Here is a 140575-nt window from a genome sequence, read left to right on the forward strand (position 1 = left end):
CAGAAGCTCCCAGGAGGAGCCTTCCTGGGACCAGGTTTCTGGTGAGTGTCTGGCTGGGGCAGGGCACTTCTGGAGAGTTATGATGCTCTGGCTGCTGAGATGGCCGAGCACAAACACCACCCCCACACACACACCGTAGGTCACAACGATGGGAGACTGTTTCAGCCAAGGGCCTGTGACCTCGGACATGACATCGCTTAAGGCCTGAGTGTGCTGCCTAGTGTTCTCCCTTGCTGATTTACACACTCCTGCTCCAACTCCCTTAAAATCAATCTTTCTCCAATTGCCTCCTGCCTCCCAACAGCGTCCGGATCTGCCCTGCATGAGTAACTATGCAATCTTCTCCCACTCCCAGGGCTGCATCTCCTGGAGCCCCGGCTCCTGATGGGGAAGGGTGGGGGTGGGGACCAGCCCTGCCGGAGCTCAGATGGTGGGGGGTGGAGGTGGGGTGAGGAATAGTCCTCCCAGAGCCTCTGATGGGGAGGGAGGGGTGAGTGGTGACGGGTGGTCCCCTAGGCCAGGCTCCTGTGACACTGGCAGGAGAGGCCTCGGTCCAGACGGGCCTGGGTGTACAGGAGTCACGGGCAGGGCCCTCCTATTACTGCCCACACACCAGGGAGCTTCACTGAGTTGATAGGTGCCCTCCCTCTATTATTGTGTGGATGTTTAGGATAATTGCTTCTTTTTCATATTAATAAACACTCTGAGCTGACAGTTGGCTTAATTTTGACATAGTTTACGTCAAAAGAAATGGTGGAGGGGTTGTAATTATCTCAGGGGCAGGTGTTCCTTCTACAAAGGAACATGAAAAGCTCATTCTGCTCACCCTTTGTTAATTTTAACAAGTGTCTCTTTTTAGGGAACTGAGTTTCCTTGGCTGAAGGTGGAGGAACTGCTGAAGGAGGGGTTCAAGATCTCGGGGGCCCAGGGCCAGGTGGTAAGCTATAGAGCCTGGTACCTCTGCTCTTCTCCCTGGAAACTCACAAGGGGGCTGATAGACCCTCTCTGGGGGAGTCCTACCTGGGGGACAGAGACCCCTGAGAACTGTTATATATGTAGTAGGAAGGGGGAGGGAGGATGGGGGTCCCCTCTTCCGTCAATTTTCCTCTGTCTTAACTGGGTCAGGGAGGTGTGAAGAGCTGTTTGGAGGTGCCACCTTCCTCCTCACGGCTTTGACCTCTTCGGCTGTGCCACAGGCTAACGATGCCTGGAGGTTTGCTTATGAAACCCTACAACAGCCCTGCAAGGTGGTACCATTAGATCTCACCTGACAGATGAGGCAACCGGGGGTGGTGATGGGATCCAAAGTGGCCATGCTGTGTCACCCACTCTGCTTATGGTCTGGCTTGGTTCTTGCCCCTCTTCTCTTCCCAGCTTTGTGGGAACACATAGTAGCTCTCTCTCCCTCTCCATCTCATAGCCTCTGGGGCCCCCCAGCCTGGCCACAGTGACCCACATCCTTGTCAAAGAAACAAGAGGTACCCCAAACCCAAGTCTTTCAACCAGAAGCTACTTCCAGCTTTGAGACAGTTGGGGGCTCGGGTCAGGATCCCCGTGGGCCTGTGCTGGGCTCTACTTCCTGACCTCACACATATGCACACCCTCATGTGGCCCAGGATCCCAGGGGCACCCCACCCCAGCCCTGGGCCCCTTTCCTTGACAGAGCCAGCATGGGTAACTAGTCAGGGGTGTGGCTGCATAAACTCGCCTCCTGCGTGAGCTCAAGTGAGTTACTTGCCTCTCCGGGCCTCAGTTTCCTCATCTGTTAAAAGGCATTAAGAACAGAGACTGCTGCGCAGAGCTCTTGTGAGGACTCAGTGAGCTAACTCTGCAAAGCATTGGGTTACAGTAAGTGCTCTGTACCTGTTGGTAGTAGTTGTTAGTATTACTGTTATTCCAGAACACCTGCAGCTTAGGTTGCTCCCTTAGAACATCTGCTTCCCATCTCCCTCCTTGGCACCCCTTCCTCCAACTCTTTGGGGGACCCTGCACCCAACAGCAGTGCCCAGCAGAGCAAAGGGAGATACCTTCTGGTAGATTCTCCCTCCTGAACTGTGCCCTCCTTGTGTCCACTTCTCCCCAGCCCTCCTCACTGGCTTCCCTGCCTCTGGGCCCTTCTCCATCCTGCAGTTGAGGGAGCTTGAAAAGGTCCTACCAGACCTAACTTCCCAGCCCCGTCTCCAAAGCCCTACAGGATCTGACCCTTGCTTACCTCTGAGGTCTTACCTCTCACTCCCACATCCCCTCTCCTGGACACTGAACTTTTTGGTTACTCCGGTAGTCCTGGCCTCTGCTCAGGTCATCTCCCTTCTTAAGCTACAGTTATCACCTCTTCCCTGTCCCTAGATTGGGTCAAGGTCTCTCTCTCTCCCAGGGTGTCCTCCCCCGGTGGGCGCTGAGACGCCCGGTGGGGGTTGAATCAAGGTATCCGTGGCCTGGGGACACTCCCTCCTACCCTGGAAAGACCCCTGCCCCCTACTCCGGCCCTGCCCCTCCAGTACAGCGGGTTGCCGGTGAGTAGATGGATCCTCCTCTCTTGCAGACTCAGTTCCTCCGGGTCTCCAGGAGCTAGACGCTGGAGGGGGCGGGGCGTGGACAACCGGCCCCGCCCCGGCCCCGCCCCTGCCCCCGCCCCGGCCCCGCCCCGGCCCTGCCTCCGGCGGTGGGACCTGGCCGGGCTCAGCTGATGCCTCACTTCACGTGACGCTGGTGCCGAGCGAACATGGCGGCGGCCACCGGGTGAGTGCTGCTCCTGTCCCTGGCCGTTGGCAGGCGGCGCGGAGAGGGGCCTGGGTCTCCCGGTCAATAGCCCCCGCCGCCGGGCGGCGGCCCCGCTGGTTGAGTTGCGTGGCCATGGACAGCGCGCTTCGTCGCGCGGGGGGCTGGCTGCGCGCTCCGAGTCAGGGGCAGCTGAGCTCCCCTGCCCGCTGCAGGGTGGTCCTCGGGATCACCCTGGCGCTCAGACACACCCGCGCGCGTGGCGGCCCGGCTGTGTGGCCGAGGCAGGGGCTCGCGTCTGCAGGCGCGTTCACTGCCACGACCCTCAGATGGGAAGGCGGCGTTGCCCCGGAGTCCGGGACGCAGTGCTCCCGGGAGGAAGCGGTGTTTGAAAAGGGCTTGGAATTCCCTCCCGAGAGGGCCACTTTCCCGCTTCCTTCGGGGCCCAAACGTCACCTCGGAGACGCTTTCCCTCAGCACTTATCTTACTTCTGCAGCCCTTATCACCTCCTGATAAACTATATAGTACATTTATTTTACTTGTTTCTCGTCTTCTCATTTGAAAGGAAGGTCAGGGCCTCTCGCTGGTTCACTCCTGGATCTCACTAGTAAGTGCCTTGCATGCAGTAGGTGCTTCCTAAATTATTCTGCAGGAAAAAATGGGTGAGTGGTCCTGCTGGGAGGAAGCGTGGACAGATGGGTTCATTGCAGCGTTGGGAGGAGTGTACCAGAGGAGGGAACATCTGAACAAAGGGCGAGTGACAAAGGTTGAGAGTTAAGACTGCTGGGGACAGGGGAGAGTGGGGTGCATCCTTGTGCTGGAGGGCGTGGTGTCCCAGTTGGCTTCTCCAGACTTTGTCCCGAGGGGCTGGAGCTATCCAAGTGTTTAATCTAATCATATGTGCTCTTTAGACGATTGCTACCCTGGACTGTGTGTGAGTTCAAGGGGAGGCCCAGTAATGGGTAGGGCAAATGGGCCCGGTGGTGCTGGGGGCTAGGAGAGGAAGTCATAGCTAGGGGGCACTGCCCCAAATGCCGTGCTAGGAACTGAGATCAGAGTGGGGACTGACTGCATTTCTCTTTTTGGAAGGCGGGGAGAATGGCAACAGAAAATGGCCCCCTCAAGTAGCCCCCAAGGTTGAGAGAGCTTGGGACATACAAATCAAACATTTATTGGTCACTTGCTGTATTCTGGGGACAGTACTGGGCCGACCTTTAATGGATGACGTGTGTACCAGTCTCTGGGTGCCCCTCAGGCAGAGAACTGTGCATGCACAATCCCAGATGAGTGTTAAAAAACCCAGGGTCAGATCCTTGAACCCAGCCTATGACCCTGTCTGAAGGAGCAGAGTGAGCAAGTGTAGGCCAGTGTCCAGATGTGGGTCTGTTGTCTTTATATCTGGGCTAGTTAGGTGGCCACAGCGAGTTCCAGGGGCTGCATTTGGGTTCAGAGCAAGCCAGAGGTACAGAGAAGGTACAGAGAAGCCAGACTCCTTGTTTGGATGGGCGTGAGCCTGGAGCTGGCCGAATCCTGGAAGGAGGGCTCTTACAGCAAAGCTGATCCTCTGGGCCTTGGCGGTGGGGGTGGGGGGGGGGTGCTGGGCTGGATGGTGAGGGAGGTGACACAAAATGACAGGGTTCTTGGAGAGGTGCACTACTGGAAGTGCAGGGAGCTTCTGGAGCTTGACAGGGCCTCCTTGGCAGGAGCCATCCCAGGCCGTGGTATGGGACTATCCTGCCGGACACTTTGAATCTGAGGTCAAACCCTAGCAGCTTCTTTAAGGGGGGTAGGTTCTGAGTGTGTTTCCAGCAAAATTCTGCCCATCTGCACACACAGGACAGATCAGGGTGTCAGACGTAATGAGGCACTATGCCATCAAGTCATGGTCATGGGCTCCTCGGGGGGTCGGATTTGGTTGCCTGCAGGGTCCTCCAGAGCCTGGGCCAGGGGAGGCTGTGAGAGTCTCAGGGACTGGAGTGTGCTGCGTGTGATTTGGGGAGCACCGGAAGCCCTAAACTAGCATCTCAGATTCAACTAGAAGACCAGGTGCAATAAAAAGCTCCCCTGGGGAGTGTTTCAGGGCTGACCCCGCTCTGTCCTACTAGCTTGGGCAGGGACGTCATGTATGAGATGGATGAGATAGCCCCCAGAGGGTCTGCTCTGAAGCCCTCCCTCACCGCTTGACCCCTCATCCCATAGCACTTGGTGCCCCCTCTTTGAGCCATGCCTGAGCCTTCGTGGTCAGAGATGAGACTTGGCTGCAGCCAGAGCTGCCTGCATCTCCTCCCTCACCTGGCTTTTTCCTTTCTCTTCTTGGCTGTGCCCACTCACCTGCTGGCCCTGGAGTGCCCTTGGCCTCCGATGTAACTATTCACATACGTGCAGGCCCAGCTTAGATGATGATTCCTCCTCCTAGAAACCTTTCCTGACTGCCCTCCCTCCTGACCTCTGATACAAGCTTCCTGCTCAGAACTCCAGAGATTCCCAGTTTTCTCCACTGGCAGGATGCTTTTCCGTGTCAGCACACCTGCCAGTTGTGGTTGAGATGTTGCTTCCCTTTATGCCTCTTCTGGCATCCTTGGATCCCAGGGATCAGGTCATTTTGTACCTTCAGGGCCATTTGGCCACCCTGTGATTGGTGCTGGGTGACGTGATGCCTAATGAATAAAAGGGGAACTTTAAATTAAAAAAATTTTTTTTTTACATTTATTTATTTTTGAGACAGAGAGAGACAGAGCATGAACAGGGGAGGGGCAGAGAGAGAGGGGGACACAGAATGGGAAGCAGGCTCCAGGCTCTGAGCCATCAGCCCAGAGCCTGACGTGGGGCTCAAACTCACGGACCGTGAGATCGTGACCTGAGCTGAAGTCGGACTCTTAACCGACTGAGCCACCCAGGCGCCCCAAGGGGAACTTTAAATTAATCCATTGTGCCGTCCTGCTTTGCAAGGAGGCTCTCAGTGATTGAGGAAAGGAAATGTGGCGGGGGGTGGGGGTGGGGACAGAATTCCAAGTAAGATGAAGAAATACCTTAAAAAAATTTTTTTTAACGTTTATTCATTTTTGAAAGACAGAGAGAGACAGAGCACAAGAAGGAGTGGAGCGGAGACAGAGGGGGACACAGAATCCGAAGCGGGTTCCAGGCTCCGAACTGTCAGCACAGAGCCCAACGCGGGGCTCGAACTCCCAGCCAGCCAGATCCTGACCTGAGCCGAAGTCGGACACTTAGCCAACTGAGCTACCCAGGCGCCCCAAGAGATACCTTTAATTCTTTAACCGAGTGGCTCCCAGGGAGCTGCTTCCCAGGGAGCCTTTGCCAGTGAGGAAAAGCAGATGAGCTGCCCTCGGTGTGTATCTGTTGGTCATAGGTCATGCCGGAGTCAGCATTTTTAGGGAGAGAAAGTAACTGGAGGAGTCAGGTTCTGGATCAAAGCCTGTCCCCACCCTGATACGAACCTTTTGCTTCTGGAGAAGAGGTGTCAGGCCGACGCTGGTGGGTGGGTAGGGGTGGGTCTGTGGGAGGCAGGCTGGCCTTTGAGTGCTCCTTTGCCCTCCTCTGGCTCTTTTCCAGGCCTGGTCCTGACTCCATAGCTCTCTCTCTCTCGGTCTCTGTGTATGCTTAGACCCCCCTGACCCTTCCCGGGAAAGAGGGAGGCAGGGTGGGGGAGTGTTGGTCAGCTGCCTCTAGGCCCCTCCAGCCAGGGTGAGTGGGTTGCCCTTGCTGACAGCCAGCCAGTGGGCTTGGGGCCCAGCCCAAGCCAGAGGCTGAGGGTGAGGAAGCAGAGGCCCATGGCTGGTCTTTCTTGCTGGGAACTTAGCAGTGTGGGCCCCATCTAGAAGTGGCATTACATTCTAGTGCAGGGATCTTGTCCTTTTCTGTGCCGTGGACCCCATGCCCATTGGTGAGGCCTGTGCACCCTTCTCAACATGTTTTTAAATGCATGATATAGGGGCTCCTGGGTTGCTCAGTCGGTTAAGTGTCCTACTTCGGCTCAGGCCATGATCCCACAGCTTGTGGTTTCGAGCCCCAAGTCGGGCTCTGTGCTGACAGCTTAGAGCCTGGAGCCTGCTTCAGATCCTGTGTCTCACTGTCTCTCTGCCCCCCTCCCCCCCACCCCTGCTCATGCTCGCTTGCTCTCTTTCTCTGTCTCTCAAAAATAAATAAACATGAAAAAAAAATTTTAAATGCATAAAATAAAATACAGAGAATTACAAGGGAAACTAATTACATTGAAATACAGTTATCAAAATGTTAATAAATTTACTGTATAGTAATATATGCTTCTTTATTCACACATTAAGTCATAAAAACAGCAGGCCTAATGACCACCCTAATTATGAAGTAGCAATGAACAAGAGTGATATTTTGAGATTCCGTGACATCAGTAATATGATAGGAAAAAACATATGATTGTTACTGGTGACAGATTCATACACTGCTGATGCTGCTGTGGTTAGTTCCTTACATTAATAATAACTGAAGAAAATATACAGTTGAATGAGAGGTTAAAGGCAAGAAAGATCTACTTTTTCCCCACCCAAGAAGATGGAGTCCCTAAGTTCTGTGTGTGAATCCTCATGGGTGAATCCCCCGTGGGTGAGAACCCCACAGGTGGCCACTGAGGCAAAGGAAGGGGTGGCTCAGTATGGTTTGGGGGACAGGAATGGGTTGGAGGGACAACAGCGTCACACTCTCCCCGAGGCTGGCCCCACTCCTGGTCACTGGCTGCTTCCTGGGCCCTGGCGGTTGGTAGGGGTGGGCTGGCCTGTGGGGACCGGAGTTTGTTCTCTGGGTCTCTCCGGTGCCCCAGAGCTGGTGTGCCAGCCTCTGCTGGCTTATTTACACTGGCACTTGGGGATGACCTGGCTTTTGCCTTTTCAATTCTAGGGATCCGTGAAAGCGCCAGTGGAAACCAGGTGGAGACGTTTTATTGGTGCTGCTTTTGCTGAGCTTGCGGGAAGTCACCTGCACTGGCTCTGGGCCCCATGTTCTGTTGGGGATGGGGGGAGAGGGTTGGTTTACATCAGGAAAAATCAAAGGGCGCATCTCTATAAGCCTTGATTCTGGGGGTGCCCTGCAGTAACGAGTGACCGCATCTCCTGGGCTGGCCTGGGCTGCCCTTCTCCGTTTGGCCTGAGCCCCATGGAGACTTAGGGAGTATTGCACGTTTTCTTCACAATAACAGCTGACGCTCCTAGACAGGATTCTTAGCAAGTTACCTGTCTTGTTCTGGGCTGCTTGGCCCTTGGGCCAGAAGGTCCCAGTCCAGATGCTCTGAAACATGTAGGCCTCTCAGAAGGTTCTGGACAAGAGGAAGCCCAGCTCTTCTTCTGAGAGCCTTCCTGGTGGGGGCATGGTGGCAGGCCAGGTGGAGCTAGTGTCTGGTGCTTTTAAAGAGAGAGGGTCAGGGAGAGGGTTGGGGGATGAGGTGGGCCGGGCGAGGGGATGGGTGCTGGCTGCAACTGGGCATTTTCAGCCAGCTGTGCTATGGAGTCTTCGTGCATCCGGGCGACTTTGGCCGAGGCCACCTGCAGCAGTGTCTTAGTGATGCTCCCGCTGGGCCACTGGGGAGTCTGCAGAGATGAGGTTCTTCCCTGTGCCATCCCCTCCCTGGGATTTGCTGAGTGAGGGGAAAGAGTGTGGGGGGCCGTGCGGGTGCTGGTGGCTGCACTTTCGGTTCCTGACTGCATGGCCAGCTGGGATGCAGGCATGTTCACGAGCTGTCACCTCTGCCCTTTGATCCTTGTGGCTGAGCACAGCAGAAAAGCAGCCCAGCTCAGAGGAAGTCCTGGCCCCTGTACAACCCTTCTGTAAGGGCGAGGCCCAGGGACTGGGGTGGGGAGCTCTAGCCCTGTCGACGCGTGTGGGGTGTGCGTGACCCTTCCTCCCTTTCTGGGCCAGGGTGGGCCCAAGGGTCCTGCTTCCTGCCCCACTGGAGCCGACGTGGCAACTTTTGATCTGCACAGCTGTGTGGGTGGCCCCACATTGTGACCGTTGTTTACTCAGCAGATATTTATTGAGTACTTGCTGTGTGCCAAGCGGAGTGCTAGGCACTGGGGCGGCAGCGACCAGAGCAGGCCCAGATCTGTCTCCATGGGATTACTTTCTTGTGCGTGGAGGCGGACCCCCCCAGTGAGCACCAGTACATACAGATTGCCTGTGTGTCAGAAGGTGGATGTGTCGGGGCACCTGGGTGGCTCAGTCGGTTAAGCACCTGATTTCGGCTCAGGTCATGATCTCGTGGTTCACAGGTTCAATCCCCGCATTGGGCTCTGTGCTGACAGCTCAGAGCCTGGAGCCTGCTTTGGATTCTTTCTCTCTCTCTCTCTCTGCCTCTCCCCTGCTCGCTCGCTCTCTCTCTCTCTCTCTCTCTCTCACACACACACACACACACACTCTCTCTCTCTCTCTCTCTCTCTCAAAAATAAATACACATTAAAAAATTAAAATAAAAAAAAAAAGAAGGTAGATGTGTCATTTCAGCCAGGGACCTGGCAGGGCCTCACTCAAAGGGGTGATGAAGAGAGTTTCATGCAGGGGTCAGTTTACAGAGCTGTGGGCAGGTTAAGGGGACCTGGGAGAGAAGAGGAGGGAAGCTGGTCAGGAGCCAGGGAAGCCAAGCTGTGGTCCTGCGGGGCGGGACCACCAGCCATCAGGTTCCAGCTTCACCAGGGAGAGGAGGGAATGGATTCTGTGTCCTCCCTCCACCCTTTAGTCTCCTGCCCTGCCTCCCAGCGGCTAAATCCACCTGGAGCCTTACTGAAGTGCTAGGGGGACCTGGGCAGAGCAGGGAAAGTGGATCTGGAGGGTGCTAAGTGGGGGGAGAGAGGAGAGAGCTATACGTGTAAAGAGGAAAGCCGGGGAAGACCAGAATGCGGTGGCTTTTAAGCCATGATGTGCATGGGGGTGTCACCTGCTCACGTGTCCCCGTCTCTGAGGGGCCATGGCCAGGTGAGTGCGGTGCCCGGCTCTCATTGTGTTCCCTGGCAGAGCCTTCTTTCTCAACCAGCTCTGGGCTGTTTCTGCCCTCTTGGGCCTGCGTGCTCACCTGCTGCCCCCTTCCCTGGGGCACACACCACATGCACTTGCCTGACTCCCCTGCCGCCCTCTGGGCCTGGCCCGGCAGCCTTCCTAGCTAGCCCCCAACACACTTGCTAGGATGTTACCTCTGTCTTCCGTCCCCTGTCCTCCGTTTGGTCATTCTTTCGGAAAGAAGGTGAGGTTCCTGCCCTCCTAGAGCTTACGTTTTACCTGGGGAGACCATGAGCAAGTAAATAAATGATGTCAGGCAGTGCCCTGTGCTCTAGAGAGGAGTGAGGAGAGTAGGGGATAAGTCTTGGACAGAGTATTGGAAAGCTTCTGGAAAGTGTGGCCGTTTCTGCAGAGGCCCGGATACAGTGAGAACGGGAGCCATCCAGGCCCCTGGGGAGTGTTCTTGTCGTTTGGGGAAGAACTGGAGTGCCAGTGCAGGCAGAGTGGGGCTGCATCCCCTCAGTGCCTGGTAGCTCTGGGCCAAGTGCACTGGGTAGCAGAGGGGGTGGGCAGGGGAGGGCCTGCTCCGATTTGCATTGTAAAGTGTCCCTCTGGGTGGGGGAAGCTGGGACTGAGAGAGCCTGGAGAGTTCCCTGCGGTTGTCCAGGCAGGAGAGGGGTTCCTCCAGCTGGAGGTGGCGCTGAGGGGGGAGCGAGCCTGAGCCTGGTGGGGGGTGGCTGTGGAAAGAGTGGCCCCCAGGTGCCTAGGAACCCAGAAGCTAGGCGAGGACTGGGAAGCCACATAAGGATTTTGGGTGCAGGTTCAGGAGCAGGGGTCACTGTGACCCGGCCAAGGCCAGGGAGGGGATCGAGGAGAGCATGGGCAGTAGAACAGTGGACTTGAGTGACTGCAGAGGATATTTCCTGCAAAGGGGACAGAGACATCAACTGCTGGAGGGGCGTTGCGGTCAAGGGAAGTAAGTGTTTTTACTTATTTATTTTTTACAAGGGTGAGGTTCCTGTACACTGGTTACAAAGAGCGATCCTGAGAGGGAAAACTTGATGCTGGAGCAACCGGGGAATAGACATGGGATGCAGGGTCTGGAGGCAGGTGGGCTTTGGGGGGGTGGGTGCTGGGAGGGTGAGCTGTTTTCTCAGTGTAGAGGGGATTGGGGTGGGGGTGGGGAGAGACATCCACCTGCTCTCCTGTGATGTGGGTCCTTCAGGAGAGCACCCTGAGGGCTGCCACTGCCCAGTCCATCTCACCATGATCCCCTCGGCACAGACTCACTTCAGGCCCTGGTACTGGGTGTCCTGTGTGTGTGTGTGCTGGGGCCAGGTGGGTGTCCCGGCCCAGGATGCTGGGTCTGTGACTTGAGAAGACAGCATTATGAAGGCACTGGGCAGGGATCCAGTGTTGTCTGGGCCAGATTACAGCTCATTCTTGCATGGATAGTAGGATCCTTGAGGGCAGAAGTCTAGTGCGTCTCCAAGCCATTGTAGGCTTCCCTCCATGGGCCTCACCTGCCAGCTGGTTAAACAGATGCAGTTTTCCCTCATCTGCTCTCGGGGCCCGGCGCTCGGGGACAGCAGGGGAGGGTGCGGCCGAGGGGGCCCTGTGGTCTTCGGCAGCCCAGCGAGGGGCTGTCTCTAGGTCAGGCAGATTGAGGTTAGACCAGCTTGCCCCACGCTAATGGGGGTCCCACAGCAGGCTCGGCCCTCCAGTCACCTGAGGCCACGGGTGGCGGATGTGCTTGGTGGCGCTAACAGAGCCTATGTGGCAATGTGTGTTCGTGTCTTGCAGATCTTCGTTTTGGCTGGGGAATGAAACCTTGAAGGTGCCGTTGGCACTCTTTGCCCTGAACAGGCGGCGCCTGTGTGAGCGGCTGCGGAAGAACCCGGCTGTGCAGGCGGGCTCTGTGGTGCTGCTGCAGGGCGGGGAGGAGACACAGCGCTACTGCACCGACACCGGGGTCCTCTTCCGCCAGGTGAGCCCGCCCTGGTAGCTTCCTGTAAGCGTGCACCCAGCCTTCTGTGGGCTGCCCGCCCTCCTCCACCATCGGGCCTGGTAGGCCCTGGGCAGCTTTACCCCCAAGGGGACCCTGCAGAGGCTCTCTGAGGGCAGGTCGAGGCGTGGGCACCCAGGAAGCCCATACCCAATAGTCTGGAGGGGCAGATCCCTCCTAGCTGTGGCTGAAGGCAGAGCTGATGCCAGCCAGTCTCAGCTCTTAGGTCAGAATACAGAAAGACGACATTCTTGGGGGAGCAAGTAGGCAAGAAGGCCTCACGGAAGAGGCAGTATTCGGTGTGGGCCCTTGAAGGCCAGGGTGAATTCTGACAAGTGCAGTTGGGTGTGGGTGTTCCAGGCTGGGGAGGAGGGTAGTGTCCACAGGAGTGGGTGGTAAGAGGGTGGGCTGGGCAGAGGTGCAGATGGGGAGGTCTGACTTCCTGGGGCCAGATTCTTCCTGTGCTAGGGAAGACGGGGGCTGCAGGGGGCTGCAGACGTCCGGGAGGGGGCGTGTGAACAGGGTGCTGAGCAGGAGTAGGAGGCCCAGACACTCATCATGGTTTGGCCATTGCTGACTCACTGACCCTCACCGGGCTTCAGTTTCCTGACCTGGGAAGTAGACTAGGGACTCCTTAAGGATCTGGAACCCTGTGCGGGGGAGGGTAGTAGGGGTAGCCTAGCTGCAGCCTGGATGTGGCGGCCTTGGCTGGGAATCGCTGGCATCACTCAGTTCCCAGGAACAGGAGCAAAGGCACTGAGCAGAGAGGCTCACCCGGAAAGCCGGAGACGCCCTGAGCCAGCCCCACTCATCGATCTTAGCATCGCACTCACTCTATAGATGATGCAACCGAGGCTCCGAGAGGAAATGACTTGCCAGAGGGGGAGCTGGGACTAATTAGAGTCGTATCTCTGGACTCCAAGTATAGGGCTCTCTTCTCCTCCCTGCCACTTGCAGATCTGGGGCCTGGCACCCTGGGAACTCCGGAACCTCCCTGGGGACATGGCTGTCCAGCATCCAGGCCAGGAGGAGTCAGGGAAATGTGAAGGGGACCTGAGTGTGGAGGCGCGGCAAGTGGTGGCCTCCCCAGCTGGGCTGTGTCCCCTGCACAGGACACAGATGGGCTGTCGGCTGCTGAGAGCCATTGTGGTGTTTTTATGCCGCAAGTGGCTCCCGCTGCACGTTTCCCCATGCCACATTGTTCTTGCAGCTGCAAGCCTGCAGTCCCCTGGTTGCTAGAGACGTGGAGGTCTCAGTAAGGCTTTTCTGCCTAGTCTTGATGCTTCCTGAGGTTTACGTATTTTGTGGTGTAAAAATCGATCTCCTAAATTCAGCCTTTGGCTCCCTGACTGCTGTTATGCAAGGTTAATTTTAGCAGAGATCCTCCTCCACTTCATACCTTTCGAACATTATTTTAGCTCAATGTTTATTGCTAAACACTGAAGTCATCAGCTGCCCCGGGGGTGGGAGAAGGAAGTAAGAAGTCCTAAATGGAGGACTCCTTTCCGTGCAGATGTCTGGCCTCGGTGTCTAAGTCAGAGTGGCATCTTGCCCACCTTCGGGCATGGGGGCAGCAGAGAGGCGCGGGCAGGGCTGAGCCGGACCCGTGGTGCTCATGGGCACCCGTGTCCTGGCGTGCCCTAGGGTGCCCTGCGGGGGGGCATGAGGGTGTTGCCGGGAAGGGGTGCAGGTGGGGCTGGGGCATGTCGTGAAATGTGCATCATCAGAGAAAGCTGAAAGCAGGGTGGGAGGAGCCAGCCGGGCTGCTCCATGCCAAATCCCGGAAGTGGGAGACAGCCCGCAGCTGTCAGCGGACAGAGTGGATAGAAGGACAACTGTGTGGGGCTGGGGGGCCCTGAGCTGACTTTCCAGGGTGCTCGGTGCTCACTCCGACACCTCACACCTCTCCCTGTGCCTCATGTTTTTGTCCTGCTGACCGGGTAACCAGGGTCCTTGTTCTCACCACAGGAGTCCTTCTTTCACTGGGCGTTTGGCGTCACGGATCCAGGCTGCTACGGCACAATTGATGTCGGCACCGGGAAGTCAACCCTATTTGTGCCCAGGCTTCCTGCCAGCTATGCCACCTGGATGGGAAAGTAAGGAGCAGTCTGGGCTTGCTGACCACCGCTGGGGTTGGGGCAGGGGGAAGGGTCTGGCCTGTGGTGACAAGGAGGGAAAGAGTAGCCGGGGATGGGGGGCGGGGTTCAGTGGTCAGGCCCATTGACTGCTCAGGGCCAGAGCCTGCGGCCTTGGTTGGGAAGGGGTGTCAGAGCCACAGACTGTGGTCATGTTTGTTTGGAGGTACTATTTATTAATCTTGAAATTCTGGATTCTCAGCTTTGTTAAAATGTCAGAGGCTGTGGCCCCAGTGAACCATCACTCCCGCATGGCATCAGTGGGAGGCGGCCCCACCTTGGGTGTCATGGGGGTTGGCCCGGGTCAGAGAGGGCAGCCTGGGACCATTCTCTGAGGCCCATCGCTAATGTGGCATTGTGGGATGCCTGTCGTGTGCCCGTCTCTGGCTCAGATGGAGGCCCTGCCTCAGTTGGCTCACCCATGAGACAGGTCAGTGGCTCTAGGCTTGTGCTGTGTGAAGAGTGTGGGACCAGGGCTAGGCTGTGGTCAGAGGCCTCCTCCCCATCATCCACGGCCTCTACCAGCTCCAGGGCCCTTGGCCATGTCCACCCACCTTGGGAGCCATCCTGCCTGCACAGAGGTGCTGAGTCAGACGCTGTACTTCACCGTGGGTGCTTGAGGTGCTCAGGGGATCCCGGAAAATGCTCATCACCTTCAGCATGTCGTTCCTGCCTGGAGGGTGGTCATTCTGGGCAAACGTCTGAATTGCAGCCCTCGCTGCCTAGTGTCCTCGATCTCTCATTACCAGGTGGGCTGGCGGGCCTGTGGCTGCTACAGGGAGCTGCTCTGTGCAGACCCCAGGACAGGGCCTCCTGTGCCTCATGCAGCACCCTTCCCCACTGGCCCTTCAGTGCAGACTCCATAGCTTCTTTGGTTGGCCTGAGAGATCCCTCTTCTGTCATCTTGGGGCAAGGGATCCAGGCTCACAGGTTGGTAATGTTTCTCCTTTGGGGCTTCCTGGCCCCAGGCCTTCAGCTTTGCTGTAAAGACAGCTTTAGGCAGCACTCACGGCAGAAGAGAAGTGGGCTGTGCTTCCCTGGAGGACATTCTCCTGCTTGCCTCTGGGGGAGGGGGTGGGAAGTGGCCATGCCTGATCCACTTGGCCTCTGGAGTGCGTGACTGAACAGCCACGTAGGTTCTGGCCCTCTCAGAGGCCTCAGGGCAGATGGCGTAAATGTGTCCCTGCTGTAACGAGCAGGTTCCCACTGGCCTCCATACCCGGGTCAGGGTGGACACGGAATGTTGTACTGTCTTCTTCCCAGAGGGGTGGGGCGGCACCTTGGTCAAGGTGCGCCAGGCCCAGTGAGAGCCCCCAGAGGCTCTACACCGCCCAGGCCTGGGTGGGGGTGTGTGGGGGAGTACAGAGGCAGATGTCTGCTCTGTCCTCTGGACCTCCCTGCCTGCCTTGCCACGGTGTCTTGTACCTGCAGAGAAACTGGCCTCGGGTTTGGCCTGGGGCAGGCCTTCCTCAGTCCATTCTTCCTGGACGCCTCCTCCTGTTAGATCAGCATATCCGGCCTGGAGACATGGGTACTCCTGGGAGGGTGGGTTCCACCTCTCCATCTTGTTGTAGCCTTTATAGTCAGTCTTCATCAAATTCCTGGTTGAATCCGTACAACTGCCCTGCTTTGAAAGGAAACAGCAGTGTGGTGGTGTGGCCTGTGCAGGTCCTGTGGGCCCGTCTTGCTGGAAGCTTGCCGGACGGCTCAGCACGGCCCCTTTGTGGAGCAGGTCTCGCCACTGTTGGGGCCTCTGATTCCTTATCTGGGGAACAGTGACAGTGCTGCCCGTGAGGCACTGCCAGGGCTGTCGTCAGAGTGATGGTCACTGTGGGGACGGTTATATTTGTGACACTGAAGTGAGGTGGTAGATGGCAGGGACAGGCAGCTTGTAATGTCCAAAAATGACCATAGCAATATTTGTGGCCATTCCCTATGCAGAGGTGGAATCTGTCCCCTCCTGCTTGACTCGGATCAGGACCTGGTGACTGCCTCGATGTGTGAGTGTGGCAGGGTCATCTTGTAGACAGACGATAAAGTGCACTGTGGTTCTGCTCAGGGACACTGGCCCTTGAACCCGGCTGCCATGCCGTGAGGGGGCCCATGTAGGAGGGACCTCATGGAGAGGAGTGGAGGCCCAGCTGACAGCCAGACCACCCATCAGAACAGGTGACTCCCAAGTCCCAGCCCTTGGGTCCTGCTGCTGAGGTCCCAGACCTTGTGGAGCAGAGACAAGCTGTCCACTCTGGGCTCTGTCACAAGCCCAGACCTTCAGGGTCCATGAAAGTGAAGAGTGTCAGTATGGTTTGCTACAAAACCCTGGTGACTGGTTCAGCTGTGGTGAGAAGGTTCCTGGTGAGAGTGTAGGTCTGGTCTTGGTAAGAGGATTCCTTCCAGACCCTTCCTGCACTCTAGGCGGTCACTTAGCTGCCAGTGGCATACCCCACAAAGAGCCAGGGCCCCTCTGCAGCACCCGGGGTTGTGAGCTGGCTGTCTGTGATCCTCCCTGTGGCTCCCTACTGGCTTCAGGAGTGCCGGTCCTGCAGTCGGAGATGTGGGCCTGGGTGGGGGGGCTAGGGGAGGTTGTGAGCAGGGCCTCACTGGAGTTTCTGTCTGGAAATGTAGGGAGCCTCTGAGTGTATTTTCTCTTCTGTCTGCTTGCTTTTTATGTAGGGCTGACTCTTGTGTGAAATTGGGGAGTGCCTGTCCTGGAGGGTGGACGTCTTTTGGGGCAGTGGGAGGAAAGGCCTGTCCCTGCCTTAGGGACTCTACCATCCAGTGGGAAAATCTGAGCAAATCTCACTATGTTTCCCCACAGCCACCATCTGGGGAGCCACATGGCACTTGACTGGAGGGTTTAAAACCCAGGACCTGATTGGTCAGGGAACAGCTGTTAGCAGTTGGCTATTCTGAAGCATAATCTTCAATAATACAGGAATAATATTCTGTGCTTTGGTCATGGCTGACTTTCAGGACCACTGTTAAAAGTTCTCCTTCAGTCTGTCCCTGCTTTGCCAAGCCAGCTGATTGTCTGGTGCAGACACAGCTGCTAGTGCGGCCTTTGAGTATAGAAATGGGTCTGCAGTGTGGGTCTCCCAGTTGGAAAGGCTCCATGCTGGGTGGGCCGGAATGAGCAGTTTGGTCCCCAGGGGCCTTCTGGCTCCACAGCAGAGAGCTAGACCCTGGTTTCCTACAGACCTGGCTCCCCACTGTGGCCACCTGGGCAGGCCTTCCCCTTCCTCTGTTCTGGCGTGCCCCTTTCCCGGTCCCCATGTCCCCAGCCTTTGGGAGAGAAGACTCAGTTATAGTGGGGCAGTGATAAATGAGTTGGTTGTTGGGGGCTGGAGCTGGGGAATGGCCAGATCTGATTGCATGTGGCTATTTCCAGACACTCATAATCAATAGGGCTCAGGAGCGAGGCTGTGGGATTACCTGGCCTTTGCAATCAAAACCCACCAGCCTGAACATTTGACCTTCAGCTCCTCAGCTTCCTTTTCAGTCTCTGATGGCTTTTGAAAATCCATCTGGCAGATCCTGCAATCCACAGTCGTCCAGGGAAACAACACCCCCATCTGCGGATCTGCCACTTCCTGCACAGAGGGCCTGTCCCGTTGTCAGGGCAGCAGACAACGAGGCCTGCTGCCCGGCCTGTTCCTCACCCCGGGCCTTTTTGGGTACAGGGGTAGGGTAGCTTCTCATTTGTTTTCATTTGGAATCTTTGCTGACAAAAGTCCAGGGCCTTTGGACGTGAGAGTGTTTCCCATCATGTCTTGTCAGAATCAGGCTTAGCTGATGGCAGCTTTGGCTGCCGGGGTGTCTGGGGTCCTCTAAAATTGTCTCCGTAACTCAATACCGGGCAGCCTCAGCGCCCAGAGAGGGTGAGTGACTTTGGGCCTGCGGGGTCTGGGGGGCCCTACTAGAACCTTTGCAGCTTGACCGTGTTCTGCTCCTGTTGTCTCCTGGCTGAGACTGTGGCTTGGTATGGGAGACAGTGGGCCTGGTGTGGGGTTTGCAGGGAGGAGGGTGCTTATCCTACTGAGGGCCCTGCCCAGGAGTGGTGAGGGGGAGTTTCCCCCCGGGCTCAGGGCCTCAGGGCCTGAGCCCTGCTCTTTCTGGCATGGGAGCTGATGTGCATGTGCTGTGATGTGTGTGTGGGTGCCAGGGGAGTGGTTGTGGGTGGGTGTGGTTTGGGTGTATGCGGTATGCGGTGTGTATGTGCACGTGTGGGATGGGGTGTGCGGGGGCGTGTGGTAGGGTGTGATGTGGTATGTGTGCATATTGCGGGTTGTGTATGTTGTGAGCGGTTTCTCACAGCTACCGTTCCGCACCCTGTACACACACCTGGGTCAGGAGGACTGAGGCCGCCTCAGCCCACCTGGTGGCCTCACCCTGTCCCTCCCTCTGTCTTCAGGGAGGGGCACTGACGGAGGTGCAGGCCTTCCCGAGGAGGCTGAGGGAGCCCCTTTGGCTCTTACCCCAGGCGGTCCGGGGTGGGGGGAGCCTGATCTCAGGCAGCCCGAGGCCTGGCTAAGCGTTTGCCAGAACCCTTGGGCACCTTTCCCGGGGCTCTGGCTCTGCTGATCACGGGCCTCCTTTTGATCACCTCCGGAGCCCTGGCTCCCCCGATGCCCAGCACCGCCTCACGGCTGTGATCCCCAGGATCAGGAACCTGCACTGCTTTGGAGAGACCTGTTCTCTGACGAGCCACTGGAATGTTGCAGTGGTTGCCGACCCACGTTGGGAGCGAGTGCCAGCGCTGTGCTGTGAGCAGGATGAGAGGCAGCAGCGTTGCGTGTGGCTGAAGGCAGACTCTGGCCGCTAAAATTGATGGTGACTGCTGTAATTTGGTCCTGTTATTTATTCATTAACCGCACACAGGTGGGCAGCTAGCTGGCAAGACCTGTGCTTGGAAATTTCATATTCTGAAGGGTTCCATTGTGTCTACACCACAGGCATTCACTTAATGTCTCCTTCCCACAGGAGGCCCTGCACGGGGCGTGGGTACTCACAGTGTCAACCCTGACCTTGAGTTCTGGGAAAGGCCACCTCTAACTCATGCTGGCCCCGGCTGCTGGTGGTGAAGTCACAAACCGCTTTGAGTGGGGCGCTCTCTCTTCTCTCCTGCCAAAGCCGTCCCTTCCCTTTGAAGGGACAGTTTCTAGGGTGAGGTCAGCTTCTCTGCTGACCCACTCTCCCCTGGTCCAGTGGTTTTTTCTGGATCTGCCATGTGATGGGATCTGGCATGAGCTGCCCCGCTGGACCCCGAACCCCAGACAGGGCAGAGTGCAGGCCCTCCGTGTGGCTGCCGCCAGCCTGGCCCCCAGCGGGTCCTGTAGCTGCCCGCTGACCTCTCTTGCCTGTCCAGCGGGGCTCTTGGAGCAGCCGCTCCTTCCCTGGTCGACCCCACCAAGTCATCACGGCTGAGTCTCTGGTGGCTGGCTTGATGCGGTGGCCTGGCACACGTCTCCCTTAGGGTGACATTTAAATTATTTTTACTATAATTAGCCTCAAAACATGAAAAACAAGTAGTATTCAAACTTAATTATCTGTGCCCTTTAGGAAAGAAAGGCAGGCGAAGTGCCAGAAAAGATGCTTTTCACATTGTATCTGTGAGGTGGTCGTTCCTATTACGAACCAGGCCTGTGGCTAGTCAGTGGTTTTGATCCTTGAGGCCCAGTGGGTGCTCAGGACTGTGTCATTTGACTTCTTTGAGGAGGGCAAGGGGCACGTGGTGGGACTGACTCCTGCCCTGCCTTCCTCCCGGATAATCAGAGTGGCGGCAGCAGGCTCTCGTGTGGGCTGGCTGGCCCTGGCTGCTCCTCGGCCCCTGTGGCAAGTGGAGCGGCTTATGGCTGGTAGGCGAGGGGTGGAGAGGTGAGCGCACAGCCCTGGGGCCATCCACAGGTCACAGCTACCTCGTGTTTGCCTCGCCATTACGCCTCCTCCTCCATCTCCCCTGGTTCCGTATCGCGAAGACCTTGACCTCAGGCCGAGTGTGTGGAGATGTTCTCAGGTCTCCAGTCTAGGTCTGTGCTGAAGCCTGACCACTGAGACTCCCAGGCAGGGCAGGCAGGCAGGCAGGCACACATTCCCTGGGGTAGTGGCTGAGATGCCCACCTGTAGGGAGCATCCCCTGAAAGCAGGTCCTTTGCACTTCCCAAATCTGCTGGCAGTTGGCGTTGGCTGCCTGCCACCGCTGCAAGCGATGAAGTGGCTGGGGACCAGAGGTGGACTGGGGACCTGCCGAGGATGCAGGGCATCCGTCCTGGAGCTGAGACCGAAGCTGGTGCGGTCGAGGGTGGACGTGGTGATGACACTGATGGCCCCACCCCTCCCTTCTGGCATGTGCTTTTGCGCATGGCTGAGGGTGTCACTGCTTAGTAGCCGAGGGTCAGTGAGCTGTCCGCCATAAGCGGAGAACCGGGGCCTCCCGCATCCAGGTGCCTGTCATCTGTTCCTGCCCCGTAGCTCCTTCAGGTGGTACTGCTGGTGGTGCCAGACTTTGGCCATTTGACGTTTGAGTCCTGACTCAGGCGTGGAAGCTAATGTGACTGGATTGTGCAAATTTAATTAACAGCAAGAGCTTGACACCCAGTGCCTACTTCAGAGAAGCCAAAAGAGAGATAAAGCAAAGAGCGTTCTGGGGCACCGAGCAGCTCGCTGCAGTGAGACTGTCATCTCTTCAGCCCTGCTCGCCGTGTGTGGCTGTGAGCTCCTTGCTGATCCCTGAGGCCCACCCATCTGCCCCCCAGGTCCATGATCTCTGCTTCCTGGCCATGATCTGTCTGGCGCATGCTTGAGTGGAGAGGGAAGCCGTGCAGGGCTCAGGGAGGGTAGTGGGCTTCCATTTCCCGGGCAGTGACCCTGGTCACTGATGTCTTTCTTAAAGGCACATGGAGCTTGCTCTTGGAGGTGGTCATCTCCAAGTCTGGAAGTGTGCTCCCTCCTCTGCCCCCTCTGGGCGTCCCCAGGCACGCTGCCCTTGGCACCCTCAACCCCCTGTCATCTGCTCACCCTTGCGAGTCCAGGAAGCACAGTCTGAAAACCATCTGCTGTTTTCTCCCGAGGCCGCTTTCGGATCTAACACTCGATGACTAGAATACCATGTGATCACAGGCAGCCTGGGGGGTATATCCCCTGTGCTGATGTGGTGCCCAGGCGTGGGATGGCGCAGGATGGCGTGTGTGCGTCAATAGACTTGGCTTGTGACACCCTCCCCTCGTGTGGCTAGTGCTCCACTTCATGTGAGTTCTGTCACTAGCAGTGACATCAACTCACCCACCTGCCGGGAGGCGGGGGGATGGGGGGGTGCTGGCTGGACCATTGACTGTGACCATGACCATGACTGGGAGCCCTCCGGGAGATGGCCCAACCTCCTCCTTCCTTTGTCTGTCTTCTCATGGCTGATTTTTCAGAGATGATGAGTAAGCTTGAATGTTCTCATCACAATGAGTAATACTGATATTGACTTCTTTAAAATGTTAATTTTAAAACTTTCCTTTAAAGAGGCTCCATGGGGGGCAGCTCCTGGGAGGCAGCTTATTTCATGCCCCAAAGGGTATACTGGCTGGCTGCCTGGTGGGCTGTTGCTGGTGGTGGAGGGTGAAGTTTGGTCTGCAGATGCTTGCTGCAGGTGGCCAGGGTCACGGGCTCCAAGGACGAGTGGAGGTCAGCTGGGGAGGTCAGGAGAGGCAGACGGTTCAGCATTAAATCTGTGGCCCAGTGCCCCTTGTCATCCGAGTCTGTGCCTGCTCTGTGTCGGGACGGGAATGGGCCCTGGGGCTTTATGGTCTGGGCTTGAGAGCGGGAAGGCAGCCCGTGCCGAGTGTGGCCAAACCCTGACCCTGGTGTTCTTTGTGCTTCCCTTTGAGGATCCACTCCAAGGAGTACTTCAAGGAGAAGTATGCTGTGGATGACGTCCAGTATGCAGACGAGGTCAGTAGCAGCCGGCTCCTCTCTGTGCAGGTCAGGGCTTCCGTCACCCCTCCGTTCCGGCATCCCCTTCCTCTCGCTGCCATAGCCTGGCTGTGTGTTGTGGGATGCCACCGCCCGGCTCCCAGCCACCTCGGCAGTGCCCACGTTTGCAGAGAGCAGATGGGAAGTGTGTACCTCAGACCTCCCTGAAGGGGAGGTGCCTGGGCGGTGCCCTGACTCGGCAGCTGGAGGCCTCTGTACCTGGGTTGTGGCTGCTGAGCTTCCCAGTGGGAGGACAGCTCTGGGAGGTCTGATCTAAGCGCCCCTCGGGCTCAGCCCGGGCCTTCACGTGTGGGGAGGTGCTCCCCCATAGACCATTGCCGGCTGCAGATGCTGCTGTCAGAAAAACCCCAGACTTTGAGAGGCCCGTGGGTGGGGTGCAGTTGGAGGCCCCCGGATTTAATCTACTTCCCAACGTGGGTGCCCGGGGGTGTCATGTGGCCTGGGTAGGTGAATGACTGTCCTTCTGGGACTCTGCATCTGTCCCGAATCCAGATAGTCACAAGGGGCTGCCCCTGACTTTCATTGCTGATGGAGCAGGACTGGGGCAGAGGTGAGCGCACAGCCGTGCGCCCCCATGGTCTCCTTGGGGGACCGAGGCCTCCAACTGCAGCCACTGCCAGGTACACAGGGAGGCCTGTATTACAGGCCCCGTGCCCCAAGCACGTCAGTGCCTGCTGCTCCAGGTCAGGCACAGCTGCTCCAGCCTGGCAGGATTGGCGGGATGGGGCCCTCGCATGCCAATTTCCCCAGACCAAGGTGGCACGTGGACATACATTAAGTGCTTGGGGGTCATTGTGGAAGCAGCAGAGGAGCCAGCCAGCCAGCTTGAGTAAATGTCCCAGGGGTGTGTGGGCATCAGAGCTTGCTGGGACCCAGGGATGAACTCCGTAGCCACGACACGGTCTGGAGCAGAGGGTGACCGTGGCCCTCGGTGCCTGGTCAGGGGGGCCTTGGTGAAGGAGCGCGGCTTGCACCCATGCGCCCAGGGCCACGGGCACCTGTTTTCTGCAGCACCTTCTGCCTGGTTGGGTTGTGGAGAGAGGGTGGCTTTTGATCTTTCTTTTTGTCCTTGGATTTCAATACTGAGTTACTGGGGGGCAACTCATAGCATCTAAAGAGTCGGTTAATACACTTGTGACCTGTTGTTATTGATTTCTTTGGGTATAGGATCTCAAATAGCCTGAACATTTACTCACGTGCTCCTAATGAGGTCATTTGCTACTTACCTTGCATCTCTAAGTACCAGGGAGCGAGGGACCCGCTCATCCTTATTTCTGATTTTGTTCCTGACCCTCTCCTTGGCAAGTGCATTCTTCCTGCCTCTATAAACTGCATTTTAACATTATCGTCCTTGGGGACCTTGACCTTTCCAGAAATTTGGAGGGGGCAGCCTGGGACTCACCAAGTCAGAGCATCTCTTCACTGCAGCCTCCCCAGCTGCATTCTGACATTTTTGCTTTTATGGCTGGGGGAAACTCAACTCCGTTTGTACTGTGATCTGGGGGGAGAAGAGGAGAACTGGCCTCCAAATGCAGTGAAACAGAGTCTGGAGTGGCGGGACGGGAGAGCCGGTAGTGATAGTGTAGAATTACAGCCCCAGAGAGCAGCTCACTCTGAGTCTGTATGTACAAAGCAGAATATTAAATGAGGTCTTCAGAGGAGTTCAGAGGACAGGATCTCAGGTCCAGGAGCTTTTTCTGTGTCCCATCATCGCTGCTGTCATCGTTAATCATTACTCTCATCACTGTGGCCACTGTGGTTCTTACTGGACACGAGGCTCACTGTTAACAGCTGGTCAAATGCTTCACTCTGGGGTGGCACCTGCTGATTCCAGCAACATCCCTTGTGCCCTATCCCATGCAGGCCACAGCCCCTGCCCCATTGCAGAGGAAGCCAAGGCCAAGGTGAAAGGCCCTAACTGTGGGCCCTTAGCCGGGGAAGCAGCAGAGTTAGGGGGCAACCCCAGGACCTTTGGACCCCAGAGACCCTCCACTTCTGCATTTGCCCTGTCAGACAAAGGGGATGACCTAGACTCCCAAGTGACTTCGATTTTCTGTGGCTCGAAATGGAGCCTGACAATATAGACTACTGGATTAAGACACCTGTGCTGGGGGGCCCTTGAGGTGCTTGGGACCTGCTCCACCATAGACAGTGACAGGAAGCCCCTTGGATCAGGAAAGGACTCCTCAGGCCACTTCTATGGTGCCGAGCCCCAACTGGCTTCGGGCAGCCTTGGTTATCTGTGACAAATCACAGATGGGAAGCAGTCTTCCCATCACTTGTCTTTTCTGAAAGAAGGCAGGAAGGCCCGCACCCCAGGCCGTGGCTGGTCACTTGACGTCATGTATAAAATGCAGGCGTCTGATATAGGAAACATGGCTGCCTGGTTCCTTTCATCCCCATAGACGACCTGATGTGAATTATTGGGAAGGTAGAGCAAATGGTGCCTCCCTGAGAACGGGGTGCTCAGGAGAACCTTGGCAGGTGCTTCAAGACATCTCACTCAAGTGCGGTGCAGAGGCTGGCATTCCTCATGGGAGGGCAGCTGCAGGGTGGAGGGCACGTTTCGTGCGCTTGCTCTCCTTTGTGGTGCCGGGCACGTGTTGGGAGGTGCCAGGGTCACTGGCTCAGATGCGGGCAGGATGGATGAAAGAGATACCATTGTGGCCGCACAGAGACAGATGCTGCCTGCCTCTCGGCCTCGGTGTGGAGAGGCATCAGGGAATGGCGGGGTCTGAGGGCAGGGGTGTGGGGGGCCCTGTGGGGATGGCTGCTACATCTAGACTGCTGGTCCAGAGTTGCTGGAAACTTCGTTTTGTCAGGAGTGCCTGCAAATCCATGTGGTTTGTGATCTTTCCTGATACTTAAATTTTAGAAACAAGTTCATATTTTTATTTTTATTTTTTTATTTTTTAATTTTTTTAATTTTTTTAATGTTTATTTATTTTTGAGACAGAGAGAGACAGAGCATGAATGGGGGAGGGGCAGAGAGAGAGGGAGACACAGAATTGGAAGCAGGCTCCAGGCTCTGAGCCATCAACCCAGAGCCCGACGTGGGGCTCAAACTCACGGACCGCGAGATCGTGACCTGAGCTGAAGTCGGACCCCCAACCGACTGAGCCACCCAGGCGCCCCAAGTTCATATTTTTAAATGCATTCCCAGCCACCAAGTTGCACCCGTTTTTGACTGCCATGGAAAAGAGTTCATTTTTAAACGTTCAGATGCTTGCAGGGTCCAGCTCCCTAGAGCAACGCAGGCTTTCTTACCAGCACCATTTAAGGACTGTCCTGCCCCTTTCTCTGGATCATCACCCATGAAGAGTAGCCTTCAGGCCTGGTTGGGGCCCTGGGCATGAAGGCGCATGAGATGTCCTCGGGAAGCCTCTGATTGTCCCCAAGGTGGGGAGGGTCCCTGTGCACAAGGCCCTGCTAAATTCTGTGTGTGCCATCTACCTCGACCTGCCAGAGAGGCCCGGCTGCCCGGGAAATCGATGCTGGCCGTGGTACGAAGCAAGTCAGGGGCATTTAATGGCACTGGTTTGTGAGAGCTGATGGGTCCCCAGTGACCACCGCTCCGGTGGTGACCAACTCCCTGTGTTGACAGAGCCGTGCCGTCCCGTGTGCTGGAGCTGCATTTTGAGCTGGCAACACACAGGCGCGTCCCGTCTCCTTCATCGCCAGGCCTGGAATCAGGGTCTGCTGATGAGAATGTACTGCTAATGGGTGTCCGTGGGGAAGGGCGGGTGGAGCTGCCAGGCTGGGGGAGGCTTTGCAACCGCAAAGGTAACCAGGGCCCGCTCAAGCAGCCGTGATCGATGAAAGACGCTGCCCTGCCAGAAGTAGCAGACGCCCAGCCTGCTCGGTGTCGGGGCTCGACCCGCCTGCGCATCAGGCGGTGCGAGAGGACTGCTTTCTGCATTATTCCTAACCGGCACGTCCTGAGCCGTTGCCGAGAGAAAAACCGTCACACCACACATTCGTTATGTGGCTCCCCTCTCCCAAGGACAGTAGCACATACAATCCCCAAGTGCCTGCTTGCTCTCCGGTGCTGCTGCCGTAATTGACGGAATCATTCTGTGCTGATGAATGTAGACCCTTCACATCGACGTGACAACACACCCAGGGGCCTGACATGCACAGCTCTTGTTCTTTTAATGAGTTCCCCCCCCCCCCGCCCCCCACTCCTCCAGGAGGGCCTGCGGGAGTGGCGGGGATTCAGCCAAGCCGTTGGTCTGTGCAGCACAGAGGTGGGGGATTCGGTGTTCAGAGCGGTTCCGAGTCAGAGGGGAGGGTCCGGGTGGGGAGGGAGCCTTGTGCACCATGGTGGGAAGACGGTTGGTGCACGTGTGGGGAGTAACCTGGCCAGTGGCATCAGAAAGGTCAACGTATATGGCGTATATGGCGTTTCACCTAGCAGTCTCACTGGGTCTAATTTTGTTTTTAAGGAAATACATTTTTAAAGGAATTTACGGTAAGGAAATAAACACGTGTAGAAGAATGTTCATCAGGCATTACTTATACTGGTTAACCATTAGAAATTACTTAAGTGTCCAGTGGAGGAATGAATAAGTAAATCGTGTGCCATATCTATTGAGAGAGGGCCAGGCAGCCGTATGTTCAGCTCCGAGGCTTGCTCTTTTTGAACTGTGAACCTCAACAAACGAGCGAACCCATAGTCTTTCTCATATGTGAAATCTGGACATTTGTAGCACCAGCTTCACGGGTGGCGAAATGAGATGATGTCTGAAGGACTGGCGCAGGCCGTGATCAGGGGCTCATTGGCTGTTTACTATCCCCGGCAGTAGTGACTGGTGGGAGTCACGAGGCTGAAGAATACTTAATCTCAGGAAATAAGTGAAGTGTGTAACTCCTTATGATCCAAATGTCATTACGGATCTCTGTTTTTATGTGCAGAGGTAAAAAAAAAGTCTCTGGGGATGGGATTGTAGGTGTATTTTATCTTCTTATACTTTTCAGTATATTCCAGGTTTTCTCTGGGAGCCTCTCAGTATTAAAAAATCATGTATATATATACATATGTCAAAACTTATCAAAATGTGCACTTTAAATATGTGCGTTATAGAGTATGTCAGTGGTAGCTCAGTAAGGCTGTTAAAGACACAAACAAATCTTCCTCACTCTCGCCTTGTGTCGGGGTGTGAAGGAGTTTAGGGTGGGGGGGGGGTGGCTCAAATGCAGTAGGAGCTACAGTAGCCAAGATGCAGGGCAGACTGAGGAGTGGGGGCCAGGAGAGGGAGAAAGCGCTCCCACTGGGGTGGTTGGCGTTCTTGGGGTACAGATGTCATGGCTAATGCAGGGTGGTAGGTGCTTTGCTGAAGGAATGGGGCAGAAGAGGAGAGAATGAGCGAGCCTGTCTTGGGGGGCCAGAGGGCCTCGGTTCTCAGTACGCACTGATGGGGTGGGGAGGAGGCGCGCCAGGCAGAGGTAAGAGCCCAGGCAAAGGCGTGGAGAGATGGGGTTGCAGGACACGCTCCTTCATGGCGTCGGGGTGCAAAGCAACCAACATGCAGGGGCAAGAGGCCTGCATGGGTCAAGGGGGAGCAGGGATGGAGAGTAGGGATGTAGGATGGGGGACAGAGGGTAGACAGGGTCTAGGAGATGAATAGGGGACAGGGAGGAAAGTGTCTGCCCTGGGGACAGGAGGCTGTTGGGATCAGTGCCTAAGAGCTCTTACGAACAGGTCTTTTAGGCGGGACTGGCAGATGGACAGAGGTGCTGGCCTCGCAGTGTGGGCAGGTCTGGCGGTTTGGAGCCTGGGATGTGTGTGGGCCTGGAGGTAGGGCAGCATGTGGGAATGTGTGCCATGTTTGGGTTTGAATCCCTGCCAGTTGATAGCCGTGTGGCTTTCAGAAGTCCCTTGGCCTCTGTGAGCTTCGGCATCCTCAGTGGCAGGATGGGGACAGCAACGTCACTGCCCGTTTTAACACTGTGCTCCATAAATGTGAGCCGTCATGATTAAGTAATGGTGGTGTATCATCTCCATCAAACGTCTTCACGGTTGCTCAAAAGTGGATTTTTCTTTCTGACCTTTCAGATTGCCAGTGTCCTAACATCACAAGGCCCCTCTGTGCTCCTCACTTTGGTAAGTGGCTGGTATCCAGGGACCGGACACCACGGGGAAGGGTTTCGGGGAGCTGCCTGTCCCAGCAGAGGCATAGGGGAGGATTGAGAACCCAGAGGAATGGTCATCGGTGACACAGAGCGACACCTTCTCATCCGGGGGAGCTGAACGTGTCCAGGGTCACGACCTCAATTCTCCCGTGTCCCTGGGATGTGCTGTGTTCTGGCAGAAGGCCGCTGTGACGAGATACCTACTCTAAGGGTTAAAATAAAACCCAGCCGGAGAATGTATTTGTGTCAGGCTGAGCTCCCGGAGTCCGTGGATGTAGAATATCAATGTGCTTCCGCCCTGTGTCTCCTCCATTGTTAATAGGATTTTAAAGACGCACCTGTGGCATCTGCCCACGAGGGTGCTGGGCTTGTGGCATCAGATTTAGAATCGGGTACACTGAATGGCCGAGGGCCTGCCACAGCCTGGGGGTGGGGTGGGGTGCACGGCTGGCCCCTGGTACCATGTGGGGTGGGGTGGGGAGCATGGTGGGTCCTTAGTACCACGTGGGACAGGGTGTGTGGTGGGTCCCTGGTGCCACCTGGGGCTGGGTGGGGTGTGCGATGGGCCTGTGGTGCCTTAAATAGGGCTGTGGGGGCACCGGGGCTGCGGAGTGGCTCAGAGAAGAAGCCTGCTGTCTTGCGCTTTTTTGACCTTGGGGAGTTTCGAATATGGAGAGTGTGCAACCCTTCTTCCCTCCCAAAGTGACCTTTCTCTCCCTTGTTAATCGATCCTTCTTCAGAAATGGTTCTTCTTATTTATTTATTTACTTGAGCCCTTCACATGTTCTCTGTGTTCCGCTCTGCTCTTTTGATGGCCAAGAAGGAAGATTCCGTGAGATGGTTGTGGTCAGAGACGGTCCGGTGTGTTTTCTCTGGGGGCCGTTATTAAACATCGGCCTGCGGTTCCTGAGGGCAGAGGGTGGGTCAGAAGGCCTTGTCTCTGTGGGGATGGCACACTCTTCTCTGAGTCCCTTGGTCTGTCTCCTGTCCTTTCCACCTGGAGTCTCCTTACAGCTAGAGAAAGAAGAGGGATGTAGTGCAGCTTCCTCGTGTCACCGGGGAGGGCCCGTCATGCCTGAGTTGGGTCCTACCTGCATCTCGGGAGGGCTGGATCTGACAGTGCTGTTTGGACCCCGTCAGTGGGGAGCGTGTGTACACGTATGTGTGTGAGGGAGATGAGGCCGGCCCGGGAGAGCAGATCGGTGGTGGAGCCTGGTCCTGTCGCCCCCTTCTGTGCCTGCACAGCCTGAGCTGGTTTCGGCAAAGTGATCTGATAGAGGAGGCTCCTGTGCCCCGGGGACACTGTGTGGCCCCTTCCTCCTTTTTCAAGCTGCGGCAGAGAAAGGAACTGCCTGCCTTTGTGGGGAGGGGGAGGTTGGCTGGGAGCTACCTGACAGGCAGGAAGGGATGGATATGTTTGCCGGGCAGGGGTGGGGGCTCTAGGTTCTTCCCCAGTCCTAAGGCTGGATGGAGGAGGCAGGCACTCCCACGCAGGCTGTGGGGACCTGCGCCGTGGCCCCGTGTGACGAGTCTACCCTTAACGCTCCCTCTGTCTCTGCAGCGTGGTGTCAACACCGACAGCGGCAGTGTCTGCAGGGAGGCCTCCTTCGAGGGCATCAGCAGGTGAGTCCTGGGGCCCCCGGAATGGTCTCCGTCCTGCCCCCCTCACATCTCACCAGCAGGCCTTGCCCTGTCTACAAACTAGACGTAAAGTACGTGAACAGGAAGAGGCTAAGGAGTTAGTTGGGCATTTTGAGGAAATGTTTAGAAAACAATCTGCCTAAAATCACTTCAACTTCTTCTCTGTTGAGCTCCATAATGCAAGTGCAGACCTGCCCAGGCTTGGGGCGCACACACAGGCGGGGGCCTGCTCTCCCTCTGGATACCTGCTCTGAGCTCTGTGGTCTTTGCTCTTCTCAGCCCCTTCTTATTCTTGGCTGCTAACCTCTCCCAGACTGAGTCCCCTGCTGCCCCAGTCTCAGGGACCCCCTTACCTGCCCTTACTCCCCCATTTAGCTCCAGGAAGAGTCTTCAATCCCTGCTTCCCCTCCTGGGCCTCTCCGGGCAGGAAGGCAGATGTGGGGCCCGGAGAGAGCTCTTTGCCCTCCTTGTCCCCTTCACGCCAAGGCCCCTGGAGAGTGCCGCCTGCTAGCTGTGCTGTGTCCCTGGGCCGGCTCGTGCCTGGCCCTGGGGCGTCTGTGGGGCTCCAGGCTGCAGCAGAGGAGCCCTTGAATGGAGGCACCTGTTCTTACAGGCTGCTGAGTGTGGACAGCTCCCAGCCTTGCTCCTGGGCCTCCATTCCTAGCTCCTCCCCCACTGGAGCCTAACTCTGCACCACTGCCACCGCGTCCTGTCGTCCTTTGGTGGACTGAGGCGGTGACAGAGGAAGTGCCTTATAATTATGTATGAGCCTGAGCCACAGGGAGTTTGTGCGGCTGTGTGATATAGGGGTGATTAGGAAGGATTATGAGCTCATAAATATGTATCACTCCCCCAATGATCAGAGCAATGGGACGGGGGCGGGTATCAGGTTTGCTTCTCATTGCTCAAATCCCTGCGTCCTCCTGGGAATTTCCTCAGAACGGCCACGCCACGCGCTCACTCTCTGAAATGCTGGCTGTGGAGCTGCCATTTCTCCCCAGGCCCCGGAGGGGGAGGTGTGGGGCCCAGCCCACCGTGGCCTGTCCTGGGCCCAGCCTCCCCCGGTCCCCCAGCACTGTGGACGTGCCGCTGCCCTGCTCACCCATCTTGACCAACACCAACATCTGTGTTCCCGTGGGCTGGCCCCTCCAGCTTCTCATCGGTCTCCGCCTGGTGGGGAAGGCCCTGAGTGGGAGCAGGGAGCCCTGGTGATCACCTCACTGACTGGTGCTATGACCTAAACAGAGCTTGCCCTCTGAGCCTCAGCTCCCCAACGTGTAGCGTGGTGTTGTCTGGGCTTGCCCTGGGGGTGAAACGGGATCCTGCTCCCCCAGAGCCTGGCACGGAGCTGGTGCTCAGTAAACAGTTGTTCACAAGCACACCCCCATCAAGCACCCCCCCCGCCCCCCGTTGCCTCCTGAGCCTTGGTTCCCCATCTATGTAGTGAGCCAGGTGGACTTCAGGATCACTGATTATAAGGTTCCCAGTACCAGTGAGCTGTGGGTTCTTTGCCCCCTCCAGAGTTTCTGATGCCGAGAACCTCCTTAGCACCCCAGGAACAGGTCTGGCAGGTGCTGTGGCAGGTATGGTTCCTGGGAGGCAGCTCACGATGTAGCCCCTGAGAGCAGAGCTCTGCTGGCTGTTCCCCAAGTTTTCCCAGAGAAGAGGCGTGGGGAGATTCCAGGGACATCACAGTCAGGGGGCAGTGGAAGCCGAGACCTTTTCCCCTCCCCTGCTAGGAGGAGTCCTGCTGTGAACATGACCTCCCTTCAGTAGGCAGACCTCAGCCTCTGTCCCCTTTTGCTCCCTGGGACTCCTTAGCCCCTGCCAAGAGCCCAGAGGAGCCTCTGCTCTGCCAAACCCCCACCCCACCCGGTCAGCATCTGGAAGCTTTTTTGGAGAGCCAGGACTGCCTTAATGTTGCATGTTCTCCCCAGGCACTGGACTGGGCCCTCTCTAATCTGTAGTCCAGTCCAGGCGGGGCTGACTCTGGGATACTGCCAGGCCCCTCACTACTGGGCTGAGAGCCTGCTCCTGCATGCCGGTGCTGAGGGATTGGCTTCCGTACCCGTGTGCCTTGGCTGACGCACTGCTGGTGAGAGGCCTCCCCTGGGCCTCTCTGCCTTGGAGTCCCCTGGTCTGCCCGTGGTACACCCTCCCTTCCCTCTGGGCCTCTCATCCCACTGGGGCACCCTTTGAGCAGCTCCACCCTCAGGGGTTCTGTTGGGGAGGAGCCTGTGTGGTAGGTGCCCCCACCCCACACGCCATGGGTATGACCTTGGGCCCCAGTCTCTGCCTCCAGCTGCCCGCCAGTGGCTTCCGTACAGAAAGTCATGTCTATATTCCTGGGCTCTGGGTGCAGCTCAGACCCCTGCCTCCCACCATCCTGGCTGCCAGTGCCTTGACTCTACCTCCTCCTGACTTCTTCCATTGTCCTTGAGGGCTGCTGCGGCTCAGCCACCACGTTCACCTGCCTGCCTTGTCTCCAGCTGTTTGCTGGGGCTAATAATAGCCTGTTTCCTAAGCAAGGTGAATCTTGCTATTGTCCTACTTTCCATCAGCTTCTATCATTGGTTATAATAAAGCACCTTATTCCCGGCGGTTTTGGTTTTGACCCTTTTGAACTTCTCTGAAACACCTTGCATCTTGGATTTTTGATTGACCTGCTGTGGCAGAAGTTCCGGTTTCGCTTCTTGGTTTATGCTGATGGGCCATCCCAGGCCATCTTTATCCCTTGGCCTGAGGGGAGGAAGGAGCTTATAGTAGAATGGTGGCCTCAACATGTCCACCCAGTCCAGACCCCCTGGGCACTGGTCCAGGTGGACAGTTGGCCTGCGACCTTCTCTCCAAGTATGGCTCCTGGGGGCTGGCTGCCTCTGGGTCTGTGACCTTGGTGGGGCTGTGGGTTTGGTTCTGGGAGACCTCAGACCTGTCCCAGCCTTCTCAGATCAGGGTCAGGCCGCTTGCTACCCACGTCGGGGAATGTGTCTGGTCTCGCAGTGGTGGTGATGGTAGAGAACAGGAGCAGAGGGAACAGGAAGACAAGGGTGAGGTGGGAAGGGTAGACATGCACCGGGGCCTCCTGATGGCCTGGAGCCCCTGGGGTCACCGAGAAGTGTGTCTATTCTCTCTGGGATGACGGGAACAGGTGCGGAGAGTCTGCTGGGCTTTGTGCTGAGTTTGGGCTCTGGTGCAGGCCACGGCTCCACGTGTGGCCACACTGGTGCAGGGATAAGTCCCACAGAAGATGTCGAAGGATCAGACACCCCATGGGCTCTGGCTGGAGAGTGGGGTCGGGTACTTCTTGCCAGGTCCTGGGGAGGGCATGGCCAGGACTGTTCTGTGGCTGGGGTGAGCCAGAGCTGAGGTGAAGAGGCTGGTTGTGCAGGAGTGGGGGGATGTGAGGTCTCCCCGTGGGCTCCCTCCCACAGCTGCCTGGAGAGGTTGGTTCCTGTAGCCTGGGAGCAGAGGCAGGCGTGATAAATCTTTGTTAGCATCTGAGGAGGTAGATTTTAGAGCAGATTTTCCTGAGAGAGAAAGAGAGAGACTGACCATGAAGGAGAAGATGATCTGTGGGGGCCAAGTGGCCCATGGGGGTGCCTTCTTGGCATGAAATAGTTCCCTTCAAAGTAGGCAGACTGCCCAGGAGCCCTAGGCCAGGGCAGTGAGTTACTGAGGGCTCAGTGTCGTGCCATTGTCTGAGAGAGAAATATGGTCGATATTTCACATCAGCTGGTTATTCGGGATAAGCATATCTCTTATCTTCTGGCATTTACTTAAATTGCCTTGCATATTTGAAGACAATTGGTTACAAATGAATTCCATTTAAATAAGCAGTTAAATATGAAATTGCTGAATTTGGGGGTTGCTAATGTAGGAGTATTAATATTCAAAGATGTGAATTTTTAAACCCAGGAAATAGAGGGACTTTATTAAAACCTGATGATCGCAACAAAATGCCGGTCTGTGGCGTGGGGACTTGGCATTGTGGTTACTGTTAACTTGTGTATCAGTGTGAGGTGTGGGCTTCTCATTATGGCCCATGGAGTCTCCATGAGGAGATAGGAACCCACCCCAGCCCCTAGCAAGGGTGGGAAGTGGGGGGCCCTTCTAGGGCCTGTTCTCCAGCAAGCCTCGCCTCCCTCCTTGGGTTAGAAACTGCAGGGAGGAGGACAGGGACAGGGACGGTTGGGCCCATACTGCTCACCCTTTGTCACCCGTCCCTCAGGCAGAGCCCATCAGGGAATTACCCTCTGCTTCTAGGATACACGCTCCCCACCCTCATAGGCACTGATGGGTTTGTTGTTGTTTTTACCCAGTTGATACATGCTCATCATAGAAAATGCTGACTATACAGAGGTAATACCCAAATTTCATCACCCCAAGTTAAACCCCGCCAATGCTGCGGTGAATGTCTTTTGGACTCTTCTGTGTGTGTGTTGAGTGTTTTTGGTTTTGTGGGGTTTTTTTAATTTTAATTTTAATTTTTATTACTGTTTATTTTTGAGAGAGAGAGACACACACACAGAGCGTGAGCGGGGGAGGGGCAGAGAGGGAGGGAGAGACAGAATCCAAAGCAGACTCCAGGCTCTGAGCTGTCAGCACAGAGCCCAATGTGGGGCTCGAACCCACAAACTGTGAGATCATGACCTGAGCCGAAGTCAGACGCTTAACCAACTGAACCACCCAGGTGCCCCTGTCTCGAGTGTTTTTGTATCTGAGTGTGCATTTGTGTGCATCTGTGGGTTTATGTGTGTATATTTAGGGGTGGATCTTTGTGTATTAGTCTGGGTGCGTCTACATGCCTGTGTGTGTGTGTGTGTGTGTGTGTGTGTGTGTGTGTGTGTGTTGCATACACATCTGTGTGTGTCTACGTGCATCTCTTCCTAAGCGCATGCCTGCCTGTGTGTGTATTCATCTTACCTGTCTCTTTATATCCATGTTACCTGTGCGCTGGGTCACTCTGCTGCTTGTGTGTGCACGGGTGCATGTGTGCATACGTATGTACATTTTATAAAGTGAGATTTTACTGCTGTGTTTGCCTGCTGAGTAGATAGGCCATTGTTTTTCCTAATGTCAAAGTGACATTTGGGGAAATGGGAGGCAGAGCCTGGGTTGTCGTCTTGATTTATGTCATTTGCTGCTCTGCTCTTGACTCCAAACCATGTTGGCTGCCTGAGGTCTCTTTGATATTTCACAAGTAGGGCTTTGATTCTACAGCATTTCGGGTGACTTTGAATTAGTCAGGTGACTTTGAATTTGTGTAGCTAGGATTCCCGACAGCTTTGGAGAGCTAGAATCCTCCCGGCCTGCTAATGCCCCCTTCTCCCTTCTCTCCTCTGTCCCTCCTTCTTCGATGGGCTCAGCCAGCACTGGGGGTACCAGCTGCACAACCACGGCATTAGATAGGTGTTTTTCAAACCCTGGTAATGGGGCCATGGAGAGTCCTTGCCTGGTCACAAGCCAGCATGCCCTGTGTGTAATATCCTGACCTGAGATGGAGCAGGGCTCAGAATCCAAAGGGTTGAAGGCTTGCTGGAGCTTCTCTGCTGAGGCCTGTGCTTTGTGCTGGGCCATGCCAGGCTTCCCCAGCTTTCCCACTGACACCTTGGGCTCTGGGTCACACATGATGTACCCCGACCTGATCTTTTTGTCTTCTGGGGTCCCCTTGTCAGTTATGTTTATCTTATCAAAGAACACATTTTGACTTTGTACATTTTTCTTTATTTTTATGTCTGCCTTTTATTTCATTGATTTCTGTACATTTTCATTTCCTTTTAATTTCTTCAGGTTTGTTTGTTCTTTCTCTAGCTTCTTGAGAGAGAAGAAAGGGACATTCTTGGGATGGGAGCTTAGATCATTGTTTTCAGTGTTCTTTTCCACTAAGTACGTTTTAGAGGTATCAGTTTTCCTCTGGGTGCTGTTTTAGCTGCATTTCACCAGTTCTGATTTTTCGTGCTTTTAGTTTCTAATTTTGTTATTTCTCTTCTGAACTGTGGGTCTTTAGAAGTTTGTTGCTTAACTTCCAAACAATTTGGGATTTTATAGTTTTCTTTCTGTTACTGATTTCTAGTTTAATTCTACTGTAATCAGTGTACATTTTCTGTATCTCAGTGCTTTGAAATTTCTTGAGACTTCCAGTGTATGATCACTATGACAGATGTTTCTTGTGTACAGTATTGAACAGAAGTGGAGAGAAAGGAAATCCTTGCCTTGCTTCTCATCTTAGGGGAAAGCTTTTCGTCTTTGACCGCTAACTATGATGTAGGCTGTGGGTTTCTTGTAGATATCTTTATCAGGTTGAGGCAGTTTCCTTCTCTTCCTAGTTTACTGAGTTTTTTTTATCATGAAAGGCTGTTGGATTTTGTAAGATCCTTTTTTTGTATCTATGTGGTTTTGTTCTGTATTCTGTTGATATAAATTATTAATATAATTAATAGATTAGAGCATATTATACTGATTATTTTTGTCTGTCAGAGTAACCTTATATTCCTGAGCTAAATTGGACTTGGTCATGGTGTGTATCCTTTTTATATGCTGATGAGCTCAGTTCGTTAAGCTATTTTTTTTTTAATTTTGAAAGAGAGAGAGCGCGCGCGTGAGCGAGCAAGTTGGGGAGGGGCAGAGACAGAGGGAGCCAGAGAATCAAATCAGGCTCTGCACTGACAGCACAGAGCCTGATGTGGGACTTGAACTCACGAACTATGAGATCATGACCTGATCCCAATTTGGAGGCTTAACCAACTGAGCCACCCAGGTGCCCTTGTTTTAATTATATTTTTAGTTGTTACCTGGGGGATTACAAATGACCTCTTAAACTGATAACAGTCTAGTTTGCATTAATGTCAATTTCAGTAGTCTACAACAAATTTGCTTCTATATAGCTTTGTTTTGTCCCCTCCTTTGTGCGTTGTTGCATACAGATTGCATCTTCATATGTTCTGTTGGTCCACACAGATTTATGATTGTTGCTTTTTGCAGTTGTCTTTTAAGTCAGGAGAAAAAAGGAGTTACACAAAATACATTTACACTGTCTCTGTACTTGCCTATGTAATTACTTTTCTCAATGCCTTCATTTTCTTCACGTGGATTTGAGTGAGTCTAGGGTTCTTTCACTATAGTCTGAAAGATTCCCTTTAGTATTTCTGGTAGGATGGGTCTTCTAGCGATGAATTCTCTCAGGTTGTTTATCTGGGAATGTTTTAATTTTTCTTTCATCTTTGAAACACAGCTTTGCTGGATATAGAATGTTGGTTGACACTTTTTTTTCTTTCATCCCACTGTCTTCTGGCCTTTATAGTTTCTGATGAGAAATCAGCCATTAATCTTATTGAGGGTTCCTTGTATGTCATGCTTTTTTTTTTTTTTTTTCTTCCCCTCTTACTGCTTTCAGGATTTTCTCTTTGTCCTTTGAAAGTTTGGTTATAATATGTCTGAGTGTGGATCTCTTGGGACTTATCCTGTTTGGAGTTTATTGGGCCTTATAGATGTGTAGATTAATGTTTTTCATTAAATTGATGATGTTTTGGGCTATTATTTTTTTCAAATATTCTTTTCCTTCATCTCTCCTTTTCTTCTGGGACTCCTGTTGTAAGTGTGTTGGTACACTTGACAGAGGAGGCTAGGTCTGCCTGGCAAGAGTGGAGGGTAGTTTTGCAGCCGAGCAGCTTGCTCTCCCAAGTGACAGCACTTAGGGGGCTCGGTGCAGCCGCATGTCTGCTGCAAGCAGCGGGCGGCAGGTCTTCTGTGGGCCGGAGGATCGTGGAGTTATAGTTTGCGGCCCTCTTTGGGTCGTGTCCTCTCTTGGTATGTCTTGAAAGAGGTATTTCTTGCTGGGAGATGATGGACCATTGAACTAATAGGCTTGCTTTGTGTTTCCTCTGCAGGTTTAACGTCAACAACACCATTCTTCATCCAGAGATCGTGGAGTGGTAAGTATTGCCTGTGGCTGCTTTGGCTGTTTATTGTGCTTCTGCTCAGGAAGCTCAGAGACCCGGCTGTCGCCACCTGCTCCATCTCAGAGAGCCCCTCAGACAAGACAGTCCCCAGAACAGCTCTCTTCTCTGGTTCTGTGTGTGTGTGTGTGTGTGTGTGTGTGCGCGCGCGCCAGTTGGTCTGTTTTTCTGAAAGGGCATAAATCACTTGAATGTCAATTAAATTTATCTTTTCCTTTGTTAAGCAGTCTTTTAAAAACTCCTACCCTAAGCGAGCCACACTTACATAGCTCACTTAAAGTAGATAATGAAAAGAGTAAAAACAGACATCATCCATAATGCTATTACCAGAAAGGTAAACGTGTTTTCCTCCTGTGGCATCTGTGTCCTGACAAGTTGCCATCCTTTTGTATGTGTTCTTGTGTTGCCTAGTTTCCTCCCTTGCTGATACCGGCAGCCCGGTCCTGCAGCACGACTGGTTTCTGTTAGGTCACAGCAAGGCAAACCTTCTCGGGTTGGGCATCCCCTCCGTGGGCCCTGGAAGTGGCCCTCCAGCTCTGACGTGCCACCAGTTTTCTTCCTAAGCCATCGAGTTGCTCAGCAATAAAACGTGTTTTATTGGTTCTAAGGCTGCACTTACTCTGAATGTAGAAGAGCGGCGAGGTGGGGCCTTTGGCACCTCATCACCTGACAGCGGGGAGGTGCGCGGACCTTTCATGTCTGATGCTATGACCTTGTGGTCGTGTTTCCCCATCTGGTTGGGAGATCTTGCTCACCTAGTCTTGGAGTTTGGGCACCTTCCGACTAGGGGAAGCTCCATCAGGAAGAAGGAGGAGATGATGCAGGTCCAGGGGCCGCGTGTTCCGAGGCCTTGAGGGCAGTCAGAGAGATGGGCAGGGGGCTGGGTTGGCTACGGTGTCCGCTGGGACTTGATCTTGAGAGAAACGGGAACCATGGGAAACCTTTGACGAATTTAAGCAGGAGAATGGTAGGATTGTGTTTGTGTTTTAAACGATCGCTTTGGCCTCAGTCTGGAGACTCAATTCTAGGGCAAGAGAGGGCACAGGCTGCCAGCTGGGAGGCTGCTGCAGGGCCCAGGTGGCAGGGGAAAGGCGGTGTGACAGAGCTGAGAGTAGCGGGGCAGTCCAGGGGAACGCCCCTGGGAGGAGCCAGCTGTGACACGACTGAAGGATGGAGTTGAAGGTGACTCCGTTTTTTTTGTCCTAAACAGCTGGGTGGTGTGTCACTGAGATGAGGATGGCTGGGAAGAGCAGGTGCCGTGACAGATCGGGGACTTGTTTGGGGCATGTTGAGTTTGAAGCAGGTTCCGGTGGGAGAGAGGCTGGGCCAGAGGTGGAAATCCGAGGGCCGTCGGGACTGGCATCGGGACTGACCCCTTGGGAGCGCTCACCGGAGGCCGGCCAGCCCAGCTCTGTCAGCAGCCGTGCGCCCTCTGAGGATGGGGCCTGGGTCCTTCTCGTTCACAGCCTCCTTTTCTTGTTTTTGGAAAGTAACAGACGCCTGGCCCATCTGTAGCTCCCAGTGGACAGAAGACTAAATCCTGGATACCCAGGAATGGGCCCGCACCCACTTACACCCCGCAGGTGACGTTCCCTCACGGCTGCTAACAGTTCGGGTGCTTTGGGGACCGGGCTGGGTTATCCGCTCCAGCATCTCCTGAGGGATCAGCCATTAGCTCGTTACTTTGGAACAAGCACACTTTAATTCTAGTGACACTTCCAAGGCTCTGAGGTGGATTCTGCATTCATAAGAATACTTCCCAACTTTATCAAAGCCAGCAGCAGAAGGGACTTATTTGGCATTTGATGGCAGTAGAACTATTTTAGAAATGTCACACTGTCCTTCCTGCCTCAAGGGTGTGTTTTAATAGCATGGGTTCTGGCCTCTGTAGTGACTGCAGTCATTCTCGGGTGAGATCCATGGTGGTCTTGATCACTGCCCTCTTCAAATAAGCGAAGGAAGGATTCTGGGTGCAATGGCAGGCTGGTCCCTCATTTATAGGAGAGGGTTTTCTGTGATGTTAAATTATGACTCACTGGCACATCTTTGGGCCCCTGCGTCCTGAATGCTTTCATCACCCCCTCTGTCTAGGCCCCATGGAGAGGGACTGCCTGGGGTGACACAAAAACCCTCCACGCAGGCTATTCCAAACTCTCACCCCAGCTTGCACCCCTTGGGAAGTCGCTTAACTTTTCTGAGCCTCAGCTACATCTGTCAGTGAGCTTGTAGTAATATCTAACTTGTGAAGATTCACCAAGTGTCTTAGACTATGCAGGCTGCCATAACATTTACCATCAGGAGTGGCTTATAAACAACAGAAATGTATTTCTCACAGTTCTAGAACCTTGGAAATCCAAGTGCTAGCACACTCCGTGTCTGGTGGGAACAGACTTTCTGGTCCCGAGGTGGCCATTTTCTTGCAGTGCCCTCACATGGCAGCAGAGGCAGGGAGCTCTCTGGGGTCTCTTTTATCAGAGCACCAATCCCAGTCACAAGAGCTCTGCCCTCATGGCCTCATCACCTCCCAAAGGCCCCACCTCTGCATGCCGACACGTTGGAGATTAGGTTTCAACATATCAGTTTTGTGGGGGAAGACAAATATTCAGCCGATAGCATGGAGCCTCAGTCTCCTCACCTGCAAAACAGAAGTGGTCTCCCTTGGTGGATGATGGCTCAAGGCTTGAATGAGAGTAGAAGTCAAGTGCTAACTCAGCTTAATAAAATGTCACCTTTTGAGACTTCTTGTGTGCAAGGCACTGTGCTAAGCACTTGACATATGTCACCTCATTCAAAGAGATATTTTGCTTATGCTTTAAGCTAGGTGCTCCGATTATCCCCATTCTTCAGATAAGGAAACTGAGGCACAGGGAGATGATTTGCCTGAGGAAAAGCCAGGGGCTGAGCCCAGGTCGGTAGTTCCCGGATCTTGTGCTGCCCCTTGTATATCTGAGGGGCACCCTGGAGGAGTGGGGGGGGGGGAGGGGTGCCTGAGTTTCAGCCATTTCGAAGTCCCCTCTAGGCCACTGCAGATGCAGCGGTGCTCAGAGGCCCCGGCATGGATCTTGTGTGAGGTCAGCATGTGCAGGTAGGTGCCCAGGACTGTGTGGCTAAGGCTTCTTCAGCACCATGCCCCCTGCCACTCATGCACCCCGGCTCCTGGTTAGCTGCTGGGCTGGGGATCTGGGATTCCTCCCAGAGCCTATCTGATAGGCAAGGAGCAGCCTCTGCTAGCACAGAGGACGCTTCCTTCCTAGTGTTTGTTTGGGCGTCATTCATTTCCTTTCTGTGACTGCTTTATTGTTTTCCATTCTCTCAAGCAGTGCCTTTTTGATTTCCTGTAAATTCCTCTATCATCATACTCTTCCCCAGAAACATAAGATCATAACTGATAATTTCTTTTCTTGTGCTGGGTATTGCAGTTTGGATGTGGAGGTCAAAAGTTGAAACTTAAGAGCAGGCGTCTCGCTTCCATAATTTAGGCTGTGGTTCTCCTTTCCTGTTCTGCAGATGATTAAATTGATCTGAAGGCAGGTTAGGAAATAAAAGGAGATACTTTTGTGCAGTCTTAATAGCTCGGCGCCTTGGATTTCAGTTAAGTACCACTGGAAGCGTCACAGAAGAGCAAGCATGTCAGCAATTGCCGTGTGCCTTGTTGGGTTTTAAGAGAGACTGTGTTAAATTGAGTCACACGCCGATTTTAGAACTGTTAATTACACAGAGTGAAGGTGTCCTGCGTGTATTAATCCGGCAGTGGGATAACATACCTGTTTCTCCTTCCCCTGGCTTTCTGTGCGCAGGAGATGGTGAGGTGTGGATGGCACAGCAGGACCCTGCATCCCGGTAACATGTCCCGAATTAGAAAAGATACATAGATGATGACCTAGATTCTTGGTGTGTACGTGAAAAGTCTTCCAGTAGGGTTGCTGTCTTTGTCTCCTGAGGAAGAGGCATTTAACCCTACGTTAACAGGAAGGCCAAGTGGACAGTGGGGATCCTAGGGCAGAGTGACTGTGCCCCAGAAGGCAGCAGATGGGGTGTGGGCACATCAGGCAGAGGGGAAGGCGTGGCCGGGCCCCAGTCAGCAAACGCAGAGGTGGACCCTCCCATGCCTCCCCTGCGCGCGGCCCACGCCACGACTCAAGCACACTCAGCTCACTGCTGAGCGAAACCGCTATTTTCTTCATGGCTCTGATTTCTTTGAGAGGGCTTATTGATTGAGCCTCCTGAAGATATGTAATTCCAACTAGCTCTTTCCTTTCTGTCCCTCCTGTTGTTCTGGGATTTTATCCTTTGCAACACCAGGTCATGGGGCATAGAGGGAATGGATGTGGGGTCCTGTGGCATTGAACTCTGCCTGCCTGCTCCCGCAGAACCATCCCCTGCACATTCATCTCCAGGAGGGATGGAATACTTGTCCCTTCAGATGGGTTTTGTTCAACACGGTGGCACTTTGACACTTAGACACTGATTTTGGAAATACTTCATTCTGTCTTGCTACTATTTTAATTAGTGGAGCATTCAAACCTCAGTTCATTAATGCCTTAATCCTGGGTTTAATGCCCAGAGGCAGTTTTGTGACCTATGCATATTTAAGGGGAAAAAAAACAGATTGCACAAAAAAAATCTCAACCTAGTCCGGTTTTTGTCATTTCTGGCCTGTTGCAGGGGACTCTGGGCCTGACGTAGTGAAGGGACTTTCTCCCCACTCCTGCTCCCCTGCCCATAGCGCTGCCTTCCCCCTGAGTGGCCCGCTGGCTGTGATGATGCTCACGGGTGTGGCCGCAGGCCTGGGGACTCTGCACGAGTGCCGCATCGCCTGCACGCATCAGCCACCTCCTCTTGCTAGTCGAGGAGCCTGAGCTGTTTCCAGCGCAGACTTGTTAACTGCATCTTGTCCTGTCCTAAGCCTGGGTCCTCTGATGCCTCGTAGAGGAGGCAGCCTCGGTCCTTTCCTGGGGATAGAAAACTTGCAGCTTATATTGCTTGTTGCCACCCCACACATCCCGGGGCCAAACAAGGCTGGGGCCGAGTATGACACTAGGCATCCCTCACCCCGGAGGCCACTGGGACAACAGAGGCGGGGCCGTGGTGGAATCCCTTTTTCCTTATCTTTTCCTGCCCACGAGTAATGGAAATAGCCTCCTCAGGCTCAGGGTAGTCAGTCCTTCCCGAAGATAGCGAGAAATTGCCAGATGCTGGAAAGTCTTGTTATTTTTTTACAGTAATCTTAAAAACCGTTTCTGGTGCTTGTGTCCTGGAGATAAGGGGGGGGCCAGGCTGAACGCCCAGCACCTGGGCAAGACTTAGGCCCAGAGTGCCCTGTGGATAATCAGGTGAGCCAGCACACAGGCATCTGTTCTTGGGGTCTTTAAAGCTTGGATTCATGTGGGCCAGGCTGGTTTCGTTGGAGAACTGCCTTTGTGGCATGGTTTGTCCCGATTCAGTTTGATTTCTTTCTTTTTTCTTTTCTTTTCTCTTTCTTTTCCTCCTTCCTTTCTTTCTTTCCTTCCTTCCTTCCTTCCTTCCTTCCTTCCTTCCTTCCTTCCTTCCAATGTTTGTTTTTGAGAAAGAGACAGAGTGCAATCAGGGGAGGGGCAGAGAGAGAGGGAGACACCCAAAGCAGGCTCCAGGCTCCAAGGTGTCAGCCCAGAGCCTGACGCAGGGCTTGAACTCATGAGCCAAACCGTGAGATCATGACCTGAGCTGAAGTCAGATGCTCAACCGGCTGAGCCACTCAGGAAGCCCCCTTTTTTTAAAATATGACTTACAAGTAAGTCCTGAGTAAAGCAGCTAGAAGCCTCATGTGTCATCTTCCACAAACTCAAATTGGGCAAGAAAACAGGACGTGGCCTCCATGGCTGGAAGTGCTTGTGTCTCTGATGAGAAGAGAATGTGGTTCCGGTCCAGGTCCCCTTGGAGGAGAAGCCAATGGCCACCAAAGCTTTTAAGCAAGGAAAAGCACGATCACATTTGCGTTTACTAAAGATCTGCAGCCGCTGTCCCTGAGCACCTGGGCCTGGAGGCACGAAGAGGCCAGAGAGGTTGTCCAGGCCGGAGGCAGTAGGGTCTGGATGGAGAGAAACAGAGGGTCTGAGAGAGGGTATAGAGGTGGAATTGCAGCCCTTGGTCATCACTTGGATGTGGGAGCAATGGATAGGGGACAGGAAGGGATCTGGGATGGCACGCAGGTCTCTGTTGTAAGTGGCAGGGGGGCGCTGCAGCTGTGGGGTGAGGTGGGGGAGTTGGCGTCCCGCCGAGCTGGAGGTGCCTGGGGGACCTGCGGGTGGAGGAGCGGCTGAGAGGCCTGTGCCACAGACAGCCATTCGGGAGCAGGTGCAGAGGTAGAGTGGAGAGGGGGAGGGAGGGAGGCCTTATCGGGAGATGGGAGCAGCCCAGCGGTGCCAGGGGAGGCGGGGGTCACTGTGCTGCTTCCTCTCCGCACTCAGGGAAGGCCTCTGAATTTGGCAGCCTGGGGTCCTCCCACACATTGTGAGAGGGGGGCTGGCAGGGGGTAGGGGTGGGCTGAAGGGAGAAGAGGAGAGGGGAGAGAGGAGGGAAGGGGTTGGGGGAGAGCTCTGAGATCAAACACGAAAGCTCCTCTCGCTCCCCGCCTAAAGCAAGGACAGTTGTGGTTTCCCTTCCGGAAACGTGGCAGAGTAGCGGAGGATAGAGCTTGGCTGGAGGAGGAGGACGGGGGGTGGGGAGGAGGAAAGTGGGTGGTCGTAGAGCTCCTGGTAATAGGGGCCACGTGGGCTCTGAACCCAGGTGTGTGTTGGGGTGCTGAGCCTGATCCACCCCTTCCCTTGTAAGTGGGTGGGGAGGAGGACGTGAGTGGGGAGGGGAAGGCTTGAGAATTTGGAGAGGAGGGGAGAGAGAGGAGTGCATTTATGCACTGAGCAGGGGAGGGGGCCCAAGGAGGGGAAGGGAGAGATCTTGGGGAGATAAAGTTAAGAGGAGCCCTCCCGCCCTGCACGCCCCCGTGCAACTCACAGCAGAACTGGGGCCGTGGCGAGACCGATGGGGCTGGTGACTGGGAGCTTTTGCTGTGCCATCCGCTCGGCCGCGGATTTTCCCAAGGCCTTCATGGCTCTGGAACATGGGGGCAGCAGGCACAGGCTCTGGCTCATCCCTCATGAGGGTTTGGTTAAGGCCACGCGGATGGGTGGGCACAGGGCCTGGGGGTCTGGAATTTTGGCAGGAGTGGTAGCTGGCAGGTTGGACCAGAGGTCTAAGCCCAACAGAGGGTCAGAGGGCTGGAGGCGGGCACAGCCTGGGCCCGGTTCCCACCTGCGTTGTTACTCTGGTCATCACCGCATGTGAGAACAGAGAGGCCCACTCCTTGCTTACCAGTCGCTCAGGCTGGAACCGAGCAGGCGGCAATGGGGAGCAAAGCATCAGGCTGCTAGGTTATCCTGTGAGTGGATTTGGGCCTGAGGAGCCTGAGCCGCTCACCTGAGTCCTGCTCTGGCTTTGGGCCCTCACCTCCAGGGCACAGGAAGCAGCTTTCTGGTCCCCAGGTGGGCTGCTCCCAGTGTCCTGGTGGAGAATCAGAGACACCTTATGATGATAAAGAGCCAAATGTCAGCCTTCAGGGACTCCTTCTCAAGAAAGAAAGGATGTTCATTTGGGAAAAGTCTCACTGGGCTCAGGGGTTTATATTTTCCACATCCCCCAGAAAGCTTTACGGTCTTAGGAGGGCGTCTCGGTGCTCCAGGATACCTTTGTCACTTCCCCGTGACAGATGGCTGGCTGTCCCAGCTGGATGGCACCATGCAGACGGCATGAGTCAGTGGCTGACTGCGGCTACTTCCGTGCAGTCTCCAGAGGTTTGCTGCCCCTGATGGAGGTGGGGGCAACTTCGCTGCCGTCCTTGGCCCGGGTCGGGCTTCAGGGCACAGATGGCGGCCGGATGAGAGACATACGCTGTGAACAGAGGGGCGGGCCATCGTCAGACACTCTGGCTTTGCTGATCTGGAGGTTGCTCGAATGTGTCCCCTTCGTGAGAGGGAGGGGAGCTTTGGTGAAGCCGACCATGGGGGATGCACCGAGGATGCTGGGCTGTTAGTGACTGGTCGCGGCCACCACTGCCCATGGCCTAGAGTTGCTTATTCGAAGTGGAGGGGTAGACAACCAGTATTTCTGTAGCTTCTCTGGTTGAGTCTTACTTGGCAATGAGATCGATTACAAAAAGACCTAAGCAGATCTGAGAAAACTAACATGAATTTACTATGAGGACCCCAGGACCCCCTGGAGTCCAGTGGCAGGAGGCACAGCTAAGTGTCAGAAGGACAGGAGGGTCTCTGGGTTGTGCCTGCCTGCCCCACACAGCACCCCCTCTCTTCTCGTGTCTTCCTGGTCTCCTCTCTGCAGACCAGCTGTTTCCACAATTCTTACCTGCACTCACAGCTGGAAGTGGCTGCACCACCTGCTGTCCCCACTCCCACCCCTGGCTCAGAGTCAGGGGTTATTCCTGGGCTGCCCCGAGGGCAGGCGGGTGGGGTAGGGAGGAAACAGGAGACCTCTTCAGCGAACTGGGCAGAGCCCCGGAGTCAGCACAGTTGATTCAGGTCTAAGAGCCTTGCCAGGTAGATTTTATCCCTTTTATGGATGGGGAAACTGAGTCTCAGTGAGGTAGCGCGTGTCTGGCTACAGAATCTGGGCCTCTTCCACCACCCACGGTGGGTTCCAGATCTTGAAACTGGAAACAACCTGCACGCCCAAGGCTGGCATTAAATCAGGATGGGCGGTGCTTAGCGCAGCGTATCCGTCCTGGGCCTTGGCGGCCCATCTGCAGCCTGGCTGGGCGCGAGCCGGCCCTGTGGTCCTTCCCAGGCTGTGCAAGGTGTGACGGGCCCCGAGGTCTCCCTGGCGGGGGTGCGTGGGGTGGAGGCGGTGGTGGAGGGGGCTTGTCCAGCCAGCCCCTGCTGGGAGTCACTGACCTGCCACTTTGTTCTCTCTGAAGCCGGGTCTTTAAAACGGACATGGAGCTGGAGGTTTTGCGTTACACCAACAGAATCTCCAGTGAGGCCCACCGGGAGGTAAGTTGGGCACAGGCTCGTTGGGGTGCTGGTAGCTGGGGTGGGCGAGTGGCGTTGCTCTGAGCGGGGCAGGAGGGCCCCATTTGGATGGGTGGTCTTGGGGAGCTTTAGTCCCAAGTGCCCCATGAACAGGCAGCAGGTGTCCCTTCCAGCAGAGACTCATGATGGCTCTTCTCTCTTCGCCCGTGGGGGCAGAGACAACAGAGGCTCTGCCCCTCTTCCTCACCTTAAGGCACCCACCCTCAGGGCATTTCCCAGCCACAAGTCCCCCACTTCCAAGAGGGCAGGGCTCTCCTTCCCAGCACTCCGGCAGGTTCCAGCTGCTTTTCAAGACTCTCTCGTCCTCACCCATGATTCAAGCACATGGATTACTGTCCTCCGTTTTCCAAAAACTGTCCTCCTTCCCAAACCTTCCCACTTTACCTGAGGAGCCAGAGCAAGTAAGGAGGCGCATTTCTTGCAGGACAGTCAGGGTGACGGGTGGCCTGGTGCCTGCTTAGTGGTGGTCGTGGCTTTGTGCATTTGTGAGCCACAGCCTCTTGTATGCGTTTCATTTTCTGCACGTTCTATGACGGCTAAGCAAAGGAAACCCTTTAGGATGGTCACTGTCGCTCTCTGAGCATCAAGTATTCACCAGGCATCTGGATTAAGTCTTTGCCACCCTCGGTCTGCCGCTGCCTGTGCCATAGAGCTGGGTGCTGGATGCCCACTGGCTTCCAAATGGAAGTGCTCCAGAGTGGTTTAAATAAACTGTGCGGCTTTCGGAGCTTTAAAAAAGTTCTAATTTGTTACATTTCTGCACCACTGTGTGCACATATCACTCTTTTTTTTTTTTTCAAAGAAGAGATTCTTTTGAAAAAGTGCTATACATTATTTATAAGGCAGTGTTACTTATCTCCTTAATACAAATGTCTTTGCTTAATATCCATCTTCCAGGTAATGAAGGCTGTAAAAGTGGGAATGAAAGAATATGAGATGGAAAGGTAAGCTGCCGTGTTTCTCTGGGTAAAGATTAAAATGTAAAAAACAGTAATTTATGTTCCCTGAGCAAGTAACAGATGAGGCGCTGCAGCCCCGCGCACAGATTGAGTGGGGATCGCGAGCAGGGCTTTGGCATCGTGGGCAGAGGATTTGTCTTCCGACTGTGGCCACCTCCCCGGCTCTCGGCGGAGTGTTTGATGGTAATGGTCTCTGATTACTTTTCAGGATGGTTTAGTGCCCCATCATTCCACTCTTGGACTTTGTTTCTGCAATTTGTGGGAAACTTTACCGAATAGCTGCTATTGTGACTCTGAAAGCCGCTAGTAAAGAAAGCTTGCCATTTTTATGTGTAAACACTGCCATTATGTCTGCTGTGCTTGGATGACTGGGTCGAGGAATGGTTAAGTGGCTCGTAAAGCATTCTGGAGAACTCCATTGACCTTGGGCTCCAGTTAGGCTATAGCGCCCCACTGGAGCGCTTCCCGGGGCTGCCCAGCATGAGGGGTGTGGCCTGGCCAGCGCCTCAGCCCCTCTCCAAGACCCAGGGGTCAGCAGGTTGCTGCCCATGGCATGAGGAAGCCCTTGGGTCAGACCCAAACTGCTCCTGTGGCTCTCCTCCCACCCAGTTCCTGGGGCAGGAGGCCCCCAGTCCCGGGTCTCCCGCCAGTGACAGTACCGTCTAGAAGCTCCACTGGGGAGAGGACACTCCCTGTGACATAATAAGAAACACATATTTGGTCTCTGCCCCCATCTCCTGGCACAGAGCTTCTAGAACCCTTGGAATTCTTGAATTATTCATAATAAGCCCCTTTCAAGGGCACCTGAGTTTATGCTAATATGGTGACTTGTGGAAGGTGGGGGCTGGTTGCTGGAGGAACCACTGCTGAGATTAGGGGGTTGGAACTTGCAGCCCCCCCTCAAACTCCAGGGAGGCGGAGAGCGGCTGGAGGTGGACTTCTGACCAGTGATTTACTCAGTCGTGCCTGCAGAAGGGAACGTGCATAGAAACCTTACACGGTGGGGTTGGTGGACACGTGGGGGGGGTGCTGGAAGGGTGGCGACCTGGAGGGGGCATGGAAGCTCCTTGCCCCCCCCCCATACTTTGCTCTGTGCCTCCCTCTTCTGTTTGGCTCTTCTTGAGTCGTATCCTTTCTAATAAAGTGGTAATAGTAAGTAAAACACTTTCCTGGGTTCTGTGAGCCATTCTAGCAAATTATCAAACCCAAGGGAGGGGGTCACAGGAACCCCCAGTTTATAGCCAGTCAGCCAGAAGTACCAGAGGCCTGGACTTGCGATTGGTGTCTGGAGTGGGGGCAGGCTTGTGGGACTGGGAGGTCTGTACTCACCCTGGCCGTTCATGTCAGAATTAAATTGTAGGACGTCCATTTGGTGACCACAGAGAATTGGAAGATTGCTCGGTGTCACTCACATTTGGTGTCAGAAGTGTACGCACAGAAAAGAGTTTCACCTTTATCCTGCCCGCCCCATGGCGGGGTGCCCCTTGTACGGGTTTGGTACTGTCACCCCTTCCCCACTTTGCTGAGTCCACCCGGGTGCTCTCGGGGCCCGCTGTGCCTCTACGTCCCTCTCTCAGCCTTTCTGGCCTGCCTGCTTTGTCAGTGTGGGGTGAGGCTGAAGTGCAGACAGAATCAGCAGTGGACGCTGTGGGCATTTCTGTTCACCTCATGTGGCTTGGGGATCAGCGTCATTTTCAAAGTCTAACCCTGAAAGGAGTCCAGAACAGAGGGCCTCTGTGTTTCTCTCCTCTTACCCCGAGTAGTGAGAGGTTAACATGGCCTTGAGGGCCCTTGTTGCTGTGCAGTCCCAGGAGGGGGCACGGAACAAGTGCTTCGTCAAGGACCCAGCTCTGTCACGCTGGAGGAGGACAGGGACAGGCACGCAGAGCTGTCCCAGCTTTTGCCTCCACGTGGTCTGCTGCAGTGCGGTATCTGCTCTGGTAGTCCCGCGGCCCCTGCCCCCCGCCAGGATCAGGGCCAGGAGGGGTTCTACAGGGCTACCTGGGAGGTGGGCCGGGCAGCGGTCCCCCAGATTGGCACTGCCCCACAAATCTGTTCCCCGCTGAATTGGCCCATAGCTGATGCCTCAAATAAAAATAACCCAGAAATTAGAGCAGGACTAGCTTGCCCCAGGGTGGAGCCCTAACGTCTTCTGTGCGGTGGCAGCCCCGTGTCCTAAGCTGCCGGAAGTCCAGCTCCAAAGCTGGCTCCTGGGAGGGACATGAGCTGCCCTCCCACCCACTGTCCAGAGCCTGAGGCCGCTGCAGCCCAGGTGGGCCTGTGTGTGAGCTCTGGCCAGCGGCCCTCGGAATGCTTCCCCCAGCTCCTTGCTCCCCGACCCAAGGCAGTGCAGGGTTTTTTTTTTTCTCTTTTGATGAGAAAGTTCAGAAATCCACCACCCTATGCAAAAAGAGAAAAGAATAATATAATGAGACTTTCAGGCTCAGAGCCTGAAAGAGTTTGTGTTTCCTTTTGTTTTGCTATAGTTATATTTAAAACCAACCCCCACGGGGCACCTGGGTGGCTCAGTCAGTTAAGTGTTCCACTTCAGCTCAGGTCATGATCTCACGGTTTGTGGGTTCGAGCCCCGCGTCAGGCTCTGTGCTGACAGATTGGAGCCTGGAGCCTGCTTCGGATTCTGTGTCTCGCTGTCTCTCTGCCCCTCCCCCCCCCCCCAAATATAAATAGACATTAAAAAAAGTTAACACCAACTCCAGACATGATGTCATTTCACCTGTACATACAGCAGTAGGTGTCTCAGCTGATGAGGGTTTTTTTCCCTTTATGTAACCACCACATCATTACCACATCTAACCAAATTAACAGTAATTCCTTAATCTTACTAATACCTAGTCCACGCTGGTCTGTTTGCATCAAGATCCGGAGTCTCCACGTTGAGTTTGGCTGTTCTTTGAAGGGGTCTTGGTTAAGCTGAGCTCTGGGGACACCATACCTTCGTCTTCAAACTGCTCAGTGCCCCCGCCCTCCAGTCCCTTGGCCCCACGGCCGCCTCCTCTGTGGATCAGAAACATGAGCCTGAAGCTCACAGCAGAGCGGCTGTCCTGAGGATGCCAAGTGGCATTAATTCAGCTTGACTGGATGCACCAGGTGTGCATGCTATCGTGCACCTACTGTATGCCTTGCACACGCTACGGCTGGCTGCAGGAGGTGCACATGGGAAGCAGTGTCTGCCGTGAGAGCTGAGAACAGGGACGTTCCTGGGGCACAGCACTGGGGGATTGGGACTGTGCTGGGGAAAAGCTGAGGCAGAGAAGATGAGAACAAGAGGCGGAATCTGTTCCTGAAGGACAGGTGAGCAGGGTGACCTTTGGGGGCTGAGGGTGTCACCCCCGAAGACAGTGGGAAGATGGTTGTCATTGTTACACTTTGGGATGTCCCAGGCCAGATTTGAGGAGGCCAGTGCCAGCTGAAGCCCCTGGGGGCACCTGCTGTGGTGAGATGGGCTGACTTCTCTCTGCCTCAAGCTTCCTCCCCACAGGCACGTTTCTCTGTCATTGCCCAGGTGACTCTGTGACACAGTTTTGTGGTTGGCGTCCTTGGGAGGCTGGAGGCTTCTTGAAGTCCTGTCTCCTTTATCCCCAGTGTCTGCCCCACAGTTGGTGTCAGGAGATATGTGTGGGTGAGTTGGATGGATGGATGGGAGAGAGAAGAAAATGTCCTGAGCTATTTTTTGCTGTCCTCTATGCCACCATGAACTTTTAGAATTCTTTTCTTAACTAGGTGGGGAGTATAAAATCCTCTCTAAAGCAGGTATTGTTTCCCCATGGGGTGTGGCCCTTTTAACGCCAGGCTGGACCGATGCCCGGGAAGGCCCAGGGAGCCCAGGTTCCTGTGCAGGCTGCTGACCCATGGGCCCAAAAGAGCATCCCTGGAACCTGCTGGGCATTGTGCCAGGAGCCTGACCAGCCCCACAGAGGGACACAGGGCAAGACGAGCAAGGACTCCTGTGTGTCAGGACTTGGGGGCAGGGTGGGAGCAGGGGATGGGGGGTTGAGACGGGCTGATTTTCTCAGAAGAGGGCAGACCATCAGGGCAGTGGTGCCCAGACTCAGGCCAAAGAGATGCTGGCCTGGAAACCCGGTCCTCATCTTTGTTTGTCTGTTTTATAATCAAAGGTTTGTTACAAAATCTTGAGGGCATGTTAAAAGAAAAAGTGAGCTGATGGCGTTTATTAGGATCCCCCTCTCCTCTGGGCTGTGCCTGTGAGTAGGGTTTTCAGAGGGAACGAATATCATTTTCTGCAGCTGAGCTATAGTAAATTGTGTTAAAGCGAGAAGACGTTAATGTGTGGGTAAATCGGGCGCCAAGGGCACCTGAGTGCAGGCCCAACCAGGCCGTCCATTTTACCGCCTCATATTATTTCACGTTAGAGGCGTAACCAGCTTGTAGCCGGCTGGCGTGGGGCTGGTGGCGGAACCAGTTACCTGCAAACGCTAATTTAGAGCAGGCTCAATTGGCTGCGTAAGCAGGTCCCGGCTCACGTTTGCCACAAGGAGATTAATAACGATGTTTTGGACAGCCTGGGACCTTAATTGAAATTATGCTTTCTCTCCAGGCTGTGAATGGGGCATTTGGGGCTCTCCCGTGACCACTTCCGTGGGGGTCGTGGGAGGGATTTAAAGGCAGAAGGTCTGTGAGGCATGCTGGGGGACTGCATGGCTGTCCGTCCTCCTCCCCGGGCTGGGGTCCTTCTTGGCAGATGCCCCCGACCCTGCCTGGAGACCCTTGACAAGGCCTGGGCTTTCCCTGCTGTTGTGTCCCCACAGCAGCCCACACCAGTAGCCTCCTTGGTTGCTGAAGAACTCGCTCCGCTGTGCTGGCCGCTCTGAGGTCGTCTTACCTCCCCCGCCCTCTGGCAGGACCGAGTGAGTCACGATTCTGTGCGCTCGGTGTGCCCTCTGAGTCCAGACCGGGCATGGGAGATGGGGGCCAAGCGGAAGGGTCTCCTCCCCTGATGCTGTGCGCCCGTGTGTGCACGCACACAGACATCACCCACTGACACCACACACACTCCCCACAGACCTATACACCCCCCCACACCACCCACCTATACCACGCATACATGTGCCACACATGCGCACACTACACGCCCCATCACTGACACCACACAGACGCATGTATCACACACACAGTTACAAAGTACTGTGCACACACCCCCCCACATCGTGCACCACCTTGTACACCACACCGCTCACACACCATATACACTCACACCTGCACCCACATATACACCACACACACACACACACACACACTCACACACTCACACACTGTCTCTCTCTCCACGTGAGCTGTGCGGTGCTGGGTCTTTCAGTTCACCCACCCCAGGGAGCAGGTTGCAGAACCCTTGCTGTGTAGTTGTAAAATAAGTCCGGTTTTTTTTTTCTTTTTCTGAGGACTAGAACGCTTAACTGCAGTGAGGATAATTGGAAGATGGGAGAGTTTGCAGGAAAACGCCACAACCACAAGCCTACTAACTCGCGGCGATTATGGCTGTAGAAACACAGGCAGCTGGCGCAGACAAGCTGCTTTTCCCTGTCCTGCCCCCTGACCCGAGCCCTAGGCCTCACCAGGCACAGGTGACCCCCGAGCTCATCCCTCACTCCCAGCTCCCCCACAGGACCCACAGACTCCCCGGCTTCTCTGTTATATCTGCAGGGGCTGCATTTCCAGGTGTCCTGAGACCGCCAGGCTTTCTCAGATTAGCTCCCTCTTTGTCCAGCCCTCCCGGTGCACTGTAATCCCCGAAGGACCATCTCTCAGGTGCCTGGACCCGCGTGCCCCACTCTGGCTCTGGGTCTTGCCAGGGGCTCTCCGTGCTGGATGTGGTGGTCAGACATGGCCCTGTACGGCTCTGGCCGTGCCCCTTATGGGTCGTGCAGAGGATCCAGGTTTCACTGGTGATGGATGTTACCAGGAAGCCCGTATTTTCCTCCTTCTTGGAGGCTCTGGAGATGTATAGCTTTCAGTCCCCTGGGAGTGGTCTGACCTAATGTGGTCTCCCTCTAGGCAAGCCTGGGTGTCAGTAAGGCCACCCTCAGTTTACTTTCCTCCATGAAGGTGCTAGAGTTTTGCTCGGGGCCTTTGGGGCAGGTGTAGGTCCAGTCAGCCTCTGACCCTGAGCCCCCCTGGGTGAGAACGGATGTGACAGACCTTCTCTGTGGGCCTGGTCACTGTCATGGGCATGTCCTGTCCCCTCCATGGCAGACACATCCTCTGTCCACTGGCCACCTTGAGGGATGAAGCCACGGCACGGCTGGCTCATAAAGGGCCTGCTGAGACCCCAGGTCTGGGTGTGGCGGAACCCGTTCTTTGCCTTGTGTTGTGAGGCTGATGCAGGTTTCCTGCCAGCACTTCCTTGGCTGTTGGAGGCAGGCCACACTCGGCCTACCACGAGAGGGGTCAGGAAACCCCCATCTGTTTGGTACACCCTTCAGGAAGGCAGCCCACGAAACTGCACCCAGCTGGCTGTACCTCAGTGAGCTGAGCAAGCCCTTTCTAAGAGGCAGGCCCACCTTGGGGAGACAATTCCTCAGTGTTCAGAACAGGCTTTGCCTCATCCTGGGCCATCCCGTACTGGGCAGGGCAGGTCCCGCGTGCCCACCAGCCTTCTCTGTCCGCACGACCAGACATGAGGGAGGGGAGTAGCTCTCTCTGTGAGGTTCAGCAGACCCCGTGTCTGAAAGTGTAGCTGGGACCTTGGTGGTGGAGGGGCTGTGGGCCTCTGAGGCTTAAAGCAAGGTAGTGCGTTTTGCCCATAAGAGTAACTGGAAAATGGGTGCATTTAGGGTGCAAACAGGTCTGGTATTCGGCCGGAAAATGTGGACAAAGAACCAGAGAGAAAGGCTTCCTGCAAATAAGCAGCCTGGTTGATGCAGCCCTAGTTAGAGCTTTTGGGGACAAAGCCAATAGAAATAGGCATTTACTCTTCAAATGCCCGGGAAATTGCCCCCTGAGAATCCTGGTAAGTAACAGTGGTGCCCGCAGGCATCTGTATGGATTTTCCTGTAGTATTTCACCATTGAACCCGATTCTGACCGTTGACTTCTCATAAATAGATATCATCAGCTTAAGGAAGTAGTATTTTCTTCCTGACTTATGAGAAGATTTTATCAGGAAAAGATGTTGAATTTTGTCAGATGCCTTTTTGGCGTCTCCCTTGGCCTTTTTGTGTATATGTGTTTCGAGGAATTGATAAACTTTGAATTTTATGATAGTTTTGGATCACAGAAAAGTTACAAGTATATTAGCTAGTTCAGGCATACCCCATACCCATTTCCCCCTGTCGTTAACATGATTGGCACATTCGTCACAGCTCGTGGACAACGTTGACACATTATTACTATCTGAAGTCCACACTTTATTCCATTTTCCTTACCTTTTACCTGATATTCCTTTCCTGTTCCAGGATCCCACCCAGGACACCCACTGCCTTTGGTTGTCCGGTCTCCTTAGGCTCCTCTTGGCTGTGACAGTTTCCCAGACGCCCTTACTTTTGATGACCTTGACAGTTTTGAGGCATGCTGGTCAGATACTTTGTACAAGATCCTTCAGTTTTCGTTTTTCTGATGTCTTTCTCAGGGTTACACTGGGGTCATGGGTCATTGGGAGGAAGACCACAGAAGCAGAGTGCCTCTTGGCATCGTGTCGTATCAGGGCTCCGTGCTGTCAACCTCACTTATCTATCCCTGGTGTTGACCTCCCTCACCTAACAGGCAGCGTTTGTCAAGTTTCTCCACCATAAGCTTCTCTTTCCCCCCTCCCGTACCGCGTTGTGCTCTGTCCTCTTGGTTTGGACGCGTCTACATATACTGTCTGTAATTCTTCTGTGTAGGGATTTGTCTCTTCTTCTCCGTTTATGTATTTGCTGAATCACTCATTTATGGACTATTTTCTATCTATATGGACTCACAGCTGATTATTTTCTACTTTGAGTTAGAATCTGGTGTTATTTATTTTCTTGCTCAAATCATTCTAGCTTTGGGCATCGGGGGCTCTTTCACTTAGGCTCCTGTGTCCCTCTGACATCACCCACCCCCGGTCAGTTTGCTTTCTGAGCTCTGTCTTACTTTCTGGCTCGGCAGGATGCTCCAGGCTCATTTTGTGTGTTCCCCGCTCCAGCCCTAGAATCAGCCATTTCTCCGAGGAGCCGCAGTTCCTTTTATCGGAGCGGGACATGAGATGCCAGGATCGGGCACTAGGTGTACCTTAGGTGGATTTTCTGCGGGGACTTCCTGGTGGGGAGCTAGTGTGACGTGTGTCACGCACTGCTTCGTCACGGCGGATTTCTGCTGTAACAAGCCGCATGACTGGGATGGGGAGGCAGTGAAGAGTGGTGGTTAGAGCACAGCCTCCAGAGACTGGTGCACCCTGCATCTGAATCCCAGTTCTGCCACTCATTGTGCCTCAGTTTCCTCATCTGGGAAAAAGGTAATAACAGCGTTTCATAGGATGATTCAGAGGATCCAGTGAATCATTATGTGGACAGTACGTAGAGCAGGCCCGGCATCTAGTCCGCATCACCAGGACTGTTTTGTTGTTACTCTTTTACTATAAAGGCTCAAAGTAGAGGATTGAGCTACACATTTTTTTTTTTTTTTTTAACTCCCTTTGCCATATTTTGAGAACAGGGTTTTTGAGATTGTGATTTGGGAAGTTCTTCACACTTTTCTGTTTTCTAGAACAGTTTAGAAAGCAGAGGGGCTTTGCAACAACATGGATAGAGTTGGAGAGTATTATGCTAAGTGAAATAAGTCAGTCAGGGAAAGACAAATACCATATGATTTCGCCCCTGTGGAATTTAGCAAAGCAAACAAAGGGAGGAGAGAGAGAGAGAGAGAGAGAGAGAGAGAGAGAGAGAGAGAGAAACCAAGAGACTTTTAACTATAGAGAAGAAACTGATGGTTCCAGAGGGGGATGAAATAGATGATGGGGATTAAGGAGTACGCTTGTGGTGACGAGGACTGAGGCATGTATAGGACTGTTGAATCACTTTATTGTACACCTGAAACTCATATAATATTGTATGCTGTCTGTATTGGAATTAAAATTAAAATTAAAGAAAAAGAAGGCAAAGAGGCATGTCTATTCCTTGAACGTTTAAAGAAATCCTTCGATACTATCAGAACTTATTGTTTCTTGGCGGGAGGATTTCTTGGACGACTTTTTCAGGTTTTCCTAAGGCATTGTTTCAGTCTGACTTTATCCTTTATTCCTCTTAGAGTTAGTATAGTACATTTTCCTGGAAGGGTGTGTTTCTTTTTTATCATTTTCTTTCTTTCTTTGTTTCTTTGTTTCTTTCTTTCTTTCAAATTTACTTTAAGAAAGAATAAATGGGGAAGGGGCAGAGAGAGAGGGACAGAGAATCTGAAGTGAGCTCTGTGCTGACAGCAGAGTCCAATGTGGGGCTTGACCCATGAACCATGAGATCATGACCTGAGCTAAAGTCAGATGCTTAACTGACTGAGCCACCCTGGCGCCCCATCTTTTTATTTATTTATTTTTAATTTATTTTTAATTTATTTTTGAGAGTAAGAGAGACAGAGCATGAGTCGGGGAGGGGCAGAGAGAGAGAAAGAGAGAGAGAGACACAAAATCCTAAGCAGGTTCCAGGCTCCGAGCTGTCAGCACAGAGCCCGATGCAGGGCTTGAACCCACGAACTGCGAGATTGTGACCTGAGCTGAAGTCGGACGTTTAACCGACTGAGCCGCCCAGGCGCCCCTTATCTATTTTTGTAAATTGAAGTATAGTTGACATGTAATATTAAACTAGTTCTTGGAACGTTTTTATTCTCATCAAGAGTTTTGAACTTATTAGAACCAGGTTATTTTATTATGTTAAATGTGAAAACCTGCTCTGTGTCTGTTAGTTGTGTTTCCTTTCCTGTTCCTGACTGTCTGCTCTTTCTGTATGGGGAAGCTTTGTGTGGCCACTTTGATGGTATCTTCATACAATCAGCTTCCAGATGCAATTATCAGCTCCACTGCTGATGTGCCTCCTAGATCCCCAGTTTTATGCTTGTTCCTTTCTCCTCCCTTCCTGACCTCGTTATGAACATCTGTCTTTAAACTTCTTCAGTTGAAACTTCATTGTTTTCCAGTCTTCTTCTTGTTGAGTAATAAATGAATTTTGGCTCATATATTTTTGAATGCTGCCTTTACCATATCCTAAGAGGTTTTAGCTGATTTGATTTTTGACCTAAGAAATGGACTAAGAGCATTTCTTCTCATTTCCAGATAGATGTGGTTGGTTAATTTTCTTGGTTAACTTTTGGTTACTGGTTTCCACTGGAGTTAGAAAATGTAGGGGCACCTGGGTGGCTCAGTTGGTTAAGCATCCGACTTAAGCTCAGGTCATGATCTCACGGTTAGTGGGTTCGAGCCCCATATCGGGCTCTGCACTGACAGCTCAGAGCCTGGAGCCTGCTTCGGATTTGATGTCTCCTTCTCTCTCTGCCCCTCCCCCACTCACACTCTGTCTCTTTCCATCTCTTGAAAACAAATAAATGTTAAAAAAAAAATTAAGAAAAAAAAGTGTAGTCTATGTAAATTTTATTTTTCTTAATTTTGAGATTTTTCTTTGTGACCTATTTAAAATTATTTTTGTCAGTATTTTGTGGGATAAAATCAAACATTAAACATTTATTGGAAAATGTTAATTTTTTATTTTTAGAGGACATGCTTTGATGTATGGTTTCTCATCTTATTCCAGTTTTCTGCCTCGTCCCTTAATTTTGTACATTTTCTCTAGGATTAAGAGAGGTGGTTTTATGAATTCCTCTGTGGTTCTTAACAGATTTTTGTGTTTTATTCATTTCCATGGTTGTTATGTTTTTTATTGTGTATTTTACCCTTTGTATAGCTTCGAGGAACCCCTGTTGACCTAATTAATCTTTTTTGTCTTGAATTTAACTTTATCTGCTACTGGTTTTGATATTAAATGTGTGTGTGTGTGTGTGTGTGTGTGTGTGTGTGTGTGTGTGTTTGCATTTTCCTGGTGTATCTTTGCTTACTCTTGCTTTTAACTTTCTCAGCTGCAGTTTTTGTGTTCCAGATGGAGGGCCCCTAGGTGTTAGGAGAGCCATTTGCATCCGTCTTGATGACCAGAAGGTTTGCTCTCTCATGCGCTTTGGTGCTTTCTGGCTCTGTACCACCTTTCAGGATTTTAAATTTTTTTGTCATTCTGGAAAGCTGGTGAAGTTTTCTTTGTCCTACACATTCCACTTTTGGTGTAGAGTTACTTTTAAATTAAGAAGAAAGGCCCTGTGTTTCTCTATAGTCTCTACCTCTGTGAAAAATATCGATTCTTCACTTTGAAAAATGAGACATTCAGCATGGTTTTACTCTTTATCCTCCCCCACCACCTCTGCCTTCCAGTTTTTTACTATCTAACTTCTCTTTCCAGCAGTTATTTTCAACATTTGTGTTGTTTTATAATCATTTTTGTAACAGTTCAGAATTAGCACTGTCTCACTGAATCCAGTGTGGACCCCTGTTTTGTACCATGTTTTTCCTTTCCTTGAATGCTTTCGCTTTGACCTTGCACATCGGAGAGTTTTTCTGCTGCCTCCTCTGTGAAGGATGGTTTCACTGGGTATCGCATCTTCATCCCATGAAACCATACCCTCCATTGTTGCCAGAGATCTTAAGCAAATCATCTTCTTTCTCCTTTCTAGGGAACTTTGTAATTTTCTTGCCTTGATGCTTATAGGAGTCTTTCTTTATTCTGAGGGTGACGGGATTTCCCAAGGATTGGTGCTGTTTCTTGGTGCTAGTCTGGGCTCCAGCTGTACTTAGGGAGTCAGAATCCCACCGGCCTTGCCAGCTGGCCTGGAGGCCCAGGCAAAGGCGTCCCCTTGAGAAGAAGTGTGAGCTCTTTGCGTTAGCATACAGTTCTGCAGCCAGTGGTCAGCAAGGGTCTTGGGGGGTACGGAGGGCCACACGGTTCAAGGGTCGAGACATAGATCAGGTGTGTTCTGACTTAGGCCTGTGGCAGGTAGAGCATCATACGTCACACACAGACCAGATGGGGTAGAGGACACAGCAGGTTGACTGTGATCCATGTGATAGGTCCTGTGATGACAGCAACAGCTCTGTGGAGTCAGGAGCAGCTTGGCCACAAGTGAGGCTGGTCTGTCCGTGCAGGACAGGCCAGCAGTGGTGGCTGTTTGCACACTCAAGTGGGAATATCACGCCTGTGTGTTTCCTGTTATCTCCCTGGTCACTCCCCAGGGGCATTTATCCTCTTGGGTCATGTTATCCGAGACCTGGGATACTATCATTTATCATGTCACTCTGACAGACGTCACTCCCCAGTCTCTCTGTGGCTTCCTTCTCAGTTACAGAAGCTAATGTGGTGACCTGTTTGGGGGCCAGAAACCATGCAGACAGGCTTAGAGTTGTCCCTGTGAGCCTAGGATCTGGTTCTTTTTCTTTTTTTTTTTTTTTAATGTTTGTTACTTTATTTTGAGAGAGAGAAAACATGAGGGGTGGGGGGCAGAGAGGAAAGAAAGAGAAACCCAAGCAGGCTCCGTGCTCAGCACGGTGCCCAACATGGAGCTCAATCCCACCACCCTGGGATCATGACCTGAGCCGAAATAAAGAGTGCGATGCTTAATCAACTGAGCCACCCAGGCGCCCCAAGATCTGGTTCTTTAATCTGAACAATAAAACCTTTCCTCACTTCAGGATCTTCCTTTTAAATTCCTGCTCTGCATGGGGTCCCCTGGATGCCTCCTCTGGCCCTTATCTTTTCTGTCATGATTCCCACTTCTGCACCAGTAGAAAGTTCTCCTGCTTCTCTTCCCATTCACTTATGGTAACTGCCATACACTGTCTCTACTGCTCACTAATTATCCTTGTTTTATGACTTGGCTACCACGACTTTAGTCTGGCTGTAGCAATGCTGAGCCTTCTCTTGGTGGCGGTAGGAGACCTCTTCTTCTCTGTAGCGGATCATTGAGTTGGCTGAGTTGGCTTTGGCCACACCCCATTAGCTGGCCTGCCTTCCCCTCTGGGGCCCATATGAGACTTGCCTGTAGCTCCCGTGGGCTTCCAGAAGCTTCTGTCAGGTTAGGGTCCTGGTGGGAAGACCCTGGGTGTCACCACTTCTCACTCCCAAGGAGGAATTTTCTAGCAAGACAGAGGCCAGAGTTTGTAAACTGGTAGCCTCTGGGCTAGACTCTAGGACATAGGCGGCTTTCCTTGGGCTCACACAGTGGGGTTTTTGGGTTTGTTCTGGTTGTTTAGCCTCAATAATGAAAACTCAGGAGACTTTTCTGGCTTTTCCTAGAAATTGAAATGGATGGTAACCTTGGGCTGGAGTTCCCAAGGAGTAGCAACCCAGTGGGCACTGAGTAGCTACAGGCACACACCACAGACCCCACCCCACCCTGTCACTCCCCACTCCCCCCAGCCCCAGGCGGCCCTCTTCCATCACCCTTTTCATCACTCTGAGGCCGCAGCTGCTTTCAGAGTCAAGAAAGATTTCTCATACCAACGTCTCTATCAAAAGCAGGAAAAATAAGAGCCAAAGGGTCATGTATTTTAAGAAAAATGGGAGAGCTGTAGGGGGAAAAAAAGACTGTTTCTCATGTTTCGTGTGTAAATTTCTGGTTGGCTTCAGTCTTTTACAGGTTACCTGCTAGGTGCCCCCAGGCTTCACCCCCACCCCGGAAGAGCCTTTCTTTCCCTGCACCCCCTGAAGGAGCCCAGTGGCAGGCAGGAGGGGTGGGGATGCGGCCTGTGGACCCGTGTCCATCGGGGAGGGGGAGTAGTCCTGTTCAGTTCTGACCACCAGAGAGCAGGGCTCCCAAGTCCCAGGAGCGTCAGCGCAGAGCTGTCCAGTAGGAGCCTTTGTCCGGGTGACGCGCCCAGAGTAGGCAGACAGTTGTGATCATATGGTGAGGTTTGGTGCCGGTCTTTAGAAAATTCTCATCCAGACCTATTACATGCTGGTGCAGAAAGATGCTCCCTGTGGGAGCAATTATTCTGGGCTGGGAGTTTTCCCCTCCTAACTCAGAATTCTGTAGATGTCATGAAGGGTTGAATCCAGGAACTCAGAAAGCCCGTTTCCCTATCTGCCAGCAGGCATGTCTGCTCTTGAAACCTGGAGGTAGTTTTTGATGAAACCACAGAGAGGGATTTTCCACTTAGAGTCCCCAACAACAGGCTCTGGGTGCTGGGTTCTCTGTGAAGCCAGGCTCGTGTCCTACACAAGTCGCCCAGGGCCCCCAGCCCCGGGCCAGACCGGCTGCTGGCCTGCGTCACGGCTCCCCTCGGTCTCTGGTGTGCAGGCTAGATGGTGCGCGCAGTCAGTGCAAGCCTTCCGGCTTCCTCCAGTGGTCATCGAAGGCCAGGCTGCCGTCCTCGCTCCGGCTGCCTCCACTTGCGGCCGCCCCGGAGGAGGGTGCGGGGTCGGGGTGGCCGGTCAGAGGGGCTGGGGCAGCTCTGCCCCACTCTACTGCTGTTCTCCTGCAGCCCTCGCTGATGCGGGACCCCACACGTGGTACTTGGGTCCAGGAGAGATGCAGGCATCTGCAAGCCAGGCCGCTGATGGCTGCTGGTGGTGGCAGGCCAGGGGGTCTGGGCTTCCACGTTGTCACCGTGGAACATCGCAGGCTCCTCCCGGGCCTCTGGCGCTGCCGTGCTCCAAGGTCTTCTCCTGCTCCCCGCTTCTCCGAGCGGAATGAGATGGCAGCCACTGCCCTTGGGCGAGACCCCGGCTGTGAAGGCTGGCTTCTCCCAGCTCCGGCACCACTCCTCACAGGCCCAGCCGGCCGCGTTCATGTTTATTCTACGGTTTTGTTAGAAAAGACGGTGCTCTGGTGGCGCAGCACAAGCGCCCGCACCTCCCCCACCCCCTCTGCTCTTGCGTTGTGCCTTCCCCTGGGGCCACCCTCTGTGAGTGTGCCACACACCCTCGCCAGCTGAATGGATTGCGCGTGTGACAGCACTTTGGCTCCCCTGTTCGTGAGTGGTGGTTGTTGACCTGTGTCTGGGCCTGGGCTGGGGCTGTCCCCATTTCATGACCTTCAGGAACAGCACTGTGGGCTGCCCGGGCGGGTCTTCCAGGTTTCCTGGCAAGATCCAGGTGCACTGTCCCCTGCCCTCCAGCCCCCTGCTGACTGGGGCTCGTTGGTGGAGGGCCCTGCCCGTCCAGCCTGTGCTGGACCAGCCTGTGCCCTGCCACAGCACACGCCTGGTGGCTGTTAGGGGTCAGGGCCTGGCCGGACTTGGTTTTTGCTGTGTTACTTTGTCTTGCTGTTCATCCCAGCAAGAGAAGTGGGGTTTGACTGCTCTTGCTGGAGCCGGGCTGGTGGCTGTAGAGACAGACACTCTGGGTGGGGGAAGCTGATGTCGGCCGAGCACCACTTGCTCTCTTGAGGGGTGAAGGAGCCCTTTTGGGGCAGGGGTTCCTTGGGAAGATGGTACCAGCTGCAGGACTGGGAAGGAGGCCCCTCCTGGATGCACAGTTTCCAGTGAGGCACTTCCTTGCTCCTACTAGCCCCGGCCAGCTAGTGAGTTCCTGGGGCCCTTGGGGACATTCTGCTCAGGGGTAGGAGGGTCTTGACCAGGGAAAGGGCAGCTGCTGCTAGCTGAAGCTGGACAAGTGTCACTGTCCCACAAGCAAAAGGACACAAGAGAGTGTCCTGGTGAGTCTGGGGCCTGGCCGCCAGCATGACCTGTCCGACACGAGTGTGGTTCGTGCCTTTCCCTCCGGCGTGGGGTGTTTTCGAACAGGCTGTACGCAGTCCGTATATTTTCAGCGTGAGCTGGAGTCCTGGAGTCTTTGAATCATTTGTCTTGGCAGCTCTTCTTGAAACTGAGAAAGGTGGAAATTCATCTAGGTGCTGAGAAAGGAGCCTGGAAGAAGAAAGTGTCTGGTGCCTGCCGTGATGGGTGGCATGCCTAGAGATAGTGCTGGTGGCTCAGAGATCAAACAGCTGAGAAATGGTTTCCCAGGAAGAACTCAGGGAATTCTAAGTAGGTAATGAGTAGTGACTTTCTTTTGATTTACGGCAAGACTTGGCAATCAATCTATAATGCTTTGAAGAGGCAAGAAATGAATCTCCAAGAGGTTACGGTCTGCACGCTCCGCACTGGCAGTCCTTCCTTGTGGGGCTGGGGACGGGCTGGCGGTGGGTCCACTTCACTTTTCTGCCACAGAGATCCCGGCCCCTCCTTGCAGGCCACACAGCTGTGGCTGGAGCTGGCCTGAGGGAGGGGCTCCTCACATCCTCCATCTCCCCGCCGCCTCCTCCTCCCCCTCCTCTCCCTCCTCCCCTCTCCCCCTCCCTCCCCCTCTGCCTCTCCCTCCCCTCCCCTCCCCCTCCCTCCCCTCCCCCTCCTCTTTCCCTCTCCCTCCCCCCTCCTCCTCCTCCTTCTCCACCTCCCCCTCCTCTCCCTCCTCCTCCCCTTCCCCCTCCTCCTCCTCTCCCTCCTCCTCCCCTTCCCCCTCCTCCCCTTCCCCCTCCTCCCCCCTCCTCCAAGGTCTTGGCTTTGACCCTGGCAGGACTCTAGTTCAGCTTTCAGGTCATGGGTGATTTCAGGCCTAGTGGTTTGTGGCCACAGCCTCCCTCCCTCTGGAGCCCATTCTCATCCCTCTGTCCCGAAGGTACCTTGTTTGCTAGGGTTGCCATTACAACGTACCATAGACGGAGGGGCTTAAACAACAGAAATTTATTTTCCTGTAGTCCTGGAGGCTAGAAGTTTCAGATCAAGGTGTCAGTAGATTTGATTTCTTCTGAGGCCTATCCCCCTGGCCAGCAGAAGGCTGCCTTCTCTTGGTGTCCTCACGTGGCCTTTCCTCCATGGGCACACATCCTGGTGTCTCTGTGTTAATTTCCTCTTCTTATAAGGATACCAGTCAGACTGGATTAGGGCCCCACTAAAGATTTCAGTTTAACTTAATCCCCTCTTTAAAGGGCCATCTCCCAATACGGTCACATTCTGATGGAGTAGGGTTAAGACTTCCACATAAGAATTCTTGGGGACACAACTCAGCCCATACATAACTGCCTTTGCTCCCTGGAGAAATCAGGCCTGGTTTCCTGTCTGCTGGTTCATTAGGTAACTCAGCAGTACTGGCATTCTGAAGGGCTTGGGCTGGCCCGGGGTGGGCGGGTGGTGGGGGGCAGATTCCCAGCTGATATTCCAGAGGGGGAGACAGACAAGCAGGAGAATTACACATGGTGGTAAGTTGGAGTCCAGGAAAGAACAGGGAGCTGTCTTGGCCCAGCATGACCCTCAAGCTGAGACTGAGAGGGGGCGAGGAGCTAGCCGGCACTTGCCGGGTGGTCAGAGGGCACAGTGGGTGGGGCCTGGCAGCTAAGAGAGGAGTTGGTGGCGGGGCGAGGTCTCAGTGAGATGCCCCTCAGAGGTTTCTGTGACTGGGGAGGGACCTGACCAGCTGAAACTGTGGCTTTGGGTGGTAAGTAGACAGATGGCAGCAGGAGGGCAGCAGGGAGGCTGCTGTGGGAGGAGAGGGCGGGTGGGGGGTGAGTTTGGAGCTGGAGCTGAGGACTCACAGACAGTGGGGAGAGGGGAGAGGAAGAATGGCAGTAAGTCCCCCACTTCTTGCTTGGCTGCCTGGTGGCTTCGGGCCATGCTGTGCAGACCCGGTTTTGCTCCCCCTGGCGCCCATTGTCTGGTTTCTGTCCTGCCTCCTGCCTCCCAGTCGTATTTCCTGCCTAAAATGGCAGAGACTCTGCCTTTGGGCTGTGCTTTTATGAGGCCCTTGGATTTGGATGGGAGAGAGATCCCCCGGGCCCTGGTGCTGTACTTTCAGTCAGGCCTGGCTGTATTTCAGTGCCCCAGCCTCCAACAAGTGTGTGTGTGGTGTGCACACCCACTAAGCACACCTCCTCACACTCCCTGCCTGGGGCCACAGGCGTGTGTGTGTGTGTGTGCACAGGCTTGGCCCTTGGAGGTCCCCCTTGGCCCTGGGCGAGAGGCACAGGAACAGGGCAGGCAGTAGGTGGGTCTTTTGACAACACTCAACCACTTTCCCGGGGACAGGGTACAAATCTGGGGTTGCCAGCCAGGTAGAAGAGCAGGGAGGAGCCAGGGGCAGTAGTTCTGGTAGTAGAAGTGACACAGTGGTGACATGTGGGGACAGGAAGGTGGTGAGGGGAGGTTGAGGAGGAGTTCTTGGACCAGCATGTAAGACACAAAACCCATGAGGCCGGGGCATGTCCCCTCGGTCAGACCACTCCTCTCTCACAAGCATTTGCCATTGTCCTGAGCTCTGGGGACACAACGCAAAGGGATGGCCCTGCTTCCGTGGGGTGTAGTTCCGGGGACAGCGGCAGTGGTGGCAGCATTTTCTGAGGTCTGATCACACAGCAGCCTGGTCTGGGCCCCTTGCTCTTCTGTGCTCAAGGGTAGGGACTACTGTTCAGTCCCTTCCGTGGGCCAGGAAAGTGCGGGACAAAGAGGCCGAGTCACTTGATGAGGTCATACCTTTGGCAGGCAGATGAGCCAGGATTCAAAGCCTAGCAGCTCCCACTGTAGGGCGCAGGGCACCACAGAGGGCCGGTTGTCTCGTTTGGGGGGGTGGGGTGGGGGGGAAGGGGTCCTGGTTTTTAAAACACCTGTAAAATTAGAAAGGACAAAATGTTAATGGTCTGAATTATGGTGATATATAACCTAAAGCCAGAATCGGGGCAGAATCTGGCCACCTCACCCTAAGGTAGAAGTTTCCACCCCTGCCTAGGAAGGGGTAGGAGGCTTAGCTCACCCCTGTCCCCACCCCGGCCAGGGTCAGCCTCAGCCAGAAAGCCCAGGAGCCGTTGCCTGAGAGCCAGGTGTGGCCTTCAGAGGTTGCTGCAGCCTCTTGTCTGTGACCCTGCACAGGTAACGGGCCTGAAACAAAGCAGCTGGAGGGGTAGGCAGAGGTCACTGGCAGGGATGGACGGTGTCCCAGGAGCCCAGGCCCAGCAGGTTCCAGGCTGCAGTCAGGGCCCCAGGGCCTAGGGTGGCCTGGCACAGAGCAGGTGCTCAATAAACGTTCCTGTTCCTCCTCTGGTGGTAGGGAAGGATGGCTCCTCACTCACCCCTCGGAGGACTCAGGGTCCAAGTAGCATCCACCCGACTGGGGCCAAAGTCATGTGTGTCAGAACAAGGTCGTGTCCCACCCCCCACCTCACCCCTGGCCGTGCACCCTTCCAGGCAGCCTCCCTTCCTGTGGATGTGGTCACCGGCCCTGGTGAACCCGACGGCCCAGTGGTTATCGGGGAATTGGATCTGTGCCCCTGCGCTGGCAGATAAGGGGCGTGTGCTGGTGTTGCAATGTGGCACGTGTGGCAATCGCTCACAGGTGGTCCCAGGGCCAGCCAGGCTGACGAGCAAGAGGTGAAATGCCAGGGCATTTTTGAAGGCAGATTTACAATGCCATCTCAGGAGGTCTGGGAAAGCCAGAGCTGATCTCTGTGGGCTTGATGGAACCTGCATAAACCGGACTCATTGGCCGTACAAGACCAGGATTTTCCAAAACATTTCCAGATGTAGTCGGTGCAGCCGAACCTTGCTAGGAATTGCACCTAGGGTTGTCCAGCTCAGGGAGCTCCGATTCGATCATGCAGATGGCTTGCCTGGAGCACAGCAGAAGCTCTCTTGACTTTCTTGTAGCTCTTGGCTGAGCAGGCTGACACATGCCCTCCCCCCCACCCCCTGCCACACACCTCTGTTCTTGGCAAGCAGGTCACGTGTGGGCCAGTGAGTACTGGCTCATTCCCAGCCTGCCTGTGCCAGTTCGTTGGGTTATAAAAATTTATTGGGTAACTACAGCTGCCAGGCACTGTTCTAGGAGCAGGGAGACAGAACAGAGGAAAACCTGTCTGTGAAGCTCCAGAGGGGAGATAAACAAAATAAATAAGTAAAATGTACAGCATTTTTGGTGGTAGCAAATACCAGAGAAGAATAAAACCAGGAAAGATAACAGAGGGAGTCCTGGGAGTGATTTGCGGTTTTGAGTAGGGTGGCATTGAAGGCCTTGCGTAGAGGTCCAACAAGACCTGGAGGTGCTGGGGGGCTGAGCCCTGGGGTGTCAGGAGAGGCCTGAGTGGCAGAGAAGAGGGACCGGGGCTGGGGCTGGAGGTCGAGCAGAGGAGGGACTTGGTCTAGTGGTCACCGGAGAGCTGACTGCAGGGGGGCCAGTGAGGAGGCCCCTAAGGGCTGACAGGTGACAGGGCACCGGCCTGGGGTCAGAGCGTTGGAGGGGAGAAGTGGGCAAGTTCTAGGCATATTTTACGCCAGGCCTGGTGAACCTGGTGGCCCAGCGATGCTCAGGAAATCCACTCCAGACCGGGTAGAGCCAGCAGCATTTGCTGTCACATCAAGGGTGACTCCAGGGTTTTTGACTTGGGCACGTGGAAGGATAGAGTTGCTACTAAGTGAGGTGGGGAACGCTGGAAGAAGAGTCCAGACCACTTGTGCCTGGGGAAGTTGAGGCAGCAGTGGAAGATCAGAGGAGCATGTGGGGCAAGTTCCTTTCCAGCCAAGGTCACCCATCTTACGACAGGTCCCACTGGATGTCATTTAGAGTCGTTATAAATGGACCATTGCTGTGCTTGAGGAAAAGCCAGCATAAAATCATTAAGGACACTTCTTGGAACCTCATCTTGTAAAGTTTGGCATTTGCCCTGGAGAGTTTATAGGAGGCATTAATCGAAGCCCGAGGGTCGTAGCACCTGAGAGGAAGTGAGCCGATGTAGTCACAGAGCAGGCTGACCGTCGGGGGCGCCAGCCACCCTTCAGGAGGACACTGATGCACTCCGTGACTGCAGACAGAGGAGGAACCAGCTGTAGCGGTCATGTTTGCTCCAGGTCCCTTTTACCTTGAGCGTCTCCTTTGCAGAGAGCTCTCAGAAGCTAAGACCAATGGCTTGGGTCCCGCAGTAGACCCAGATGCCCGGGGGGGGGGTTCAATAGGCATTCCAGCCAGTCTGCACAGAGGCCAGCCTGCCCGTGCCTGGGCCCCCCTTCCCACTGCCCTTGTGCACAGGGGAGAAAGCCTTGGTGCTGACCCAACTTTGCCTGAGGTTTGGCCCCTCTGGGAGAGGATTTGGAGGCTCCCAATCCAGGCAGAGGTCATGGCCCCTGAAAGCTTAAGAGCCCAGCCCAGGGCAGGTGTGGGACCAGGAAGTGCAGGACCCAGCCCCAGCCCCAATACTCTGGGGGCTGTGAGACATGCCAGGTTATGGGGGCCCCAGCAATACCACACTTTTTCCTCCTTGGGCCGTGACCCCAAACCTCTACTCCAGGTCCCTTCCAAGAACAGACACTTTTGCACTTCAGGGAGGAGAATGGTGCCACCAGCTTGTCCTGGAGAACAGATGCCTTTTTGCTGGAAAGCATTCTGCCTGTTGCCTGTGTTCCTGTTAAAGAATGGGGAGGGACCACCACCCGTCAGTCCCAGAGATCTGCCATTATGAGGCTCCACTCTACCACTCTGAGGAGAGCAACCAGTGTAGGAAGAACATTTTCCTCCAGGACAGCTGCCCTGCCAGAGCTGGGCTGTCCGTGTGGTCTGGCCTTTTCATGTTATCGGGCTGCAGGGCCAGTGGAACCGTTTGATCTGCCTCTTGGTGCCCTGCAGCTTCCATTGTCTGATGACACAAAGTCAGGCCAGTCTGGCCCAAGAGAGGAAGCACCCCGCTGTGTTGGTTGGGGCTCTGAACCAGGGTGGGATCGTAAGACGGGCACTCTTTCTCCCGCCGAACAGGCACAGCGTGGGCCTGGCAGAGGGGGTGCCCCATTGGGGTGTAGCATCCCTGCCGCTGGGACGCTTCTCCAGTCCCAGGGAGCAGATGGGTCTCTTTACCCTGTGCTCAGCTGAGTGTGTGTACCAGAAACCCAGTGCCCAGGGGCTGCCCTCTGAGGTCCTGCCTCAGTTCCCCCAATGCTTCCTGAAGTCTCTTTGGTCAGTGATGTCCATGGGACGTCCGTCTGGGCAGCGGTCCAGCCTGTAGGACTCAGAGGGTTATTTCCGGCTCTCCAGGAGGATCACCCATTATATGAACACACTTCCCCATCCTCATATTTCACGGTGAGACACATCACTACATTATTCTGCCTATATTACTTTTCTCTGCCCTGTCATTAGCTCAGCTGCGACCTGGTTGTTTTGGGGGAGAGCCTGGGCATCAGACTCCTGTCTTATTGAGGGTTTGCAACCCCACCTCTTCCAACCATGAGGCAGTGTGGCAGTAAGTGGCGAGGGGCACCGAGAAGACAGGCCCCTCACCGCACAGTCCAGGTGCCTCCGGAAATCACTGTCCAAGCTGTTTCTGATGCCACCACCCTCTGCACATTCTCTCCCTCGTGTCGCTGCCTGCTCACCTGTAGCGGGCAATTTGGTTGGATTTATTCCGATGGGCTCTATCCACTTAGCAGTTGAGAAAGAGATTTGTCATTTTGCTATAGAGCGTCACACACCCCGCGACTAAACGATGTGACAACGAGGAGTTCAACCACAGTGTAAAATTTCAGCATTATTTACGATGTCGAGAGGTCCGGTGCCTGCAGTGGCTCCTTAATCCAGGCTAAATCTGGAGCCCTGTCTCCCGGGCCTGCCCGTGTGTCTCCAATGGCTGTTAATAACTGTTCCTCCAGGCGCCCTGTTTGCTGACGAAAAATCCATCTGAAGCTTTTGCATCTCATGTGGCTGTTAAAAATTGACGTTTCTTTATTGATGTAACTGGTTCCTGCCAAATACTCGGGGACAAATAAAAGTGGCTGAACTTGGAGACAAGCAGAGAAGCATTTGTTCATGGAATTGCTGGCCAATTGATGTTGGTAGTTAAACAAGCTATCATTTAAAGAAATCTTGGAAGAAAGAGGTAGACTATAGCGAGAAGTTAGCGTTCAGAGTGGCCTTGCCGGGAAGGGTTGCCACGGCCATTCTGAGGCTCGGAGGCGGAAGGGGTTTTTTTTTCTCTGGCCTCCCAGGCCACATCCTCGGGTCCCCCGCCTCTTTGCTTTCTGTGCCACCCCCGAGCTCCGGCTGTCTCCTCGGGCCTCGCTGCTGTTCCTTTCACATGCCCTACTTCTCTCTGCCTCTGGATTCCCCATTTGCTCTGCCCTCTCTGCTGACCTCCTCCTCCAGGGAGTCTTCCCACAGGTCCCCTCCCCACATGGTTTCTGCCTTGTGCACCTTCACTCAGGGAACCTCTGTCTCTCTCTGGACAGAGGGCCTGGATCTGCCCTGCTCACCCCACGATCACGGCACCTCGTGGCTGGCACACAGTACGTGTGTTTCCAGCAGACCCGAGGAGCAAGCACAGAGAGCCGGGTGTGATGGATGGAACTCTCCAGACAGCTTCCCTTCCTGGGCTCCCCAGGCTGCAGGGCTGGGGGCCAGCGGGCGCTCCCGGGAACACCAGCCCAGTTCCGGCCCGTCGCCCTGCCGAGTAATTACTTTAGACCAGCAACAAGTGTGGAAGACCAAGGAGGCAGTGTCATTGATTTTCCCATAAAGGCGCAATTTGTAGTAAGTGAGAGAGCCTTCCTGGTAATACCTCACCCATCTTCATGGGCGGCCCTGGCGCCCTCGTGGGGAGAGTGAGGAGGGTCTGCGGCATCTGCCGAGGCCTCCCGGGGGCACCAGGCTTGTGGCCCGTGGTGGGGTAGGTGTCTCCTCAGCCTCAGGCCGCCTGGAGCTCATGGCTGTGCCCAGCCTGTCAAGCAGGAGCACCCTGCCCTGGGCCAGTGGGAGACACGGAAGAAAGCTTGTGCCAGCCTCAAGTGAGGCACTTAGAGCCCGTCCCTTCCCCCACCCCATCCTTCTCCCCCACTTCCCCTAGGCCAGAGCAGAACCCTGAAACCAGCCTGGGGTTGGGAAGTCAGGGGGAGCTCTGGGCCGGTTGAACCTCAGGTTCTTCCTCTCCTCCCCCTGCTCTTCCCGCCTGTCTCCTTCCTCACTGCTTCCTGGAGGCCAGCACCTTCCTCCACACCTGCTCCCCTCCTCCTGCATGAGGCAGGCAGAGGACCTACTGAGAGCCTGAAGGGGACACCGCCATGCGAATGGGCCTCAGACTAGCAGGAGGCCCTCAATGTGGAGCTGGTGTCAGAGCCCAAGTGGGGGACACCATGAGAATGTCGTGTGAGGGCCCGGGGCAGTCGTCTGCTTGCAGCCTTTGGAGATTCTGAGGTCAGCACTTACATGACAACATCCAAAGTATGTTTGTCATCCCCGTTTGACAGTGAAGGGAACTGAGGCCAGAGAGACATATTCGGGCTAGGAACCTACCACCTGGTGCACTGTGCCCGGGGCTAGAGAAGGGGGGGTGGTTCTCTAGCCTTTGTCCTCTAACCAGACCCAGGCCTCAATTGTCCTTTGTTCTGGGCTACAGCCAGATGAGGGATTGATGCCCCGCCTCCATACCACCTGTCTATTCTGAGAGTCTTGGGCAGAGATGTGACAAGGGAGGGTGACCTGGTGAATCACCCGCCCTGGGGCCTCAGCTTAGCTTCCAGATTCTGTTTTCCATCACATTAATTGCATTTATTATTCATAAACTTCTGAAACTGGCTTCTGGGGCCTCAATTTTCCCAGCCCCCTGGGCTGCCACAGCTGAGGCTCCTCTGTGTTGGGCTCACCAGGGTCCCTTATGGCTTTGAGTCAGGATCAGACGCTGGCTTAGCCTAGCCGAGGGCCCTTTGAATTTGGAAATGAAAACAAAGGATCCTCCTCAGCTTGGTGGCTTTACTGGGACAGTCCTGGGGGGCTGGGCCTTTTCTCTCCTCTGCCTGAAAGTGCGGAGTGGACAAGGGAGACGTCACCTCAGCTGCCCGAACTTGGCTGCCCCAACACCTCCTTTGTCCCACCCCACCCCTGAGCATCCCTCCCTGTCCCTCATGGTGCAACAGACTCGCGCCCTGGGGCTCCTTCCCCGTGGGAGCTGGTGTCTGTCTGGGCTCCTTGCTGTCCTCAAATGTCTATGACCGTCTAGTGTTACAGCCCCCGCCTGCCCCATCTCAGTCCTTTATCGGAAGCAGGGAGGGCAGGCCTGAGAGGACTGGGCCTCACTTGCTGCCTGCTGGGCGTCCTCTTCCTCCACCTGGCTCCTTCCTGACCCTGTTCCTGAGGCGTGACCTTTCCCAGCCACTTCTGGGTGCCCTCAGCTGGCAGCTTTCTTCTGTAGTTGAACTGGTTTGTGTGTTTCACTCCCCCTTCCTTATTCCTGATTAAGTTTCCATTTCTGCTGAGGCGTCTACTGGTGGAAAGACAGGTACCTCCGAGGGGGCATCGGAAGCCATCCGCAGCTCTGTGTTTCTTACAAATGTGTGGTCCTGCCCTGGGGTGGAGGGCAGGCCACTGCGCTGTTGTCCTGTGGGAAAGGTCTTGCCCCGGGAAAGATGGTCAAGGAAGGCAGGAGGAGGGTCCCTGCAGCTCCCAGGGACTCCGGTGCCTCACCAGAGGTTCAAGCCTCTGGTTCATAAAGGCACGGGCTTGAAACCTTCTTCCCTGTTAAGGAAGAATAGTGAACATAAAGAGCAGAGGTGCCGGAACCATCACTGGGAGAGAGCCAGCAGCATCCACCAAAGCTGAGCACTCCATGCCTGGCAACCAGCGTTTCCGCTTAGCACACAGCAGACACGGCCAGAGATGTGTGCGAGAACGTTCCGTGCGCGGACGGGGCGTACTCTAACGCCGGGGGCACCCAAAGCCTTCCCGCAGAGATGAATAAACTGTGGCGTGTTCATTCGACGAGTACTGCTGAGTGGTGGGGACAGCCAGGTTGTCGCTGTGCACGAGACCACGGGCGGACAGCTCTCATGCGGGCCGTGTCTGGCACAAGAAGCCAAACTCAAGGGCCTCTGCTGTATCACCCCACTTACATGAAGCTCCCCAACAGGCAAAACTTCAGTGCGGTGGAGGAGCAGAGGGGCAGAGGGAAGAGGCGGGGTTGGCACCTGCCAGACCGGGAATGTTCTGGATCTTGATCAAAGGGATCTGTTTGTGAACTGTCATCAGTCTGGGACACCTAAGATGTTTGAACTCTTCTGTAGGTGTTCTATTTCAATAAATAGGTTTACCAAAGAAACCAAAAAGCAAAGAGCAAACCTACAAAGCAGGGTGACTGCAGTGACAGTCTGGGTAGGAAGGCTGCTGTCTGTCCCTTATCATGAGCCGTCCTCATACTCTGCAAATTGATAGGCCTCTCGAGAGCTACAGGCTGACATAGTAAAATGACCATTTGTGTGCTTTCAGAATTATTCCGTTGGCCAGTGACAGAAAGAAAATGAAAAGTTAAATGCAATTTAGGGAAGTACCTCCCCGGCTGTCTGTTAAGGCCAGGACCTGAATATTGAGTCTATTAGAAGCAATTATAAAAGGGACCGCATTTCTTAATGTTTCTCATTTGACAGGAAGGTTTTTAAATATGGGGCATTAGTTAATAAAAAGTCCCTAGAAGCCTATTGTAATATATTGCCTAATTCCTAACAGTTCATAGTCACAGAAATAGGTAAAAAGGGAATGTAGAATTAATATATACTTATTATTAAAATTGCCTGTTAAATTAGTTAAGTCCCCTGGAGGTACAAAATGGGCATCATTATTCTAAGACCGTCTCAAGGGCCTTGGTGTGCCCTGTGTTTGTTCAGTGGGAATGCCCCCTTAGTAGGGAGGGAGAGCTCTGGCTCTGTAGTTTAAGGATAAAACACCTGCTCACACTGAAAGAGGTGAGAACTAGCAGCCAGACTACAAAAATTTCATAAAGAACTCTCCTTCCCTAGTTATTGAAGTTTCCGGGCAGGCTGGCGCTTTGAGGCTTCGCTGAGTTTGTTCTGTGCCCGAGGCGAGGAAGGCCAGGAAAGGCAAGCCAGTTCACACGGGATAGAAGTGTTTGTGTAGCTCCTCCCAGGGCCCTGGGGATCCCTGGTCGTTCCAGAACTAGTGGGGTAGAAACAATTCCCTTCAAGTGTTTGCCCCCACAGCACCCTGCTGCAGGCGCTGGGGGGCTGACACCCCTCACCCGGCGTGGCTGTGGGTCAGTACGGCAGGGGGGCGGGGGCAGGGCGCCTGTGGGGGATGTGTGCCTGTGACTCGGGCAACGTTAGGGCCACTGTCTCCGGGCTGCCTGTGCAGGGACCTCCGGCATCCCACCTTTGCCAGGCCCCAGTGCATTCCATTAGGGGATTCCGAAGCTGCGAATGGAATTCCACTCAGATCTGAGCTGTTTGCTGAATCCGAGTTCTTTCCAGGAGCATTTGGTGAATGTCATGTTGTGTGTGTTCTAGGTGATTTGCCCTGTGCCTGCTGAATCTGTTTACAATGGCAGGCTTGCTTCTGTGGAGCAGCACAGTCCCCCTGGGCAGAGAAGCTTCCTTCTGCCCCTAGGGGAGATGGAGAGCACGGGAGGCAGATTTGCGTCTTAATTCTGTCCTTCCGGGCTGCACGTTTGGCCCCATCCTGTCTCTTGCTTCCTTCACTCCAGGGGGGCCCCAAGCCCTCCGTGTTTCCCTGAGGGGTGGGCAGCATTTGTGCAGTGGGCACCCAGCAGAAGCAGGCAGCACTGTTTTCCAGCCAGTCTCTGACATCCCCAAGTGTCCCCCTGCAGGCGGGAGACCTCTGTGCAGACAGGGGTTTGGCCACAGAATCTGACTCCAGAGAAGAAAGGAAGTTGAGTGCGCTTTTGAAGCAGGGCTCGTTGGCAAGACCTTCTCGTGGCTCGGATTCTCCACACCCCATACCGGAGAGTCTTGCCTACAGAGTTAGTTTCTGCGTTGCAGGCCCTCGAGCCTGGCTGAAGGTTTCTCCAGATGCTCTGTGCCAGTGGTGGCAGGCGGTGTGCATTGGCGACCCCTTGTGGCAGCTTCGCGGAGTCGTCCCGGATCGCGGCTGCGTGGGTTGTGTCCGCTGGGCCAGCACATCGCCAGTCCTGGGCAGGCCAGCAGGGCAAGGCTGGGTGTAGGCCAGCTGGTCTTTAACAAGGAGCTTCTGTTTCTTCCAAAACAATATTTTCAAAGTGAAATGGCTTTGTCTGATAAAAGGATATTACCTGTTCCAGTAGGAAAATTAGTACAGAACATTATGAACAAGATACGAGAAAACCCTGTGATGCAGAGGCTCGCTAACCCCTGTTGCTCTAGCAAACATGCTTCTGGGTCTCACCAGGGGCACAGACAAACGGACTTTGATCTTCTGGGATCACGCTAGGGCAGAGTTTGTTCTTCCTCCTGTGCAAAGTGGCTGTCTCCTCCGTCTCTGAGCCAGGGCACGGCGGACCTGTGGGGGCCCCGCCATCTCCGCTCACACAGGTCCTGCGCCGGCAGTGGCTTCCCAGTGTGAACGACACTGCAGCGATCGACCTTATCTCTCCATCTCTTCTCCATCTCAGCTGGTCATGTCTTCGGGGTAGGTTCCGCAAGTGGAATCGCTGGGGGAAATTTTGATGCACGGAGCCCATCTGGTCCTCTGGAACTTGTTCTCCCTCATAGCTGTCAATGACGTTCATGTCCGGTGAGCACATACTGTGTGCTTCCTAGAAATTTTCTCATCTAATCCCCTGAGGCGAGGAGACCTACCTTCTGCACTTGATCGGACACCAAGCCTGTAAGGGCCAAGGCTTTCAGCAACTGGCCCACGATCCCACAGCGGCCAGATGGGTCTTGGAGGAGCCAGGCAGCCTCTCTGTAGAACCCGTGCTCTCTACCACTGAGCCGGGTGTACACACACACACACACACACACACACACACACACACACACGAGTGCACTTGGCCCTCAAAGTTAACTGCTGTTTTTATTGTTTTTCATCTTTACCAATCTGATAAGGGAAACAATGATTACCAGACCAGAGAGGTGACACTTCTCTTGCGGGTATTTCTCTGGCGTTTGTCTTTGTGGCTTGTCTGTCCTTGGCACAATTTGCTATTGGGACATTCGTGGTTGACTTACTGATCTGTAAGAGCACTTCATGTGCTCTTCATGTTCAGTTTTATTTGTCAAAATATTTTTCCTAGTTTGTTGCATAGCTTTGACCATTTGATAAAAGGTCAAATTCATCCTTTCCTGTAGAGTTGGTGTCTTTTGCATGAGTACGTAGGCCTCTTCTGCTGCCTCTAAACAATTCAACTATTTGCATATGCCTTCTCCTATCCTTATGATTTTATGAGTTTCTTTAGAAACTTTACAGTTATGAAATATTTCAACACTGGTGTGGATAGTATGACAAATCCATGCATCCACATGGTTTTGTTTTTTATACTCATACTCTTTAGTCTACCTACAGTGCATTTAAAAGTAATGAGTAAGAAGGATGCTGACATTTTTGCCCCCTGTGAATTGGCAGGTGAGCCCACTACATGTGTTAGTCAGCATAGGATAGCCTTTGCTGCACTAACAACAAAAACCCAAATCTCACTGGATCAGCGCAGTGACTGTTTATTCCCGGCCATGCTGTAGCCTGAAGCAGGCCCCACGGCTGTCCTTCACCAGTGTCAGGGCTGCTTCCGTTGCCCAACTCTGCCCCTGTTGAGAGGGGAGAGAGAAAGCATGGAGAGCTTATATCCGCTCTTAAGAGCCTTGCCCGGATGCGGCACACGTCACTTCCGCTCATACTCCCTTTGGTGAGAGCCCATCACGTGGTCCCACTGACTATAGGAAGACAGGTGAGCTACACAGCCAAGTCTCTGCCCAGGGCACCTCCTGGGAAGCTGGGGGTTAATGCCACGTGTATGTGTGTGTACACGTGCATGTGCTCGTGTGTGTGTGTTCTGTTTTGACCATTAGGTATGTTCAGGCCAGCTGTCCCTGCCATCTGTTACCCTTTGCTCAGATGTTTACTGAGGACCTACTGTGTGCCCAGCCTCAGGTATAGGGTGCCTTGGGCCTACGTCTAGGGGTTCCCTTCGAGACTGGTAAGGAAAAAGGACAGGTGCCGTGGCATAGCCATATGCCAAAGTGAAAGCCGTGAAGGGTGTGTGGTGAGGGAAGAGAAGGAGGCTGACCTAGGTGAAAGGGGGGAGAGGCCACTGAGAACTCCCCCCAGCCACCACCTCTTGGGCAGGCAGGTGGGCCATGAGGGGACCTGGTTCGAGGCCAGCAGAGCAGCCTGTTGGACTCAAGGGACCAGCGAGGTGGGGCTGCGGCAATCCTGGTGGGAGGGGAGCCAACAGCGTGATGCAGTGGGGGCGGGGCTTGCGCCGGAGTCGGGGAGACCCTGGAACAGAGTGCTCAGGGCACACTGGGCTGTAGGGATGCTCCCCACAGTGGCCAGCATGGCAGACGGGGAAGCACACCATGACACTGTGACTCCCTCTGCCCCCTCCTCCAAGTTCTCATCGCATTTTGTAAGCTTTTTGAATTTTGGCGGGTGATTTGGTTGCTTGTGTGGGTTGCCCTGGTGAGGTGCTTCACGGTATGTGCAGGAAGGGGATGGAGAAGCCACGGGACTTTTCTGCCTCGTGGCTGGACAGGAGAAGGGGAGACCCAGACCCTCCTATCACGTGGCTGGTGCTTCTGCCCTGGAGCATGACTCTTACAGACCGGCAGCCAGGAGAGCGCCTCCAGACCATGCGGTTCACCAGAAGTAGATTGCCATCCGGATGAGGGCAGAGTTCCAAAGTGCCTTTGCTGCTACACAGCTCTCTGAAATGGGACTCACACCTGCAAAAATTCCTGCTAGCTGTCTGCTGGCTTTGGTTAGCAGTATTAGTACCATAAAGAAAGAATATTTAACTTTGCATCAATAGGCAAAGAATAATTAAAATATAATTAAAAGCATGAATTCTTCTAATTATTGGCTTCATATAATGTGTATTTAAAAACAAGACATCTGTTAAGGCTTTCTTTTGAATCTATCCAGAAACCAAGAGAGGGTAGCATTTTAATTAAAAATGGATTATTTCAGAAACCCTTTAATCACCCTGTCATCATAGGACTTAGACCTTATTAATTAGCTATTGATAAATAGGTTTACATTACAGAAATTTTTAGTTCACGGGGGTTGGAGGAGTACTTTCAGGAACCTGCCCTTCATCTGCAGGAACTCAGCAGGGGAAAGGCCCAGAGTAGGAGAACGAGTTCTTAAGTCACCTCACCTGTTCCCTATGGACCCGGAGTGGACGTCCTGCAACAGGTTGGGAGCAGGTGGAGAGCATCCGTGGCCGTCCCCCCAGCCACCACCTGCGCATGTGACGTGAGCTGGTGCTGAGGCCCTGGGGCCTGGGAAAGTCGAGCCCGCTGCCCCGTTGTCCGCCCCCCTCCCCAGCCCTGTGCTTGTGGAGCGTCCCCCGTGGCAGTGCCTCCTCTTTTCAGGGCTGATCTTTCTACAGGGGCAGCCTGAATGCTTTCCCCATTTATCATCTTAAGTGGATAAAGACTTTCAAAGTGATAAATAGCATTGCCGTTGTTCCTTCAGCCAAGTGTGTCTGAAATAACGTTTGGAGTTGTGAGCGGGGACGCGAAGGCTCGTTAGAAGAGGGTTTTCGGCAGCCCAGGCAGAGTAGCCCGTATGCTGGAGTAGAAAGGGCTGTCTCCACCAAGGGCCCATCCAGGCCTGCCCGATGGTGTCTGGGCCTCCTTCCATTGCCGGTTTGGCTCCAACCTGGGCTTTGTGGTTCCCAGGAGCTTGGGAGAATGTTCTCAAAGAGGACACACTGTGTCTTAGGTCCCTGGGGGAGTGCTCACCTGGTGAGGCGGCCATGCTTCTCACTTCTTGCAGGTGACCAGGATCCTGCAGTGACGGGACTCTCCTGGGTCCTCCCGCCTAAAGGTGGCCCCAGCCTTCTGCTGCGCAGTGATCCTCCCTGCCAGGTCCCTGTATTTAGTGTCCCGTGCTTCAAACACCTCGAATGGTCTGTGTGTGCGCAGCTGGGCCCGGCTGGCGTCAGAGCCTGGAGCAGAGGGCGTTTGGGAGGCAACATGTGGACACCAGTGAGACCCAAGGGTGACTCATTCAGAAGAGGGGAGTGAGCCCCAGAGGGCTGGCCAGAGCTGGAGACGGGATGGGGAGAGCCAGCCGATACTTTGGACCGCCACTTTAGAAAGGCATTGACGTGAAATGGTGCTTTCCAGGAAAGTTACATGGGAAACGGCAAATTTATGAAATACTTTAAGATTATGGGACTGAGAAAGAAATTCGATGTTTGGAAATCAAGTAGCACCGGGCTCTGTAGAACCAAGACACCCACCCTGGGGGCATTCAAGGAGCAAAGCCCTCTCTTTCTCTAGAAGGGATGACAAGGGGTCTTGTCCTAGTGCACCGAGTGGAATCCCGGACCCTCGTCTTCCGCAGGATTGGTATTTAGGAAGCACCCGTGTGGTGAAAGAGCCCAAGTTTTGCTTCTTCCACTGGTGGTGGCGGGAATTTGGGGCGTGGGATCTCCTGGCGAGTGGTGCCTCCAAAGGGAGCCGCAGGCGAGCGGGAGCCGCCAGGCACCCGAGGTGCTGTTCACCCGTGGTCCCGCGTGGGCGTTCGAGAGAGTCATTGCCCTGAACAGCCTCTGTCTAATGACCCGGCTTTATGAGGAGCTATTAAATAAAGGAAGGCGGAAACAGTGCCAAGTAAGGCTCCAGCCAGGATTCAGGCCACGGGGAAGCTCTTCCTCGTCTTCAGTCAGTGGCGGAGCAGAGCAACGTGGTACGAACTTGGCATCTGCTCGTCCGAGGCCCTTGGCAGCCAGATTTGCTGGACGTGGCTTTGTTCCCCGACACCTCTCCTCACCCCAAGTGCTAAGGACAGAGGAGCCCGTGTGGCATTTGCCCTTGGGGTCCGCGGTGGCCCGGGGTCCAAGGCTGCTGGGCCAGGGACAGGAGCAAGTGGGGGTACAGGAAAGACTGGGTTCTGTTTGAGTCCCTCCCACCAGCTGTTTTCCAAAGACCAGCAGGTGCTCTCTGGCAGGGAGCTTCTGGACCAATATATTCCCACCCAGAACTAAAAACGGGCTTTTCCTCAGAGAAGCAGAAACCCCCAGCATCGGGCACGTGACACGCTCTCACCATCTGCCAAATCCTGGTCTCACTTGTAATACTATTTGCTTAATAGTTTCTTTGCTTTTTTTTTTTTTCCTTTAAATATCCTTTAAAAGAAAGCTTTATATCCCTGTCGTGAGTGAAACTCAGTATAATTTGCCATAAATGGAGCGGAACAGTTTAAAATAAATACCTAATGCATAAAACCTGTTTGTCAGTCTACCCTATAATGTCATCTCGTGGACTTTTGTCATGCCGTGGGAAATACTAACTCACGGGAAGCCCCCCCACCCCCCATCATTCTTCCCGAAGGTGCCCCATGTGCCTGCTTCCTTCCCCTGCATCTTTCTGGGGAGGGGAGGTGGGGGTGCAAGCATCCTTTGGAGGGAGAGTAGCCTCTAGATTGTGTTGAATAAGTATTATCTCCCTCTACCCCTTCCTGGTCATACGTTAAGCCTCTGTGGATGATTCCTAGCATGGCCTGGTGCATTTTTTCAAGGGAGAGTTTTCAGTTTGGGGCCGAAAAGGGTGTTATTGATGACATCGGCAAGGGCTGGTGAGGTTGGGTCGGATGTGAGCAGACACTGATCCCAGATTAAGGCAGATCGTTGTCAGTTACACCGGTAAACGTTTACAAAGCTCTCCAGGGGCCTCCCAAAGCTGGGGCCCTCTCACTTGTTCAAGACGTCAGCCCCAAAGGGGTCGGGGCTCACAGATATAGAATTTTCCACTCGAGCCGTGCGCTGCAGGCTCCAGGTTTTGTCTTCCTGTATGTTGTCACATTCAGGGCACCAGTCATCCCTGCCCTTGTGTGTAGCCTCTGCCCCGGCTGCCCTGCCCTTCTTCCAGGGAATCATCCAAGAAGGCACTAGAGAGGGTCAGCATGGGCCGGCTGCTTGCTACATAGATGATGGTCAAAACCATTAGCTAGTATCCTTCATATATAAATCCCGTAAGGATCAATAAGAGAAAACTGAGCGTCTAGCTTCCTAAAAAAGAAATGAGCCATTCAGCAAGGAAGAAATATGAGGAAATAAACATGTAAACTTGCCACTTAATCAATGAAAAACAAAATACTTTTGTGTTTTGCCCACCAGATTCACGGTTCAGTGGGCAGACAGGCCCCATGGGGCACCGTTCAGGACCCTGAAAATCCTTATGAACCTTTTGGGGTCTGTTTGGCACAACAGGCTCTGAGGCTCCAAATGTGCCCATGTAATTCTCCTTCTAGGAATTTAGTCCAAAGACAGCGACAGGCGTATGGCCATGGGTGTCCATCGTAACACGGAGGTGGAAGCAACCTAGATATCCAACAGCGTGAAATTGGTTGAGTAAATTATAGGCCGTGGTATTGCCCACGCAAGCCTTTACTATTCAGTCACTGAACAGAAACGTACCGAGAAGCGCCTGTGTGCCAGGCACTATTCTGGGCCCAGGAGATACTAGAGTGAACGTAAAATAGAACCCTAGCCTAATGGAGGTAAGGCCGGATGGATAAAAGTTAGATGGTGAGGGCTATAGGGGAGGGAGTCCTTTATCCAGGAAGCTCAGGACAGGCGTCCCTGAGAAGGGGTCATTGGAGGAGAGTCCTGAAGGAGGGAGCAATCTATGGATCTGTGGGGCAGACATTCCAGGCAGAGAGAATGGGGCTCATCTAGTGGTGCTGAGGTGGGAGCTTGCCCAGCGGTCCCAGGAATAGCAAGGAGACAGATGGAGAAGATGAGGGGAGACCGGGAAGTGAGAGGAAGGTGGGCAGCTCCTGGGAAGCCGGGACTCCATGAAGAAGGAGCCCTCTGTAGAGGACAAGGGCTGAAGCAGGGAGACCAGCCACACCAATGTCGCCATCAACCTGCGAGAGAAGAACGTGGCCCGCACCAGCATTAGTGGGGAGAAGTAGTCAGATTCTGGACAGAGGGACAGCCCTAAAAATAAAAATAGTATAGACATGTATCTATTGACAGGGGAAAACATTCTTGCTTTAGCAAGAACCTTCCCCGAAATATCCCAGCCTTCGTCCAGGACTGGGTGGGGCCATTCTCCACTCTTTTGGGCCCCGCGCACAGGGCCCCGTGCACAGGAGGAAGTTATGAGCCGGTGAATAAATTGGTACAGTACCTGGAGAGACTGGGGTTACCCGCTAACCCTGAGCCCACACAAAATCCGGTGACAGCGTGTCCGCCCCGGGGTGTGCTCGGTGGAGGTGCACGTGCCCTGCCCCCCAAAGACCGATCCAGAATGTCCACAGCAGCACCACCTGTGAGAGCTGCAGTCTGGAAACGGCCAAAATGTTCAGCAGCAGCAGAGCGGAACCAGTGGAACGCTACCGACAATGAGAACGCACGACGACAAGTACCCACCACCCGGCACCGGTGGTGCATTACTGGGGAGCAGCGGAGGAAGCCGACAGAGAGGCCATGCTGTTTGATTCCACTTACATAAAGCTCAAAAACAGGCGAAATTAACCTGCAGTGTTGGAAGTCAGGCCACCCCCCTGGGAGTGAGGTCTGACCGGGAGGGGCCCCTGGGTGCTGGGCACATTGGATGGGCGTGCTCACTTCGTGACAGGTCACCGTGCTGGGTCCTCAGGACTGTAGTCATTTTCTTTTTCTTTTCTTTTTCATTTTTTGTTTGAGAGAGAGAGAGAGAGTGCACAAGTGGGGGACAGGGGCGGAGAGAGGGAGAGAGGGAGAGAGGGAGGGAGGGAGGGAGAGAAGGAGGGAGAGAGAAAGAGAGAGAGAGAGAGAGAGAGAGAGAGAGAATCTTAAGCAGGCTCCACACTCAGCACAAAGCCAGATGTGGCTCGATCCCACAACCCTGGGATCATGACCTGAGCCAAAATCAAGAGTCAGACGCTCAACCTACTGAACCACCCAGGTGCCCCGATTGTAGTCCTTTTCTGTATGCATGTCAGATCAGACATCAGTCAAAAAGTTACTTTTTTAAAAAACAGTTTTACTATTTTAGTATAGAGTTATTATTTTTGAAAATCTGTGTTTAAGGGGTGTCCTGGGTGGCTTGGTCAGTTAACCGTCCAACTCTTGATTTTGGCTCAGGTCATGATCTCATAGTTTGTGAGTTCGAACCCTGCAACATCGTGGAGCCTGCTTGGGATTCTCTCTCTCCCTCTCTCTCTCTCTCTCTGCCCTTCCCCCACTCACACGTACATTCTCTCTCTCAAAATAAATTAATAATAAGCTTTAGAAATATAAAATGTAAAAAAATTTTAAATCTGTGTTTATTGCATTAAAAAAATGCCTGGAAGGATGGTCAACAAAATATCTGATAGAGGTTATCTCTGGGGCATAAGATTACGGGTGAGTTTTTTCTTTGTGTAGAGAATTTCTAAAATCTTTTCCATATTTACATATATATATGTATATTCATATATATATATACATATAATCATATATATACATATGCGTTTATTAGCAGTCTGACATGGCCAGGGCTTTATCCAGTAACTGATACCGAAGAACTCAGAAATTCAACATAATCAAGCATGTCAAGAATAAAGAGGAATATTTGTTAATTGAATGTCATGTTATGTCCTCAGTTATGCTTAATACAAGATAGGCAATTTAGAATTCCCAATTATCCAATTAAAATGCTAATTATCTCGTACCTTGATAACGCTGCTCTCGGGGAGAGAGTGAGTGGCTTCTCTCTGGTGCTCCTCGTCTTCCCGCCGTGACCCTGTCTTTGCTGCTGCCCTTGCCTCTGGTTGGTGGAATCTTCCCTTGCGGGGCCTCTGCGTCCCAGGGGCCTCTCCTGGAGCACCAGCTCGCATGTTGCACCGTCCTGCCTGGGGCGCTGTCCCAGGGTGGCCGGCCTTGGCCCGGGATCGGGTGGGGCCCTGTGCACACGTGTGAGGCCAGGGCCCTGGAAGGCGCGGTGTGGCACCATCCGCCACCAGCATTTGCAGAGCGGGTCGCCTCGCCCCGCTGAGGCAGGTACTGTTGCCGCACGTGCACCACTAACAGGCCTGAGGCTTCGGGCGCATCGGGGTCAGAAACCCTGCCGAGACGCCAAGCTCAGACACAGATGCGGTGGGTTCCCTGACCACAGCACGCCACCTGTCTGAGCCACAGATTCTTCCATCCACAAAGTAGGAACATCGCTCCTTCCCACCAACAGCTGTGGAAAACTGAAGGCTGCTGGTGACTGTTCAGTTTCTGTTACGGGCCGTGGGAGGTCCTGGCCGGGAGGGTGTCACTGTCCCCAGTCCGGGACCCAGGTGGGGCAGCAGGAAGGGATTCGGGGAGCATCAGGCAGAAGGAACTGCTGCTGACGGAGACAGCCACCATAGCCGTTACACATGGTCTGTGTCTCTGGTGGTGCCAAGTCTCACAAGCTGTGCCTTGAGCTCTGGTTTTATTACTAACGCACGTCTGGGTTTAGTCCAAGGCTTGAAGGCAGTCCCCTCTTGGTGACAGACTGTGTGGATGCTCCTCGCTCATTTAAAACCCCTCGGCGGTGGCTCCCTAGCTTGCCCTGTGCCCTTCTTCACTGGGGTTCTGGGGAGGCAGACGGACAGGACAGCCTCTCAGTTCACCACCACCGAGCCCGGAACCCACCCCTCAGAAGGCCCACAGAGAACTCCGTCACGGAAGCTGGGATCCCCCCGGGAATTTGGGCTGTGCCCTGGATGGGTGGCTGGAACCACGCTGCATGGCAACAATTATGAGGGCGGGATGGGGGCCCTCCTGCTGGGTGCGTTCTGATGACATCTGATCACCCCCGGAAGAAGTGAGCCAAGCAGCATCCACCCTTCCCCGGAAATTCAAAAACAATGTGGTCTGTGCTTCCGGCTCCCCAGGAAAGCTGTTCTCGTCCTACTAGAAACCTCTCCTCTGGGTCTGGATCCTCTTTGGCTGCTGCCTCCACTTTGGGAAAACAGGAAAACCCTCCAGTCGCCTCCGGGTGGATGTCATGACTCCTCTCTGTGGGACTGTGGTTTCCTTACTTATCAAGAATTATCTTTTAGTAGCTAGATCTGCAAAAGGCAATATCACATTCATTACACAGCTGTGGTCATTTCTACCCCAAAACTAAGAGTAATTAAACAGAAGAAATGTGAATGAAAAGTAACTCAGTGCTGTGATAACTGCACAGAACATAGTCATTGGCCTCAGACATCATGAGACACCCCCACTCCTCTCTCTTCTTATCCCTCGAGGCCCTGGTTCTTCCCCAAGGAGGGGAGACTTCAGGATGTGTGAGCAGGACAGAGGCGGCTGAGATGCCCCGTGTCAGGGGAAGCCCCGTGTGCATGTCGGTCATAGGGATGCTGCACGTGTCCACCTGCATGTGGGGCTGGTGGGCGCCCATAGAGACCCTGGCTGCTCTGGAATATTCTGGCGCCAGTGTCCGGCCATGGAGGGATTCTGTTTGGCTTTAAAGGAGTAGGCAAGAGACTGTCCAAGCCCAGCCTCTTTTCCTTCAGCGAGGGATCCTTGCTGTGTGACTCCCTTTGAGGCCCCTGAACCGTGACAACAGTGACAGCTAATGCGTCCTGTACGTAGGGCTTGGTGTGTTATGTACTTTATATGTATAATGTCACCTAAGTGATACAACAACTCTGTGGGAGGTACTCTTATGCTATTTTACAGATAAGGAAACTGAGTCACGGAATGGCCATACAGCTGGTAAGTGGCAGAGAGCTAGGATTTGACTTCAGTGTCAGTACGGAACAGTGCCCTGGGAGGCATGTGGCCCAGAGCGAGGACTATGGGTGGGGAACCTAACAGGCCTGAGCAACTGGAACCTGCCTCTGCCAGGAGAAAACGTGGGGCACCCGCCTGAGACCGCAGTAACAGTGGGTGTGGGGTGCACCCCGGCCCAGGAGGACCCCGCATTTAGCTCGGAGTGCCTCGGCCCACACACAATAACCCTGTGTCCTCACTGCTCACTCTCCTAGACCCGCAGCTCAGACGAGTGGCCTGCACCAGCCTGCTCAGCTTCCCTTCCACTCTCCTGTTCCTGGCTTGGCCTCCCGGGAACCGACGTGCATCAGGGCCCCGCCTGGGAGGGGGCTGATGTGGCCCCCGCTGACCTCCCTGACTGGCCTGCCAGTGCTCACGCTTGCACTGATAGCTCACTGACACCAGCTGCCCGGGGCAGCCCTTCTGCCATTATCTTGGTCAGCTCATGCATTTTTATAGGTCTGTGGCTATCTCCTCATCAGGTGATAAACCTCAGGGGGCAGGAGCTGGGCCGTGTGCCCAGGAAGGCTCCACGGGCTGGATTTGCATGCCCCGGCGGAGACCCCCAGTGCTGTCCCTGGAGACACCTTTCCTGCAGATCCGGCCGAGGCCATCTGCTCTCCCGGCCCCATTCGTCACTCTAGGCACTGACAAATGGGCCTGCCCCTCTGTCGCTGTGGTGGCTCCATCCACCTCGTTATTCACATCACAGACTCTCCCAGGTTACTGAAAGGTTCTCATTGATGCCTGGATACAAAGCATTTTCCACTTGTGTCTTTCTTGGGAGATATTTATAGGCAAGGAGTATAAATTTACAGTTTGGGGAATGGCCATGCTGGGGGAGCTTCAGGGGCCACAGAGTGGCAGGTGTGTGAGAGCCCCCTGCATCCCTCTGCTCCTCAGGAAGCCCTCCTGCTGCGGGAGGAAAGGAGGGGGGGGGGGAGGCAGTGGTGGCTGGGCCACATGCCCGGTGCCTGGTCAGGTGCTCTGTGCAGGTAGAGCAGGAGGGAGCGGGGCAGTCAGGCCCAGCAGGACACTGTGACACACGGGAGAGCCACAGATGGAAAGAGCAAGCAGAGGTGATCTCTGGGCCTCCAGCACCAGTGCCTGGCCTCTTGCCCCCGTCTCCTTATGGACAGACTGGTCGCCTCCAGGAGTTTCGCTGTGGTTCTTCACAAGCCCTGCCTGTTCTGTCTGCTCCATGTTGAGACGCCAGTTATATTACACGATGGGTACAGTCTCCATCTGACGGTTCTGTTAGCAGAAGACAACTCTTGTGGACTATTTTCGGATTGTGAGTTCATCCTCAGTGTTTGTGTGTGTGTGTGTGTGTGTGTGTGTGTGTGTGCGCGCGCGCACACGTGCATGTGCGTGTCCGTGTGCACAGATCTTGGCTGGCCTGGGTCGAGGGTGTGACGGCCCAGTTGGTTCTGTGTCTGCCCCTGCCGGGTGCGGGTGCTCCAGGCATCACCAGTCAGGAACATAGTTTTCTGCTCATTTCTTGGCTTGGGGTGGGGGTGGGGGTTTCCAAAACCAGGAACCTGAACCCCATGGAGGACAGGCCTACACTATGAATTCTGAGGGAGGGCAATGTATTTTGTTTTATTCCCAAAGCCCAGGCAGGCTTCCTGATTGCCTGTTATGACGCTGGCAAGTTTTCTCCAAGCCTGCCCTTCTGCTGAGGGTGCATCCCTGCCCAGGGCCACCGCCGCGTGTAGGGGCGGGGTCTCAGTTCTGTTCCGCTGCTTCTTACGTCCCTGAGGCCTTGTCGCCAGCCCCACATGGCAGTGCAAGGCCAAGGCCTCCAGCTTCCCGAGACTGACAGCCTCCTCTTCCTTCTGGCCCCACCTTCCTTCCTGTCCTATGAACGTGGCTCTGCGTATTCTCTTTTACGTAGCACCTCTGAGTGTGGGAGAAGGAGGATTTCCAGCCGCGGACTCTGCTGTCATCTCCTTGTGGCTCCAGAGGGGCTAATCGGTAGCCCATGGCCGAATTTGGCTGTAGACTTGCGTCAGTCCGTAGTTAAGCTCCTATGGTTATAAGTCGCCTGGACCCTCATCCGGTTCACAGTTTGCCATATTTTCCGTAAGGTTCTAGAAGGATCTTTAGTAATTGCCCTTCTGTTGCCACCTTGGTCTGTGAACTGTGCAGTGGGAACAGGTGTCTCTGCTGTGGTCTGTCCTCGTGGCCGATGCTTACCACACTCTGCAGGAACTTCGTGTCACCGATGTGGCCCCAGCTTGGAGCACCCACTGCTCACCCCTACCCCTTGAAAATCAGAAATATGTCGGACTCACATCTCTCCATGAGCCCCCTGAGCCATTGCACTTGTCCCAGAACTTGGACACCCGAGGTCCCAGAGAGAGGGGCCTCCTAGGTGTGGGAGCAGAAAATGTGGGCCTGTTGCATTCACCTGTTATCATCACCAGTTGGTCCTCACATCATATCAGAAAAGTTAAATTAGGTGCTGAAGTCCACTTTGAAGAACTTCAAATCATTTTCAGCTAGAGCGACTTTTCAGCTTGTGGCGGTTCTCCTCTTCCTTATCGCTGTGTGGGATTGTCCCTGTGTCTGGAGAATGACCCAGAGCCGGGCGGGTGAAAACTGGGTCAGCCATTGCTTAGTTTGGTGCTTCTGTAAGCTACGCCTTTTACCCAAAAGTCCTTTTTTCTTTTTCTTTTTTCTTTTTTTTAATGTTTGTTTATTTTTGAGAGACTCAGAGAGACAGAGCATGAGCAGGGGACGGGCAGAGAGAGAGGGAAACACAGAATCCAAAGCATGCTCCAGGCTCCGAGCTGTCAGCACAGAGCTTGAGGCAGGGCCTGAACCCACGAACCGTGAGATCATGACCTGAGCTGAAGCCGGACGCTTAACTTACTGAGCCACGCAGGTGCCCCCGAAAGTCCTTTTTTCTTAAATGGAAGCCAGGGGCGTGCCGCGAGGGCTGCTTCCACTGAGTAGATTACATGGCAGGCCGCTGAGTCTGGCTGCAGAGGAGGGAGACAAGGCACCCACCCCTCGTCCTCAGGCTGCCGCAGAATGTTCCTGTTTAGTCACCTGCACGTGCAGGTGGCACAGCTGTCCCTCTGCCTGTCCTTCCTGACGCTGGTGGCTCCCACAGCCTGCACTTGTCTGCCTGTCCCCCGACCCCAGGAGAGGCCCGCTGTTCCCATCACCTGGAGAATGGCCGTGCAGCCCCAAGGTCTGCTTCTGACCAGGCACGGTTGTGTCTTCCAAAGCTAAGGGAGCATTGCAGCTCCGTGGTGGCCCGGGCCTTCTCCACTCACTGTGGGCTCGCCGTGTGGAAGCCTGGCGTCCGAGGCCCTGGTCTCTAGGCTGGGAGCAGAGGCGGTGCACCGCTGGTGTCCAAGGCTGCCCCATGGAGGAACGGGCCGGGCTGTGGCCACACTCAGGGCTGTGACTCGGCCTTGCCGCCCCCCCATGGTCTCTGGGACGGAGGTGGGAGTCGGTGGCGGCCACCAGAGCCACCAGAATGCTTTCTCTGGTGAATACAGGGCACCGATAAGAGGACGTGTGCGCCCTTCCTCGCCTCCCTGACAGTTCCTGAAATCCTTTATGTTGAGGAAATAGTTCGCTCGCAGATACCCAATTATCCCGGGAGGTTTGTAAAGCAAGTCTGAAAGCCGACTGAATGTAGCAGAACCACTCCTGCATGACAACTACTTAATACCCAGTCATCACAATTATACATAATTGGTGTTTACAGTGCCTGGAAGATTAGACTTCTCCATACAGACATTCTCCAAAACAGGCCTAGAATGCGCAGGGCAGGATTGCTGCTTAGCGTGCCCACGGGCGGCCTCGGTGTGCTGAGGACAGGGACAGCGGCACAGCCCCGTGCTTGGTCCCCTGCCCTGGTGGTCGGTGGGTGGGGTGGGCACCCGCCCCCCCCCCCCGGACCTGCTTCTCTGCCAGGGATGCGGGAGGGCTGGACCTGAGGAAGGGGGCGAGGCCTGGAGACGCTGAGCTCTTGGAGCACAGCGTCCCATGCCAAGACGAGCTCCTACCCCAGATCCTGGGGCTTATGGTGGGGGTATGGGCAGGGTCGTGGCCTCCCCAGAGCTCTTGGCAGCGTGGCCCCCTGGGGTTCATTGCTCCTAATGTGGCGTTGATGTGGCCGGTCGGGTCCAATAGCCCCTGCAGTCATCTCCAGGATCTGCGCCTTCGGTGGGGGGCAGGGGGACAGGGGCAGAGCCCAGACTTCTGCCAAGGGTGGCTTACCCTCTGACCTTTGTTACATTCCTGGGCTTTCAGGGGTCTGCAGACATCCTGCACGCCCAGAGGCCTCCCCAGGCTCTGGTTCTGGGCTCAGCCTGGGGGCTGGCTGCCCCCTCTAGGGTCTCATCTTTCCCTCCAGACTTTGTTTCTGGCCTCCCCTTCCCAGGCTAGGAGCTGGTCCAGGAGGCCAGCCTGTTTGCTGCTTGGCCTGAGGACGGCAAGCAGGGCCTGTCCTCAGACCCTGCCTCTCTCCACCCCCTCTACCTGTGGCCAGAGACGGCTCTGCCCTGCTCGGTCTGCTTGAGGGCCTGCCCCTCAATCCTGTCCTCCAGGCCAGCGCTCAGTGGCTCCTGCTCTCTTTTCCCTGTGCCCCTCCCCAGGGTCAGGGCCAGGGCCATCTGAGTCCAGCTTGGGGCCTGGAGAGTTCATGTCCTCCCTGGCCATGTGTCCAGCCCCTCCTGGTGGGGTGGGTTGTGGCCACTGGACCTGGGAGTCACAGGGAGACCCGCAGAAACAGCGGTAGCCCCCGCTTCCCAGGGGGCCCAGGAGGCGGGGTGGCTTCTCCAGTTTTGCTCCCTGTCCTCACTGGCCTCTGTGCTCTTGTGGCCTGTGGCCAACCCTGGGCTCTAGGCTATGAGCCCCGTGGACCCATGCAGGGTCACTCAGGCCCTCCTGCGGGTGCAGCCAAGCAAGGCTTGGGCTGAAGGTTTTCCTGGGGTGGGGGCTGTGCACGCTCTGGCAACCGCACCCTGACTTCCTTCCTTCCTTCCCCTGCAGCCTCTTCGAGCACTACTGCTACTCCCGGGGTGGCATGCGCCACAGCTCCTACACCTGCATCTGCGGCAGGTAAGTGGGAACAATGGAGGAAGGAGGTCGTGAGAAGGCGAGGAGACCCCGCTGCCCCCCTGAGCTCAGGCACGCCTATTCACTTCCGTGCCCACATGAGTGCCCGTTTACTCTTGGAAATTGTTCTCCTCTCCTGAGGCCCCCAGCCGGGGTGGCCCCCTCACTGTCGTGCCCTTCCTGGCCTCCTCTAGGGTGGCCGCTCCCCTGAGGCTGCTGGCTGGCCTTCCTCGGCCCCTCCACACAAGCACACACCCAGCGTGTGGGGGCCAGGATGTGGCTTTACCCTGTGATGGCTTTTGTGTGCAGCAGAGGTGGAAGGAGCTCTGTCAGTGCAGGAGGCCGTGGTTGTGTGTGTGTGTGTGTGTGTGTGTGTGTGTGTGTGTACACGCGCGCGCGCGCACATGCATGGTTGTCAGTGTGGCTGTGTAAGGAACATCACCACTGTGGTTGAGTCTGGGTCTCTGCAGTAGGGGGTGTCACTCTAGGTACCTCTGCATGTGGCACATTGTGGCTGAGGCAGGGAGCTCTGAGTCTCTGTGTGTGTGTCACCTGCATGGTGGCTGGAGGCATGGGGTACAAATGACCATGAGTATGGGGCGGCTCATGGTTGTTAGTGTGCACTATTTTTTTTTATATATTTTTTTTAATGTTTATTTTTGAGAGAGAGACACAGTGTGAGCGGGAAAGGGGCAGAGAGAGAGGGAGACACAGAATGGGAAGCAGGCTCCAGGCTCTGAGCTGTCAGCACAGAGCCCGACACGGGGCTCAAACTCACGAACCATGAGATCATGACCTGAGCCGAAGCTGGACACTTAACCAACCGAGCCACCCAGGCTTCCCGAGTGTGCCGTGTTGCGTGTCTGTGTGTCTGCATGTGTCACCCTAGGTGTGTCTTTGAGGGGCACAACCTGGCTGCGGGTGGCCCCTCCTCTCCCAGGCTCGCCCCAGCCAGTCTCCCCCTGCTCTGCCCCCCTGGGTCAGAGGGTCTGGCCTCTGCCCAGCCAGGACGGAGCCTGCAGCTCTGCTGATGTGCACGTCCTCGGCACATGAATAATACATGTGAACATCTCAGTCTTTGGAAATGTTCTTCTCTGGTGGATAGAGAGAAAAATCATTATTTCTACTTTTATGATTCTTGAGACTCCCGAACAGGGCCATAAATATTACACCCAGGTGGGTTTTTTTTTTTCCTTTGGACAGACTTAAAAGTCCTTTTTTTTTCTTAAAGGCATCGCTCATTAGGGAAGCAGTCTCGAGCAGAGGAGCCAGCCTTGCAGCATGGTGGCCCCTGACATGGGTCTCCCCTCTCCCTCCGCCAGGACTAGAGGGCTTCCTCAAACTCCCTTCCCTGGGTTTCAGACCCTTGTCCCCCCCACCAGTCCCACATCCCCGGGCCCAAGGTCACCTGCCCAAACAGCACTCACCTGGGGAAGCCCTGACGGTGGCAGCGCTGTGAACCGTGCACTCAGAGGCTTCCACCAGCTGTATGGCTAAGGTGCCGGGGCCGTTGTGCTCCCCGCCCGCACCTCAGACTGTGGGCCTGATACAGCCCCCGCTGGGCCTCTGCTGGAGGGTGGGCGGTAGTGCCCACGGGGCAGGGTGGGGTGCCCCCTCCGGGGCCTGCTGGGCGAAGATGGGCTGTTGACCTCCCCTGGTTGCTGTGCAGTGGTGAGAATTCGGCCGTGCTGCACTATGGACATGCCGGGGCCCCCAACGACCGGACCATCCAGGACGGAGACATGTGGTGAGTGAGGCCAGCCTGAGGTGCCCCTGCCCTGGCTCTGCGTGTGACCCACAGGGCCGCAGTGGGGCTCCACCTCAAGGGGAACAGACTGGGATCTCTTGGTCCCCACCCTGGGAGGGCTGAGCACAGTGAGGCCCCCAGGCCTGCCCCGGGCCCAAACTTCTTTGCCAGGGCCCCCCACCTGCATGGCACCTTCTGTCCATCATCAGGGAAAGAGGATGTGGAGGGCCCTGTGCTGGGGGCCCAAAGTGGCCCCAGCCCCTGCCCCGTACCTGCCACACTCACACCTCTGTCTCGGTACCGGGAGGGTGGGCACCTAGTCTGGATCAGGGAAGACCCGGAGGGAGCCTCGCCCCCTCTGAATCCTGCCAGCCTCAGCCATCCATAAATGGCCATTAGCCCAGGAGGTCAGAGGCAGTGCTTGACCTTCAAGACTGTTTGCAGGGCTTTTCTGAGCACAGCTTACAGTGCTCACAGCACCCCGTGGAGCCCTGACTAAGCAGGCGTAGGCGGGATCTGCAGCCCCCACCCCTGCGATGGACTGGCCCCTGTTGGCAGAATCATACATCTTGCCCACGACCCCGGTCTGTAGGGCTTATGCTGAGCATATGCCGCTCCTCTCCAGACAGCTGCTCCAGGCCTCGGGAGGGGTCTGTGGGCACCTTGCTGACCTGGACCAGCTCTCTCTTCAGCTCATGGGCGCTGGGCATTCCCTGCTTCTCCTCTCCAGCACCCACATATCAGGCAGGGTCAGCCCAGGCTGCCACAGGGCTACTGAGAACCAGTTAAAGGCCGCAAGCCCCGCGTCACCACCCTGCCTTAGCCTGCAGGCATCTTTGCTGTGGTCACCGACACATGGGCGGAGTGGGGGACATGGACTGTGCCACCTGGTTCTCTGGTGCCTTCGCCTCCTGGTTGCCAGGGCACCTGAGCAAGATTTCAGCAAGCCTGCTTCCAGCCGGTATCCTGCTGCTTCTCAGAGTATGGGCGTTGCCCTGCTGGGCTCAGTTCCCGAGCTAGAGCTCTGGCAATGCCTGCACGCTGGCCTGAACCTGAACCTGGCTTCACGCACGTGTAGCTCAGCCCTGCATTGGGGCGGAGGGGAGCCTGCACGCAGGGGTCCCTGGTCCACATCCACTGGGGGGCATGAGCCATGTTCTGAGCTGTCGCTATGTGTTTGCAGAAGCCCACCCAATCCCAGGGTGTCCTTGCCAGGGGCACAGCAGGCTCTGTGACTAGCTGCGCTCACCCGGGTCAGCGGCTGGACGGCATGTTCTGGGTAGGGCCACTGTTGGCAAGAGCCCAGCTCAGCCTTCTGGGAGGAAACAGAGTCACTTAGCTCCCTCCCAGAGCCTCAGTTTACTTTTCTGTTGGTGGAGGTGGCACATGCCTCTCAAGACTATATAGAGGGGTAGAAGAGACGTGTCAGAAACGCAGGTGCTGAGCTCATGTGCCCTTTCCCGGGGGCCTGGGCCGGCAGGGCAGGGACCAGAACATACAGAGGGGGGCACCCAAAGTGGCTGCACCCTTCCCGAGTCATTCAAGGCATAGGGGCCAAGGGCATGCAAAAACCTTGACAGGAGTCTCCCCAGTGCCTGGCACCAGGGACACCCCTTTGGGTAGATTTTCTCACCCTGTCCCCACCCTGTGTCCCACTGCCCATCTCCATGTGTAGGTGAAGTCACTGAGACACAAGGAGGGTCCAGGTGCAGAGCCAGAAGGATTTGGGGAGGGAGTTGACTGCTTCAGACTTGGCTCAGCTGGAGACGAAGGAAAGACAGGGGAGGGCTCTGCCCTCTGGGCCATGGCTGAGCCACTCGTGGCCCCAAGAAACCACCTGGCATCCCCAGGCACTCTTGCCTCCTGCAACATTTCCTAATGCTCTTTGTGCAGCCCATTCTGGCTGGGCCTGGAGACCAGGATGTGGGAATCAGTCCTCGGGCAGAGGCAGAGACCTAGCCCTATCAGCAGGTTTCAGCTGTCATTGGACCAGCTCTGGCCTGCCGGAGGGCCCTGTGGCAGCATCATGTGGCCATGAGTTTTTCTCCTCTGTGAGTTTGGCATATCCCAGAGGACTGTCTGCTTCTCTGCTCTCCTCTTTATCTGCCCCCAGTACGATCCTCACCCCAGGAGAGGCTGGTCACGGCTGTGTTCCTGGGGTGGCCACTGCTGGGGTGGGGCCCGGCTGACCGGGGCGCAGCCTAGATCAGGTTTCCACACGGCCCAGATGTGGCCTTGGCCCTCGTGGGAGCACATGGCACCTGCATCTGCCACTTGCAGCTAAGAGAGGAGAGCGATCCAGGAATCCCACGGATGTTAATGCCAAGTCCAAATTGGTGATTTTATTTTTCTCGTACTAACTTTGAAATGTAGCCAGTAGAATAATTACGAGTTTATTATAGTCAATTTATTATGCAGCATTTAGAACAACATGTTTTGTTGATTACTGCTGCTGCCAGATTGCTGGCGGCGTTTATAATCCATTGTTTTATTGAAATTGATCTGCCGAGCGCCTACTGTGTTCGGTAAATAATAAATCACTCTGTTATCCCAACATAAAAGCCACAATACTTTATCATAAGGTATGAAACCAAAATATGAGCATAGCACAGAGTTTCTCCTGAAGCTGAGTGTCTCCCAGAGCCACGGCTATTCCAGGTGCCCACCGGCTGGCACGCTCTGGGTGCTTCAGTCCCCTGAAGTCAGGGGAAAATGCCCCAGAGATGTTTGAACGTTTAGTGAGGGGCTGTTTGGGGTCAGAGCTGGGCCGGGGCAGTCAGGCTGTACTGGAGAAGGTGGGGGTAGGGCTGAGGCAGCCAGCCTTTCCATCCTTCCCCTCGCAGTCCCACACGTGCCCCCGCACCCCTACAGGGAGCCTTAGAGAGCCCGGGCTGTGTGATGATCCCCCTGCCCTCCCCCTCCCCAGCTGAGTGGCTGGTACCCTGAGCCTCAGCTTCTCCATCAGTCACGGGGTGATAGGGCACCTATCTCTCGGAGAATACACAGTGTTAAGTGGGGAGCCTGGCACAGCATGGCCTTGGCAGGTGAGAGCTGCGATGGTGGCCATCCTCAGAGCCAGCAGTCTGGGGCTTGTACCTGTGCTCCGGGGCCCTGAGGCCCATTTTCCAGCAGCTGGCTCCATGACAGACTGGCGGGGAGAGCCACCGGCAGACTCTGAGCCAGACAGCTCTCGAGTCTCAAGGCCTGTTGTATGTTTTCAGCCCCAGCCCTGTCTCAAGGTGTGTGCCAAGTAGAGCATGAAGCCAGCTGGGCCCGGCCCACCGCCCATGCCTCTGTCCCTCCAGTACCAGCACCTTCCTAGGAGCTGGGCCATGACCGCTGTTGGCCTCCGTCGTCTCCCTGTGAATTGGGGCTTATAGGTTAGGCATGCTGCTTCTCCCTGCACATCAGCTTTGTCACCCAGAGCTGAGAAGTAAGGGCCTGCCGACTCCGTGGGCCCCTTCCCATTTCTGTCTGCTAGATGCTGTCCTGCTTGCTCTGCGTGACCTTGATGTGGCTTCAGATTGCTGGGGCCCTAGTACTCAGCTCACTCAGAACCGTGAGGCCTCTTGTGGGACCTCTTGGGGCTTTGCCCTGGGCTTAGAGCCCTTTCACCAGGAACCCCATCTCCCTGTCACTATCCCAGAGGAGCCATTAGCTGCTTTCTGTTTTGGAGTTTGAGGCAAGTGGCAGACCTTGTAAAACAGGGTGGCAGGAGTGTGGGAAACTTGCTGATTAATGCTCTTCACATGCTCACACAAGGGGTGGTGGCTACTGTCATTGGACACCCATCCTGGGGGGATCCCCAGAAGACCCCTCCTCACCAAATCAGCCCCTGCCAGGTGGGTGTGAGGGGAGACATAGCTCCCATGTACTGCACTGGCTTCCCAGAAACCAAAGTCCCAAAGTGGATGGAGGTGCACCCAGGGGGCACCACTGTCCATGTTCAAGTCCACCCAGAAGCAGTACACCTAGGGTTGGACCCTCTCTTGTGCTGAACTCCTGGGTTTGAGGCTGGCCTGGCAGCCTTCCCACCTCCCCTGGGGCCCTCAGCAGGAGGGGGCCAGGCTGTGCCTCCAGTGGGTTCTGATTTGGAAAACGGCCAGGACACCCCTCCTCAGCTGCTGCTTCCGTCCATTTGATCAGGGAGCGGAGAAATGGTTCCTGAGGTAGCATGCCCTGTGTTCCCTCTGAGAACCTTCTAGAACACCTAAGGATCACCAGGCCTGGGTGGCCCAGCGGCAGGCAGCATGTGGGTGCCGAGCCGGATCTCCCAGCACTGGCCAGGAGAGGGCAGTGTTGTCTCAGGATGTGTGGGCGGGCCTCCTCCCTGCCGGCGGCAGTTCTCCTGTGTGCCCCTGGGGCATGGGAGCCAGCCCACTTTCGGGGAGAGAGGCCTGTCCGGCCCCATGCAGTATCCTCTCCCCCCCTCTCCTCTCCTCTCCTGTCTGCAGACAGGGACCCCTGTTTCTCTTTGCCCTGGTGATGGTCAGCCTGAAGCCGTGGTTCTCTCTTGCCTTACCCTGCTAACGCAGAGGTGGGGACACAGCACACAGTAGCCAAAGCCCCCTTCTTTTTGCCTGGAGAAATCAGGGTTTTCCTCACAGGGAAGCCCCTGGAGACCTCTGACCTATTGCTGGCATGTCAGTGACACATGCTACTGCTCCTGCTGCCCATGTCACAGCCCCAAGCTGCCCCGTCCTTTCCTTCCATAGATGAGGGGACTGGCCTGTGAGGGGCCATGGCCCAGGCAGGCTCTTTCCCTACCTGGCCACCCTTTCCTGCCACCAGCGCCATTACCGCCAACTCCTTCCTTCCCTTGTCTCATTCCCAGTCAGTCCTGCAGGTTAGATGTGGGCTAGGCGTGAAACTGCTTGGGGAAGTGACCCTACCTCGCTCCCACTATCCTGGGCCACCGTGCCATGGGCAGCAGCCTGCATCCATGGGACACCCTGCAGGCCATGGGGGAGGGGGGCTGCCGCTCATCCAGGGCCCCAGCCGCCCCCTTGGCATCCCACAGGCTGACAGGACGGTTCTGCGGCCACAGGGAGGGGTGAGTCTGTGCCTGGGGGCTCCTCCCCAGCTGGTGGAACGTCTGGGCTGGGCTCTAGGCCCCACTTGTCCTGGTGCCTGATGCCCTGGCTGACCTCAGAGAACAAGTGTCACCTCCAGGGCCTACTCCCTGGTGCCAGGCCCAGCCCAGACCCCTCTCCCCTTGCTGTTTGCACAGGGGAACACTTGATTTTCAGCCGGCAGCCCCATCCTGAGTTTTTGATGGTCTTACAGACGTGCCCAGGCCTCAGGGCAAGAGAACACTGTCAGGAGGGCACAGGCCCTGCTAGCCTGGACAGCCAGACCAGTGGCTGTAACCTTCAGCCTTCCGCCCAGTTAGATGTATCCTTGATGTTCTAACCCAGCCCCAGTTATAATCAGATCCCCCTACCACATGCTTTCTGTCTGTTACATCCTGGCCTGTACCCCACACTCTGTTGACTTCACCACCCACAGTTTGAAAAGCACTGGTCCAGACAGCCTGGGTGCTCACACACATCATGGGACACTGCACTCCAAAAAAGTGAAATGAACCATGTGCTGTGCTCGTGACACCGAGTCCCTCCTTGGTGGAGGCCGCTGCCCTGACGCCCAGGCTTTGTCCACAGTGCTTCGGTGGCGGCAAGGGCTTGGGTGGGCGCTGTGTCCCGCCCACACATCAGGCCGGGTGCCATGCAGTGTCCTTCCTGGGGACTTGACCCCTCACTGGTGCTCTGCTTCTCTCCACGTCATCCGTAGAATGGGAATAGCAGTTCTCTCCAGACACACAGGACGCCCCCAGCCTGTGCCTGCTTTTGTTACTATGGGTACCAGGGATCACCAGCTCTGGGTTCCTGGGGGTGGTTGCTTGGGCAACTTTCCTGTCTGCCTGGGCCCCATGGGAGCAGTCGCCCCGTGGAGCAGGGTGTGGAGCAGGGATGCCTAGAAGGTGTGGGGAGAGGTCTGCTTGATGAGTCAGCCCGCGGCCTCCAAGTGATGGCCTTTGCCCCGCTGGTCCCGTCAGGGCCTTGGCACTCCACAGAAGGTTGGGCTGGAGGCGGGCAGGCAGCCCGTGTGCTTCATCTGGAGGGGCCGCCCGCTGGAGTACATCAGCGGGAAAGCGACTAGTACGTCTTCCTCTCTCACCCTGAGGCCTGGAGGGAAGCAGGAGTTTCCGACTTCTCAGAAATCCCCTGGCCTCGCCTGGAACGCAGGCTGGGGCAACTGCAAATTGGGATCTGAAATGCTCCTGCCATCGCATAGAGGCCTGTGTGCATGCACAGTGCCGGTCCTGAGTGAGAGGTGGCCGAGGGCTAGGCCACAGCTCGGGAGGTTGAAGTGAAGCTACCTACTGAGCGCAGGGAGCCTTGTCCGTGCGCAGCAGCGTTTCCCCAAGATGCGGCCCAAGCCGGCCGGCCTCTGCGGTGGGGCCAGGGGAGCTGAGGTAGGGGCTTAGGGAGGGTCTGGCTGAGCCAATGGTGGCGGGTAGCCCGGGCATGAAGCTGCTGGGGAGGAGCCAAGGGCAGACAGAACCTCTCATCCGGCCAGAAATAGAACCAGATAAACACATGTGAGGAAAGAGACGCCAGCGTATTGCTTAGAGATGTGTAATATCTCCCCAGATGTCTTAGATTATCATACGCGTTCACTCGGCCAAAGATGGTGGCGGCCCTGGTGGGTGTCCCCAGGCAGCCGGGGAGGAGGGATCCTGAGCGCTTGGTGGAGCCAAAGTATGACCGAATTCCCCATTGTCACTTTGCGCTCAGAGGGCGGATGAAATGGACACAGAGGAGCTGGAGGGAGATGATTTATGAAAGAGATAGCTTTCGTCCCTGGATTCCAGAGCGGCTTGAATGTGAATAACTTATGTGTGTAGGAACTCTGAGGGGGGTTTAGAAAAAAAAGGGGGGGGGCCAGAGAAAGATAGGGAACTGAGAACACGAAAATAGACTCCAGCCCCGTGCCCCGAGCGTCGCTGGGCAGGATGGAGCTGGCCGACTGGGCGTATACTTCCTTCTACAGTAAGCAGATGATTTTCAAACAAAAAATACAAGCAAAGTCTTTTAGAATCTGAACAGTAAGTCCAGGCTGGCTGAGGAGCTCCCAGCACCCACTGTCCCATGTTCTGTGTTTTTGAGGAGAGTTTTTGGAAAACTTGGTCAGGAGTCTTGTCTGCCGAGGAGAAGCGTCTTGTTTTTGCTGCTCTAGATGACTCCAGTGTTCCATGCGCTTTTGTGGGCTTCCTCGTTTTTTAAATAGTTCAATTTCTGTTTTTGTTTGAGACCAGACGGACCAATAGAGCCCTCTGCCGGGGGGGGGGGGGTGCTGCCGATGTGGTGGCCCCCAGGAGTCTGTGTCCCCCAAGCTCCCGGCTCTGTCCTGTCTGCTCAGGCCATTCTTGGACGTTCTGAATCCACAAACCACAAACGATTTTTCTTTTCTTGCCTCTGAGGGGCCCCAATGAAAATGCTCTGCTCCCCGAGTGAAACTGGACCATGGCCCCACACAGACCTGCTCCCCACGCCTTTCTATACATCGGCCCTAAAAGGACACAAACCTGCAGCCGTGGAGGCATCGTCATCTTAAAGGAAGCAAAGCTGAGGCCCTGAGACCCAGTGCTGGAGCCAGGACAAGAGAGCCCATCCCTGGGCTCTGAGCTTCTGACCCCGACATGGAACTTTGCGGGTCCAGTGTTCAGAGCCTCGCTTTCCCAGCAGGTTAGGGCTAAGCCGCCCTCCCACCCAGCTCTGTGAGTGTGCCCCTGGCAGGAGTAAAGCTACCGTTGGCCCAAACACCCTGTTGGGCAGCTGTTGGCCCAAACACCCTGTTGCATCTGGAGCTTCCCAGGGAGCAGATGCCTGGGCGTGTCTGCTCAAGGCCTCTCTGTTTCATCTTCAAGTCACCTCTAGTGAGGCCCAGGTCCTCCCCGTCAGCCTGCCCCAAGCAGAGTCTGCTGGAGTCTATGACTTTGACCCAGCCTGAAGTTCCTGTGCCATCCTGGTTGGGGCTCTCCCCACTCCCGGAGAATCACCTGAGGTGTTATCTCCTGCTTTTTGCACTGTTGACACTGTTTATGGTGTTTTGCAATAGGAAAAAGACAGGAGATTACAAAGTGCCTGGCTGGGGACTTTGGATTCCAGCAAAGTGTCCAGGGATCCTGAGCATTCAAGTTTTTCTTCTCCAAAGATCTGTTTCTTTGGAGTAGCTGGTGCTTCCTGTCAGGCCACATGACCCGACCCCCTGCTCCAACAGCAGGGCCAGGGACCCCCTGCTCTGTCATTTGGGGTCAGGGCCCCAAAGGCAGGCTCGCAGGCAGCCCCTGGAATGTTTGTGGATGGTGGTGTTCACCCCGAGGATTTGGGTTTGGGGGAGAGGCCCCGGTGGAAGGCACAGCTCTGCCCCTGGCTCAGGTTTGCCAGGACCTGTGCAGCTGCAGACCAACCCCCAGGAGAAGCTGAGAACAGAGCCGGGCACCGTCGCAGAGGGCAGCCCCACCACCCCTCAGCTCCTCCCGACTCTGTGGCTACCTGGCACCAAAGACTCAGCAGAATCCTGGGCCTGGGGCTAGACCAGTGGCCCTCAATCGGTTTTGTCACCATGAGCGTCATGGCTTGGCTGATGAAGTGGCTGGGGGTGCTGGTGGGGCCCCCTGTGTGCCTGCTGCCAAACACCCTGCCGAGGTGCTTGGGTGGGATGGGATGTGGAGGGGGGGCTCGGTCTGTGCCCCCCTCACTGCTCTCATCCGGGGCCCCTCTGGCGTGGTGACCCAGCAGCCCTTTGCATAACCTGCTGCGTTCCACCATGGGGGTGCAGGGCAGGATTCCTTCCTGCCCTTGACCCGCGAGGGCCCTGAGGCCCGGGCAGGCAGCAAGGGTGGTGGAGTGGCCCACCCCACCCCCTCCTAGCCCTGCCACACTGGGCCCTGTCACAGGGGGTCCAGAGGGCAGGCTCATCTGGCCTGTCCTCCGGACTCTGGCGCCATCCTGCTTGCTGGCTCACAGACCCCGGCTCAGGGCCTCTGCAGCCTTCCTACTCTCCACCTCTGCCTGTGCCCGCTGGTCCCTCCCCTGCCACTGGGACGCCAGGGCACCCTGCTGCGTGTGAGGACCGTCCTCTGCCAGGTCCTCCCTGCTCTTCCCTCAGGCCCTGGAAGAGCACATCTGTGCTATCCCAGCAGGGTCCTCCAGTCGGGGGACCTCCGTGCTGGGACAGAGCCACTGGCTGAGCTTTCACTCAGACACCAAGGCCCAAGAGAGCTGGGTGGTGCTCCTTATCCCACTTGTCTGTTGGATGGGGGCATTCCTCCCCACGGCCCCTGCACGGCTCCCATGAGCAGTGCATGGAGGCCAGATGCTGCGTCAGGGCCTGGGGACCTGTCTGCCCCTTCCTCATTCTCCCAAGTCAGTCCCCACAGCTGGGCGTCCATAGGCCTTGGAGGGCAGGGGTACGTGTGTGGGATCGGCCCCACTCCAGGCTTCCCTGCTCTGGGGTCAGAGGTCTCTGCTGATGGCACCGTGAGGGTGCACTGGGGTGGGAGGCCCCGTACTGCTTCCTGCGCTGGTGACCCAGCAAGATGGCTCGGGCTCAGCGCCCGGCGCCTCCAGGGTCCGACAGGCTGCCCTTGAGCCGCGCGGTGGAGAGTTGGAGGCGGGGAGGGCACCCCCTACCTCACACCTTCCTCTCCCTGCAGCCTGTTCGACATGGGTGGGGAGTATTACTGCTTCTCTTCCGACATCACCTGCTCCTTCCCCGCCAACGGCAAGTTCACCGCAGACCAGAAGGCCATCTATGAGGCGGTGCTGCGGAGCTGCCGCGCTGTCATGAGCGCCATGAAGCCAGGTGAGGGCACTGGTGGTTGTGGGGCAGGTCCTGCACTGCACAGCCTGACTCGGTCCCCCGTCACCGGAGGAGCTCAGCTGGCCAAGACTCCAGGCGGTGTCAGATCCCCAGGAGCAGTCCTAGGAAAGGGGGCCGGCCAGCAAGGAGAGACAGAGCTGGGAATCGGGGAGCTCAGCCCAAGGTCACCCCAAGTCCCACCTGCTACTCTCCACCAGCAAGAACCCCTGGTCGCAGTGGCCACTGGAATGTCAGCATGTCCGCTGTCCTCTCCTGGAGCAGGGTCCACTCCAGAGAGGGCTTGATCAGCACATGCCAACACTGGCATTTGGTTGGACGTCAGGGCACCCTTCTGTTCAGGCCGCAGCTGGCTCTGGAGTGGGCCGAGTGTCTCTCCAGTGTCTGGGGAATGGTGAGTGGCTGCCACAGAGCCCTCTGGGGACCTGGCCATGACACCCTCGAAGGCTGGACTCTAAGCTCATTCTGAACTCAGAGGGACTATGGCAGTCAGACTGGCATCCCTCCATGGAGCCTTTATTCAGGAAAAGAAAAGATCCCCAAACTATAAAATCCCCAGGATGTGGCCTCTTGAGGCTGATGGCTCTGTGTTGGCTAAACAGCCCCGGGGCCCCCGCTGCCCGTTGTTGGGATGAGTTACAGCCTCGGTCATCAGGCCAAGAGCTGCTTTTGAGGGTTCCTCAGCAACTGTCACTTTCGGAGGCAAACTGAGCGAGCCTTTCCGGATGGCCCCCGTCTGGCCGCAGAGCCCCCCACCTAACCCCACCAGAGGTTAGGGAACCACAGAGGGACACTGGCGGGCCCAAGCCCTGCCCCCTCACTCATCCAGCAAGAACAGAGCTCGGTGGTCCCAATACGGGGAGCTCAACCCGAAAGGAAAGCTTAAAAGTTAAGCTCCTGCTGGGGTGACGAGGTGATGGGACCTGCATATTTCAGCAGCTGCAGAAGGAAGCAGTATCTTCTGTTAATTTTTGAAAAAGCCGAGGTCACGGGGCATCTAGGTGACTCAGTCGGTTGAGTGTCCAACTCTTGATCTTGGCTCAGGTCTTGATCTCAGGGTCGTGAGTTCGAGCCCCACACATGCTGGGCATGATGCCTACTTAAAAAAAAATTTTTTTTAAAGCCTTGGCGGCCACTGAGTATTAACATGGGAACCTCCAGGATGGTTGTTGAGTTGTCAGAAAAGTGGAGGATGGAGTGGCCGATGGTCCCCTTTTGTGTAAAAGAAGGAAGTGTAAAAGGGCCTGCAAATCCACGGAGGAGGCGTAGGAGGGGCGCTGGAAGCCGGGCAGCAGAAGAGCGTGCTGGTGGGCGCGGGGTGTTTCTGACCTTTAAACCAGGGAACACATCCCCTATTCCCAGTGAGGTCCAGCCTCGAGAAGCGGTCACCCGTCACCCCGAGGGGCATGGCCCTTCCTGCTCCCTCGACACCACAATGACTAGGGTTTGTTCCGTTTTGAACAACACTAGCCGTGGGCTGTGGCGTGCTCCCTGGCGTCTGTGAGCACAGCCGCCCGCACCCCCCGGGCATACCTCCAGGACTGGCCAGGGGCTTCCTCCGCTGTGCTCCCCACACTGTGCCCCCAGCCCGGCCTACCTGGCAGCACCCCCACCCTCGGGAGAGTCTGCTCACACCTGAGTAGCGCTTCCCAGGTGGGCGTCCTGGCCGACGGCTGACAAAGCGGTCCTCATTCTGCCCAGAAAGTAGTCGGGCCCGCTGTCCCCAGGGCCCCCAGCCAGTTGCACTGAGAAAGGCCTGGTGCTCTGTGCCCTGGACGTGCCTGGCCACGTCCCTCTGGGGGCAGGCAGAAGGCTGGGCTCGGCGGAGCTGGTCTGCACAGACTGGGCGGGGTGGTCCTCCCCCACGCACAGTGGGGCACGGGCTGGGCCTGTGCTGGGGCCTGGAGGTTCCCTTGGGTGTGGGGTGGGAACGGATCCCTGCTGTAGCCCCCGCCTCTCCCACGGATACTGGGGATCGCGACACAACTGACAGTGCCCGAGGGCCGACTCTGTCGGGTCCCATGCCAGGCAGGCCGAGCTGTGCCCACAGAGCTGCTCACGTGGGGACAGCTCATCTCCCCAGAGCTGCGAGGAGGCCGTGGCCAGGTCAGCCCCATGTCCTGTCCTAGCGGAAATGCCCCTGGTTTGTGGGTTTGGCTGCTGGGCCAAGACACACACCCGCTGAGACTGCACGGCTGCTTCCGACGACCTTCCAGGGAAGCGGAAATAAAGACACCAGAGTGGCAGTGAGATGCCCAGAGGAGACGCACAGAAGGACCAGAACCCCGGGTCAGAACCCCGAAGGCGTTCTGTGTGTTCTGACAGCGTCGGGGCCTCCCTCCCTGTCGGGGAGGGTCAGCGTCGGGGCCTCCCTCCCTGTCACCCAGACAGCCAGGGGAGGGTGGCTGAGCCCACTCAGAGGGGCCGTACCTGGGAAGGTGCCCCCCATGCCAGTCCTACGGCAGGGGCCTGGCCGCCATGGCTGGGTGGAACTGAAACTCTCCCTGGCTCCTGTGTTGGGGCAAGCGGCCCACCCCGTGCAGACCACCCTGTCTCCATGGGTACCAGGGAGTCTCCATGGGTGCCAGTGGGGCCCCTCAGCCCCCCTGAGGGAGGCCTGGGGTGAACCCAAGCAGGAGCGCCCCAAAGACTGCTGTCCATCGTGCATTCTCCGTCCCTCGTCCCTCCGGCCACCATGGAGCACTGAGGACACTTCTTGCCACTTCCAGCACTCAATTCCTCTCCGTGTCCCACTGTGCTCACCTGCCCGCCCTGGCCTCCCCCGCTTAGGCTACAGGTCCGCCCTCCTGAGCCCGTACTGCCACAGGGCCCCACAGAGGCAGTGTAGACTGCTCGCTCGGCTCTGGGCCCCGCTGCCCACGGCTGTGAAAGCGGTGGGTCTGTATGAACAAGCCCTTCATCGTTGCGCCCGTGCAGTTGTGTGCAGCTCCTGGCCCGGCTGGTGTCCGGGCTCTGGCCACTTGGGGGCGGGGGCCGGTGCAGCCAGCACAGAGTCAGAAGCAGACTGCCCCCAGAGCAGCCCAGGCGGCAAGAGAGGACGCTGTGGAGCCACCAGGTGATCAAGCAGGAGGAGGGCACCCGGAGCTGTGCCGGCCCGCGTGGCACAACGCGTGTCGGCTGTGGCCTGTGGTCGGGTGCCTTTGCCAGCTCTGCCTCCCTGCCGGGCGGGAACAGGGACAGGACTGGCTGGGCTCCCCTCAGGCCCCTTCTTGGAGATGGCTAGGAGCGGAAGGGTGCGGGGACAGTGTGCCTCCCGGTCTGCGGGCGCCCTCTGTGGCAAGAGCCGGGACAGAGGAGGCTGTCTGGGGAGGGCCCTGAGAGGCCCCCCTGCTGGCTGGAGGATGGTGGACAAGTTCCCGCCCTCCCTGGCCTCATTTACTCCCTCAGGCTGTTGGCCAAGGTTGGGGGGTGCGGGGAGGGGGAGCGTGCGGAGACTTTGAGAGGCAACCGCACTCCACTCAGCATCTAGGCGCCTGCAGCCCCAGGGCGCATGCCGCCCCCTGCCCTTCCGCAGGGTGAATGGGTCCCCGGAGGTCCTGGCAGCAGCCGGGTCTGCGGTGGGGTGGGCTGGAGGCCCTCAGCCCTGCGCCAGTTTGGCCCACCAGACGGCTCCCTGCAGCCCACGGGGCCTGCCCTGGGACCAGGCCCTGCGCCTTCCTTGCGGCACCCCCAGGGTCTGGCGCACACGTGGTCTCCTGAGGGCCATTGTCTTTGGATGAAGTGAGCTCTTTGTCTGGAAGTAGCAGTGAGGATTCAGCTCTCCGGGCCCTCCTGGCTGAGCTCTGGCCGAGCCCCTGGGGCTGCCGCACTCTGGACGGGAGGCCTCAGGCGGTGAGGGATGCTGCTGAGGCTCCCAGGGGCCAACCTGGACCCTGGCCCGTTGGGGAAAGGTGTGGGGAAAGGGGGCCAGGTGGGCACAGATCAGCCTGTGACCTGGGGCCCGGGCACCAGGGCTCTCTGGTCTCTGAGCCAACGGCCGGATTACGGGCACAAACCTAGATGCTACCCTGGCACCCCAGGGTCTGAGTGCACAGAGGAGCAGGGTGAGGGGGTCACACCTGGATCCTGGGCCCATGAGGTCACAGCACTGGCTGCAGGAGAGAGCCATGAGGGGGGCCGGGGCTCCTGCTCAGGCCACACGTTTGCCAGGCATGGAACAGGACACAGGGCCCTCCTCCCAGGGCTCAGAGGCTTTGACTAAGCCACAGCTGGCCAGCGTGCTGTCCACTGGTGGGAAGAGCTCTGACAGCACAGGAAGGGGCAGTCAGGGAGGGCTTCCTGGAGAAGGCCTTAACACAGAGGCTCACAGGAGAGAGTGTGAGAAGGTGAGGACTTTGGAGAGGTGGTACCAGCTGAGGGGCCAGCAGGTGGAAAGCACAGGGAAGCGCCGGCACGAGGGTCGTGGGCCCAGGGGTGGAGGGCAGTGAGCCTGGAGAAGGCCGGGCTGAGGTACACGTACTTGGCTCTGTCCTCAGGGCAGGATGCTCCCGCGTTTCTAAGCAGGATGCAGGGAAATGAGGCCTTGCAAGGGTTGGGGAGGAAACAGGCAGGAGTCCAGGAAAGGTCAGGGTCTAGATTCCAGAGATGTTTCAGGGAAGGTGGGACAAAGCTTTGGGGCTTGCCGGAGGTGGGAGGGCGGGCAGGGCCACCGACGCCCAGTCTGCAGTGTGGTCCCCAGTGTGGCATCCCCAACCTGAGCAGGCTTAGGGGACCGCTGAGCTTCGAGCTGGCCACATGGGCCCCGAGGTGCCTGTGAGCTGCTGAGGTTGTGGGGGAGCCTGAGGTCCCCTGGTTTGCATCCACTCCTCCGACCCAGCCCAAGGACGGCAACCTTCACACACTTCAGGGCCCCTGTCCTGGCGGAGGGTGTCGTAACCACCATCCGGGCCAGACGCTGAGGCCAAGTTGCTGGAGGTTGGATCACTGTCACAACCCTAACCACACACAGGCAGCAGCCCCACTGCCAGCCACGAGAGCGTGTGCAGGGCCGGCCCCGAGGACACAGGCGAAGAAGACTGGAGGCGCCGTGGGGACCGCCCGGGCCCTCGCGTCTGGCCCCAAGAGGACAGGAGAGGAGCCGAGCTGCCGGCCGAGCATGATTTATACCTGACTCCCCTCTGCCGAGGCCGCAGCCCACTTGGAAGCCAGCCAGGCTTGACGTCAGGCCGCTTCCTGGGGCTTCCCTTTGGCCACCGGAAAAGGCCCCTTTCCAAGAGAAACGGAGCTGCTCTGGAGTCGGGGTGCAGGATGCCCTTCCTCAGCCCCGGGGCCAGGCGGGCTGGGAGAGTTTGCAGAGCTGCCTGGGGGCACTTTCGGGCCCAGAGGATCTGGGCGGGAGCACAACTTGCGGAAGAGCTGCGGTGCTTTTGCCCCTGAACCAGCAAGCTCTCTGGTCCTGAGGTGCGAGCAGGCAGACCCGTCCAGGGAACAAGGTGCTAGGAGGGCAATAACCAGGACGGTGGAGAGAGTGCTCGGGAAGGTCCCTCCAGGGCAGGGCCCACATATGTCGAGACCTGAGCAGTGGGTCTCACTCCAAGCGGCCTGTGTGCGGCTGTAACAGGTGGCCCGGCCTGGGGAGGGCGAGGTGGGGTGCATCGGCCTCGGGGGAGCAGGGAGCCGAGGCTGGGGCAGGCTTGGCTGGTACCCCAGGAGCACGGCGGACATCCAGCGTTGAAGTAGGGTCTGGCTGGGCCATAAGCAACGGATGAATATTGGCCGACAGTTTTGCGGGGGGTTACTGACCCGGTCCCCCAGTAGATGCCAGAGTCTCTGTGGCCAGTCTTCTAGGGCCAGCATTGCAGCTGTTTGACAAAGGGAGGCATCTGAGGCTCCCAGAAGTGCATTAGCAGCTGAGCTGGGATCCAGTACCCAGCCTTCCATTTCAGGATGTCCAACTTTCGGAGGAAAGCCGCCCACCTTGACTCTGCTGTCAGGGCTTTGAACCGGGCTCTCCCCGCTGCTTGAGTGGGTAAAGCCAGACCCTAGGATGCCGCCACTACCCTGGCACTCTGTGGGCCGAGGCAGGTCAGGCCTCAGGAGCTGGACTCCAAGGAGGCTGTCTGTCTCTAGAGACGGGGCTTCCCCCCTCGGCCTCCCTGCACCTTGGGCCCTGGGCCGACTCCCGCCCTATGAACTGGCCGGGGTGCAGCCCTCTCCACCTGCTCAGAGCCTGGCCCTCAGGGATCCAGGAGGATGGGTCAGCACTGTGCCTCCAGCCAACCCAAGACCCCAACTGTGGGGTCTCCATCCCTGGCGGGGAAGGGGGCCCAGGTGGAGGACTGGTGCCCAGCAAGTGCCTGAAGGGTGATGCCCTGTGTCCCAGAGTGGCCCCCCCTCTCTACCCCTGGATTGAGCCCTTGGGCTACCTTCTGCCAGCCACAGAGGTTCGGAGCCCTGAGCCCAGACCTGCTGGCCCAGCCCTTGCGGGCGCGGGGTCCGTGCAGGTTCCCAATGGTGCGGGATGCCAGGGCGCCCCTCTGCAGCTGCCATCATCCGTGCTGGTGGATGTGGAGGGCAGGGCATCATGGGGGTGCCACTTGGGAGCCAGTGTCGCTCCCCACAGGGAGGAGGCCGCAAGGGTTGGCACTGGCCCCCTCTGGCTGGATCACTGCTCAGGGGTGTACACCCCCACAGCTGCCTGGCCCCACGTGTCCTGGCCCACGGCCTTAGCCAGCATGTGGCCTGCCCCCAAATCAGCCCTGTGGCGTGGGGCAGGGAGCTTCACCAACCTCAGTCCTTGTGTGGTACTTAGGTGGAGTGCCCGGTGCCCTGGAGTGAGGTTGGAGTGGGACCCCGCCAGCCCAGTGGGGAAGGCCGGCGTACCCCCACGATGGCCAAGGCTGTTTGAGGGTGGCTGCCTGAGAACCTTGGACAGAGCCCCTGAGCTTGCTTGCCTCGAAACTCAGTGCCTGGGGACATGCTCTCCCTGGTGACCTTTGCCCCAGAAACGTGGGGCAAAGATGAGTTGGATTAGCAGTCTGGGGCCTGGATGTCTGGGCTGCCGTGGAGACGGTCAACCCTGGCTCGTGGCAGGCGGAGCCACAGACCCCTGCCGGCCAGCCCACGAGGCCGTGCTAGCTCGTGCTAGCTGCACCTTCACCCCGAAACCTTTGCTCCCCACAGTGGCTCCAGGGGTGATTCAGCCCCGCCTGGGGGTGTGCAGCCATGCCCTCGCCCCACAGCCTGAGGCCCTGAGCTTTGATTTGGGGCTCACTGAGGCAGCCCCACATCTGTGGGGGACATGTGCTTTTCTCCTGATGCTCAGGAACCTTCCTGGGCTCGCTGGCCCCGGAAGCACGCACTGGCCGCGGGCAGACACGCCACGGGCTGGGGAGTAGACCTAAGCTGGACGCCCGGCCCCGGGTGACAGGAGCCTGCCCCTGAGGGCACAACGGAGACAGAGGAAGGGTCTCGGGGTCCCCAGCTGCGGCACCCTCACCACTCACTTCTGGCCGTCCTGCCTCAGCCAGTGCAAGGGCTCCACGTGTCCCCCAAACTTTCCCTTGGGGAGCCCCAGCCGGACTGCCAGTCCCCGCAGCTCATTGCAGCCTCCTTTGGAGCCGCAGGGGTCTGGTGGCCTGACATGCACCGCCTGGCTGACCGCATCCACCTGGAGGAGCTGGCCCGCATCGGTGTCCTGAGCGGTAGCGTCGACGCCATGGTCCAGGCCCACCTGGGAGCTGTGTTCATGCCTCACGGGCTCGGCCACTTCCTGGGCATTGACGTGCACGACGTGGGAGGCTACCCCGAGGTCAGTGTGGACACGTCAGCCAGGGGCCTGCCCGTGAGCAGTAGCTGAGCTGGCCCTGCCCACGGTGGGTCGGGGCTCTGGGATCAGCTGTGGTGTAGTGGGACCGGCTAGGGAAGGAGGAATGGGGTCCCACAAGGCCCCCCACCCCTCCTGTCCCTCCACCCATTGGTCGGTCCTGGTTCAGGCGCTGCGGGGGTGTTTCCCGGAGTGCGCCTCTCCTGGTGGCTGCCACCTCAGAACCTAGTGCCAGCTGGGTGTGCCCTGCCTGGTGAGCCCCAGGCTGTGCGCTGGGGGTGACAGCTGCCCCGAAGGGTAGGAGGTGGCCAGTGTGCAGCACGCGGGGTCCCCAGAGAGCAGTGGGCACCCCAGAGCTGGCTCTTAGTGATGGGGCTGGCGCTGCGGCCCTTTTGTCCCCTGCCTCTGGCTTCTTTCGGGTGCAGGTGGTGAGGCACCATGGCTGGCCCTGGGCCTTCCAGGGACTAGCAGAGCCCGGCACCCCTCACAAGCCCAGCAGCAGACCCAGCCCCTGGGCCAGCACACCCCGTGGCCTCCTCGTCTGCAGGCTCTCGAGGCACCCTTGGCAGGGGAGGGAGGCTTCCGTGGGCATTTCCAGATGAGGCTTTCCCCTCCCCCTCCTACCAACCGAGTCTCGAAAGGACCACCCAGAGGGTGCCTGCAGCCAGCCTTGGGGAGGCCCTGCCCGGCAGGTGGCTGCGGTCTTTCCGGGCCCCGGGTGGGTGGGGGTGAGCCCGGCCCTGCCGCCTGGCCCGGTGCCCAAGGTGCAGGGGGCTGATTATGCAATCGGTGCACACCCTGGGGCCCACCAGCCAGTTAGCCAAGACTAGGCTTGGCCTGTTGGCTGCAGGGTATTTTGAAAGCACCAAGAACGATTTTTGGGGGGAAAAATTGCTCAAGAGAAGCATTATTATTCAATTATTTTTTCCTCAAGTGTAAACAGTTAAATTTGGAGAAACAAAATCAGTTTTAATTTCCTAATTTCTATCCATCACACTGTGTACAGGGAGCCAAGAGCAGAGCCTTCCAGACATTGTTAACTGAGGTTCGTTATTCATTAGTCGCCAGGACTCTTTTTTTCCACCAGAGAAAATTGGCAGCAAACTGCTTTTATCTTTTCCAGTAAGCAGCCCTTTGTGCTCACAGAGTCTATTCTTTTGACAGATAAACATTGTAGAAAAAATATGGCTTTTCCTATAAAAGTCATTTGTTTTATTTCAGGCCTGCAGACACATCTGGGTCCCCTCTGCTCAGAGCCCAGTCAAAGCGGAGGCCCCATCCAGCCCTCTGCCCCAGCGGAAGCCGATGTGGGTGCGGCACGGGCAGGCGCCCCTGCTCCCCACAAGGCTCGGTCCCTGGGCTGGAGGGGCCGGGGCTTCGGCCTCTCCCCTTCGTGGGGTCTGCTCTCCCCTGCCCAGCCCCCATGCTTCTCCCGGCCCCGCTCGGACGGGCGTTCTTGTGGGGAGACTCCTGAGAGCCAGTGCTCTGAAGGGGTAGAGGTCGGGGCCGGCATAGTCTCCTGCCCCCAGGGTCCCTTCCCCCCCCTCACCTGCAGTCTGGGTGGTGGTCCTGGAATTTTCCGGAAGCCTGCGTAGACGGCCCCTCCCCTGGGCACACCCACGGAGTGGCTCGGTGCGGGCACACAGTGACCAAAGGAGGACGGGGAGACACGACCTAGCCAGGTTTCTGCCTCTGCCAGGGCCCTGGCTTTGCCGCCCTTGGAATGGAGGGAAAGGGATAGGTGCTCGGGGTGGCACGAAGGTGAGGGACAGGGAGAGGGTGCCCGGGGGCAGCCACAGACTTCAGGTGGCAGAAGGCCCTGCCCTGCAAGCACCTCTCACCTGAGCACGGGGACCGACATTCCAGGCTGGGCCCTTCCGTGTCGCCAGCCCATCCGGGCAAAAAGTGTCACGGGACCCGGTACCACACCAGATAGGCATCTGTACCCAAAGCATGACTCATCAGGGGTCACAGTGCCTTAACGTCCCCTCATCACCTCCGCCCCAGCCCAGCTCATGCCAGAGTGGCAGCACACGCATTTCTGTCCCCACCCTCGTGGAATCCCGGTCACAGCCTTCCCTGCTGTGCCCAGCTGTGGAGGCCGAGCCAGCCTGTTTCTGGTTACCTTACATGAACCGCTAATTGAAGTCTGATGTTCTTGGCCCCTAAACAGTCAGAAATGACAGCTCCGTGTCCAGCAGCTGGGCTTCCAGGGAAGAGCCGCGGACGGGGCGGGGCAAGCCCGCAGCCCGGCCCCAGAGCTTGCTCGCTGCCCGCTTGCTCCCTGGCTCCGGGCCTCAGGGACCCGGGGACACGGGTGTTGGCTACGCCGTGAGAGTCGAGAGGCCCGGGCCAGGTGTGCGTTTGTGGGGAGAGGGTGCCTCTGCAGGGAGGCGGGCAGCCGTTCCCTAGGGGCGCCCACGTGGCCTCCTCCACGTGCATCTGAGCATGTGCGTGGGGCCGTCCTGCTGACGGCACCTGGCCCCCCTCCTGGAAGGCCACACGGGAGACCTGCGTCTGGGGGAGCAGCGCCCAGCACCGCCGGGGCCGCTTTCCAAGTGAGCCGCCTGGAAGGAAAAGATGTGGTGCGGGAAGCCTCGCAGCCTCCCTAAGAGCTTTTTTGGCTTCACGAGTTTGGCTTCTGCCGTTCCTCTGGCGAGGAGAGGCCTGCGTGAGGGCAGCCGGACCCCAGGCGGCCGCACGGCCAGCACGGGCGGGCGGCCCCGGGTGTGTGCGCGCCGGTTGTCCCCGGGGCTCCCGCAGGCGCTTCCGGGGGTACTGGGGGGGGAAGGCGGGCAGAGTCTGCAGGGAGTAGAGGGTCTTACCGAAGCGCTCGGGGCACGGCCCAGCAAGGGGCAGCCTGGGCCAGAGCCCCTCCGGAGCACAAAGCCTCCCTCGCAGCTCCGGGGAGCGCAGACGCTCGGGGTGGAGCCAGCCCTCCTCAGGCCCCCGTGGCCTCCCTGTCTGCGCAGGGCGTGGAGCGCATCGATGAGCCCGGCCTGCGCAGCCTGCGCACCACTCGGCACCTGGAGCCCGGCATGGTGCTCACCGTGGAGCCGGGCATCTACTTCATCGACCACCTCCTGGACGAGGCCCTGGCGGACCCGGCCCGCGCCTGCTTCTTCAACCGTGAGGTCCTGCAGCGCTTCCGCGGATTTGGCGGGGTGAGTGCCCACAGGCCCTGGGTCTCTGCTTCCAGAACATCCCCCTAGCGCACGCTGCCGCGGGTCCGACACAGGAGCCCTAGCGGGAGGAGGGATGATCTTCGATTCCTCACTTGACAAGGACCCGGGCCGTCCTTTCTCCTGGTCTGTTGCAGACGGGAGGGGGGGGGCAGGTGGCGGGAGCAGATGGCCCCATGGGAGGAGGCTTCCCCGCCCCCCCCCCCCCCCGCGGCCTCCCCCGGAAGCCCGGAGGCCAGCCCCTTCCATCAGGGGCAGGACAGACCGCTCCTGAGAAGGGGCCCCTCTGACCCTCTAATCTGGTGCACGAGGCCAAGCTCAGGAATACTGAGTGTCTGCCGTTCCGAGCCAGGTCCGTATCGAGGAGGACGTCGTGGTGACCGACAGCGGCATGGAACTGCTGACCTGTGTGCCCCGCACAGTGGAGGAGATCGAAGCGTGCATGGCAGGCAGCGACAAAGCCTTTACTCCCTTCTCTGGCCCCAAATAGAGCCAGCTGGGAGCACCCAGTGGGACCAGGGACCCAGCCTGGCAACCTTTCTTCACGACGGGCCCTCCGGAGGCCAGATGGGCGCTCAGAAATCACGTGGCTGGGTCCGTGTTTGATCATGCTGTTTCCTCGGGGGGGAAAATCTTTCTTAACCTTCTGCAAGATCACACCTCAGTCTGCTATTACTTTGCTTGAATGACAGTGGCTTTTGAAATGCTAATGGAAAACAGTTCTGTTCTTTAATAGCAACTAAAATGTGTCTTGCTGTCATTTGTATTCCTCTGCTCAGGGAAGATCCATTTCCAGTGTTTTCTCTCAAAAATCAATATGCAGAATGGAACTTGCAATAAAAAGTTTCCAAAGATGGGCCTTTGTGCGCGGCTCCCTCTCTGTCCTTTCTCCCTTTGCAGATGAGCACGCGTGGCCGGACCTAGGACGTGGGCGCTGACGGTGCAGAGCGCCGGGTGCTGGGCGCGTAGCTGGAGCCGGCCTCCACGCGCCTTTGCACGGGAAAAGGTGAAGCGGCAGAGGAAGAAGCCTTTCTGATACGGCTACGGCCTCAAAGCCGCGTTTCTGAAGGGGGCATTAAGGCATAGTTAAAACTTGAGACTTGCAGAGATTCCCTGCCTTGACTTCCTTTTCACACCGGACGTGCTGGCCAAGCCGGCATCTGCCCGAGAGACACTGCCCCCCAGCTCAGCTCCACGGCAGAGGTGAGCTTTCTCGTGGCCTCCGTGTTTGCTGAGACCACGTCTTCCCTAAGTGTAAACCCACGGGCCAGATTCCTCTCCGCCAGGGACACTTCAAGGCCGGTGGGGCCTGGTCCCTGCCGAGGGCAGAATGCCTGTCCTTACCTCTGCTGGCCCAGCTCCGCACTCCCGCAGAACCCAGGGCTGGGGGATTCTGTGCCGAACCGGTCCAGGTTTGTCTCCTCACGGTGCCGTCATCCAGGAGTTTCCAAGCCAAGATGAAGGGCACATAAGACAGGACACCAGAGGTGAAACCACCATGGGGTGGAAAACTGTGGCCCAAGCTAGACGCCTTGAAAAGCCACTGAAGCGTTTAGTACAGATGATTTCTTCCTGCGACAGGCACGCAAAAGTGCTCGTGAAGTGACCAAGTTAAAACGAAACCATTTTTCCTGTTTGCTTCTCAGACTTTTTTTTTCTTAAGTTTATCTTATGTGTGATCTGGGGAGGAGCAGAGAGGGAGGGAGAGGGAGTCCCAAGCAGGTCCCACGCTATCCGCACAGAGCCCAATGTGGGGCTCGAACTCACCAACCGTGAGATCGTGACCAGAGCCAAAACTGAGAATCAGATGCTTAGCCGACTGAGCCACCCAGGCACCCTGCCTCTCAGATCTGTAACCACCATTTTTTCAGGTTTTCTGCTGGTGCACAGACAGCCCCTAAGTTCTTGGTGACGCCGAGCGGTTTGAGTAACGACAGTCTTGAGTGTCAGGAGTTTGAGTTCAGCAAACGTTTCTCCAGCCCAGCTGTACCTGAGACACATTGTGGCATACAGGGTTTCAATTCGCCCACCGCCAGGATAGAATCAGTGGCAGTTAGGTGGAAACTGTAAATGGATAGTTTAGTTGGTGTTCATTAAAAAACATAGCTGAGTGTATTATATATCTTTGTCCTTCCTTTCCTTGGGACATCTCCTCTCCAAACTGCCCATTTCCCATGATTCTCAAGAAGGCAAAAAGCATAAAGAAAAATCTCAGTCACTGAATGTTCTTTGTTCAAGAGGGACACTGGGAACATAGTATGACTGCTTTTGCCCAGGTCAGTAAGGCAAAGGGCATTCTCTACTGGTGCAGGGCTCGGGGTGGGGGGGGGGGGGGGGGGGGTGGCAACAGATCTCCCCTCCACCCCGTGTTCCGGAGGGAGCACCCAACTCAAGTCTCCAAACCTCTGCAAAAATCCATACAGCTTCAGAAATACATTAGAGACCCTTCCAGAAAGCTGAACAGCACTAAACAAGGCTTTCTGAAACCCTGGAAGGGTCTAGGTATTCATTCAATAAATAATTGAACATCCACTATGTGCCAGTGTAGTATAAAAACATGATTCCCTGCTCTCCGAGCCTGTAGTTTACTGAGAGACTTCGCCACCTTGAACAAACAAGCACAAATATATTATCTTTTTTTTTTTTCTTAAGTTTGTTTATTTTGAGAGAGTACGCACGAGCGGGGGAGGGGGAGAGAGGGAGAGAGAATCCCAAGGAGGCTGCAAATACATGATCTTATACACTGAAAAGTGCCATGAAGGGAAGTAACAGGACTGACCTTGTCTAGAAAGCCAGGGTGGGGCTGAGATAGGAAGGGTTCAAAGTGAAAAGCAAGGCAAAGAGGAGGCATCCAGACCTGAGCTGTTCCAAGGAGTAAAGAGAGCTTGGAAAAGCCCTGCAGCCACAGCAAAGAAACGAGGGCTAGAAAATGGAGGGATGTTAAGTCAACAAGACCAAATGGAGCCACATCGCAAGGAGAGCGGGCCTCACTGGGTGCAGTGGGGAATGACAGAAGGTTCTGGAGAGCACGCAATGGTCCAAGGAGACAAAGTTCAGACAAGAGCGGATGATGGCTCTGCAGAAGGCGGGGGAGGGGAGGGGAGCAGACAGGTTCGAGAGGCACATTTAGGGGGTAGGACTGAGAGGCGGGGATGTGGGAAGGCACCTGGCTCTAACAGCTGCTTCAGAGGGTGTGGCCAGACCCAGTTATCTGAGCTACAAACAAGCACAACCCCCTTTGCGACGAAGCCCAGTTCTGCAACCCCAGCCCCCCGGGGCACCCCTGCCTCACTTGCAGGCCTAGAGCTCTTTGAGGAGTGGGGGTGGCAGTGAAAGAACCTTCAGGATTGGTGGTCTGAAGACAAGTAAAAGCTATATGGACTCTACACACCGACAGAGCAGGTCCAAAAGTGCTTTTATTAAAAAACAGCTGGCACCTTCACAAATCACCTCTATAGAAAACTCAAGACAGGACGTCCTACCCACAGAAATAATTACTGCACTACAATTTTCATTAAGAGGCAGTGAGTGGAAACCTATTTCCCAAGACCTGAGAATAGCTGAAGGATCACAGACGTATCTAAATGACATCTTCCCTTGAGACACTCAAGTCAGCACGGATTCAGTATTTATTCACTTTTGTAGACGCTGGCACCGTGTAAATGGAGATGGTGTACGTACCACAAATTGTACTGTTAGGGGAAAGACATCCCCGTCTACCTCAGAGCCTAAAGAACGAACCTCCTGCCACTGTGTGAATGGGAACCACACACCGAGACACCAGGTGTCTGCGCAGGAAACGCCAGCTCGGCCTCCCCTAGTCTAGCACACTCGCGTGGATTAGACCACGCGACAAAGCGTGTGACTGGAGAGGCGCTCCATCTTCGCAGAAGATGATGTTCCTGGCCATTCAGGGAAATCTAGGCTTGGACAGAAGCACTCCTGCTTGTCCCCCACGCTCCCCTGCCTTCACCCCTGCCCTGGGCTGGAAACGGGAGAGACCGCACCGCCTGCTCTGCAGAGCCAACACCTGGACTACTTCCCTGGTATCGAACATAAAGAAACCCACAATGAAATGCAGTCATTATTCCAAAGTGTGTTTTTATTTCATATTCATTGAAAGAAATAAAATTATATTTAAAAAAATAGAGTAATCTCACAAACTGAGGAAAGCCAGGAACAAAAGAACAAGTTAAGGGCTTTTTCCTGAGAGGCAGATCTAACAGCTATAGAATGAACTTTCTCCTCCCTAGCTTTTGTCGAACAAAAAATTGCTTCCTATTTCTAAGGCATCAAAAAGCACTCTGAGTGCTAACTGGGTGGTTCAGGTACAAAGTTTCAAGCCTCTAATGAGGATTAAGAAACATCAAAAGCTGATTTCTTTTAATACCAAATATTAAATTGCACATACTACCTTTTTTTAAACGTAAATTTCAGAATTTCACACTCATGACCCGAATTTCAAAAATCTGGTCATATGCCGTTAACGTCCTACTACTTCTTAGTAAGAATCCTAAGTATCTAAGCTCACATCCCAATAACTGAAAGGGGCCAGACAGCAGAAGAGCTCCGATCTCCCCACCTGCAGCCAACACCGGCCAGAGCACGCCTGTCTCCGGAGACGCAGACGCAGCTAGAAATTTACACGAAAGCCTAATTCCTAAACCACTGGACCCGCCTGCAAAGGCAGATCAAATCCTAACGGTTCATATGTAACCTACAGAACAAAAGTTACAAAAGTCATTTTACAATTCCCAAAGCTCTAAACGTACCCATTCCCCATACTTGGTTTCCCTCAATTTTACACTAATGAATCTATCAAACTAAAAACTTTCAATCCCAAACACTTCAGTAAGACAGTCAAGACGACGGTTAACATTTTTGTTCTACGAATAAATGACTGTTTGTGCTAAAGTTCTTGTTTGCATAGGTAACAGGAAAGCTTGAGTCAATTTTTCCAAAAGTTTCAATCTTATGTTCTGATTTGAAATATCAAGTGTACACCCCTGATGATTTCCCTACAACTTCTTTTTCCAAGTTAACTCAATCCATATAATTGGTAACCATAAATTCCATAGGGACATCAACTTCTGAAACACAGTTTTTGGTAAACAAGAGATTTAATGTAACACCTTTCTAGGTGCTTAAAGGTTCAAGTGGCCTAACTGTACCTCTAATAAGGTTAATTATAGAACATGGGTCAGCTATTAAAGATTCAGTAGGATTCTGGGGCTATCTCCTAGTTAGGCAAAAAAAAAAAAAAATCCATCAACCTGTAAGTACACTGATACTCCAGCCAAAGTACATTGGGGTTGGACCCTAATAGAACCCCCGATCCTGTCTCCTGGCTGTCCAGGGAGTGAAGCCTCCGGGGATGGTGGCTCTCCTGGAACAGCACTGGGTCCTAGTCACATGCGGAAGAGGCTCCATGGACTCAGTGATGGCTCTGTTGAATCGCAGGTCACCGGGCTATCTTCGCCTGCCCAAAAGAGCACAGACCAACCTAAGGGTGCGACCTGAGTTACATCCTGGTTAAACTGTTCCAGGTCCTAGCACAAAACAACAATGTGGCCAAAAGGTGACCATGTTCAAATGAGATACCTGGTAACACAAATGTTTTAACCAGAGGTGACTCAGAGGTGACTCAGACTCTTGTCACCAGCCTAGACTGACACTGACACACACACACCGACACACACACACCAACAAATCTGAGCTAGAATTGTGCTAAAAAAAAAAAAAAAAAGGGAAGAAAGAAAGAAAAAAGAGAAATCAACACGGACAATCAAAACTACCAACACTGATACAAACCAAACTCTAGAGATTCCCCAACTTTAGTAATCGCCATTTTTTAGTCTCGACAAAAATGTCAATATCCTGAGTTTTATCAGTATTTTCTTTCTAAAATAATTTATGGGATACAAAGCATACAAATAAACAAACAGAAGCAGTGGTACAAAAAGTCTAGAATAGCCCACTAACTAGAAAAAGAAATGTCACAAGAACAATATAAAAAGATGTATTTATGTGAAATAAATTAAAGGTTAAACCTTACATTTTCAAGTTTTCTTAGACTATACTATTTGGGGAGATGGCCTAGAGTTGATGATGTATTTTTCTAATAATCACTTGGTTAGGATTAAATGCCAAATGATCCTTACCAAGACATTTCTGCCTTTAAAAATCATGGCCCCATTGCAGATATTTGGACATAGAAGAAACTACCTAAATCTCAATCGGTAAACAAGGCATTCTGTCTACTAACCTGGCTGTCAAAATGGTAACTTAAAAATGCTTACTTGACTAGCATCTACAGAAACAAAAATTTTGGTGCACAAGTTTCTCTAAACCAGAGCTGTCTTTTGGTTTATTGTTGTTGTTAGAAAACAAAATAACACCGATTCAATAACCCAAAGGTGTCCCAAAAGCATAATTCTAATATGCTTTACTCTTATTTTTAAAAAACCTATTCGCCTCCTAATTATTTGTATTTTTAAGCCAACTGGCTGTATACTGCCTCTAAAACACAATGGGACTTTATTTAACATGGCATTGCTACTCAGAAACTTGTACTTGTTGGGGAAACAATACTAATCGTGCTAAAACAAGGGTTATGCTATACATAGAATCACTCCAAATCACAAAGTGATTGATTTCTATAGCCCTAAGGATTTTTAGTACATAATTTAGAAAAAAAAAAAAAAATCACAAATAGATCAACCAAATGGCATTCAACTTTCTTAGTCCAATTAACCATCTCCAGTAAAACCAAGAACCTCCTGCAGGACCTGCCGGTTCCCCGTTCCTTTTATCAACCTAGAAAAGAAGCATTTCTTGGGAAGTGAGGATTTATTAAAAACATCGAGGTCCAGGATTTTTTTTTTTTTTTTACCATATACCTTAAAACTTTGTTTTATCCCCACAAAAAAATCCGTATCATTTAAAACTAGATATTCAAATTACATGGCTAACATTTTTAACTAATCAACTCTTCAGTGCTGATCCTAGAAAACAACCTTCAATGGATCTTTGAATAATGGAACAAGACAACGTTCGGCCATTGATACGAGTGGTGTAGGTAGTCACACCTTTAACGTTCAAGCCACAAACCGTGAACTTGGAAGGGGTGAGGTCTACTGTCCTGCATTATCAGGAGTTGTTGTATTTTCAGTGCCACCGGGTTGCACGTTATCTGCAAGGTTGTGTGCATGCTCAAGAAACAAGTCTTTCAGTACGCTTAATTCCTTAGTCAGCAATTTAATTTTTGCTTCCAACCGTTCATTCTCTTCTTTGAGCTGATTCACCCTCTGCAGTGTATCCTGTGCCTTCTGCTTGCTTTTCAACCGGCTCTTTTTCACAGCCATGTTGTTCCTCTCTCTGCGCTGCCGATACTCATCACTGTTTCGATCCATGGGCGAGCTCTTTTTGCTTTGCTTGCTCGGAGGCGCGGCTTTGCCCCCTCCCCCAGGGCCGGCAGGCACCAGCTGAGGAACCTGCTGTAAGCCGCTGGCATGAGCCTGAGTATGAATAACACTTATTCCAGGAGTACTGTTCTGCTGTGCTATCTTGCTCATTTGGGCACGCTCTCTTGCTGACACGGAACAGGTAGAAATGAGGGCAAGGTGATCAACGGTTTCCACACTAAGCTGCCAAGAAATCTTCACATGTACCTAGTTAAAAAATAAATTGCATTAAAATGTTTGAAATGACAAGATCAAATGAGATTAAACTTGCAAGTACCTAACAGCAGGCCAACATTAATTGATTATGCTGAGAAAAGTCTACAGCAACTGCCAACTGTTCCAATGTTTCAGAAGTCTAAATCATTTAATTTAGAAAGGTGAGTTAGTACAGAAGCACCATAAGGCCAAATCCAGCCCACCTGAACCCCTGAGGGTACTACCCATCTGCGACTGTTATCAAAAATGGAAGGAAAAACAAAAGAATACCGCTAATTAGGTAGCACATATGAACTAATAGCACTTGGCAATCTGCCAGAGAGAAATGAGCTGTTTGGGTTAAACATGGAAAACCTGAGTTCAATTATGATAGAAGAGACACCTGCAAAGAAGGGGAGAAAAGTTTCGATTGTCCGCTCACGTCAAACGAGCGTACTGCAGCGCAGCGCCTGGTCCCCACTACTCATCAGGGTCGCCGCACACTCCTGATGCCAACATACAGGGACGGAGTCATCGAGGACTTGCCTCTCCTCCCAGAGTACATCTTTATGGGATATTCTGAAAAGCGGGGGCGGGCGGTGTTGGCTTGTTTTTATTTATTTATTTTTTAATTTATTTATTTATTGCCTCAAAGAGAACTAGTTTACATAGATTTCCTAAGTTTGTTTCTTGGATCCTAGACTTAGGAGCTCTGAGACACCCAGTCTGCTGTCCCACCCCACCATGCTTCTTCTAACAGTGCTTTTTTTCTTCTTGACGTAATAAACACATCTAAACATGGGCAACCTGAACCGCAACGAAAGACATAAAAGCCTTAAAGATGCATCCAAGGCAGAGCAAGCCTGGGGCTGAGGCCAGACAGAGGCCGAGCAGCGGCAGTGCCCACACCCACGGCCCACTGAAGAAGGGGCTCAGGGGAAACGCCGACTCCAAGTGCCACGGCAGTGCCGCCCGTAGAAATGAAGCCACCGTTTTGGAAACTGGCCGTGTGTGGATGACTGTGAGTCCAACTAGGCCCCTACAATTGCCTCAAGAGGTGTCAAAAGGATACCTATCCTATCCTGAGGCCACTTCAAGACAAACTGACTAAGCTGCTGAGCCACGTCCAGCAAGAAATCAAATTACTCTTGGAAATTCAGAAAGCGATGTTATGAACCTTAAAACTATCCTGTCTTCTTTTCTCAAAACTGCCAAAACTACATCAGTGGAAAAAACCTGGGGCCAGAATTCTGAAATGCCTCAAATGAGTACATCTCATAGTTCTTAAGCTCAGTTAGTAAACACCAGAAGCTTCACCCAAACTTTTAGCTGGGCATTTCTGTATAAAACACTGTTTACTGGCCTGCTTTTTAAAAATCTTTGCTTTTAGAAAGTCGCTATATCCTTACTTTCAATGGTCTCCACAGCCATGCAGGCAGCCCTGAGCTAGTGGGCCATCTGTTCTCACTCCAACATAAGGCAAAAAAGAAAGCTTCCTTCTAAACCATGGACAATATCTACTCCAAGTCTATCTTCAGTAGTGGACATTTCACAATCTCCTTCGATAATTTACTATGTTGCCTATTTTTCTTCCAGTTAAACAGTGGCAGTTCAGTATTAATTTGAGCCACCTTACCACTAAAAGTGTTAGTGGCCATCAACATTATTGCTTATTTGGTGTAAAGTGGGCATAATATTTTAGTCAATTTTTAAAAACGTGTTTAACACTTCTCCTGGGATTGTTTCAACTATCATAATCATGGTCATCTTCTTTAACTTTTTAACTTTTCATATGCCAATTATGTTTTTAATCTTTAAAACTAATCTATAGACAACACAAAGATAAGAATGATCCAAAGAAGTACAGACCAGGAGGAACCAGGTCGATACTGTCTTGGCTCCGGCTCCCCTCTTTTGCTCGGAACCTATCCTTTCCTTCTTGGGGCCTTGATTTCCCCATCTGCAAATGAGGGATGTAGAATGGTAAGATGCCTTCTGACTCTGAAAATATACCATGAACTTCAGTACTAAAAAGTCTTTTCTTCCTGCCTTATGCTCGGCTTTTTATGCCCAAATCACTAAAAGATTTTAACACAGGTTCCAAATTCAGTGACGTTCATGTCCATTTTGGTACCCAGAGATACAGGAATAGAGAAGAGCTCTTTTTACCTCAGTCTGACTCATAGTAGAGGGGCTGAACATAGTAGGCTGAACATACTAGGGGGGACTTTGAAAATGTGCCCTTTGGCTTGAAAAACAAAGAGTAATTATCAAATTGGTAAAAACGTAAGCAAGGGAAACTTAGAAATATTAAGAACTTTAAAAATGTTGTTGTTTTAAAGTTCCTCAACCAAAGCCAATAAAGTTTAAGTGAAAAAAATATCCATTAAGGAAAATGAATCAAGTAAAGGGGGTCAGAGCCAAGTGGTCCAAAAAAGCTGACTCCAGAGTATCAACTGTTTTTACACAAGCAAAATAGCTGCCTCCAAAAGTTACCCACTTTACACTGTCACTTACGCTCTTGTTCCTTCCACAAACACTTATTGAGCACCTACAATGGGCAAAAAAAATACTAGTTTATTTCAAACCTGGATATTCAATCCCAAATGAAAGTCTGGCTCCTGCGTAGACAAATACTATTCCAAAGTTCATTCTACAGGAAGCAGGGTGGCGCCTTACTTCCTTACATGTGAATCATTCGAGCAGGGAGGAGCAGAAAAACTGAGCAGTAATTCTCAAAGTGCGGACCAGCAGCAGCAGCATTTGGGAACTTGTGAGAAATGCAAATTCTCGGGCTGCCCAGACAGAAGGATTGGGAGCTCCAGGAATAGGCCCAGGCAATCCTGTTTCAACGGGACCCTGAAGTGATGAAGTGTGAGAGCCACTGCTGCAGATTCACAATGAGGAGGTGCATTTTTTTTTAATTCAAATTTTTTAATTCAAGGAGTGTTCATTCAAAGCAGCAACACACTGAAAACGCAGAGCAGCCAGAATGAGTAAAACAAATTTCTCTCAAGTTTCATTTGGGAAAATAAACTTATCAAGGATTTTCCTAATCCTCCTGTCATCTTTTTTCACATACGTACAACCAGATATTCCTCCCCATGCCCCCCAAAATAAACTTTTAACTCCAATCTCCTCAGTGAATGTCCACACTCCAAAACACTCATAGATGTTTCTCCCTGACACCAAATCTTTACAATCACTGGTATGTGACAAGGCTACCCACCCAGCTCCCAAAAACTTACAACCCACCACCGTCTCCATCCGAATGCCACAGAATTAATTCCCTCAGGCTGACATCATCTCTCAAGGGGCACTGGTCTCCTCTGGTTTAGCTGTGATCCCTCCAACCACTGCCTCCAGAGCAATCGAACACTCCAACCTGCTCCAGTGTGTAGGATCAGATTGAAGGTATCAACTCTCTCTCCAGCCCTTGCTCCCTTACACTTCACACCTCAACAACACTGAACCACTATCAACCCCCTAAATGGTCCTGCATTCTCTTTTCTTTGTACTGCTGTCCAGGTGGTTCCCCCAGTTTCTCTGTCAATGCCAGCTCTCCCTGGAGACTAAGCTAGAGGCACCGATCTGTCTTCATGTCCACACCCTCAGCATCTAGTAGTGCAGGGTGAGCCATATAGTGGTGGTGCCCAAGAAGTATCTGTCGAGGGGCTCCTGGCTGGCTCAGTCGATTGAGCGTCCCACTCTTGATTTCAGTTCAGGTCTCAACCCCAGAGGCATGGGATCGAGCCCTGTATCAGGCTCCACGCTCAGTGCAGAGCCTGCTTAAGATTCATTCATTCATTCATTCATTCATTCATATTCTGTCTCTCTCTCTCTCTCCTTCCCTCCCTCCCTCCCTCCCTCTCCCTCCTCCCCTCTCCCCCACTTTCACTCTCTATCTAAAATAAATATGATGAGGGGCGCCTGGGTGGCTCAGTCGGGGTTTTTTTGTATGTTGTAAACCATACCAAGCGTCCGACTTCTGCTCAGGTCATGATCTCACGGTTCATGAGTTCGAGCCCTTCATCGGGCTCTGTGCTGACAGCTCAGAACCTGGAGCCTGCTTCGGATTCTCTCTCTCTCTCTCTCTCTCTCTCTCAAAAATAAATAAACATTAAAAAAAGTTTTTTTAAATAGTAAAAAGGAATAAAATAAAATGAAAATAATTTTAAAAAGGGGAAACATTTGTCAAATACTGGCTCAGAGGCTAAAAGAAAATATTTATTTTTATAAACATCATATACAGAAATGAAATAGGTTCTCTAGTACTGAAATCTCTTAAAACAACCACAATTAAATCAGGAGTGTTAAGATATTATGGTCTTACTTCCTTAGGTTCTTGGTCTTTCTTAAAGGTGTACATGAAAATAAAAATATAATTCCACTTGCTCCTTTGAGTACCCAATCTATACAATGAACATCATTTCTAGTCTGGTCTTTGCTTTATTTCAGTTGAGAACTTGCTTTTCTACTTAGCCCAGTTATGTGTTCCAATTGATAATCTCAAGTTCTTAGGCATCTGTTGCCAGGGTCTGACAACTCCATACTGCAAGAGATGTAAAGGTAAGCAAAGTCCATATATGCCCAAAGGAGCAGGATTTCTATTTAGTTGCCACCGCTTGCTTCATGACCCAAAACAGGGGTCCATGAAGGAGGGTACATCCCTTTGGGGGTACATAAGCAGTCCACTAGAGTATGGAGCAAATGTATGTTCACTTGTCTTTTTTTTAACGTTACCTTTTTAATCTACTTCTGTTATGGTTTACAACATACAAAAAAAAAAAAAAAAGAGTACACACATTGTTTATAAATATACCTCCATTAGGAAATCATGCTTAAAAAAATTTTTTTTTAACCAACAGGGCTGGAAAGCCAAAAAGGTAGGAAACCAATGTACCTACAAGAACCCATGGAAGCACTCCCTCCCCAGAATACCCAATAAATTTGGAATTGGGGCTACCTATATTTACATTACTGTGATCAGGTGAGGCAATCCTAGACCATAAGACCTAATTCAGCCCCATGAGGTCCTAGTTGTCTTTACCAGGGCCTCACCATGTGCTGTTCAAATCCCTACAGACGAACCCACCTCTCCAAGATCAGACAATTGCTGACAGTCAATGATGTGCTCTTGAGAATTTAAAGGATATTATGAAAAAAATGAAATTTTGTCTTCACCTGTTTTTTAGGCAGGTATTTACAAACGACTGATTAAGCCAAGTAGACCCACCAGAAGCAGGAAATCAAGAAACTGAGAAATTCTTCAGCTCACTAGCATCCTGTAATTATTTAGCCATGTTTACAGTAAGTGTTTCCAGAAACAGAGAATCGACTTTAAGAATAGCTCATGCCAAATACTAATCAAGTGGTAACAGTGACCAGATTTTAACTTTTCAATATCAAGAACTTTTAGAGGCACAAGTTCTTAGGAAAGCAAACCCCTGTAGTATTTTCTTTCCAAAATTTATTTGGGAGTCGCATATCCTATCTGAATTTAGGACAATCTCTTCACATAAGGATTCCCTGAGTGCAGGCTCGGGAGAGAAAACTACCAATTTTTGTGTAACCCACTAACCTTAAAACCTTTCTGAAACTGACACATTTTAAGGTGCCAGATTACAGCACAAACCTCAGACAAAAGGAAAACGAAACAAACCTTCTCAAAAATGAAAACATACAAGCCTCCTTGGAAGAACAGATTATCCTTCCCCCCCAAATATGCATTTCCATTCCGTTCATCTAGACACCTCTGCTAGCGATTTTCTTTACTGTGTTCCCTCCAACATGCTAATGAAGCGCTTCATTCCTTGCCCTTCTCTTTTCTATTCAACTCGTGGTTGCTGCCCGTTCATCTAACCTATATTCAGCAGTGAACTGCAGGATATTCAAATTACAGCTCCCTAAGTAAGCACAGGATCATTTCTGTAAAGTCGTGTATTTAATAAAAATCAGCCGCCTTCCCTGCCCACTTTATCACCCTCCTAACTTCTGAACAGAAGTCTCGCCTACCCCTGGCCAAGCAGTTCTGGAGGGGCGGGCAATTTCCGAAGTGGCGCTACGGTAAGGCACGGTCCTCCTCTTGCTATTCTGGGAACACCCTTTATCCCCGGGGGCCAATACGAGCCTAGCTTGTCACCAATGCCCGTTTCCCCAAAAGAGGCCGGGTTCCGGAGGGGGCACACCTCGTCCCCCGCCCCGTCCTGTCCCGGGCTGGCAGCGAGGGGCGCCCGGGAGGAGCGCGGGGGTCGGCGGGCGGCGCCGCGGCCCTGGGCCACGGCCAGGGATGAGCTCAGCGGCCCCGCCGGGTGTTGCCGGCAGGTTGCATCAGACGCCGCGCGGGGCCGCCGCCCGCGCCGCGGGCCGCGCGGGGCCTTCCCGGCGAGCCGGCCTCCTCAGGCCGGGCCGAGGTTCCTCGGGCCCGGCCGGCGCCCACGCGAGCGGCCGGCTCCGCCGCGGCCTCCTCCTCTTCCCTCATCCCGCCCGCCCGCGGCCTCCTTACCTGCGCCTCCAGCCCGCCCGCCCCCAGGCGGCCTCCACTCCGAGCGGCCCCGCGCGGCGCGGCCCGACGGACCCAGGCCTCGCAGCCCGCGAGCCAGCGAGGAGGAGCGACGGTTACGAAACCGGCAGCCTCCGCCCGTTCCACCGCCGCCGCCGCCACCGGCTCCCCCTCCTCACGCCGACCACGCGCACTGCCGCCGCCGCCACGACCAATAGGCGCGCCGGCCTGCGGGCGCCGCGCCCTCCCCTCACGACGGGCAGCGCCGCCAGCCAATCGCGGGCGTTCTGGCTGCGGGAGGCGGGCACGTGGCGGAGGCGTTGGCCGCGCCGCGGCGAGGCCTGAGGGTGTGGCGGGGGTAGGCCAGCAGCTCCTGGCACCGCCCGCATCCTTCGCTGTTCGCGCGGAGCGGCGGCCCCGGGCTGTGGGAAACCAGAGGCGAGAGAAGATCTGTGAGAGCTGGAGGCGCTGGGGAGCTCTAGCCTTGCGAAGGCGGCACCTGCCTTTGGGAAGCACGACTTCCTGAGGTGTTTTTGAATCACCGACGTTCGCCTGGGTTTCGCCGAGTCCTCTGGGAGGCCCTCTGGGCGCCCCTCGCCCGAACGGTCCCCAGAGCGGCCCCCGAGACGCCCTCCCGGGACGCCCGGCGCCCGACGGAGCTTGGAGGACAGGGCAGGACTTCGCAGCACTGACGGCAGCTGCAAGCTTGCCGGAAAACGAGTGAAGTGGCGTTTTCCCAGCGTAGGGGTAGTGCTGATATCACATTGGCGAGCGCGGCAGACCGAGGTTCGTTGTCACCAGGGAACGATCGGACTTCGCGATCGATTCCCGTGTGCCGAGTGCCAGGTGAACAGGATGAGAGACGGGATCTCAAAAAACGCGTGGCAGTCCAGTTTAACGTAACCCAGACACTTCACAGGAGGATCTGAAAGCGTTTTAAAACCAGGAAGCAGCGCGCTGGGCGGAGGGCAGAGCCAGCGCGATAGGTTTGATTGCTTCCTCTTTAGCAATTCTTATCGTCCAAAAAATAAGAGTCTTTGAAAGAGGAAACATTTCTTCATCGCCCAGGCCGTGGCACCGGCTCTCCGCACAAGATTGTTTCGAGGAATCAGTTAAAGAGATGATAAAACCTTTGAAAAAAAAACATAAAGATAAAACATAAAAAGTGCTGCAACTAAGAGTGAACAGCGATAACCATAGAACCATACTCGGTAGGCAAGACACAGTATCACCAAAACCACGGTTTCTTTTACTTTGACCCTCAGTGTTCTGATTTGAAATGTCTTTGATTGAGATGTTAGCACTATGAAAACTGGATTGTTTTATTGCTCACAAAAATCATAATTTTTACCCTCACCATTTGTTAATCGCAAGTTATACAGGGAAAAATTTTTTTATAGATATACTCATTTTCCTGTGGCTTGCTAACCACTCTGCCAAGCCGCTCTAGCATTCTCTGGGCAGGCCTTCTTCCACACCCAGCAGAGCAGGTCGAGTCAATGCCAAGGAGACTCTCATATTTATTTCCTCTTCAGGTGGTGGCTGGAAAGTCTCCTTAGTTTACAAGTATTTATTTGGTGCCAACTACGTGCTAAGCTGTGGGCTAAGTGATGGGGATTCAGCAACGAACAAGCAAAACATAGCCCTTGCCTACATGAAGTTCACCCTTACAGCCAAGGCGACAGACATTCAGTACTTACACAATTTTTCTGTTGCTATTTTCATAAATAAGATGCTGTGAGATCAAAAGAAAGGAACCAAATGTGGTCTGTGGGGCAGGGAAGGCCTGAAAGACGAGTTGGATTTGGCTGTGGGGTGTGGATGAAGAGGACGGGCCAATCAGAGGGAATGTCTTCTCTAAAGGTTTTATGATGGGAGAAGTGTGAGGCCAGAGTGGCTGACGCACAGTGTCCCAGTGGAGACTGGTGAGATTGATAAAGCCTGTGGCCCAGGAAAGGTTCTGATTTCTACCCTAGGAGAGATGGAAGGCCTTGGAAAGATTTGCTCTCACCGTGAGGAAACGAACAGAGCCTGGTGGAGGCTGTCTCTGGCTTGAGATCCACCGTGGGGCTTTCTTCCAAGTCCCAGAGCCCTAAGCTCTCATAACAAAAGATCTCCTGCACAGAGCTCTGCCTCACTGATACCCAAGTCGTAGTCTACAAATCCAAAGAATTTGTAAGCAAGTAGTACATTAAAATCTCCTCTAAAGGACCTTAGAAGTAGGATGTCTTGTTAGTTGATTATGCTATTTACCTGAGAGCGACTGTGATTAACTATCTTAGTTACCTGACAGGTCCGCCCTGTGCTTACCCTCTTAATGGTTGTGTGACCTTGGGTAAATTATGTAACCTCTCCATCACCTGTAAATGGGCATAACAACAGTATCTACCCAATAAGATTGCTGTGGGGGGGTTAAAAAGTTAATATGTGTTTGGCCCCTAGAACAGTGCCTGTCTGGTACACGGTAGCTATTATTACCATGATGAATTATCAAGTTACAGTGTAGAATTATAGTACACTAAAATACAGTTCAAAACAAGGTCAAGCTGTGCTTAATACAGTTTTGATGATTCAGTCACTGACATACACATACTATCAAAGGTGCTGATGTTGACCCTATAGTGTATCCCAAAAGGTGTTTTTTAGAATGTTTTTTTCCTTAGTTACCACATCTTAGTTCATTAGTTTCCATAGAGTGAGGACAATTTTAATAATTTCAAATCTCTTATTGTTTAGAAAGCCAGATCAATAAAAGTTTGCTATGTAAACTTTAGCATTTATCGAAAATGTGTCTTAAGTAGTTATGATAATACTTAAGTACTTATCATAGATTTATGTTTGGAAACTTTCTGAAAAATAATATATAAAATTAACCATCTTTGATAGGAGATCTGGGTCATATCTGTATTTTGAATATTGAAACAATGTCACCGGGTTGCATCTCAGTAGATATTTATCATGGTATATTAACAATAATATGACAGTGATTGTCAATCATTCTGCATTGGTAAGGGCTCTTTTGATTGAAAGTAACTGAAAACCATCCCTGACTAGCCTGAGCATAAAGAAGGACTTGGTTAAAGATTTGAGGACATACTTCATGAAATACCCATGCCATATCAGAATCAAGAACTCAAATAATCAAATGTCTTCATTTCTGTCTCTGTCTTTCTCTCTGCGTGTGTGTGTGTGTGTGTGTGTGTGTGTGTGTGTGCCTGTTGGTTTTATTATTCTTCCTGCTTGCACACCAGCTTTCTTCACCTGATCACTGACAGCCTCAATGTCCACAGTTTTGGTCACTAAAATAAAGCCAACTCTCTTTTTAAGTTCCTGTTACAAAAGTCTTAAGTAAGGACTCTGGAATTGGCCCAGCTGGGTCTAGTGCTTATCCCTGGAATAATCAAATGGCCAGGAACAGGTCACGATGTACTAACATGATGGCTCTGGAGGGAGTGGAAGAGGCACTTCCTTTGGGGAAAAGGAGCGCTGAGCAGACAAATCCATCAATATCCACTTCAAATGGCAGATCAAACTGTGGTCACTCTGATGGAGCCTTAGTCACTCAGGCTGACTGCTACGTTCTTTCCCATGTGATATGCTCCCTATCCTTGAGGGCAAAATTTGCACCTCTAGTTTTACCTTTGGAAGCCCTAATTCAGCCAAGATGCCGAATGGTTGTCTTAGGACATCCTAACTTTCATAACCAGCCCAGTTCATAAAAGAGAAAAATCTGACATAATTTAAACTTGAACAGTTAGTAAGTACATAGTATGAATGTCCATTATAAAGCACTTTACCACATGTCAGATTTCATTATCATGTGAGTTAAGATATGTCACTTGTGCATTTAAGAATGTCATCTGCCGGGGGCACCTGGGTTCATTCGGTTGAGTGGCCATCTCTTGGTTTCAGCTCAGGTCACAATCTCATGGTCATGGGATCAAGCCCTGCATTGGGCTCTGCACTGAGTATGGAGCCTCCTTGGAATTCTCCTAATTTCTAAATGCCATCACATCTGCAGGGCTCCAACATTTGCATGGGGAAGGGCACAAACATTGACTCCACAATAGTATGTCAAAGGTCACAGGAGCCAAATGAAAGAGGCCCCAGTGCCCAAAGAGACCCAATGCCAATTTGAGTGGCAAAATAAATGACGGGGTATTGGATTATAATCCAAAGTATAAAATATCTATTTTGATATAAATAAGTGATTGAGCAAATAAATGTCAAAGAAGAGACAAATCTCCCATGCAGAAGAATTCCATATAGTTTACAGAAATACTCCACCCATAGATGGTGGAGTGTAACTCCCGACACCTTAAGTGGGCTACACACAGCGACTTCCTTCTGGAAAGTAGAGCGTGAAAGGGAAAAATAAAGAGGAACTTTACAGTGGAGAAAACCGACAATCACTACTACAGCCAGGTGACCAAGGTCAACATCAATGGTCGTAAGCTCTGTTGGTATAATGAGGTGAAGATGGCACTTGACCTCTTCGATTTTCCTCCCCAGACCTCACAACCTCAGTCTAACCGTGAGAAAAACACCAGACAAATTCCAACAGAAGGGCATTCCACAGAATACCTGAGCAATACTCCTCAAAACTGCCAACATCACAAAAAACAAGGAAAGTCAGGGGCGCCTGGGTGGCTTGGTCGGTTAAGAGTCTGACTTTGGCTCATGATCTCAGGGTCCGTGAGTTCAAGCCCCGCGTCGGGCTCTGGGCTGACAGCTCAGAGCCTGGAGCCTGTTTCAGATTCTGTGTCTCTGTCTCTCTCTGCTCCTCCCCTGTTCATGCTCTGTCTCTCTCTGTCTCAAAAATAAATAAACGTTAAAAAAAAATTAAAAAAAAAAAAAAACAAGGAAAGTCAGAGGACGTCTGGAGAATCCTAAGGAGACATGACAACTAAATGTAACATGATATCCCAGATGGAATCCTGCAACCAAAAAGGGCTACTGGGTAAAAATTAAGGAAATCCCAATAAGTATGTACTTTATTTATTTGCTGACTTGCCAAAATTGGTTCGTTATAACAAAAACTCATGTAAGATGTTAATCATAGAGGAAACTGGCTTCAGAGTAAATGGGAAATCTCAGTCCTATCTTCTCAATATTTTTAAATCTGAAATTATCCTAAAAAAATATTTAGATTTTTAAAAAAGCATTTGTGGTACACTACAGCATTAATATTAACATAAAACAGGACACTTGAAAACATTAACATCAGATTAAGCCCAGACTTCAGCCAAATGGGTAAGAAGTTGAGCTCAGTGGAAGATCCTTGAGCCCCACTTCTTACCTTGACCACTAATGGTGACTGTGCTTTTGCTTGGCAAACCCAAGACGTACAGAGAAATGGAACCAGAGGGGCAACAGAATTATAGGAGCTCCTCCAGGAGAGGAGGAAAGTGGGAAAGAGGGAAGACAAGGTGGAGGGAGACCACCTGGGGTCTGCGAGATCATGCTGAAGCCTTGGGAGCCATCTTTGGGCTAGCGAGGAAGCCCCATCCCCACGCTAAGGTCCAGATGCCAGGTGGATCACTGGAAGCCACAAGGCTGAGCTGAGAAGCCACCAGACAGAGGGATGCGGTTGCCCTCATTGACTCGTTCCTCCCTCTTTCTCATCTGTCTCTAGTGATAAAGAGTCCCCACTCTGTGCCAGTGCTGGCCATCCTACAGAGCAAGGTGCTGGTGCTGGGGAGGCAGGGGGCTGGTGCTCAACAGACAAGAATAAGGTCGAGGAAGCACAAGCCGGGCTAGGTGGGCTTGTAGGCCATATTCCTTGGCTTAGAATCAGGAATCTGTGTCCGCTGCTAGGTCTTTGTCATTGTTTCTTCCGTTTTCATTTTACTTTTCTTTTAGATTCCTGTAGTAATAATCAGTTCCTGTGTGATCCTAAACTGGGATTCAGATTTGCCTGGGCTCGGTGGGTGGAGCCAGTAGCATCCATCCATGCACACAAATCTCAAGGTTTTGGCTGGAAGAGGAAGGCGGGATTTGTCATTTCCTTTTTCTTTGCAAAGGTTTCTGGGGGGAAATCTGGGATTTGGAGAGGCGAGCACTATTTCACAGTCCTTATGAAGAAAGGAACATTTCCCCCCACCTCTATGAATGACCCCATTTCTTCAGCCCAGTGGAGCTACTTTGATGCCTCTAGAATTTGTGTTCTTGTAAAGGTCAGGACTCAGGCCCCTTGGCCTGTGGGATCAACTCTGCAAAGAAGAGGCTGAAGCAGAGGCTGTGCTCAAGGGCCTGTCTTCAAGAGACTTTGATGATAGGAGATGTTGATGGTGGGGTTCCGGCAGCTGGCTAAGAAATCTTGGTGATGGAGGTTGGAGATTTGTTCTATTACTGTTAAAAAGACCCAAATGAACCTATACATGGGAGGGCCTAGACAAACTTGAGAGCCAGAATAGTACATTTCCTTTCAAAACATTGTGGATTTCTCTTGGCTAAACTATAGGTGAAACCAAAGGTGCAGCAGCCAGGTCAGATTATGAGGTCAGAGTGTGTCTCGGGCAGAGAACAAAGGGGAAGGGAAGTGGAAAATGATGGAGGAGAGCTAGAAATGCCCCCTAATCTTGGTTCCCACCCACTGGGCCCTTCTTTCCCAGTCCCATGTGTCCAAATCCTCCCCACCCCTCAAGGCCCAAGGCCACGTCTCAACTGTGCTGGCCGTTCAAGTTCTTGCTGGCCCTCCTTTTTCTTCTCGGTGGCATATGAGGTAATAGTAACATGCACACTCTTGTGCCTTCTGCTATTGTCTTGTCTGTTTTACTCTCTTCTTATAGAAAGGGAAGGTTCTGTTTTATGTACATAACACTCTGCCAGGTACTTAGGAGGCTTTAGAAAACACAGCCGGGGGAATGAGTGTCTCTGTCTTGAATGGGGAACCTGAAACCTGGGAGTTCACCATGACTCCTGCTATTGTCCACCTCTTGCATGGCATGAGTCCACTTATTACTAATAATACATTAATCTCACCTGTGAATAGCTTCTCTAGGATTCTGGATGGTCTCATTTTCTGGAAGAATTTTCCAGAAGAGAGCTAGTAGATGACTTACAGTTCCTAATGCTGCAGATGACCTCAAAGCTACATCAGTGTTCATCACCTGCCTCCCCTACCACCCATCCTAGAGTTTCCTCACCCTTGCCTAGCACCTCTTCTGCTCTAAGTAGCTTACCTGTTGAACTGACCCACGCCTTCCACCTGAGAAATGTGTACTCTTCAATGGCATGTCCTTTTAAGCCTTGGCTACGATATTTGTCCATTTGCCATCAAGATTAGGGAGGGGATCATTTATGCAACTGAAATACAGGGCGAATAAACCAGAAACTAATGAGATGGATTATCTACAAGGGTGGATGGGAATTGGAAAAGGGGTAGAAGAGATGAGGGGGAGAGTAAGTGTACCTTTCTGTATAGCTCTGATTCTGAGAACCATGGTAAAGTTTCACATGCCCTGGAAATAAAAAGATAGTTAACACCAAACAGGGTGAGGGAAGAACCCAAAGTAAAATACAAATAGTAACCAATGAACCTAACTGCACTGCCAATGAACAACATAACCATGCTGTGGCAAAGAAAAGAACTAACCTGAATAACTTTAGAAAGTAGTATTTTTTTGGATAAGGCTAAATACAAAAAGAACGGTATGCAAATAATATGCACTTAGTTGCTAAATTTTTCAAAGGGGCATGGTAGCGGTTGTGAAACTATTTTATGTACGTGCTTGGACTGAGCAAACACGTAAATACATTTGAATAACAAGAGCACATTTCTCACCGTTGGAGAAAGAAATTACTAATAAGGGGAAAGGAAAGCTAGAATGAATCCGGTTGGTGTGGGGCTGGAATCTGAGGTTATCAGAATGAATTCATGATTTGTAGTATATATACAGATTGAAGGATCTAGAAATAAATACAGATGTGTACAGGTGTATGTGAGAATATAGTTATGTATATTCTCTAGCCTTGTCCACTGAAAGGATCTAAAAACAAAAACACCCTGGTGGCAATGATCCCACCTAGAGACCAAATCATGGTGTCTAAATATCTTCCTTCAAGGAGAGGAACTAGGGTTCATCGGTAAAGTGGTTGATTCTAGAACTGGGCAGGGAAAACACAAGAAGAATCTGGAACATCTTGTAGTGCCAGGAAGTAAAGAAATGCTCAAAAAATGATGGAGACATATATCACAAGAATTATAGGAGTTGATTTGAAGGAGTTTCCCAATGGCCAAATCTGGGGCACGTGACTAACAAAATAAATAATAGTAATGAATTATAAGTTGCAGAGTAAACGAAATAGCTATGGTTCACACTGACATAAATAAATAACTGAATAGCCAAATAAATCACAGGAAAGAAACAGCTCTTCCTTACAGCAAATTCCAATTCGTAAATGTAGAAAGAATTATTGAAATAGCAAATCACCTTTAGACAAACACCACCGTAATAACCATTGTGGGAGTGAATTATCAATGAACGTTAAAATCAATGGGTGAAAATGTAATGAGAAACAAGATGTTTGCCAACTCTCAAAGTACCTCCCCACAAGATACTTATTAATCACAATGGGAAAAATAATAACCTTACATTGGAGAAACCTAGAGGATACTATCTTAACCAAGTGCCCAAAGTTATGCACTGAGAAAGGCACATGGCTCTTGTGGCATAACCTCAATCTGATCGTGAGAAAATGCCAGAGAAACTCAAATTGAGGAGTCTTCTATAAAATAAGTGCCCAGGACTCTTAAAAAATGTTAACGTCACGAAAGACAAAGAAAAGCTGAGAAATTCTCCCAGATTAGAGGAAACGAAGGAGCATGACACCTAAAGGCAATATGGAATGCTAGACTGAATCGTGCAACATTAGTGAAGTAATGAAAAAGAGCATTAGTGGAGTAACTGGGGAAAACGGAATTGGATCTCTAGATTTGTTAGTAGTACCTTGTCAGTGTTAATTTTCTAATTTTGATCCTTGTTCCATGGTCAGATCAACTTTCGCTGGGGGTTCCGGAATAGAAGCAGCCATTGTACTGAAGAGACAGGCACCCCTCCCTCACCCCCTGTACCACCCACTGCATTGTTAGGCAGATATCACTGGTTATCGCTGCCAGAGAGGAGCCAATTGGCCAGCGGGAAGTAAGACTTTCTGAAAGCGCAAAAGACAGCAAGAAAAATTTCCCTGATTAGCACCCAGCTCCTGCCCCAAAGCTCTCTTAGAGGCCAGCAAGTTGCTTCCCTATGGGACAGGCACCCGCCACATGGAGGTTGCTTAACGTTGACTCCCAGTTCAAAAAAAAAAAAAAAAAAAAAGACAAAGGAAACCATTGACAAAATTTATCAAAATAGTTAAAACTTCCAGATATAAAAAAATACTATAAATAAAATTAGTAACCACTGAGAAGCTGGAGCAGTATTGGCAGCATATTACAAGGTATAAATTTCCTAATCATGCAAGAAACTTGAAGATCTATCATCAGAAGATGAACACCCTGATATTAACAAAGGTAGGCGACATGAACAAGCATTTCACAAGAAATACTAATGGCCTGAGACATGAAAAAATATCTTATTATTAAGCAAATGCAAATTAAATCAATGAGATATCATACTGTATCTGTGATTATAAATAATCAAAAAGAATATTAATAAATCACATTAGTGAGAAGGTAAGTTGGCGCTTCAAATATGGTCAGTGGGAAAGTAAGTTTTAAAAATCTTTCTGGAAGGCCGTTTGGCAATTTGCGATAAAAATCCTAGAGGTGCACATACCCTTTGACCTGGCCGTTTATTCTAAGAATATCATTACACATGCATGCAAAGGTACAAGGAAGTACATTACATCATTGTTTACAACAGCAGATAAAGAACTGATCTAAATGTCCATTTGAATTAGCCCCAACCAGTGGTGACCAAATTCTCAAAAATCAACAAGAAGAAATGAAGGTGATGCTTGGAAGAAAAGATATGCCTAATGTGGGTAATTGCCTTAAAGGAACAGGATTGTGACTGGATTTTTTTTTAAGTCATCTTTCTTTCTTTTGTCTTTTTATCCCTTGAGGAACCGAATTCCTATTTGTATGGATTGCACTATAATTTGACCATTAGTGCACGGAACTCTATCCTTCCCCACCTGATCTCAGGTGTTGATTAAAAATGTTCTCCTCTGGGCTGTCTGTTGTTTGAACAAAATCAAGATTAATTACGTGTGTTCCTTCTTTCAAAAAGAGATACACACTTAGCTTTGGAAGATACCTACAAATATATTGTATATCATATGTGATATTGTGTCCCAATTATTGAATGATTTTCTGTACATGTATTTATATATTATATATTTATATTATAGTTATATATATAGTTGCAGATTCTCAGGTAAGAATTTTATACTTCTAAGAAGTTAGATTGACCTTATAAAGATAAATCTTTTTAGATTCACTCTTCTATGTAAATTTAACTGATTGATACCTAATCTTATATAAGTGTTCTTGTTTTTAACAAGGATTTATAGAGTGAAATATATATTAAAATATATGCATTATAATGGTAATATTCTTATTAGAAAGAGTATGAATAATTTTATAATAATAACAAAATATTATACTCAATAAAGCCTTTTGTATATCTAGAAGGCATATGTATGCTTATATTATCTGAAGTACTATATTTGAATGTTGCAGGATCAGAAACTTATTTTAAAAAACAGAATTGTAAATACTGCAGAAAATCATAAAAAGTCATCAATGGGTGGAAGAAAACCAAATATCCATCAGGGGATAAATGGATAAACAAAATGTGTTACATCTATATGATAGAATACTGTGCAGCCTTGAAATCCAGGGGCAACTGGGTGGCTCAGTCATTTAAGCGTCCAGCTCTTGATTTTGGCTCAGGTCATGATGGAGCCCTGAGTCGGGCTCTGTGCTCGGTGTGGAGCCTGCTTAAGATTCCCTCTCTCCCTCTCCCTTTGCCCCTCCCCCACTTGCTCTTGAGAGGAAGAAAGAAAGAAAGAAAGAAAGGGAAAATCCTATAAACATGCTACATGGCTGAAACTTGGAGTTATGACGCTAAGTGAAATAGGTCAGTCACAAAATGACAAATACTGAACAATCCCACTGCATGAGGTATCTAAAGGAGTCAAATTCATAGATACAGGACTGTAATGCGGTGGTTACAAGGGGCTGGCAGAAGAGGAAAAAGAGTAATTGTTGTGTAAGGAAGTTCTGGAGATCTATTTTTTGCAACAATGTAAATATTCTTTCACCCTACTCAATTGTACCTTTAAAAATGGTTAAGATGGGATGCCTGGGTGGCTTGGTCAGTTAAGCGTCCGACTTCGGCTCAGGTCATGATCTCACGGTCCGTGAGTTCGAGCCCCGCGTCGGGCTCTGTGCTGACAGCTCAGAGCCTGGAGCCTGTTTCAGATTCTGTGTCTCCCTCTCTCTCTGCTCCTCCCCTGTTCATGCTCTCTCTCTGTCTCAAAAATAAATAAACGTTAAAAAAAAAAAAATGGTTAAGATGGCTGGGGCACCTGGGTGGCTCAGTCCCTTAAGCATCCGACTCTGGATTCTGGCTGCGGTCATGATCTCACGGTTCGTGGATTCGAGCCCTGCCTCAGGCTCCATATTGTCAGAAAGGAGCCTACTTGGGATTCTCTCTCTCCCTCTCTCTCTGCCCCTCCCCCACTCGTGCTTGCTCTCCCTCAAAATAAATAAATAAAAACTTTTAAACAATGGTTAAAATGGTACACTTTTATGGTATGTGTTTTTCACCACAATAAAAATAAAGAACCATCTTTAGTTTTAAAAAAAAAAAAAAGGTCACAGATGATGTTGACCTTCCAAGCTATCACAGGAGTTATTTATTCATTTATTTTGATATCTGTAGTCCACCTGCTATGTGCTAAACACTTTGCTAATTGTTGGTATTAGATGGTGCTTAAGAAATAAATGATCCCGGGGCGCCTGGGTGGCTCAGTCGGTTACGCGTCCGACTTCGGCTCAGGTCACGATCTCGCGGTCCGCGGGTTCGAGCCCCGCGTCGGGCTCTGAGCTGATGGCTCGGAGCCTGGAGCCTGCTTCCGATTCTGTGTTTCCCTCTCTCTCTGCCCTTCCCCCGTTCATGCTGTGTCTCTCTCTGTCTGAAAAATAAATAAACGTTAAAAAAAATTTTTTTTTTTTTAAAGAAATAAATGATCCCTGCTCTCTAGAGCTTTCAGTCTTGCTGCAGGCAGAGAGAAATAAACAGTGTGATACGGTAAGGATAAGTACAAGGGACAAGTACGAGGTGCCAGAGAGACACAAAAAAGGAGGCGTCACTTGGTCTTGGAGTGGTGATCAGGAAAGTCTTCCCATCTTCTTGCTGAAGTGCAGGAGGTCAGTGTGAGTTAGCTGGGCACAGGTGCAGAATGAAAGACCAGATGAGGCACAGGGAGCGTGTCAGGGACAGTGAGAAGCAAGGTGTGATCAGAGTCCAGGGCTGGAGAAAGCTGAGGAGATGAACGAGACTG

The 140575-nt window shown here is 53.7% G+C and overlaps 2 protein-coding genes across 5 annotated transcripts; one reads left to right on the forward strand and one right to left on the reverse strand.

Moving 5' to 3' along the window:
- The first annotated feature begins 2662 nt into the window (after nt 1-2662).
- Nucleotides 2663-114753, forward strand: PEPD (peptidase D). The gene is made up of 15 exons (XM_042919471.1): nt 2663-2739; nt 11495-11678; nt 13665-13792; nt 21703-21766; nt 27864-27911; nt 29502-29563; nt 37468-37512; nt 46499-46574; nt 47511-47557; nt 91234-91302; nt 92969-93046; nt 102768-102916; nt 110518-110702; nt 113690-113881; nt 114252-114753. The coding sequence occupies exons 1-15, from the start codon at nt 2723-2725 to the stop codon at nt 114387-114389; spliced, it is 1482 nt and encodes a 493-aa protein (XP_042775405.1). The 5' UTR covers nt 2663-2722; the 3' UTR covers nt 114390-114753.
- A 3227-nt stretch (nt 114754-117980) lies between these two features.
- CEBPG (CCAAT enhancer binding protein gamma) lies at nt 117981-128167 on the reverse strand. 4 transcript variants are annotated; one of them, XM_042919272.1, is made up of 3 exons: nt 127573-127737; nt 123427-123517; nt 117981-121569 (listed from the first exon to the last, which is right to left on the reverse strand). In XM_042919272.1, the coding sequence occupies exon 3, from the start codon at nt 121471-121473 to the stop codon at nt 121033-121035; it is 441 nt and encodes a 146-aa protein (XP_042775206.1). In that variant the 5' UTR covers nt 121474-121569; nt 123427-123517; nt 127573-127737; the 3' UTR covers nt 117981-121032. The 4 variants fall into 4 exon arrangements, with proteins under 4 accessions (XP_042775206.1, XP_042775208.1, XP_042775207.1 ...); XM_042919274.1 differs by lacking the exons at nt 123427-123517; nt 127573-127737 and adding an exon at nt 128063-128167; XM_042919273.1 differs by lacking the exons at nt 123427-123517; nt 127573-127737 and adding an exon at nt 127746-127872.
- Between the last annotated feature and the right edge of the window lie 12408 nt (nt 128168-140575).

The sequence above is a fragment of the Panthera leo genome, chromosome E2, assembly GCF_018350215.1.
Source record: "Panthera leo isolate Ple1 chromosome E2, P.leo_Ple1_pat1.1, whole genome shotgun sequence".
Lineage (NCBI taxonomy): Eukaryota > Metazoa > Chordata > Mammalia > Carnivora > Felidae > Panthera > Panthera leo.

Coding starts and splice junctions, on each gene's coding strand:
- PEPD (XM_042919471.1), top strand. Junction 27,912..29,501: donor CCTCTGTGCTCCTCACTTTG/GTAAGTGGCTGG, acceptor CTGTCTCTGCAG/CGTGGTGTCAACACCGACAG. Junction 110,703..113,689: donor ACGTGGGAGGCTACCCCGAG/GTCAGTGTGGAC, acceptor CTGTCTGCGCAG/GGCGTGGAGCGCATCGATGA.
- CEBPG (XM_042919274.1), bottom strand. CDS start 121,473: ATGAGCAAGATAGCACAGCAGAACAGTACTCCTGGAATAAGTGTTATT.